Here is a 144179-nt window from a genome sequence, read left to right on the forward strand (position 1 = left end):
ATAGGTCGACACCACAACCTTTAACTTATACCACCACCTTAAAGCGGACAACAGGCACTAGAGAACACTTAAATTCACACCCTTTAATTAATGAAGCAAACTATAATAATTTATAATAATAATAATAATAATAATAATAATAATAATAATAATAATAATAATAATAATAATAATAATAATAATAATAATAATAATAATAATAATAATAATAATAATAATAATAATAATAATAATACACTGTGTTTGTATAGCACCTTTCATACAAGAATTGCAGCTCAAAGTGCTTCACAGCAGTACAAAAAGACAGGCATAAAATGAGCACAACATTGGCAGATCAAGAGCAATGCATAAAGTGCAGACATAAAGCATAAAATAGATAGCAGTAAAATAGACAAAGTCAAGGTAAGACATGGAACATTAAATCACATCGTTTTTCATATTAGGATCTAAGATCTAGGGTTAACTCGCTGAACGTTGAGCGCCAGGTTTTCATTGTTGTTTCTTTTATTCGATATTTCCATTCATAAAGACATGCCGGCAGCCTGTGTTATCACTGGGGATGGGTCTGAGATCTCAAAAGTCCAATACCGCCGCCTAACACCTTGCGGCCGCTATTGCACTCCATTTGAAACGATGTGGCTTGGTGTCTGTCATTTTGGAAATGACACCAGACCACCCTGAAACTACACTCATATTCACGACGGTATAAAACGGAAATGTATGGATGGAAAAATGATCTGTTTTTTGCATCTTGACCGGAAGAAACTCAATGACAATCGACTATATTATTAGATCCATAGCTATAATATATAATATAGCTTTAGGCCTGCAAACACAGCCACGTATCCCCATGTTAAAAGGCGCTGGCCTTTCAACAGTAACAGTAAACAGCGCCATCTGGCGCTGAAAGTGTTAATATGCGTCTTTGTTTACGGTTTGATTATCACTGATACAAAGTAAAATAGTGCAGTGCAATAAAATAGTTAGTAAAATAGAATAAAATAATGCAATAGTGCATTGCAATAAAATAGTTATCATCGTATTTTTTCGGGAGGCCGGTAAGGAGTGCATTACAGTAGTCGAGTCGGCTTGAGATAAAGGCATGGATCTGGTTTTCAGCGTCCTTTTGATTTATAAATGGCCGTACTTTAGCTATGTTTCTAAGGTGGAAGAATTATGTTTTTGTCAACTTGTTGATTGTGATTTAAAGCTTAGGTCTGAGTCTACCATAACAATTGAGAGAGAGAGAGAGACAGAGAGAGAGAGAGAGAGAGAGAGAGAGAGAGAGAGACAGAGAGAGAGAGAGACAGAGAGAGAGAGAGAGAGAGAGAGAGAGAGACAGAGAGAGAGAGACAGAGAGAGAGAGAGAGGGAGATACAGAGAGAGAGAGACAGAGAGAGAGAGAGAAAGAGAGAATTGATTGATTGATTGATTGATTGAAAACTTTATTAACAGATTGCAGAATGGGTACAATACAGTACAGCTCAATACACACAATTGTTAAGGGGATGCAGACCAGAGAAAGACTTTCGTCTTGTTTACATCAGGGTCCCCCATTTTCAATTCATCAGGAAAAAGAAAGCCAGGCTGTGACAATAACAAGACATAGAACAGCTAATAGTATGACAATAATCATACAGCAGCTACGCAGAAGAATATTTCTTGTATTTTCTCAGTAAGAACATGCATAGAGTCGACATGGAGTATCCAGATGACCCTAAGAAGGTACTGTATGTAGAAGGTACTGTATGTATTTAGAAGGTACTGTATGTATGTACTGTATGTAGAAGGTACTGTAGGTATTTAGAAGGTAGTGTATGTACAGGTCCACGGAGGACGCCATAGCCCATGTGCTGCACACAGCAGCATCACACCTGGACAAGAGGCAGGGGAACTATGTGAGAATGCTGTTCATCGACTACAGCTCAGCATTCAATACCATAGTCCCCTCCAACCTCATAGCCAAGCTCAGGGACCTGGACTTGAACTATGACCTCTACCAGTGGGTCTTGGACTTCCTGACGGGCAGACCCCAGGTGGTGAGAGCAGGCAACTGCACCTCCTCATCCATCACTCACAAGACCTGGAAAATAATCAATCATATTATTCGGAATAGAGGCTATAAATCTGAATTTCCAAGCTATTTTCTAAATAGCTCAGATGCTAAAGTGGACAATGTAAAAAGCATCGTTGAAGATTTCAATGACTACTTTGTGGGTGTTGGAACTACTTTGGCCAGCAAAATTGTTGTGCCTGAGGATAAAAAAGATATGTTTAATAATCTTATTAATGGTAATATCAGTTCTATGGAGATAAACATCAAATGGACAATTATAGACCAGTGTCCCTACTTCCTAAATTTTCAAGAAATTATTTGTGAAACAACTGGATCTTTTCATTGGCAAATACAAAATACTGAGTGAACACCAGTATGGGTTTAGGGAAAATAGAACTACTACATATGCAGAGATGGAGATGGTAGAAGAAATAACTAAAGCAGTTGACAATGACAAGTGTTCTATTGGTATTTATATTGACCTACAGAAGGCTTTTGATACAATAGAATGAGACCCAATGCAGCCGTTGTAAAGCGCTCTTATCGCCCCAGGGATATGGTGCGCAGGGCTTTCCACCCTCCCCCTCACGCTGTTGAGGTGGACAAGAGCCTTCACCTGTTGTGTCCTTGTTGTGCGCCTTTAGATTTTTCTTAAGCGCTCACAGGACCTCATGGCTACCAGTCAATTGTTGGTTTGTCACGGTGGCCCTAACGAGGGTAAAGCGCTGTCAAAACAACGGCTGTCACATTTGTTGTGTGAGAGCATCGCCCTTTCTTTGTTATACCTTGGCTGGACAGGTCCCCCCCCCCACAGGGATCAGAGCGCACTCTACTCGTGGAGTGGTGGCTTCTCCTGCCCTGCTCAGAGGGTCTTCTCCTGCCCTGCTCAGAGGGTCTTCTTCTGCCCTGCTCAGAGGGTCTTCTCCTGCCCTGCTCAGAGGGTCTTCTCCTGCCCTGCTCAGAGGGTCTTCTCCTGCCCTGCTCAGAGGGTCTTCTCCTGCCCTGCTCAGAGGGTCTTCTTCTGCCCTGCTCAGAGGGTCTTCTCCTGCCCTGCTCAGAGGGTCTTCTCCTGCCCTGCTCAGAGGGGCTTCTCCTGCCCTGCTCAGAGGGTCTTCTTCTGCCCTGCTCAGAGGGTCTTCTTCTGCCCTGCTCAGAGGGTCTTCTCCTGCCCTGCTCAGAGGGGCTTCTCCTGCCCTGCTCAGAGGGTCTTCTCCTGCCCTGCTCAGAGGGTCTTCTCCTGCCCTGCTCAGAGGGGCTTCTCCTGCTCAGAGGGGCTTCTCCTGCCCTGCTCAGAGGGGCTTCTCCTGCCCTGCTCAGAGGGTCTTCTCCTGCTCAGAGGGGCTTCTCCTGCCCTGCTCAGAGAGGTGGGCATGGCCACTACACCTGGTTATATAATAGAGAGGTGAGGTCACTACACCTGGTTATATACTAGAGAGGTGATGTCACTTCACCTGGTTATATACTAGAGAGGAGGGCGTGGCTAGGTGAATGGTAGGTGCATGAAAAGTTCTTTCAACGAACGCCCACATGCGCGAGCATAGTCCAATAGGCGAAGCAAGGCGCTTTGCCAGTAATGACATAACTAGGATTATAACCTTTGATATACAGGTGATAAACATCAGTGTTTCTACACTCCTTATCGACCGACACCCGCCTGCTCCAGATAAAACCCACAGCTCGTACTGAAGGAGTAAGACTAGCTTTAGACAAACACAGGAACGACTAGTGATCAAACAGTGACTTCAACCAGCTGCTGACTGAATCTAAGTAAGTTTATAACAAAAGTTAAAGTAAACTTCAGGGAGCATTCCACAGGAGGGAGTGTTACTGAGTGATAAAATGGCTTCGTCTCATTGTGAAGAGGATCTGTCTTGTTCCGTGTGCCATGACATCTACACAGATCCTGTCGTCGTGTCGTGCGGCCACAGTTTCTGTAAAGCCTGTCTGCAGGAATACTGGACAGACAGAGAAGACAAGAACTGTCCATGTTGTAGGAAAGTCTCTTCAAGTTCAGATCCTCCTCGTAACTTTACTTTGAAGAACCTGTGTGAGGCCTTCAGGGAGAGTAGCCAGGGAGCTCCAGCAGGTCCGGAGGTGCTCTGCAGTCTGCACGGTGAGAAACTCAAGCTCTTCTGTCTGGATGACCACCAGCCCATCTGTCTGGTGTGTCAGTCCTCCAGAAAACACAAGGGCCACAAATGCTGCCCCATAGAGGAAGCTTCGGAGGATCACAAGGTATGGCAAAATCATTATTATATTAATTTATTCAATCTTTAATTATACTCAATAAATACACAGAGTAAACATTGTTGTCACGTTGTTAATGAATACAGAAACATTAGACAATCAGAACAATTAAATGGGATTCGATTCAGACACTGATGTTGGAGTTGATTTATTTTTGTCCACAACGTAGGAGGTGTGGGAGTCAATGTCAGTGTGGGAGTCAATGTCAGTGTGGGAGTCAATGTCAGTGTGGGAGTCAATGTCAGCGTGGGAGTCAATGTCAGTGTGGGAGTCAATGTCAGTGTGGGAGTCAATGTCAGTGTGGGAGTCAATGTCAGCGTGGGAGTCAATGTCAGCGTGGGAGTCAATGTCAGTGTGGGAGTCAATGTCAGCGTGGGAGTCAATGTCAGTGTGGGAGTCAATGTCAGTGTGGGAGTCAATGTCAGCGTGGGAGTCAATGTCAGTGTGGGAGTCAATGTCAGCGTGGGAGTCAATGTCAGTGTGGGAGTCAATGTCAGTGTGGGAGTCAATGTCAGCGTGGGAGTCAATGTCAGTGTGGGAGTCAATGTCAGTGTGGGAGTCCAGGGTGGCCTGGGTGGCAAACGTACTCCAGTCCGTGTGTTGAAACCGGTGCTGGAGCACAGAGTCCTCAGACTTGCATCTTTCAAGTGACATACACCATGAATGAATGAATGAACGAATGAATGAATGAATGAATGAATGAATGAATTCCATTGCAGGAGAAGCTCCAGGCTCCACTGAAGACCTTACGTGACAAGCTACAGGCCTTTAAAGAAATCAAACAAACATGCGTCCGCACAGCAGAACACGTAAAGGTACAAATATGCTGTATTCATGATAAATGATTTACTGTAAGGTTGTAGCTGCACTCAACCTGCACACAGTAAAAATAAGTGACATATTGTACATGTGTAGTCCATTGTGGGAGAGACATGATTTTTAACCCCCCTACTGTATATTTCAGTTAGTTAGATAGTAAATTATAACACTACCTCGTGCATACTGCACCTTATATGACACTGTGAATACTGTATAGTTAGTTAGATAGTAAATTATATTGACTTATTTCCTTAAACTTATTTGTTTACACTGCTTGTGTTGTTTTTACTACCTAAAGGCTGAAAAGGGCACTACACTTGTGTGTATATATTAACCGAGCGCGCGTAGCGTGCAAGCTCGATTTTTAAGGGCCCTTTTCGGGCGGGGGCCCCCTTTTTATGCCTTTTGGGGGGTTTTGGTGATCAAATATTGAATATTGAACTATAATAATCAGTGCAGGAGCTCACTTATCCTTGAAAGACACTTTTATCACTGACTTAAAAGGCCCATACATCTCCATAAATGTTCAGGGGGGAGGGAATAAGTGCTTACCCTACAGACCCCAAGAAGTGCTGTATATTCTGTATTGTTTAATATAAATGCATTTTTTATTCCAATCCCGATTTGTATTTGAGATTCCCAAATCCCATCGGACTTGACTTCTTCGTGTCCCTCAGTGAGTGTAATACCAGCATTCAACTGTATGCGCCACAGCGGTTTCTATCATCATCATCATCACCACCCACGCTATGCATAAAATATATAGGTCCGCGGAAAGGCACGCTGAGGAGGCCGTGCAAACTGCAATGGAATATGGGGCATCTCTCTCTCTTTACCTAATATTTTGATTCTATCCTGACATTTTTCAGTTGGAAGGGCAGTCTATGCGTAACGGTAAAAAAAAAAAATCTTTTCAAAAAGGGCACTTTTTTGATGAGGCTCAAAAAGGCAGGTGCTCAAGCACCCCTTGGCCTCTATGTGTGCACGTGCCTGTTACACGATAATAAACGGAGCCGCGACGCGGCACTTGGACCACACGGAAAACGGCTGCTTGTTCCATCTCTGAGCTCACCCCGCGACCTTACAGCCACTGACCACGCCCCACAAATGTGTCACCGCCACCATTGAAAACAAAATTATGCCCTTGCCCCCCCCCCCCCCCCCCCCCATCCCCCATGCTGCTATGCTGCCTGAATTTCCGCAAGGGGATCAATAAAGGAATATCTTATCTCATCTTATAATCTCCAGGTCCAGGCCCTGCACACAGAGGAGCAGATTGAGGAGGAGTTTAAGAAGCTTCTCCAGTTTCTCCACGAGGAAAAGGAGGCCAGGGTAGCTGCACTGAAGGAGGAAGAGGAGCAGAAGGGTCAGCCGATGAAGGAGAAGATTGAGGGGCTGGACAGAGAGATGTCAACACTTTCAGACAAAATCAGAGCCATAGAGCAGGAGCAGAACGCTGAACACGTCTCCTTCCTGCAGGTCAGGACTGGTCTCTCTTCTGTTCATATAGGGAATGATGCTGAGGATGTTTAGTACACTGTAAAAACTGGGATTGGGGTTAATTCATATTTATTAGTATAAGTATTATAAGTATTAATAAGACTATGTGCCGTTTGAAATAGAATTGAGCTGAATTCAATGCATTTTAACCATTTATGAATTGCATTTACACAGTTTTAGTTGAATACAATTAGCTGATAGTTTAAAAGTGACCAGATGACGCTCAGTTTTTACAGTGTAGTGTTTAACTTGATCTGTCTTTACCTCCATAGAACTACAAGACCACACTGAAAAGGTAAGTGATTTACCTCTCTTTTTGTCGCTCTCTTTCTCTCTCTCATCTCTATCTCTTTCTATCTCTCTTTTTCTCAATTTCTCTCTTTATTTCTATCTTTCTCTCCTTTCTCTCTCTCTCTCCTTTCTCTCTGACTCTCTTTCCCTGACTGCTCCCATGTTAACCCTTTCACTGCCACACGACAGAAGGTTAACCCGGCGACCGTCGGTTGTGTGATAGTAAAAGATTAACCTTCTGTCGTGTGGCAGTGAAAGGGTTACGGGCGTCGCTGTTCACCACGGCCGTGGGTGGGTGCGTGACTCGCGGGCGGGAAGCAAAGTTCTTTTTCCGCTCCGGTTTATTCAGAGGCGTGAGCCACGCGCATTTTCACAGAAATACACTCAATATCTGTATTATTTTTTGTATAATTTTTTTAGCATTTTTAAAGCTTTATTGGTCACGCAGGACCGACAGAGGAGAGGGCGAACGGGAGGATATGTGGGGAGCATAGATATATATAGAACAGTTCTATAGATATCTATGGTGGGGAGGACATGCGACAAATAACGACGGGAGCTGGGATCGAACCCGGGTCGGCCGCGTAGGTGCGCGAGGCACTATGGTATGCGCCACGAGGGCGCCCCACAATATATGTATTATTACCACACATATAGATGTTGTTCAACCAGCTAATGTGTCCGTATCTTTCCCAATACAAATAAACCATATTACTATACTTTTTCAGGAGTACATCACACTGATTTCATCATTCTAAAATGCATTCTAACATTCTAATTAATGAGATAATAACGGGTTATACATGCAAAATGGACACTGGAACTGGACATCTTATTTTAATTTTTTTTTATCTTCAAACAGGGACTGACTTCAACTTCAACTTCAACTTTAAATTACTTTATTTTCCTTTCGGAACTTCATTTGTGCAGTGGTTGAAAGACAAACATACAGTCACAATACATAGACACTCACCACTATAAAAAATAGTTAAAACTACAGTAAAAAGACCACTATATAAAAAAACACCAACTACATTAAAACTACAGTACTTAAAGCATGATATATTAAAATCCACGTGGAGCAGTTCTATATGTATATAAATAATTAGTGCTGTCAGGCGATAAAAAAAATGTATCTAATTAATTACAGGAGTTGTAATTAAATAATCTAATTAACGCATTTTAATCGCATACCCATTTCATGCCTGATATATTCTATAATCATATTTCAAATTGCATGTGTCCGGATGGCAGAATTCAGTACTGTATCTACAAAACCTTCTGTTTAATCATCTTCCATCTATTAATTTGCTTAGGTTTTTCAGGTCTGGTCAATTTGAGCATGGTGTTATTCACAGTCAAAGATAAACATTTTGTATTGATATTCTCATTTGGTTCATTACAATTTACTCAAGCCTAGTAATTCTACGTTCTTATGGAATGAATGAGATAAAAAAAAAATATTTAATTTTTTTTTAATTAATTTTGAGTTAATTTTCATAACGCGATAATTTGCTGTTTAATTAATTAATCTAATTAACGCGATAAACTGACAGCCCTATAAATAATAGTAGGCATTTACAGCTGTTCCAATGTAAGTCCGTGTGCTTCTGCTCTGAAGTCGGACTCGGTTCTTGCACGAAACCCACGAGCGTCTCTGTCCGTCCGTCCGTCTCTCTCTCTCTCTCTCTCTCTCTCTCTCTCTCTCCTCTCTCTCTCTCTCTCTCTCTCTCTCTCTCTCTCTCTCTCTCTCTCTCTCTCTCTCTCTCTCTCTCTCTTCTCTGCGGCTCTGAAGCTAAGCCCACAGACAGCAGGACTGACTCTTGAATGTTCTTCCAGAGCTCAGTGCAACCTGCCTCGTCCACAGCTGGTCTCAGGAGCGCTGATAGACGAGGCCAAACACCTGGGCAACCTGGCCTTCAGAGTCTGGGAGAAGATGAAGGAGAGGGTCAAGTTCACTCCTGTCACTCTGGACCCAAACACTGCAGGACCCCGGTTCTCTATATCTAATGATCTGACCAGTGTGAGACGCACAGACACAAAGCTGCCGCTCCCTGACAACCCAGAGAGGAACATGGAGTATGGCATTGTTCTGGGTTCTGAGAGCTTCAGCTCAGGAGAACACAGCTGGGAGGTGGAGGTGGGAGACCATCCTGACTGGGCTATAGCTGTAGCTAAAGAGTCATTTGACAGGAAGAGTAAGGGGCTAGTGAATTCACCACAACATGGTATCTGGGCTCTACGTTATAGGAGTGGTAAGTACTATAATGGTCTGGGTGAGATCCTCACAGTGAAGAGGAGCCTCCAGAGGGTCAGAGTACAGCTGGACTATGACGGGGGGAAGCTGTCCTTCTACGACCCTGAAGACATGACTCACATCTACACTTATCAACACACCTTCACTGAGAAACTCTACCCATACTTCAATATGGGACCGGCTGGTGATGCCAAACACCCTGATATAAACATCTGCCCCTCAGAGGTGTCTCTCTCTGTGATGTAGTCATGACAGTGAGGTGTGTGTGTGTGTTTTTTTTTTTTTTTAATCATTTTCCTTGTAGTATATGAGAACTCTTGTGTCGAGAAAATACAATTTTAAACATCAGTTTGCACGTACCACACTTAAACAGATGTGTCCTTCAGTTATTGGTGTAAAGTTGTGGAATTCTCTCCATAGCGAGCTTAAGGGATGTAGTAGTGTTTATTCAAAAAAAATTATAAAAAAGAAATATTTACTCAGTATGAAAATCAAATGTGATCTGAATAGTGAGATATTTTCTTTTCTTTTTTTTCTCTTTTTCTTTTATTCTTTATTCTTTATTATTATTATTATTATTATTTAATTGTTTCCTTGTCTAACTGTGAATTGTGAGTTTCTTGTATAATGGTATAAATTATTATTTGTATAAATTAGGTTGTACGCCGACCATTAAGAAAATACTTCTTTAGTTTAGGAATAAGGGGCAGGTAACTATAAGATTTATTCTTCTTCCTGCTCCTTTTGTCCATGGAATGTTATTTATGATTGTGTAATGAAGAAACTCTGATTGTATGATTCCATGTGGCAAATAAAAACTCTGAATCTGAAAAAACTCTGAATCTCAGTAGGTGTAGTTTCTACAGAGCGGCAGGCGTGTCTCTGATGCAGTGCAGAGGTTCACTGGTGACACCAAACCGGAGCTTGTTCAGTCTTTTGGCGCCACCTTGTGGCCATATTGATGTGTGTTTTTGTTTTGTTTGAGCTTCAGTATAAACGAGACTTCTATCTGATCAGAGACACTCGGTGGTTAAAACATCATTCGGGGAATAATACTAAAGTTCTTCTCTGTCTCCAGAACGTCTCTGAGGACGGGATATTTAAAAAAAAAAAAAAAAAAAAATTATATTGAAACATGTGTAGAAGGGTGGATTATCCCTACTTGGTGAGGGTGCTATTCGACTGGCACCGGATAGTAGGGACCCGGCAGAGCTAAGTCCAGCCGGGTCCCCGACTGCAGTGTTGAGGTACTAGGCTTAAGGTTAGCAAAGGTGACATATATAGGGCCTTAGGATTTACTGACCTAGGACTGGTGTACTGGTCCTTCCCGCCTCTTAAGGGCAATACTCAGTAACCCCTAATCACCCACGCTCCCCTAGCACGCTCCACACCCCCTCACACCCGCTGGAAGTAGTGGTTGGTGTAATTCTCCCCAAAGCAGTACCATACCTTTCTCTGTGGAGAGACCTGAACTTAACACCTACCCCGCTGGGTGAAATACACAGGGGATTAAAAGAAGTTAGACAGTACGACACCATAAAACCACACGCACACAGCAAATCCAATTATCAGTCTCGCTTTACTGAAAAATGGGAATTGAGCAGTCACAGAAACACGTTATTACAATACTACTCAATGTTAATTAAATGGGGCACGTTCCCTTTAAGGAGGTGCTGCGTTAGCACAATGCAGAATACTAATACCAACCCCGGTTCAACCCCGTGGGTACCCTGGAACATATACCACAAACAGCTAGTACAAACCACGGTTCAACCCCGTGGGTACCCTGGAACATATACCACAAACAGCTAGTACAAACCACGGTTCAACCCCGTGGGTACCCTGGAACATATACCACAAACAGCTAGTACAAACCACGGTTCAAACCTGCAGGTAACCTGGAACGTGTACATACAACCTGCATGGGCCCACACCTGTACTAAGCCGGCACATTAAAGTTACTACTAAAATAAAAGAAGAAAGAAAATAATAAAGAAAACCCCGTTGGAGCGCTCGGTCGTAGCTTGGGGACATTGTGGCCGCAAACACAATGGCCCTTTCACTCCCTTGAGAGCCTGAGCAAATAAAAGGCTGTATTCCTGAGACCAGGAGAAAGCACGGGTTGTCCCTTTAATGAACACGCGTGCCTAGCAAAGTTCGCCGCCACGGCGCTTACTAACAATGTCAAGTTCACGTTAAACAGTCTAGCCGTGGCTGGCTTTAGCACGCATGTAGCATGAAGTCGGTGCTTCTCCGGCGATAAAAGGGGTCTCTGTAGACCGTCACCTGGTTCACCCCGGCCGGGATGATGCGGGTAGTCAGTAGGTGGTCTGCTGGTCTGCTGGAAGCGTCCAGTAGAAGCCTTGGGTTGAAGCGTCCTCCTTTCACGGTTAGCTTGGTGCGCGTGACGAGCTAAGCTAACAGGCTAACTCACGATGACAGTGTTACCTAATAGCCGGTGCGGCTACCTGAGCTCACGACCTAGACTTCTAATTCGCAGAGTCTCCGTCGTTTTAGTATCACAAACAGTACTGTATTTGCAATTCTGGTATGTCACATAAATGTATAGATGTAGCAGTACTGTCTATCTGTATGTCGTGTGTGTCATATGATGAATTGAAAATGGGGGACCCTGATGGAAACAAGACGAAAGTCTTTCTCAGGTCTGCATCCTCTTAACAATTGTATGTAGTGAGCTGTACTGTACTGTACCCATTCTGCAATCTGTTAATAAACTTTTCAATCAATCAATTCAATCAATCAATCAGTCCTCTCACGTTGGTCGGTTAACCGTTCTCTCGAAGGAAGAGATCACAGCATATTAGTGAGAAAACTGGAGAAGTATGGGATACGAGGTATAGCTAACTCTTGGCTGAAGAGCTACTTGGAAAACAGACAGCAATGTGTGCAAATTAATGACACTGTGTCAGGATTTAGGAAGATCACCTGTGGAGTACCTCAGGGATCTGTGATAGGTCCAAAACTATTTATACTTTATATTAATGATATGTGCAATGTTGCTGAACTGTTCAAGTTTGTTATTTTTGCAGATGATACAAATTTATATTGCTCAGGAAGTAATTTAAAGGAACCTTTGTTTGATATTGAAAGAGAGCTTGAAACTCTCAAAACTTGGTTTGATGTTAATAAATTGTCTCTCAATATTAAGAAAACTAAATTTATGGTTTTTGGTAATCGAAAATAAATAGAGGGGGATATAGAGTTAAAAATATGTGATAAAAATAGAAAGAGTTTCTGAGATAAAATGTCTAGGGGTAGTTATTGACCAGAAATTAACATGGAAACAACATGTTAACTATATTCAAGGAAAGATATCTAAGTCAGTAGCAATATTGTATAAATGTAAGGATATATTAAACTACAAAGCCTTGCACATCATTTACTGCTCACTTATACTTCCTTACATTTCTTACTGTGTGGAAGTATGGGGGTCGACATTTCAAAATACAGTAAATCCAATAGTCGTACTGCAAAAGCGGGCCATTCGGAACCTTTTCAAGGCTGGTTACTATGAACACACAAATCCATTGTTTATAAAGTCTCATATTATGAAATGTAATGATTTGGTTTACTATAAAACTATGCAAATAATGTAGGCTACAGAGCTAAAGCAAAGTTACTCCCAGACGGGGTGCAAAGGTTTTTTTCAACACATGAAAGAAAATATGATTTAAGGTTAATGGATTTACATCTTAATTGCACTTATTACTCCTAACATGGTCTATTTGATTCAGTCCTGGTCCCCACATGTGGTCATGCTAGCGGCTAGCCAAACATTAGCTTATGACTTTTCTCATTGTTTGCATCTTGCAGCCCATGTCGATTCCTAAATGACATGTTATGAGTAAACATATGTAACAGTAAAAGTATGTGTTTATTCAACATTATTTATAGTGATTGATAGATGGCTGTCTGAGGGGATATGAAAACTCTTGTTCCATTAGCCTAATTGTAAGAATATATTAGCCACAACAAGCTACAGACGTGAGCTCAATGGCCTTTTCATCATGTGCCCAAATCAGACATGGCTAGATCGAGCTATGGTTACTTCTCCCCACCCATTACCGCCTGATGTCTCCGGCAAGCTGCAGAATTGGGGCATTCGCCGGTAAGGGGAAGGTGCGGGAAAGTGGCTGTAGCTCGGCCGAGGAAGGTCTGATCTGAGTCAAGGCTGGTCTCTGTGTTCAGGAGGACACCCAGGCAGGGGTGTAGCTCCAGAATCTGGGCCCCATGAAAGAATGTATTTGTAGGCCCCCAGTGAATGCGAGCGCGCGTAAGTGCGCAAGCGAATTTTTTTTTGGCCATTTTTTTATTGATGCAAACGCATAATTTGGTTTTTACCTATACATTCGGATCAGCAGTTCAGCACCTGCACTGTTGGTGGGTGAGCCTAGTAAAGGATGTCGCATTGCGTTCATCTTCAATGAATGGACCAATGCAATAGTCTACCAAAGCCCCCCCCTCTCTCTCTATATATCTCACACCACACACACTTCAGAAACAAACATAGTATCAATGAGAGCATCAATAATACACCCGAATAAAGCGAAGGGGAGCTAAATATGGCAGGGGATTTTCTTTGGCACCAGACAAATCAGTTTTTACGCACAGATGCCGATTTTGACAATGTTCCACCACTTAAGATGCCTAGATTTTTTAGTATGTTAATGGAAAGGTTTAATGATCTGAAAACAAAATATTTGTTGCAGTTAGTCCTATAGGTTTGGCCCTTTCCCCCCCTCCTCACAGATTGCCTGGCCTATAAGGAATGCACCACTAATTAAGGCCGGCTACAACAGGTTAAATAACCTGTTCACATTCTCAGAGATTATACCAAACGAAAGTGTACCGGCCATATTTAAGGCTAAATAGCTAATTTTGAAGAGGTTCACACACAATAAAAAAAAATATAAACTCCTAGCCTACTGCACACTATAGGATGAGCTGTAGGATTGTTTAAGTGTCATACCATTTGGTTAAGATCGTTAATGGCCCAGTTTCAAATTGTAATGACAACATTCCACTCAGGCACATTGAGATAGTTATATTTCAAAGTGCTAGATAAAATGTACCCCATTTGAGCCATATAGTTCGTAGCCTCAGTATGGCCAGTTTAGTGTCCCTTCCCAGTTTGACAACCCACTAGCCGAGCAATAAGTTTGACATATCTGGGGGGGAAAAAACTAAATTTGCTTTCACGCAGCAAGATTGACAACAGTATCCCACTAAACATTGAGGTTTTGCAAATAAATTCTAGGGGGAATACAAAGCATTAGCAGAGGCTACAGAGGCACTACTAGCATTGTAGCTAGCCGTGTCCCGTGGTTCACATGCTACTAGTAATATAGTTAGACAAAGTGTGCAAACTTTCCACTGAAATTAAGAAACCATTTTATACACACCTTTAAAGTATTCTTTCAAACAAGATTGTCCTAGCTCAAGACAGCTGCTACACTTAGTCCTATACAATATGGCCACAGCATGGAAGCTATACACATGCCATGTCCACCCAAAAATAAATAATCAAGATGACCAAAGGATTAAAAGGGATTTAAAAATGTTTAATGAAGCAACAATAAAATAACACATTTAAAATCATGTCTCACGTAAAAGATGTAACACAACATCATGCACACTGTAGAGTAGAAGAACTCGGCTCTCAGTCAGTCAGAAGAAGTCCCGCTGGTTGTCTAAACGTAGGCCCCCCCGCTGGCGGCGGAGCGCGGCGCCGAGTACTTGGCGGAGTACGCCCGGTCCTTGGAGCGCCGGGGGCACTGGCACAGCAGCAGGGACCCGCCGATCAGCAGCAGACCGGCGGCGCTCCAGCCGAGGAAGAGGCAGGCGCCCAGCTCCCGCCGCTGAGCGTCCACCATCAGGGGGTTGTAGAAGTTCCTGATGACCTCGTTGGCGGACCACGACACGGGGATCAGGCAGAGGACGGCGCCGACGATGAAGAACACCCCCGACGTGATGGCCACCCGGCTCTTCGCCTCTTCATCCTCGATGCAGTTGGTGCACTTGCCCCCGGCGATGGACAACAGGATTCCCATGAAGATGACCAGGATGGAGATGATCACCAGCGCCCGGGCGGCCTGGAGGTCCCTGGGGAGGGCCAGCATGGAGTCGTACACCTTGCACTGCATCTGCCCGGTGCTCTGCTTGACGCAGGTCATCCACAGACCCTCCCAGAAGACCTGCGCGGTCACGATGTTGTTGCCGATGAACGCGGTGACCTTCCACATGGGGAGCGCGCAGATGACAATGTCCAACATGAACCCGATCATGGCCAGGAAGATGCCGAACATCTGGAGACCAGCAGATGCCATAATTTGTGTGTTCGTTTAGTTAGTTCAACTGAGACAAGAGTTAAAATAAAATCGCACTGTATGCTGCGTAAAACAACAGGTACACCAACTGATCTGACAAGGGGATCACCTGTGTCCTTTATACCCACATGTCAGGGGGTGTGGCTGCTATACTCATTGATTCATGTAGAACACCTGTGATAATTAGCAGGTCAGTTCCCTACAACACCACCTAGTAGGTGATTGAGAAACACTAATTGAAGGGGTTTGATACAATGTGACTGCGAAGTTCAATCAGGTTCCCTATTGCTACACTCTTTTCTGGACACTTTTTGTATCACAAACAGTACTGTATTTGCAAATCTGGTATGTCATAAATGTACAGATGTAGCAGTACTGTCTATCTGTATGTCATGTATGTCATATTATGTTATGATGAATTGAAAATGGGGGACCCTGATGTAAACAAGACGAAAGTCTTTCTCTGGTCTGCATCCCCTTAACAATTGTATGTATTGAGCTGTACTGTACTGTACCCATTCTGCAATCTGTTAATACAGTTTTCAATCAATCAATCAAGCAAACGTGCAAAATCCAAATTGTATAGTTTTGACAATCTATTTTTCACTAAGACAATGTTTGTTTAGCTATCTTCTAATACCGGTCGTTATCAAACATGTTCATGTCAAGGTTCCCTAAATAAATACATAATAGACCATGGACTGGACTCCCATTTGATCCGATTTGGCACCACCGACCCCCATCGGAGATTGATTGATTGATATAGTTTATTGATTTAGAATGGAAATCACACATATACATTTGATCACAATATGAACAGGTATACATTTCTCCATTTACCAATAGGATTCAAATAAAACACAATAAAGCCATAGGCTTGTTTCCATTGTGGTCCTTCATCATTGGTGTCAGTGGATTTATGTACTGGTGTGTGGATGTGGGTGTTTGTAGTGTCTGTATGTCAGGATGTGTGGTATAAAAAGAAAAATACATACAATAATATTCCATTTTATAGACAATAAAAGAATAAAAAAGGGAATAACACATATTAAAAACCCATTGGTCACTACTCCCAGCTTCTGCTACTTATGATCCACCTCTTTATAGCTAATTTAAAAGTGGAGAAGGGGTTTATGGGCTTCAACTCCATTGGTAGGCTATTCCATTGTACTGCTGCTGAATATAGGAATGAGAGAAGATACTATGATGTTGGATATGATTTAGTCTAGATAATGTGTACGTGCAGGTTGATGGCAGTGGAGAGAGTGAAATATGCAGTCAGAATAGTCCCTGAACAGTGGCCCTGGCCTTTTTTCATTGAACATTTCCCCCCCCTCTTGATATATATACATGTGAGAGTTAATCAAAAGTTTTACATGATTTGTATTTGACATGACTTGTTTTGTAATCGTAACCAGACTCCAGCTGTTTTGAGTTATAAGATAAGATACAATAAGGTATTCCTTTATTGATGAAATTCAGTCATAGCAGCATGATGGAGGGGAGGTACACCTATGGGCAATGTAATAGTCGAAGACAATAAATATATATGCAATACAAAATGTTTATATGAATATAAAATATAAATACAAGTAACTAGTAGACAAAAAGGTGCAGATGTGGGTCTGGATTCCCTATAGTAATAATAATAATAATAATAATAATACACACTGCACTACAGCCCGTGCAGGTTTGGTGGTTAAAGGAACACTCCAACATCATGATAAATGCTCTATACATGTCTTCTCCAGAGTCAGACAAGAAGATATAATACCAATTTCATCTCTGTGCGTTCAGTAGAAAGCTATTCGGCTGCAAGCTACTGTAGCCTAGCTTAGCAGAAGAGAATGGAAGTGGATATGAACCAGCTAGCCTATACAGTAGCTGTTGGCCAAACCACCTCTCCTGGAGTTTTATGCTAGACTAGTGTCCGTATCCGCGTCCATTCATCTGTGCTAAATTAGGCTATAGCTTGCTGTCTGATTCAGTAGATTTCTACTGAACACAGAGAGGAAATTGGTATCTTAATCTTGTCTGACTCTGAAGACGGTATGCACATTATGATGAATTGAAAATGGGGGACCCTGATGTAAACGAGACGAAAGTCTTTCTCTGGTCTGCATCCCCTTAACAATTGTGTGTATTGAGCTGTACTGTAGTGTACCCATTCTGCAATCTGTTAATACAATTTTCAATCAATCAATCAATCAATCAATCAATCAATCAATCAATCAATCAATCAATCAATCAATCAATCAATCAATCAATCACATTTCCCATGTTGGCATGTTCCTTTAAGAGTCAGATATTTTATAATAGTTCTCAACATGATCATGGCTATAAGAACGTTCTAGTGAGTTTATTTTCCACGTGCAAGTCAAACTCTTCCAAGTACGTATGAATATGATTATTATGAATACATCCAAAATTGAGATGGTCAAAAATGAGTAGGGTAAAACTGCAGTGCCGCGGCCCCATACATAGGAGGGGCCTGTACTGTGTGTTGGGGGCCTGTACTGTGCGTTGGGGGCCTGTACTGTGCGTTGGGGGCCTGTACTGTGTGTTGGGGGCCTGTACTGTGCGTTGGGGGCCTGTACTGTGTGTTGGGGGCCTGTACTGTGCGTTGGGGGCCTGTACTGTGCGTTGGGGGCCTGTACTGTGCGTTGGGGGCCTGTACTGTGTGTTGGGGGCCTGTACTGTGCGCTGGGGGCCTGTACTGTGCGCTGGGGGCCTGTACTGTGCGCTGGGGGCCTGTACTGTGCGGTGCATGCGAGAAACAAAGTAACATTATAATGTAGGACACTAGCATAAAGTAACTTACGGAACATAAAGTAACATACGGTTACAGTTTTGTCTTAAACTGAATATCAATTGGATTAGGAGTAACCAAATAAAGCATTCAAAGAGAAGCCGCCTATTCTCAGTCCTTGCCCCACAATGGTGGAATGAACTACCCACCCCAGTTAGGACAGCCGAATCCCATCCAATCTTTCGCCGTCGACTAAAGACGCACTTCTTCAACCATTATCTGAAAAAAAAAAATAATAATAATAATAATTCTAACCCTAACTAACCTTACTGTCATGCACTTGTCCTAATAAACTAACCTACACTGTAACACGCAACACTTTGATGAATATTGTTACTCAGCTGATAGAGTTGTATCCTTCCTGATGACTTGTCGTACAGAACTTGTAAGTTGCTTTGGATAAAAGCGTCAGCTAAATGACTAAATGTAAATGTAAATGCAACCAATTGTCTATAGACTAGAATTTTTTATCTTGAACTGAATATCAATTGGATTACCAGCCCTGACTGTTACTCTAAGCTTAACCTCTTCTGGATGAGGGCCTAAATTTAACCCTTAGACTATAGATTATAATTACTTTACTTTGTTTCTCGCATGCACAGTACAGGCCCCCAACGCACAGTACAGGCCCCCAACGCACAGTACAGGCCCCCAACGCACAGTACAGGCCCCCAACACACAGTACAGGCCCCCAACGCACAGTACAGGCCCCCAACGCACAGTACAGGCCCCCAACACACAGTACAGGCCCCCAACGCACAGTACAGGCCCCCAACGCACAGTACAGGCCCCCAACACACAGTACAGGCCCCCAACACACAGTACAGGCCCCCAACGCACAGTACAAGTCTCCTCCCCACCGTATGTATATATTCTCTCCCCATCATATGTATATACTCTGTCAGGATCTATGGGTAACAGTACTGTATATTTGCATATCGTATATGTCACAAAGTAACAGTACTATATACCTGTATGTCATGTATGTCCCTATGCCATAAATGTAATGATGTCATGTATGTTGTGTTGTATGTCATAAATGTCACTATGAATTGAAAATGGGGGACCCTGATGTAAACAAGACAAACGTCTTCCTCTGCTCTGCATCCCCTTAACAATTGTGTGTATTGAGCCGTACTGTATTGTACCCATTCTGCAATCTGTTAAAGTTTTCATTAATTAATTAATTAATTAATTAATTCATTCCTATGTATGGGGCTGCGGCTCAGCAGATATACCCTACTCTCGGCCCCGCCCACCTCTCGATAGCTTCCTGCTGACTGAAAGCACTGCAGATATACCCTACTCTCGGCCCCGCCCACCTCTCGATAGCTTCCTGCTGATTGAAGGCACTGCAGATATACCCTACTCTCAGCCCCGCCCACCGCTCGATAGCTTCCTGCTGACTGAAGGCACTGCAGATATACCCTACTCTCGGCCCCACCCACCTCTCGATAGCTTCCTGCTGACTGAAGGCACTGCAGATATACCCTACTCTCGGCCCCGCCCACCGCTCGATAGCTTCCTGCTGACTGAAGGCACTGCAGATATACCCTACTCTCGGCCCCGCCCACCTCTCGATAGCTTCCTGCTGACTGAAGGCACTGCAGATATACCCTACTCTCGGCCCCGCCCACCGCTCGATAGCTTCCTGCTGACTGAAGGCACTGCAGACGACGAGAGGGCCTACCTGGAAGAGGTCAAGGTCCTGGCGGGATGGTGTCAAGAGAACAGCCTCTCCCTGAACGTCAGCAAAATAAAAGAGATGATTGTGGACTTCAGGAGGTCGGGGGTCAGGGACTACAGCCCCCTCAGCATCGACGGGGCACCGGTTGAGAGAGTGAACCGTTTTAAGTACCTCGGAGTCCACATATCCGAGGACTTGACATGGACCACACACATTGACAGTGTTGTGAAGAAGGCACGGCAACGCCTCTACTTCCTCAGGCGCCTAAGGAAGTTCCAAGTCAGTCAGAACAGTTAGGAACTTCTACTCATGTACAATAGAGAGCATCCTGACTGGCAATATCACCTCCTGGTTTGGGAATAGCACTGCACAAGACCGTAGCAGACTACAGAGAGTGGCCCGTTCAGCCGAACGCACAATCGGAGGGGGGCTTCCCACTCTCCAGGGCATTTACAACAAGCGGTGCATGGGTAAGGCTAAGATAATTATCAAAGACTCCAGCCACCCAAACAACTGCCTCTTTGAACTGCTGCGGTCAGGCAAGCGATACCGGAGTCTCATGGCCGGTACAGAGAGACTCAGAAGAAGCTTCTATCCCCAGGCCATCAGGTTGCTCAACGAACAATAACACTATGTAACAACCATCAAATGCACTCACAGCACACACATCCACACGCACACACTCACTTTAAACAAACAACTCACTGCAGCACCCACTCTCCACACATTAGATCACCTAAACACACTTTATATTTATTGGTAAAGAATTTGCACTACAACCCATACCTCATTACACCTTACTGTAAATTATACCTAAATTGTACCTCATCCCATTTCTCCTTTGCACTATATAGTATATTGTATATTAGTATATTGTATAGTATTGTATGGTAACTCAGTTACTTCTACTCTGCATTGAACATTGTACTGTACATATGTACATACTGAACACTTGTGTCTACGTACGTGTCTTCTATTTGATACTGCTATACTTATTATAAATTATATTGACCATATTGACCAAATTGTTTACACTGCCTGTGTTGTTTTTACTACCTGTACACTGTGTTGTTGTTTTACTACCTGTACCCCCCCCCCTCCCCCCCATGCTGCTATGATGCCTGAATTTCCCCAAGGGGATCAATAAAGGAATATCTTATCTTATCTTATTTTATTTTATACTTATCTATTTTTGTCTAGCACAGTCTCTGGAGTGTAACAGAAAGAAGCATTTTGTATAAAAGTATTCTGTACTTCTTCTGTCATGACAACTAATAAAGAAACTTGAATTTGAGCTTCCTGCTGACTGAAGGCACTGCAGATATACCCTACTCTCGGCCCCGCCCACTCCTTGATAGCTTCCTGCTGACTGAAGGCACATGACCTGATGCTGCTTGATGACAGAACACACACAGATCCGTCCTCCTCCTCACACACCACCCCTGGCTTCCTCGTTAATAAAACGGTAAGTTAAACTAACACATCCACGGAATTCTCTATTATTCTGCCATATTATAGGAACGGTGTCTCTTCTTCCGTAGCATCGGCTAAATGAGCTGGTTTAACAACATGAGTGGACCAGCTAGCTGTTATTATTAGCAGAGCAGCACCCTCTCTCTAGACCTGCTGCCAGGTAGTCAGTCGCAGGATTATTTGTTATTAAATTACAACTAGTGTTGTTAGGGGTTAGGGACGGGTTAACATGTCACACACACATCATGTCCTTATCATTTCTTCTAACGTTATCTTCTTGCCCCATTCGGGTTGTTGTTGTGACTGCTGCCTTGGCAAGTCAAGGCCAATTTACCTTTAGAAACTGAACTGTGATTAGCTAGCTTCACCTCCATCCAGAATAACAGGTTCATGACTGAGCTTTATGACGAGGACGTTTGATTGATTGATTGATTGATTGATTGATTGATTGAAAACTTTATTTAACAGATTGCAGAATGGGTACAATACAGTACGGCTCAATACACACAATTGTTAAGGGGATGTAGACCAGAGAAAGACTTTCATCTTGTTTACATCAGGGTCCCCCATTTTCAATTCATCATAACATACATGTCATGACATCATGACATACAGATAGATTAGACAGTACTGCTTACATCTATACATTTATGACATACCAGATTTACAAATACAGTAGTTTGTGATACAAGAAGAGTCTAAAAAAGAGAGTATACATTTGGGTTAGGGGTTCTACTTCCCATGTAGCTCATCGGGTAGAGCAAGGCACTGACTGACGCTGCCAGGGTTAGGGGTTACATTCCCAAAGTGCTTTAGAATAGATTAAGTTGATGTTGTAGGAGCCGTTTATGTTTATTGTTGGCATGTCATTCTTTTGGACGCTCGATTGAGGTCATTGGGTGACAATATTGTCACAAGGAAAGATGAAATTGCATACCTGGGTTCCATCCTAGAGGCAAAGCTTTCCTGTGACAACATGGCATCCAATGTAATAAAAAAAGTCAACCAACGAACAAGATTCTTGTACCGGATCTCCTCTCTGGTAAACAAGAATACCTTGAAGACTCTGGCAGGAGCACTCATTCAAGGGTACTACGACGACTATGCTTGCACCTCATGGTACCAAAGCACCTCAAAGGCGCTAAAAACAACATTACAACAAACATCACAAAACAAACTAGTCAGACTACTGCTTGACCTGACTCCTAGAACCCACCTCACCCCTGCCCACTTTAACAACCTAGGATGGCTTAGAGTAGACGACAGAGTACAGCAACTTGCAATGGGCCTGGTATACAAGATACACTATACGACTAAGGTACCCATGTACATGTCAAAATACTTCCCAAAGGTCAGTGAATACCACGACCACAACACCAGAGGAAGCTCAACAAATCATGTTAAACCCAGATTCGGCTCAAACAAGGGACTAAACACGTTTCGCAATTATGCCAGCAGCCACATCAATGTGGAACACCCTACCCAAAGCTGTAAAGGAATGTGAATCCCTACCCACATTCAAAACCGCTCTTAAAGAGCACCTACGGGAGGCTGCAATTCGAAACTGGCCACCGTAAATGTCCAAACCCCCCACCCCCTCCTAATAGACAGTCTCCTCCCCACCGCATACATATATTCTCTCCCCACCGTATGTATATTTCTCTCCCACCCACCCACCCCCTCATAATGTACAGTCCCCTCCCCATCATATGTATATACTCCGTCAGGATCTATGGGTAACAGTACTGTATATTTGAATACCGTTTATGTCACACATGTATCTACTAAATACCTGTATGCCATAAATGTCATGTATGTTGTGTATGTCATAAATGTCAATATGAATTGAAAATGGGGGACCCTGATGGAAACAAGACAAACGTCTTTCTCAGGTCTGCATCCCCTTAACAATTGTATGTATTGAGCTGTACTGTATTGTACCCATTCTGCAATCTGTTAAATAAAGTTTTCATTCATTCATTCATTCATTCATTCATTCATTCATTCATTCATTCATTCATTTATTCTCTGGTTTTAAAACGGCACTGTTGCAGCTCATACATTTTTTTTGTTGTTGATATTATCAATCAATATCGATTATTAAAATATATCGCGATAATTATCATTTATCGCGAGTTTCATTCTGTGTCACGCTCCTCCATGTTTAATAATAATAATACATTTTTATTTATAAAGTGCTTTTCAAAACCCAAAGACGCTGACGATGAGCAAAACAAATGAACATAGAAACGAAGAACCACAGGGAAAAAGCAACAGGATGAATACGCAGGACATACAACCACGGGTAACAACAAGTAACAGATACAGACTTACAGAGTCCAGTAGGGGAACAGTCGGGGAAGTAAGGAAACCGTGTTATTTTCCAACATGTGCGCAGGGTCGGGAATGAAGTGAAACACTGACGTAAACTAGGGATGCACCGATCCGACTTTTTCAGTCCCGTCGGCCGATACCGATCCCGATCCCGATCCCATACCTATTGTTCAAAGTAAAAAAAGAAATAAAATATCCACGTTTAAAAAAAAATTATTAAAAATATATTTAGTTTTTAAGAATTGTAAAGGATCACAAGTGTGTTTTTTTTTATTTGTCACTGTGTGGAAAAGACTGGGATCATTCTTTTGTGCAAGGCAACATCAGGCCTGACTTAAAACATTACATTCCTAACTTAGTGAAACTAAATGTAAAATTAACAAATTATTTTATTTCTTATTATAATATAAAAAAAATTAAAAATCATACCGATACCCAATCCAGCTATTTTAGTGATATCGGCGGCCGATACCGATACCAATATCGGATCGGTGCATTCCTTAACGTAAACCAGTTCTGCTGCGTTTTTGTGACAATAGTGATAGTGATAGAAACAATAGAGGAAAATATCTGCTCATACAGTATATCTCGTCATATCGAACAGCCCTAATATAGGCTGATATTACTGTCTGTATCTCTGGGTTGTCTCATCCAGGCTGATACTGTCTGTATCTCTGTGTTGTTATTGAGGCTGATACTGTCTGTATCTCTGGGTTGTTGTTATTGAGGCTGATACTGTCTGTATCTCTGTGTTGTTATTGAGGCTGATACTGTCTGTATCTCTGGGTTGTTTGTTGTTATTGAGGCTGATACTGTCTGTATCTCTGGGTTGTTATTGAGGCTGATACTGTCTGTATCTCTGGGTTGTTATTGAGGCTGATACTGTCTGTATCTCTGGGTTGTTGTTATTGAGGCTGATACTGTCTGTATCTCTGGGTTGTTGTTATTGAGGCTGATACTGTCTGTATCTCTGGGTTGTTGTTATTGAGGCTGATACTGTCTGTATCTCTGGGTTGTTATTGAGGCTGATACTGTCTGTATCTCTGGGTTGTTGTTATTGAGGCTGATACTGTCTGTATCTCTGCGTTGTTATTGAGGCTGATACTGTCTGTATCTCTCGGTTGTTGTTATTGAGGCTGATACTGTCTGTATCTCTGGGTTGTTATTGAGGCTGATACTGTCTGTATCTCTGGGTTGTTATTGAGGCTGATACTGTCTGTATCTCTGCGTTGTTATTGAGGCTGATACTGTCTGTATCTCTGGGTTGTTATTGAGGCTGATACTGTCTGTATCTCTGCGTTGTTGTTATTGAGGCTGATACTGTCTGTATCTCTGGGTTGTTGTTATTGAGGCCGATACTGTATCTCTGGGATAATCTACTCTGAGTTGATACTTCATGTATCTCCTGCTCCCTCACTAACCAGGTCATCTCACATCATAACTTGGACTCTTATGAGAAAGCTGAGAACTCTGGGAGCCTATTAGCAAGGCAGTCAGCCTCTGACCCAGTCTCTCTGATGGTTAGGGACCAGGGTTATCTATTAGCAAGGCAGTCAGCCTCTGACCCAGTCTCTCTGATGTAGAGGGTTGACAACAAACTGACATCATTTTATCATTGTCTTTTATCATTGTCTCCTTCTATCTGTTTTGGTTCCATCCTCCTCAGACTCCCAGACTTCCAGCTCCAGGAATTCCCAGAGGCCTCCCAGGAAGGAAGCTCCAGCCTCAGCCACAGGCTCCAGGACGCCAGCCTCCTGACAGCCACCATGGATGAGACGGATGTGGAGCGTGAGTTAGAAACATCTCGTCTCATTTTTCAATCTTTTCCCCCTTCTTCTCATCTATTCCTTTTTTCTAATGGGTCAGCTTGCCCTTCTGTTCCGTTCCGTAGGGATGGCCGTCGGCGTCGAAGCTTCGGGCCCAAGATTAGATTTTAACACTTTCTCTGCCACGCTTATGTACATCCTTATACCATCCCTAGCCAGCTCTATTTGTCTATGGAGAAGTTCCCCTTCTTTGCAGGGCTATAACTTTTTAAATTGTATTGCTAAATTGACATTACTATGGCCCATTCAACGTCAATTATCTATCGTTCAGGATGTAGGAACGTTATACTTTTTCATTCACATATTCATACTAAAATACGGTCTAAAGTATAAATATGTTTTTATCGTTTTCTGCAGAACGTGATTTATAGCCCTAAATGCATTATATTGATGATCAAATACAGTTTGATAGCGATCGGCGCCAGATAAAAAATGTCAAATGGACGTGCTTCTAGAAGTTACTACTTATCATCTGATGTTGACCGGATGGGGGGGGGGGTCGTTTATAATTCCGTGGCCAACGTTAGATGATTCATCTAGTGTGGGTGATATGATCATTAGAGCAGTTTGTATCGAACACGGTAAACATAAACGCTGAAACTTACCCCAGTCTCCTCGGGCCGTTGGGCGATGAGCGTGGAGCAAAAAGATTCCTATTATGGGATGTTGAAATATGCGATCCATCTCCAGGTTGTATAATAGTGTATACGTCCAAATCATGTTTTTTATCGAGTTATTGGTAACGGATCGCTATCCATTGTGTCGAGCTCGAGTCCCGGGACCTATAGCGAGTGGTCGGACCAAATTTGGATGAGCACCAGTTTCCGTTTCCGGTTTCCGGTTTGGGCGATCCGCCGATCGGCCACCAGATGGCGCTCTTGAACCGTTGGAGAGTTGAGAGGGGATCAACAGTAGATCTCAAGTCTCCGCGGGAGAAATATGATTGCGATCACAGATTTTTGAAATATTGATCTCAATGACGTGTTACGGCGTCATTGGCAGATTAAGCATGGCGGGGAATGACGAGTTACGGCGTCCTTGGCGATTAAAGTGTTAATTCGAAGCTTCGACAATAATAATAATAATAATAATAATAAAAAATAATAAAAAATGTATATCTTATGTTGTGGGACTTGTACAGCCCTTTGGTCAACTTTGTTGTTTTTAAATGTGCTCTATAAATAAAGTGGATTGGATTAATAAAATTAATAATGATGCCTGGGCGGCTTCTCTTCGTTAGTGTAGTGGCCCAGGCCTAGATGGTTTAGAAAGCAAATTTCTTAAACTTGCTCCACACATTTTGATGTATCCTCTCTGTGATCTCTATAATCTGTCTTTATTATCACATGAAATACCATCTATCTGGAAGCACTCCTCTCCACAAAGCAGGCAATGTACTAGATCCCAATAATTACAGACCAATAGCAATTATCTGTTCCATAGCAAAAGTCTTTGAAAAGTTAATTTATAAACAACTGTCTAATTATCTCAGCAACAACAATATTGTATCACCTTCGCAATCTGGTTTTCGCTCCAATCATTCCACAACTACTACTTTATTAAAACTCACTAATGATATATTTTCTTCATCTGGTAATGGTAATCTCACTGGTGCAATATTTATTGATTTAACAAAAGCCTTTGATTTGGTCAACCATTATCTCCTATTAGACAAACTGTACACTATTGGCCTCTCACGCAATGCTCTACTCTTAGTGATGCACCGATGTGAAAATTGTGGCCGATACCGATAACCGATATTAATATTGCTGTTCTGGCCGATACCAATATTTACCGATGTCGATATCTCTGTATAGAAAACACTTTTTTATGATAATCAAATAAAGAGCTATTTTCCAAAACGCATTTTTTTTTTTTTTTTACTTTTGTAACTTATTTTCAGAAATGACTGATATTTTGAAACTATTTAAGGCCAAAACATGTAAAAAGATTTTTTTTTTTTTATATCGGCCCTATCTTGATATCGGACCGATGTGTAAAAAAACTGCTATATCGGCGGCCGATATATCGTGCATCACTATCTACTCTGGTTTAATTCATATCTGCACAACCGAAAAACAATGTGTTGCTATACAGGATGGTAGATCTGAATTGGCAGTACAGGAACGTGGGGTGCCACAAGGCTCAACATTAGGCCCGCTCTTGTTCTCAATATTTATTAATGATCTCTCCTCAATTTTCACAGGTTGTAATACTCAACTCTATGCCGACGACACAGTGATATATACATCTCAAATTACCTTACCTCAAATTCAGTCAACACTGCAATTAAATTTCAATAAACTCGAATCATGGCTCTCAGCTAATAAACTTCTAATCAACAAAACTAAAACTAATACTATGCTCTTTGGGACCACCCGTAATCTTGCATCCAAAACCATCAATCAACCATTTAATATCACTTGTCTGGACGGTACACAACTGCATAGAGTTGATCACATTAAATACCTTGGTCTATGGCTTGATTCAGAACTCTCATATAAATGTCACATTGATAATATTGTTAGAAAAGTCAACTTTAGTGCTGGTGTTCTCTACCGCAACAGAAAATGTTTCACACTCCCTGTCAGAAAGAAACTGGTTCATCAACTAATTTTACCCATCATGGATTACGCTGACGTAGTTTACCAAACTGCATCTAAAACCAACCTTCTTCCACTAAACACACTATTCAACCGTCTATGCAGATTTGCTCTTGGCTGCCCATATTTGACACACCACTGCACCATGTATGAAAACCTTAATTTGCCAGCTCCCACAGTAAGACGACAGCAGCACTGGTTACAGTTCATTTTTAAATGTATTCACTTCAATTATCCGCAATATCTCAAACAGTATATGGACCCTTTCACCTCTAGACATCAACTGAGACACTGTGCACAGCTATTTTTTAAAGTTCCAACAAATGTAACTACCTCAGTTGGCAAAAAATCATTCATGTTCGAAGGTCCATCTGACTGGAATAATCTTCCAGTTCATATTCGAGCTATAACATCCTCACAACTGTTTAAAACTGCGCTGTCCTCTCACCTTGAGATTACTTGTTCATGTTTCCACCAATAATTGTATAACAGATCTTTGAAGCAATCACTTGAATATGTGCTCTGTGTTTTGTTGTTTGTTTGTCTTATGTTCCTCTTGTTTGATGTTGTTTGAACCGGTTTATTATTAATTTGATCTTGTTTTGTGTTTGGTTTTTGTTTTTGTTTTGTTTTGTTATGTTTAATACATAATAATTTATGTATTTTGTAAGCTGTGGACCCCCTTGAAAACGAGATGGTTCATCTCAAGGGGTAATTCCAAATAAAGAATTTCAATGTATGTGTTCCAACCCCTAGTATTGTCTACTGCTGCATTTCCATTATAGCTACTTCATTTGATACTTGCATACTAGCACTAATTGTAAACAACTGCTACCTCATCATTTTGGTTTCACACCTGTGTCTAGTCGCTGTTGCTATGTTATTGTCTGCTGTTGATTCAGTCCTGTTTCTATCCAGAGGTGACCCCGACTCTACTGGACATCTACTATATTCTGATTTATACTGTGTTTCTATCCAGATGTGACCCTGGCTCTACTGGATGCAGCGAATGACAAGGACGGTGAGGTCCAGGAGCAGGTCAGGAAGTCCATGCTGACCCTGGGAAAGCAGCAACCTGACAGAGTGCTGGCCATGTGTCAGGACTACCTACTAAAACACCCAAAGGTACTAATATATATATATATATATTAGGGGTGGAACGGTACGCATTCGAACCATGTACCGAACAATACACACATGCCCTGAACCGTGGAGGTCGTACAGAACGGTACGCATTCGGGGCATGTGTGTATTGTTCGGTTATATAACGTTAACGTTAGCTACGAGCTAACTACCGTAACTTTAGCCGCAAGCTAACTAATGTTAGCCGCAAGCTAACCGCAGAAACGCTCGCAGAGAAGTGACTCCACGACACCAGTTCGATTAGTGGGGAAGGAGGGTATATTGACGAGTTAATACTTTGACAAATGAGAAGCATGTTTAACTCAGCAATGCCTCCCCTCTTGCTGTACCAAAATCTCTCCTAGCTCTAACCGTCACTGTAAAAATAATGTGCCTGATGTCAAATGGCCTCATTATTTCAGTTTTTGCATGACTACGTCCTTGAGAATAACTGAAAAGTTGGATTATTTTTAGGCTATATATCTTATGTTGATGTATGGTATTTTTGGAGTGTTAAATCTTTTGTAAATAAAAAAGAACGTATACCAAACCGTAAACCTAAAACCGTGATACGAACCGAACCGTCGATTTTGTGAACCGTTCAACCCCTAATATATATACTAATATACTATGATGGGGACTATTTTATTTCCATTGTTCTACAATCGAAGTCAGAAATCCTGGTGTTATTATTGATAATTTTTTATACCCATATAAAGTCAATAACAAAATCAGCCTATTATCTTCTTAGAAATATAGCAAGAATGAGAGGATACAAACAAATCCAGACCTTCATCTCCAGTAGACTACTGTAATAGTATTTTATCAGGTCTCATTCATCTCCAGTAGGTTAGACTACTGTAATAGTATTTTATCAGCTCTCATTCATCTCCAGTAGGTTAGACTACTGTAATAGTATTTTATCAGCTCTCCAAAATTACAATCTGGGAGCTACAGCTCATTCAGAATGCCACTGCTAGACTTCTAACAAAGACTAAGAAAGCTGCATTGACCAGTATGTCATAGAATTAACTTCCAAAGACTGTTCTTTTATAAATCACTCGGTGGCTTAGGGCCAAAATGCATCAATGACTTGCTTCCACCCTATGAACTCTATAACTCTTAGGTTGGGCCCTATGATTTCTGTTTTTATCTTTTCCTGTTTTCGGATTATAATTTTCCTGTTTTCGGATTTCTCGATTTTTAATTTTCCTGTTTTTTTGGATTTCTCTGTTTTTAATATTCTTTGTATTTGCTGCCGTACAACAGTGCAGTTCATGGGGCGCCCCAGTGGCGAACCACATAGCGCGCTCAGCCGCGACACGGCCGACCCGGGTTCGACTCCCGAACCCGTCGTTATTTGCCGAATGTCTTCCCGCCACTCCCATTCCTCCTCTGTCTCTCCCTACTGGACTGCCCAGTAGAAATAAAGCGATAAAACGCCAAAAAATAAATCTTTAAAACAGTGCAGTTCAATGCATTTTTTTATTCAGTTCAGTTCAATGCAGTTCAACTGCCAGTGCAGTGCAATAACTAAATAATAATTGAATCATTATTAAATAATACAAAATAATAATTTGTTTAAAATAAATCGAGAAGTGAGAAAGAGAGAGATCCTTCCGATCAGGGCTCCGTTCAGTTAATACTGTTAGAGAAGCAGGTATACTACATTGTAATACTGTTAGAGAAGCAGGTATACTACATCCGGAATGGATTTGCTAGCTGTCATTTCTGCTTCTCCGTAGACCGTGCAGCATCATCGTTTTAGAGTCGTAGAGTAGATTGATTTATATGAAAACCGATTTATGTATAATTTAAGCAAATTCTGCGATAATTCCATAAGGCCCTACTCTTAGGTCATCAGGTCTGCTAACCGTTCCTAGGATTAAAACAAAACCTAGTGAAGCAGCATTCAGTTAGTATGCTACACATTAGGGGTGGGAATCGCCAGAGACCTCACGATATGATACTATCGCGATACTTGCGTCACGATACTAAATATATCGCGATACTAAATATATCGCGATACGCTGAGTATTTTTCAATTTTTCAATTATTTCATTTATTACCTTTTTTCAACTGCAAAGTAAAACTGTCAACATGTTTTATGTAGGGATGCACCGATATGAAAATTTGCCACCGATACCGATTGTTCAACTAACACAATCGGCCGATACCGATATTAGTTTTTTTTTAAACTACTGTATATTTGTATGTCTCTAAATGTTTTGATGAATTGAAAATGGAGGACCCTTATGTAAAAAAGTTTAAAGTCTTTTTCTGGTCTTCATCCTCCAGTCCTCTGAGCTGTACTGTATTGTACCCATTCTGCAATCTGTTAATAAAGTTTTCAATCAATCAATCAGACAAATGTATAGAAAAGCTTTTATTATAACCATATAACAAAAATTATATTATTGTTTATGAAAATGTTTTAGCCCTATGCTTGACTATTATTTTAGGCATGGCAACAAATAAAATAATAATAATAAAATGAATAAATAAAATATTAAATAAATAAATAGGCTACACGTCTCTCTTTTTGTGTTACAAATTGTGCTCACCGATATGAACATAGGCCTATTTACTTACTTAAAAAAAGGAAACATTAAGAAATATGTTTGTTATTAATTCCACCATGCCATGTGTGTTTTTATTTTATAATGCTCATGAGTCATGATTATTGCAAGTCTGAGTCATACAATACTCACTGGCTTTCAAAAAAGTTTATGAGTTTTAATAAGAGAGCACTATCTCTCTCAACCAAAGCAATGCAGGTAGATGGCAACAGAAATTTTTTGATTGACGGTAGATTCTGCCAATTACGTCACACCGCTTGCACCCGCCTCTGCTGTTCTTACCACCAATCGGCAAGCGCTTATTTGTTTTTTACTTCCGCGAAGTCCGCCATTGATCTGCATGCGAGAACCACAACAAACTAATAGCTAATAACGCTAGCCCCCCCCGGCCACGAGTAGACTACCAGTGCTCTGCAGGATGACCAAACGAGGCATAATGATTTTACTGCAACGAATGTTATAATAAAAGCTTTTCTATACATTTGTCTGATTGAAAACTTTATTAACAGATTGCAGAATGGGTACAATTCAGTACGGGCTCTCTGAGCAAAGGAAGGAAGTGAGAGATATGAATGAGTAATGCTTGCTATGTTCGGGTAAATATGCTGATGTTATTGAACGTGTAAACGAATGCCTTTGTTAATCATAAGTAACTTTGATGCAGTAGCGTGTGTGTGTGTGGGGGCGGGGTTGTGCAGGTCGCTTGACTGAAACTTTTTTCAAAGTTTGAACGTGTGGACCAGATTGACGCGACACAAATTGACGGATATTTATCGGCCACTGCCATCGGCACATTTGAGCTTTCGGCCGATGGCAGTCAACAAGGCACTTATCGGCCGATACCGATACCAGACCGATATATCGGTGCACCCCTAGTTTTATCTAATAAAACTAGGGTGTGTGTGTGGACTACTGTACTATTACAGGTATTGAAATGAACAATGCAACTTCCTTATACAAAAAAAAAAATCTTTTATTTAATTTAATTTTTATGAATAATTAAATATCGATACTTGGCGTCCCGTTAGTATGCTACACACAGTGAAGCAGCATTCAGTTACCGGTAGTATGCTACACAGTGAGTTGCAGCATTCAGTTAGTATGCTACACAGTGAGTTGCAGCATTCAGTTAGTATGCTACACAGTGAAACAGCATTCAGTTAGTATGCTACACACAGTGAAGCAGCATTCAGTTAGTATGCTACACACAGTGAAGCAGCATTCAGTTAGTATGCTACACACAGTGAAGCAGCATTTAGTTAGTATGCTACACACAGTGAGTTGCAGCATTCAGTTAGTATGCTACACACAGTGAAGCAGCATTCAGTTAGTATGCTACACACAGTGAAGCAGCATTCAGTTAGTATGCTACACAGTGAGTTGCAGCCCACTGATAATTGCACTTTGACTTTTCCTTCTCTTTTAGGATTTTGTATGCTCGTCATGGTCTCCTTGTAATTATTTGTACTGACCATACATCCAGTATCAGTGTCAGCCTATGGCCATACGCCAACATCACTCACTCAACACCTCAAGGTTACGCTTGGACCCTGACACTGATAACAGTACTGTATGTGTTGGTGTGTGTGCGTGCACGCGTGTGTGCATAAGCAGGAACGAATGCTTTCAAAATCACATGCATGTGTGTTTACAGTAGATTGCGTATCTACCGTCCATACCTAAACAACCCGTCCTTCACACATCCATTCCCTGGTACAAGACTAGTTGATTTATTTTGTAATGTAACCAGCTGCCGATATTTTTCTACGTAAAGCTCAGTAATGCCCTTATGGAAGAATCCCTTTTTGTTTGTTCCAAGACAATACAGTATGGGGGCTTTCACACTAGCCATTCGGGGTCGAATCGGAGCACGGTCGCACCAAAATAAGTGTGATGAGAACGCTCTCCCCCCACCCCCCCCGATGGAGCGTGGTGTGCAAGCTAACTGTAATGCTTTCGTGCTTGCTTGAATTTTGGGCAGATAAAAACATACAGCAACAACTGGACAATACCCACAAAAACGATATTTATGGGCAATTTGGCGAGTTCAGACCTCAACCAAACAAGCATGTTGAGCCTCACGGCTCAGTGGATCGATGATAACTTCGAGATGAAGCCACGTTACAAGCCCAAGACTTCCCTGGCTCGCATACAGTTAGGCCTGGCAATTTTTTTTGCCATTGCTATGTCTATACATTGGTTTCTTGTTCGAATGCATTTATTTCTATAGACTGATGTATTTTTCTTCCACGAAAAATGGAGTCTCTAATAATTATTGCCCAAAACGTAAGCTGTAAAAGATAAGCTAAAACGCATACAAAGCCACTTATTCTGAGATGATAATTCATGTATCTGGATAACCAATGCACGGATTTTGTCGAGGCAGGTAGCGTTATTTCGGGAAAATGTATATCTATAGTCTGGTGTATTTTTCGTCCATGAAAAATGGAGGCTGTAATAATTATTATTGCTCGAGAGTCTCTATGAATAATAATAATTACAGCCTCCATTTTTTCGTGGACGAAAAATACACCAGACTATAGATATCAATTTCCCCGAAATAACGCTACCTGCCTCGACAAAATACTTGTGGTGATTTCTACTACCCCACATGATGTGATAAGTTAATATTTAATAACCCCTGTTGGTGAAACATGCCTCACTTCCTCCTACCCTGACCATGCAAAATGTACTAAAATATAATCTTTTCTCTTCTCTCCTCTCCTCCTAGTTGGTGGTGATACACAGAGTTGTGGTTCTTCAGACTATTGAGTTGATTGTTCGCAGCAGAATAGAAGCTGTCAGTTACCCCAGAATCAAGTGCCTCATCACCCTGGCTTCAGATGAGATGACGCGCTCCAAGGTGAGAGAGAGAGAGAGAGATTTAGTTCGGTAGTTACATAGTTAGCCACAGTCTAGGTAATTAATGGGAAACCCTGACAATGTTATATGCATCTCACGTCCGTTCAGAAAGAACGCGTACAAGATTTTACACAGACACGGTGGGATAGATATAGAAACTGCGTCGAACGGTGGCTTAACCTACCAGGCCTGAATCATACCATTGCGGAGACATACAAACATTGTTTAGAGATCCATTTGTGTCATAAATGTCATGATATATATCTGTATGTCGTGTATGTCATAAATGTCATGATGAATTTAAAATGGGGGACCCTGATGTAAACAAGACGAAAGTCTTTCTCTGGTCTGCATCCCCTTAACAATTTGTGTGTATTGAGCTGTACAGTATTGGACGATACAGCCTTCACCTTACGGCCTATAAGGTAAAAGAGAGAGGGTTTTAGTTCGGTAGTTACATAGTTAGTTAGGTAGTTAGTTAGTTATCAAATATTGTCATACACAATTCTGTTGTCTAAATTGATAATAACAAGCAAAAGATCCTCACAATGGAACATGTATAAAAATCATTTGAAAGTTGCAATTAACTTAACATTATACAATGGTATGCAAATTTCTCGATTCTGATTGGCTGAAACGGTCACGTTAGACGTGGTTATTTCTCATGACCCACGCTCGTGGCTCGGCTGCGCCTCGGGGCCTAACGACCACCCCCTAGGCATGTTCTAATTCTCATAACCCACTCCTGCGCGTGATGTAATGCTTTATTACCCTTCAGTTCAATGAGATCAACATCAACTGGATTCCATAACCCTGATTTCACACATAAGTGAGCCGATATCATGACATATATTATATATATAATAGGGGTGTAAGTAACGTATTCGTACCCAACCGTTTCTGTACGGGACCTACGGTTCAGTACACACTGTGTACCATACACACATTTTCCTGTTATTTTGACCACTAACGCACATGCAAAACTTTTTTTTGTCATGCAGAACTAAATTCAAAACGCCAAGTTCACCCCCTTCCCAAAATATAACTTGCGCAAAGGGCCTCATGTTGTTCGTTCAGCCCACGCTGCACCACTGAGGGAATACCTGTCATTTAGCATAGCCTCATAGTGTGGCGAACACAAACGACAAGCCAGAGCTAGACGACCTACCCCACACTACACACACACGCACGCACGTACGCACACACGCACCCTCTCTCTCTGTGCACGAGGAGCATTGGTGCTAGAACCATGGTTACACCACTAATATATATTCTATATATTATATTATATTGTAGGGCTGTCCCCGACTAAGGATTTGGATGGTCGAAATTTGCCGTTAGTCGCCTATTGGTCGACAAAATTTTGTTTTTTTTAAAGAGTATAATATTTTGTAAATTCTTTTTTTAATTTCTTTTTTAAAATTTTATTTTTTATTTTTGTATCATTCCATTTGCGCTGTGGGGGGTGCTTAATGTCTGAAGGAGTCGACTGAAGGCTTCTTGTCCTCTGCAAAAGCATGCAATTGGTCCACTGATGGATACATCTTGATATTTGTCTAGTCTAGTGTGTTCATTAGATGGGTGAAATCCTCTTTCAGTGCCTCTGTGCCTGTTTTCGTAGGCAGTTAGCCTCTGGTATGCGTGCCATTAGCGTTAGCCACGCTTCTAGGCCTCTTTTTTTTTGGAAAGAATGATAAAAAAAAATTATAAATATTTAAATTAAAAAAAAAATTGTATTCGACTAAGAGGTTGGCTAGTCGACTATGGCTCCTTTCGACCGATTAGTCGACTAATAGGGGTCAGCCCTAATATATTGAGAAAGTTGTAATGATTATTATTTCCAGATCGCCCAGCCCTAGTAGTTAGGCACTCGCAGGGTTAGAGGGTTGCACAAATAAAGACTCTCTGTCCTGCTTGTTGTTGCAGGAAGTGGTCACTGATTGGCAGCAGGCTGCCAGTAATATCCTGGTTGCCGTGGGTAACAAGCACATCAATGACATCATGGAGGAGATTCTGAGCAAGTTCCAGCCTGGCATCCTGCCTCACTTCTTTGTGGTTCAGACACTAGCTAACCTGTCTGAATCCAACGGTAGGCGCACGCACGCACGCACGCACGTTTTTAGTCAACGACAAAAAAAGGGGGGCAGGTTTCGCCTGTCCGCCTGTCCTGTCACTTTTTGGAATTCGAAGCTTCGGGGGCCGAGATTCGATTTTAATTCGAAGCTTCGAGATAAAAAATAAAATAATAATAATAATATTTTTTTTTTAATTTTAATAAAAAATGTTGTGTTGTGGGACTTGTACAGCACTTTGTTCAACTTTGTCAGTGCTGTAAAGTTTAAACCTTTTTAAATCTTAGACAAACTAAACACTTTGCTTTCATGAAATATTGTAAGCCGTCATTTGAGGCTTTATAAAAGCAGCACAATGAACACAAATCTGTCAGTGCCGAGTCCGACCTCATCTTAAATAACAAACAGCATTGCTTGTTGTAGTTAACAAAGAGAGGCAGAGTTGATTTAAAAAAAAAAAAAAATCATATATATATATATATTTTTTAGAATCTAATTTTATTTTCATATTCGAATCCCATGCCCATCGAACGAAGCTTCGAAGTATTTAAGACAGCCCTACTTGTCACGTGATGCGTTGGTATCAGGGAACAAAATTAACACTCACCAAGCGCCAATGGCGTGTATATTTCCTCTTTGGCTGGTAAATTACGGAGGCCACTCAGCCACTCTGGCGTGTAAAATAATTGGGAGCCCTATGAGCATATGACATATTATAATTCAGGGCTCTACAGTGCGAGCATTTCACTCGCATTTGCCCCTAAAAATAGATTTGTGCGAAGCGGAAAAATCATTTAGGAGCACAGTGTGTGAGTAATCGTTTTGCGTAGTGGGCGTGTCGACGCGCAATTGTCATTTCATAATAGACCCGGAGCAGCGCGGACCAGCTCTGTGACAACTCATCTCGAGTAACAACTCATCTGCTTCTATGTGCAACGAAAACTCTGAGCAACGGTTCCGATTGTCTAACATGCTTTGCATCCTCGCCAGTCCTGTATATCCATGTTGTGCTAAAAACCTTAACTACTGTAATATTATCTGCTAACTCCAACTAAGCTTACCTGATAACGCTAACTACTGTAAGCCATCACTGGGAATGCTCAGAGGCATAGTGAGGGAAGGGGGGGGGGGGGGGGGCTGAGAATCTGTGTCTCTCTGTCTATTTCTGTGTGTGTGTGTGTATGTGTCTCGCTCTCTCTCTCCTGAACATATTTCATTCAAAAGGAAGATATTGATGGACAGTAGCTATAGTATATAGCTCAGTAGCTGTAACAGAATGATTGTATTAACTATTCATTTACTATTATTCAATAGTGTTTAAATTATAATGAATTAAATAATTGTATAAAGAATTTTCCATGTTCTGTCATCTAATAATATATTCCATTATCTTTCCTATCTGTATCAAGGTCAAAATGTTGGTATCGTGACAGCTAGGGCTGTACCGAATGCTTCGAAGCTTCGATCATAATGTTGACATTCGAATTCTAAATCAACATTCGAATTTAAAATGTTTAATAAAAAAAAAAGATTTTATCTTTTTTTTTTACTTTTTTTTTGTGTCTATTCAATCCGTTTAAACCAATGTGGGTTTTCTTCACAGTTGCAGTTAAAGATTAGGCTACACTAATATTATAATATTATACTATAAGACGTCACCATCACTTTCATACCAACCGTGCCCTTATTGGATTATTTATGTTGACGAAACTGATGAGTTATATTCATTAAAGAAAGTTGATTTAATAAAAGAAAAATACCCATTTAATCAGATGAATCACTTTATTCAAATTGAGGCTTTAGTTTATAAAACAAAACAAAAATCTATTTAAATTTCTTTTTTTTATAGACATTCGAAGCTTCGTTCGAATACTTCAATCGAAGCTTCGAATATTAAAAAATTACATTCGGTACAGCCCCAGTGACGGCACCACAACATACAAAAGCAGCTTGACAACCGATATCCTTTGCGTCTAGTAGGCATGGGCCAATGTGTGATTTTGGTGGTATGTGCTATTTGCACAGATGCTTCTCCCTTAGTATGCACACGCACAGTATAATATGCATGTAATAAATAGTTTGTTAATAAACGGTTACTTGAAAAACTTTCACTGTGCTCCTAAATTTTTTTATTTAGGGAAAAAGGTTAGCGTAGAGCCCTAAGCTATTTATAATTTTTGGCTGGTAAAAAAATCTGCCTGACTGGTAGTTAAAAAAACAAATAAAAAAATCTACCAGCCACCTTGGCTGGTAAGCCAAACAGTTAATTTTGTTCCCTGGTTGGTATACATTAAGGTCACTGACCCAGAAAGAGGAGGAGTGTCCCTGGCATGGACGTGTGGACGTGTGATCTACATTAAAGAAGCACCTCTTCTCAATCAAAGGATTGCCTCTTTGTATTTTTATTCTTCTACAGTGGCACAGTGTAAATGATTGCTACTATCTCCGTTTAGTACTGAGCCTAATCCTATCGGAGCAACAACCAATTACATTTATAATTTATTACTGTCACTTTTGTTTGTTTTACTGAGCGCTGGTCACTACTTTGGTTAAAAATGTATCTGCTTTTTGTGTCTGCTTAAGGTAAAAGCAATGTACCCCATTGAAGATGTTATCTCTCTCTCTCTCTCTCTCTCTCTCTCTCTCTCTCTCTCTAGTCTACGGTATGGTGCCCTTCCTCAATGCCATCTTGGGCACCATGCTGCCAATGCTAAGCATGGCCAAACAGGACAACATGAAATGGGCCTTTTCCTTTGGTTAGTACACGCCTCTACATGTTTATAATCCCACTAAAGAACACATCTACATGTTTATAATCCCACTAAAGAACACCTCTACATGTTTATAATCCCACTAAAGAACACATCTACATGTTTATAATCTCACTAAAGAACACATCTACATGTTTATAATCCCACTAAAGAACACATCTACATGTTTATAATCTCACTAAAGAACACAGCTACATGTTTATAATCTCACTAATAATCAGATTGTGAGGCAGAAATGACCTGATGTATAAAGGTGTATAATATTATATTAAAAGTTCTCTCTCCCTCTGTGTGTGTGTGTGTGTCTCTCTCTCTCCCTCCAGCCCTGCGTTATTTCAGTGATAGTATATTGGAGTATCTGGCCAACCTAGACAAGGCGCCAGACCCCACAGTGAGAAAAGACACCTTCTCCAGTGAGATCTACGCTGCCTACGACATCATGTTCACCAACTGGCTTCAGAGCAGAGAACCCAAGGTAAACATCACCTAAACTATGATATATCACTAAAGGTAAACATCACCCAAACTAAATTATAAAGGTAAACATCACCTAAACTAAGATATAGCACTAAAGGTAAACAACTTGTTCCTGTTTGCGGACGACTCAGCCCTGCTGGTCTCTGACAAGAACAAGTTACAGGTTGAAAAAACCCTCAGCTCGGAACTAGGCAAAATATGCATATGGCTCGCCGACAACAAACTATCATTACACATGAACAAAACATAGTCCATTCTCTTCGGTTCAAATAACAAACTCAGCAAGACCGACGGCTTCTCAGTTACAGTGGGTGACAATATTGTCACAAGGAAAGATGAAATTACCTACCTGGGTTCCATCCTAGAGGCTAATCTCTCCTGTGACAAAATGGCAACCAATGTAATAAAAAAAGTCAACCAACGAACTCGATTCTTGTACCGGATCTCCTCTCTGGTAAACAAGAATACCCTGAAGACTCTGGCAGGAGCACTCATTCAATGGTACTACGACTATGCTTGCACCTCATGGTACCAAAGTACCTCAAAGGCGCTAAAAACAAAATTACAAACATCTCAAAACAAACTGGTCAGACTACTGCTTGACCTTACTCCTAGAACCCACCTCACCCCTGCCCACTTTGACAACCTAGGATGGCTTAGAGTAGACGACAGAGTACAGCAATTTGCAATGGGCCTGGTCTACAAGATACACTACACGACCAAGGTACCCATGTACATGTCAAAATACTTCCCAAAGGTCAGTGAATACCACGATCACAACACCAGAGGGAGCTCCACAAATCATGTTAAACCCAGATTCGGCTCAAACAAGGGACTAAACACATTTCGCAATTATGCCACATCAATGTGGAACGCCCTACCTAAAGCTGTAAAGGAATGTGAATCACTACCCACTTTCAAAACCACTCAAGGGACACCTACGGGAGACTGCAATTTGAAACTGGCCCCTGTAAATGTCCTAACCCAACCCCCTCCAATGTACAGTAAATTACCTAGTATGGTTTTGTCAATATTCCAATGTACAGTTTTGCTTGTTTGTACAGTGTGTCCCTCCCCCCCCCCAATGTACAGTTTTGCTTGTTTGTACAGTGTTCCCCCCCCCAACCCCCTCCAATGTAAATTACCAAGTATGGTTGTCAATATCCCAATGTACCTAACCCCCCCCCACACAACCCCACCCAACCTCCTCCAATGTACAGTTTTTACGTCAAATGTATATACTCCCTTTTCTGGACTCTTTTTGTATCACAAACGGTACTGTATTTGCAAATCTGGTATGTCATAAATGTATAGATGTAACAGTACTGTCTATCTGTATGTCATGTATGTCATATATGTCCTGATGAATTGAAAATGGGGGACCCTGATGTAAACAAGATGAAAGTCTTTCTCTGGTCTGCATCCCCTTAACAATTGTGTATTGAGCTGTACTGTATTGTACCCATTCTGCAATCTGTTAATAAAGTTTTCAATCAATCAATCAATAAATCAATCAATCACCTAGACTAAGATATAAAGGTAAACATCACCTAAACTAAGATATAGCACTAAAGGTAAACATATGTGTCTAATCTGCCCGTCGCTTATCAAAGACTCATTTTCCAGTCAACATTGTCAAGGCAGATTGTTTTTTTATCGCTTCATTTCCGTTTGATAGCATTTTGAAAATCACTCGTTTTCGCGGAAAAAACAACCCTATGATGATAATAGTCTTTTACTGGAATATTCCAGAACGTTGTCATTTGTCGGCCTATTTATGAATAGTTTTCAAATAAACGCTAGATGATCGATAGTACATGTGTGCGCACGCACGCTCGTGCCGCGCGCTGATAATCGCTGCTCTTATTTCCTGATACAGCAATATCGCATATAGTGGAAACGCTTATATCTCCGTGAAAACGAGTCTGATTGTCCTAAGACTGATAACATAGATTCCTTACCTGACATCAGATGGTATCCAAATGGTTTATTCCAATTTCCGATCGCCATTCGAAAGAATCGATAATTGTATTGATCCATCGTGTGTACAGTAGAACACATATTCGCTGTGGCACCAAGGTTCCAGAATGAACTCTGGTAGACCCCGGTTACATCAGTGAGAAGTAAAATGTGTAGTCAGAAATCCGTTCTCCCATTCACTTTCATTGAGTCCACTCCAAAAGGGTGATTTACCATCTGAGCGCCGGCGGTGCCTAGATATCTAACGGTAGGCTCACTTGATGCAATATGATTTCAGAACGCTAATAAAAAAATAAAAGAAATAAAAAAAGAGAAATCTCGTGATGGGCATTCAACGGTCGGGGGGTAAACCCGAGAAATCTCGGGTGTGGCATCCAAAGTGTTAATAGAGTCTGACTAGTCAGGCCGCCTCTCTGCTCTATTACTGAAGGCAAGGAACCTATTAGAGCTAATCACATTTCCCAGGATACACACATGCACACACACACACACACACACACACACACACACACACACACACACACACACACAGAGATGCATGCATGCACATACACATACATGCATGCACACGTACACAAACACACAGCTTGCAATTTGTTCACATAAACTATATATATTTGAGTCCGTATACATTTTATAGTCACTTTTTATCTGATAAAGATCTGTTTGTAAATTAAACAAGCGTCAATTCACAATATATGCGACTGTGTATGCACAGCATTAACATACACACACCCTCACACAAACACTTGACCATGGCCAAATTTCAGCCTCCTAGGACGAAAACCGTGGCACACTACAGACTGTTAACCGTCTGTAGTGTGGTAGTGAAAGGTTAACCGTCTGTAGTGTGGTAGTGAAAGGTTAACCTTCTGTAGTGTGGCAGTGAAAGGTTAACCTTCTGTAGTGTGGTAGTGAAAGGTTAACCTTCTGTAGTGTGGTAGTGAAAGGGTTACCTTCTGTAGTGTGGTAGTGAAAGGGTTAACCGTCTGTAGTGTGGTAGTGAAAGGTTAACCGTCTGTAGTGTGGTAGTGAAAGGTTAACCGTCTGTAGTGTGGTAGTGAAAGGGTAACCTTCTGTAGTGTGGTAGTGAAAGGGTAACCTTCTGTAGTGTGGTAGTGAAAGGGTTAACCGTCTGTAGTGTGGTAGTGAAAGGTTAACCGTCTGTAGTGTGGTAGTGAAAGGTTAACCGTCTGTAGTGTGGTAGTGAAAGGTTAACCTTCTGTAGTGTGGTAGTGAAAGGTTAACCTTCTGTAGTGTGGTAGTGAAAGGTTAACCGTCTGTAGTGTGGCAGTGAAAGGTTAACCTTCTGTAGTGTGGTAGTGAAAGGTTAACCTTCTGTAGTGTGGTAGTGAAAGGTTAACTTTCTGTAGTGTGGTAGTGAAAGGGTTAACCTTCTGTAGTGTGGTTGTGATAGGGGTAAAGAATAAATCAAAGTTTCTAGACATGATAACAGTGATGATGATCAGAATATCAAACATTAAACACTGCTTCATCACATGGACATAACATAACACAAAAATACAGTTTATTTTTATTTTATTGATGTTTGGAAAAACATGGAATAAATGCCAATATTTCTGAAGACTGTGACCTAAAACATGGACAGTAGTTTCATCATACCTATAGTAATAGTAGGATATTACTAGTAGTAATTACAGTACTATTGCCAAAAGAATAAACAAAAAAATAACCACTATTATTCAAGGTAAAAGAATTGCACACTACTGGTGCAATAATGATGTTGAAATTCAAATATTTCTCTCATTCTGTCTCTCTTGCTCTCTCTCACTCTGTCTCTTGTTATTTCTCTCGCTTGCTCACTCTTTTGGTGTGCGTCTTTCTGTCTCTCTCCCACTTTCTGTCTCTCCCACTTTCTGTCTCTGTCTCTGTCTCTGTCTCTGTCTCTGTCTCTGTCTCTGTCTCTGTCTATCTCTCTCGCTCTCTCTGTCCTAGTTAAGGTTAACAGTAGCTGAGGCGTTGGGCTCCATGTGTCACCTGTTGGCCAGTGATAAACTAGAGGAACAGATTCCCAAACTCCTCCCCACCATCCTGTCTCTCTACAAGAAGAACAATGAGCACTACATCATAAGCAAGGTAGGTTTCTATTGGCTGTAGCATCAGTGAACCCGGTTCCTATTGGTTGGGACATCAGTAAAACAGGCTCCTATTGGCTGATACATCGGTATGGCAGGCTCCTATTGGCTAGAGCATCATTAAGCCATCTGTGAGTATGTGTCCGTTTCTAGAGGTTCTGTACTTTTTTCTGTATCAACTCGAACCTTAGTAAGAGTACAGGAGAGTGTTCTCTTCACTCTAGGGCCGAAGTGGTCATGTACAGTAACATACTTATTAACGTACTGTCCGGACTTCGGGGTAATTCCCTCTAGATGTGTGGTGGTGACAGTAAACCACTGGAAACCGTTATCTTCAGGACTGGGCATTTATTTCCATTGTATTCTTCATATCACGTGGTTGATTAACGTTACATATATGTCACAACAAGCTAACCTGCGTCTCTCGTTCCTGCGTACACACTGTCTCATAACAATATTCGCTGCTTGCGTAGCCCACCTCTATCCCACTACGCATCACTCTTAAAGGAGCAGACCCTAATCTTATAACACTACCCCCACTCTGGATGGCAATTAACAAAATATAATAATAACATTCCAGCACCCCTACTATGACTACACACAAAATATCCTAAACAGATTACATAGACTTTTTCTTCTTTTCTTTTGAACACCCCTTGAGTCTCTGGAGTCCCTTAGGGTCACAATGCCCAAGAACATCTCCCCTTGACGGAGTAACAGTCCATAAGAAACAGTCCATTATAATCCTTTACGATAGTTGTTTCCCTTGAGAACAGAGTGTAATGGTGGAGAGGGGAGTGCAGTGTTAGGAGTTCAAACGGTCCACAAACAACCTCTGTGAGTGTGTGTCAGTTTCTAGAGGTTCTAGATCTATAAGCGTGTTCTCTCTGTGTCTGGTCTATAGAGTCTGTGTCAGGTTCTAGACGCTGCGGTCAACACGGGGAGCAGGGTGCTGGAGACGCAGCTGGACAGCCTGCTGTCTGCTCTACATCAACAGGTACACACACACACACATGCACACGCACACGCACACACACACACACACACACACACAAATACCTGTTTGAAGGAATCCAAAGTAAAAGGGATGAGGGTTTGGATAGTTGTAGTTATGTATTGCTTCTTCCACTCATATATCTCTCTGGAATCACATGATCTAGTTCATGATCTACCGCAGGCCCCTTGCCTCTCGTCCAGGTGTTGTATTTAGATGATGTGTGGTCATCATAAGTCAGCACAGCAGCACCGTGCCCGAGTCCTCAGCAGACGCTTCGCCTGACACATAACCACAGTCACTCGGAGCCAGAGAGATGGTGTAAAGTTAACCACCTCGGGCTTCTCCACGTCACGGCAGTGGGTCTGGAGCCAGGAAACCACTGAAAGACCTTTTACAGGATATATTCCTGTGCATGAATAGTTACCAAGCTTTGAGCTTAAATGTGTAAACGGTAGATATACTAGGGGTGGAACGGTACGCAATCGAACCGTGTACCGAACAATAGGGCTTTACCGAATGTAATTTTTTAACATTTGAAGCTTCGATTGAAGTATTCGAACGAAGCTTCGAATGTCTATAAAAAAATAATAACAAAAGAAATATATAATTTTAATTTTTTTTACTGAATCCTCAATTTGAATAAAGTGATTAATCTGATTAAATTAGTCTTTTTCTTTTATTAAATCAACTTTCTTTAATGAATATAACTCATCAGTTTCGTCAACATAAATAATCCAATAAGGGCACGGTTGGTAGAAAGTGATGGTGACGTCTTATAGTATAATATTATAATATTAGTGTAGCCTAATCTTTAACTGCAACTGTGAAGAAAACCCCCATTGGTTTAAACTAGTGCTGTCAAACAATTAAAATATTTAACTCGATTAATCGCATGATTGTCCATAGTTAACTCGCGATTAATCGCAAATTAATCGCATTTTTTTTTTTTTTTTTTTACCTTAAACAGATCTTTTTCAAGTTCCAAGTTTTAATACTCTTATCAACATGCGAGTCAACAAATGCTTGCTTTGTGCAGCCATTTAACACAAAAGGATGACCCTCATGCATTGCAAATTTGCATCAAATTCAAAACAGAGTGATGCACAAAATAACTTAAAAGAAAATAATAATTTAAAACAATGAATAAAGTGTGCATGAAATAATAGGGGAAAGAAAACGTTAGGAACTTGTTACATTCACACACACAAGGGCTGATTAATCACACACCCCCCTCTCTCCCTCACACACACACTCTCCCAGCTCTTTTTCTCTTTTGCCCCTTCCTCATCTCTCTCACCCCCCTCTCTCTCTATATCTCACACACACACACACACACACACACACACACACACACACACACACACACACACACACACACACACACACACACACACACACACACACTTCAGAAACAAACATAGTATCAATGAGAGCATCAATAATACACCTGAGTGAAGTCTAGTTTTTTTTTTTTTTTTTTTTTAAGTTAATCTTGAGTTAAAATAATTTGTGGCATTAATAGAATCGGGAGTTAACGCGATATTAACGCGATATATTTGACAGCCTTAAACAGATTGAATAGACAAAAAATAATTTTTTTTAATTTTTTATTATTTTTTTAATTAATTTTTTTATTCGAATGTTGATTTAGAATTCGAATGTCAACATTATGATCAAAGCTTCGAAGCATTCGGTACAGCCCTACCGAACAATACACACATGCCCCCGAACCGCGGAGGTCGTACCGAACGGTACGCATTCGAACCGTACACCGTTCGGTACGACCTCCACGGTTCGTGGGGCATGTGTGTATTGTTCGGTTATATAACGTTAGCCTCGAGCTAGGCTAACGTTACGTTAGCTACGAGCTAACCAACTTTAGCCGCAAGCTAACTAATGTTAGCCGCAAGCTAACCGTGGAAACGCTCGCAGAGAAGTGACTCCACGACACCAGTTCGATTAGTGGGGAAGGGGGGGTATATTGACGAGGCTTGACAACAGAGGTTCAAAGATAACTGTTTGTGTTCAATAACGAGCCAGGAGACTAGAGCGTGTGTGTCAACTGCGTCTGCAACCCACAACATCCTGGTCCCTGCTGCTGGGACGTACCAACTCCACACACCACTGTGGGGGGGTTTATATTGCCCATTCCCTTGTAACATCTCTTTTTTTTAAAGATAACAACAGTTACAACATTCCTTAGTGTAAATTATTATTAATACAAGAAACCCCATAAACGTCCTTATTTAAAACCCTAATAATCTTTTCTGTGACTTTTACTTTTCGATAAGAAACTCTAGTGCTGGTTGAGCATTATGCATACTTTATGATGGCCTTTGTCTATAATGTGGCCACAAAAATGGAAAGGTTTAATAATTTTTTGTTTGCACTAAGTTAATACTTAAATGTTGCCTATATTTTTCAGTCAGTTCGGTCTTTGTGTGCCAAACATTATTAAAGGTAAACTTTTTTTTTTTACCAAATAAATGAGAAGCATGTTTAACTCAGCAATGCCTCCCCTCTTGCTGTACCAACATCTCTCCTAGCTCTAACCGTCACTGTCGAAATAATGTGCCTGATGTCAAATGGCCTTATTCTTTCAGTTTTTGCATGACTACGTCCTTGAGAATAACTGAAAAGTTGGATTATTTTTAGGCTATAATTTATATCTTATGTTGATGTATGGTATTTTTTTAGTGTTGCATAAAAAAAAACAAAAAAAACAACGTATACCGAACCGAAAACCTAAAACCGTGATACGAACCGAACCGTCGATTTTGTGAACCGTTCCACCCCTAGTAGATACAATCAACATAACAAGCAACGTACAGTATACCACTATATTCTCACTTATTGGCTGATTACAATCAACTGATTTTCCTCATGATTTCAGTGATTCAGATTACTTTATTCACCATATTGCAGTACAAATGGAACGTGATTTGGCGTTTACAGTGCATGCTTCCCCCCCCCCCCCCCACAATTAACACTTCCGGTGCCGTTCATGTAGAACTACGTTTCTGTCGCCAAATCGTTGAGTGTCGGAAATGTAGATCTATGTTTTTCTCACGGTATTTCTTTTAATCGCTATTGCAGGTCACCAGACCATCAAGTGGAATATGCCCATGCAAGCAGGATTGTATTTGGAAGGGGTCCCAGTATACTGTTTAATGTACATGAGCACCAATTTGGTCAGATATCCTCTATGAAAAAGGCCCTAGAAAGGAGTATTCCAGAGCTCTTCCCAGGGTAGCATGAACCTGGACCTCCCGAGTTATGTCTGTTCCCTGAGTGACAGGGGGACCCATAGTACTTTCTTGCTCCGGGGCCCCCTTGTGGTATAATCCGGCCATGACTGCTATTGCTACTATTGTACAACTTTACTAGCCTGAACATAGCTGGCGGCGTTGACCAGCTCACACCTGCAGCTCGATTGACTCTGTGTGTATTATACAGTATGTGATTCAAGATTCAAGAGATTTATTTGTATACATTTGTATACATTACGAGACATGTAGTGAAATTAAGGTGGCCTTGATTGTGCAACAAAAGAGAAGTATGTGTAGTAACTGATGCAGACCTCCTCCGTCCCTGTCAGGTGGGTTCTCCTGTGGACTATAATAACCCTCCAACCATCAAGAACCACAACGAGGTGCTGCGCTGCTTCAGCCTGCTAGGTACAGTAACCCCCATGTCTGTCTGTCTGTGATGCTGCTGCTTCAGCCTGCTAGGTAGGGTTGGGCACCGTGAACCGGTTCTAATAGGAACCGGTTCCTAACTTCCGGTTCTGGAACCGGAAGTAACATATTTGCATTTAGATTCTTAATTTCAATTCTTAAAAAAAAAAAAAAAAACTTTTTTTAACGTTAATTAATACCCTAGTTACATTACAGCAACCAAATTAAACTGTATCAAGTCAACTGACAATGTGAATAGTATGAAAAAAATTTAAGATTTTTCACAAAAAAAAAATCTGTGACCTGTTTTGACCTGCACCTCAAAGAATCGGAATCGAGAATCGTTTAGAACAGGAATCGAAATGGAGAATCGGAATCGGAACCGGAATCGTTCAAATCCAAACAATGCCCAACCCTATAGGTAACCCTATGTCTGTCTGTCTGTCTGTCTGTCTGTCTGTCTGTCTGTCTGTCTGTCTGTCTGTCTGTCTGTCTGTCTGTCTGTCTGTCTGTCTGTGATTTTGGAACGGAGTTACATGTTAGTATGCTGCCATCTCAGATTTGCATGGAATAACTTTCTTTCTTCTTTCTTCCTTTCTTCTCTCCTCTCCTGTCTCCTCTTCTCCTAGCTAACTCGTTTCCCGACAGGTTGGTGGTGTTTGTCCTTCAGAAGTTGGAGAACGGTAATGAGAGGAGCAGGATGGGCTCTCTGTCTGTACTGCGACACCTCATCAACTCCTCCAGTGAGAGACACACACACACACACGCGCACACACACACACACACACACACACACACACACACACACACACACACACACACACACACACACACACACACACACACACACTACTGCATAGAAATACAAATAATAATGTTGTGTAGGGTCATCATTTGCCTGCAGGTGTTGTGATTCTATATCTGTAACCTGCAGAGAAACACATTCAGATCAGATCAATACAGTCACATTGATAAATGGCATCTTGTGAGAGTTGAAAGGTACTGTATCTGTTAATTTAACATCAGATTGGAGTCTATGCTCTTACAGAACTGATGGACATTACATTTCTCAAATGGGAACATTCAGCATTGGCTGTGTGTGTGTGTGTGTTTGTTTCAGCTTCCATGATGGAGACCAAGAAGCTCCTGATTTTAGCTAGCATCAGACAACCCATGGCTGACCACAGCAATAAGGTAACACACACACACACACACACACACACACACACACACACACACACACACACACACACACACACACACACACACACACACACACACACACACACACACACACACACACACACTCTGCAATTTGCATATCGCCCAAACAGGTCCACGGAGGACGCCATAGCCCATGTGCTGCACACAGCAGCATCACATCTGGACAAGAGGCAGGGGAACTATGTGAGAATGCTGTTCATCGACTACAGCTCAGCATTCAATACCATAGTCCCCTCCAAACTCATAGCCAAGCTCAGGGACCTGGGCTTGAACTATGACCTGTGCCAGTGGGTCTTGGACTTCCTGACGGGCAGACCCCAGGTGGTAAGAGCCGGCAACTGCACCTCCTCATCCATCACGCTCAACATAGGGGCCCCCCAGGGCTGTGTTCTGAGCCCCCTCCTCTACTCCCTGTACACACATGACTGCGTAGCACAGCGGAACAACAACACCATCATCAAATTTGCTGATGACACAGTAGTGGTGGGCCTGATCTCTGCCAACGACGAAAGGGCCTACCTGGAAGAGGTAGAGAACCTGTCACAGTGGTGTCAGGAGAACTGCCTCTCCCTGAACGTCAGCAAAACAAAAGAGATGATTGTGGACTTCAGGAGGTCGGGGGTCAAGGACTACAGCCCCCTCAGCATCGACGGGGCACCGGTTGAGAGAGTGAACAGTTTCAAGTACCTCGGAGCCCACATATCCGAGGACTTGACATGGACCACACACATTGACAGTGTTGTGAAGAAGGCACGACAACGCCTCTACTTCCTCAGGCGCCTAAGGAAGTTCCAAGTCAGTCAGAAGATCCTTAGGAACTTCTACTCATGTACAATAGAGAGCATCCTGACCGGCAACATCACCTCCTGGTTTGGGAATAGCACTGCACAAGACCGTAGCAGACTACAAAGAGTGACACGTTCAGCCGAACGCACAATTGGAGGGGGGCTTCCCACCCTCCAGAACATTTACAACAAGCGGTGCAAGGGGAAGGCTAAGAGAATTATTAAGGACTCGAGCCACCCGAACAACTGCCTCTTTGAACTGCTGCGGTCAGGCAAGCGATACCGGAGTCTTAAGGCGAGCACAGAAAGACTCAGAAGAAGCTTCTATCCCCAGGCCATCAGGCTGCTAAACGAACAATAATCGCTAAACGAACAATAATCACTATGCAACAACCATCAAATGCACACAGCACACACACCCACACGCACACACTCACTCAAACAAACAACACACTGCAGCACCCACTCTCCACACTTTAGATCACACAAACACACTTACACTTTATATTTATTGATAAAGGATTTGCACTACAACTCGTACACCTACTGTGAATTGTACCTAAATTGCACCTCGTCCCATTTCTCCATTTCTGCCCTGCACTATATAGTATTGTATATTAGTACACTGCACAGCATTGTATATTGTATGGTAACTACGTCTATTCTGCATCGAACATTGTACATATGTCTAAACTGAACACTGTGACCTCTTTTTTTACTTCTAATTTTACTATGTTTTTATTTCATACTTATCTTGTCTTGCACAGTCTCTGGAGCGCAACAGTAAGAAGCATTTTGTACAAAAGTATTCTGTACTTCTGTTTTGATTGATTGATTGAAAACTTTATTAACAGATTGCAGAATGGGTACAATACAGTACAGCTCAATACACACAATTGTTAAGGGGATGCAGACCAGAGAAAGACTTTCGTCTTGTTTACATCAGGGTCCCCCATTTTCAATTCATCAGGACATATATGACATACATGACATACAGATAGTCAGTACTGCTACATCTATACATTTATGACATACCAGATTTGCAAATACAGTACTGTTTGTGATACAGAAGGAGTCAGGAAAAGGGAGTATATACATTTGACGTAGAAACTGTACATTGGAGGAGGTTGGGTGGGGGGGGGTTGGGTACACTGGGATATTGACAACCATACTGGGTAATCTACATTGGAGGTGGTTGGGGGGGGGGCACACTGTATATACAAGCAAAACTGTACATTGAGGGGGGGGACACTGTACAAACAAACAAAATTGTGCATTGGACTATTGACAACCATACTAGGTAAATGACTGTACATTGGAGGGGGTTGGGTTAGGATATTTACAGGGGCCAGTGTTGAATTGCAGTCTCCCGTAGGTGTCCCTTGAGAGAGGTTTTGAAAGTGGGTAGTGATCCACATTCCTTTACAGCTTTGGGTAGGGCGTTCCACATTGATGTGGCATAATTGCGAAACGTGTTTAGTCCCTTATTTGAGCCGAATCTGGGTTTAACATGATTTGTGGAGCTCCCTCTGATGTTGTGATCGTGGTATTCACTGACCTTTGGGAAGTATTTTGACATGTACATGGGTACCTTGGTCGTGTAGTGTATCTTGTAGACCAGGCCCATTGCAAGTTGCTGTACTCTGTCGTCTACTCTAAGCCATCCTAGGTTGTCAAAGTGGGCAAGGGTGAGGTGGGTTCTAGGAGTAAGGTCAAGCAGTAGTCTGACCAGTTTGTTTTGAGATGTTTGTAATTTTGTTTTTAGCGCCTTTGAGGTGCTTTGGTACCATGAGGTGCAAGCATAGTCGTAGTACCCCTGAATGAGTGCTCCTGCCAGAGTCTTCAGGGTATTCTTGTTTACCAGAGAGGAGATCCGGTACAAGAATCGAGTTTGTTGGTTGACTTTTTTTATTACATTGGATGCCATTTTGTCACAGGAGAGATTAGCCTCTAGGATGGAACCCAGGTAGGTAATTTCATCTTTTCTTGTGACAATATTGTCACCCACTGTAACTGAGAAGCCGTCGGTCTTGCTGAGTTTGTTATTTGAACTGAAGAGAATGGACTCTGTTTTGCCCATGTGTAATGATAGTTTGTTATCAGCGAGCCATATGCAGATTCTGCCTAGTTCCGAGCTGAGGGTTTTTTCAACCTGTAACTTGTTCTTGTCAGAGACCAGCAGGGCTGAGTCGTCCGCAAACAGGAACAAGTTGCAGTCACAAGCTGACGACATGTCATTTGCATAAATTAGGAACAGTAGCGGTCCTAGTATGCTTCCTTGTGGAACACCACAGCTCACTGTGAGGGGGGGGGATAGGGTACCGTTTACCTCCACCATCTGTTCCCTCCCCTCAAGGTAGGATTGCATCCAGCTCACTGATAGACTATCAAAACCAATTGCTTTTAGCTTGTCAATCAGAATGGAGTGATTGACCGTGTCAAAGGCCTTTTGTAGGTCCAGCATGACCATGCCGCAGTATTTGCCTGCGTCCACCTCTTGTTTGATGTGGTCATTCAAATAGAGAAGGCATGTGTCAGTGGAGTGGGATGTTCTGAAGCCAGATTGGAATTCGTAGATTAGATTTTTTTCCGCTAGGTACTTTTCGACCTGTTCGTAGACTATTTTTTCCATGACTTTCGAGATGGAGGTGAGAATAGAAACAGGGCGGTAGTTGCCTGGGTCTAATTTGCTGCCCTTTTTGTGCAGAGGGGTCACCCTCGCAATTTTGAAGTCCTTGGGGACGTGTCCCTGTTTTATGGAGAGGTTTATTATGTGTGTGATGATTGGGGTGATGGCGGCTGCTGAGTCTCTGAGGAATTTGGAAGGGATGTTGTCGTGGCCAGTGGCCTTGTTAGGTTGGAGGGCGCTCAGTTTATTGAGTACCTCATCTGTTGTTACCATTTCCAGCTTGAAGTCGTCCTTGCGGACCCCTAGGTTTTTGTAGTAAGCTACTATGTGTTCTACCCCATAAAGCCCTGAGTGGGAGGGTAGTTTGTTTACCAGTGTTGTGGCTATGTTTGTGAAGAAAATGTTTAAGTAATTGGCTACATCCAGCTTGTCTGTGATGAGCGTGTTGTCCGTTTTTATGTTTATGTTTGAGAATCTGGTTTTAAGTTTTTTACTGCATCCTAGTTGATTATTGAGTAATTTCCAAAGTTCGCGTGGTTTGTTTTTGTTTTCCTCAGTTTTGTCATTGATGAAATTCTTTTTTGCAGTTTTGATCATGGAGTTTACGTCGTTTCTTAGTCTGTTTCTTTCTAGTTTGAGTTCAGTCACGTGGGCTTGGAGTTCACTGCTCGTGCTTTTAGTAAGCTTTGACTGACTTTTACTTTTACTTTTACTGTATGACAACTATTAAAGAAACTTGAACTTGAAACTGTGGGATGGCAACATTGGTTGCAGACACTCATGTCCCAATTTTACAGCAATAGATGGTTTGATAAAATCACTTGTTCATTGCAAATGTGTAATAAATATCTCTGAAGCTTCTATCCCCAGGCCATCAGGATGCTAAATGACAATAACACTATGTAACAATCCATCAAATACACTCACAGCACACACATACACACGTACACACTCACTTTAAACAAACAACTCACTGCAGCACCCACTTTACCCACTTTAACACACTTTATATTTATTGGTAAAGAATTTGCACTACAACTCATACCTCATCACACCTTACTGTAAATTGTTATTATACTTATTTTATACTTATCTATTTTTATCTAGCACAATCTCTGGAGCAAAACAGAAAGAAACAACTAATAAAGAAACTTGAACTTGGAACCTTTTGGAGGGACAAGAATAATGTTGTGGAGTGCTGAATCTGGCCTGCAAGGCCCCGCGTTGTCATTCTGTGTCTCCATGGTTACTCCATGGAGAAGAGAGTGGTTCAAGTGATGTGTGTGTGTGTGTTGTAGGTTAAGAAGCGGGTGGTCCAGGTGATCAGTGCCATGGCTCATCATGGATACCTGGAGCTGGAGGGAGGAGAGTTACTGGTCAGGTTCATCGTTCAGCACTGTGCCCTTCATGACACACAGCAAGTAAGCTACTAATATATATCATATATATATATATATACACACCAGGTACACTACTAATATATAATTATATACACACCAGGACTACTAATACTATTATATATTTTGCCAAAAGAGTTTAATCTGCCTATAAACTTATATTTTGGAACTACACATTGAATGTATTACAAGGAGAGCTGCTGGTCATCAGGTTCCGTGTTCTGTACTGTGCTCTGCGTGATACATTTGATTTTATTTTGATTTTATTAGGGATCCCCATTAGCTGGTGCAACCAGCTAGTCTTCCTGGGGTCCACACACACAAAAACATACAAAAACAATCACTATTGCAAAAACAAAATTATTAAAAGTCAGTACACACAATGCATAATGAAACTACTGTTTGATTGATTGATTGAAAAGTTTATTAACAGATTGCAGAATGGGTACAGTACAGTACATCTCAATACAATTGTTAAGGGGATGCAGACCAGAGAAAGACTTTCGTCTTGTTTACATCAGGGTCCCCCATTTTCAATTCATCATAACATATATGACATACATGACATACAGATAGACAGTACTGCTACATCTATACATTTATGACATATCAGATTTGCAAATACAGTACCTGTAACAATTAAGATAGCTAAAATTACATTAGTGTAAAACAAAAACAAAAAATTACTTTACAGTGTTACAAACAATTTAAAAACAAGTTAAAAACAATTTAAGATTATTTTTAAAAGTGAATCTACTGTAAGAGGTTCCGAGGCAGGCCATTCCAACGAGTTAATGCTCTAAAAATAAAAGATCTCCCCCAAAGTGCTGGTTCTAGGACCTGGCAATTCAAGCTGCCCACTACTGGAACCTCTAGTGTAATGCATAGCAGGTATACTACCAGAGGTGCAGTGCTCATGCCACGCGGTACCACGCGGTACCCCCACTTTTCTGAGCAGAAGCACGCGCACACACATGCACACAAAAATGCATTCACAACTTTCACTCGACTCGTCGTGCCGTGCGCCAAGTACCGGTACTCGCCTATCACCTAGTCTTTGCATAACAATAGCATAACAATAGCGTAACAAAGAACGAGAAGAGCAAAACCAAAATACAAGCCCTGTACCAATTGGTGGGGGTTTGCTTGAGCTGTGGAACCTCTCACTATGTGACAATGTAAGTTACATTGTTAATTTAGTTTGTATTTACTTTTCTAGTTTAAGTTAATTCAATTAGAGAAATTGTAACTACAATATTGTATCTACAATTGCATTTAAAACATTGTTTTTTTCTCAACCATATCCGTTGACAATATAATTTCTTTATATATTGAAGGCTACATCCTGCTACCTTTTTCAGCTTCTCTATTTCAAGGCAATATTTACAAAAACTAAACAAAAACTAGTAATTTCCCATACAAACAGGTTTCCTACTATTTATGCATAATAATCATCTGTTCTGTGCGCACACGCGGGAACATGTATGCGCATGCGCGCGCATGCACGTGGCGCCATTAAAACAAGAGTACAACCACTTCCGAAATTACCACTGCACCCCTGTATACTACTGTATATACTACTGAGAGAGGGCGAGAGAGATAGATGGAGAGAGACGGATGGTGAGTGGGAGAGAAAAGAGAGATAGACAGGCAGGCAGACAGACAGAAGAGTTGCTTTTAGAGGGGTTAGTGTCACCGTCCATTGGGGTGGAGTTTGGAGACTTTAAATGGAATTCTAAAACGAGTGTTTATCTCTCTCTGTGTGTGTGTGTGTGTGTGTGTGTGTGTGTGTGTGTGTGTGTCTAGCGTGGTCAGAGGCCTGCTGATCCAGAGGAAGTGACCAACGAGGCTCTGAGGAGTATGTGTGACAACACCCTTCATCTACTGACCACTACTGTAGGACGACTGGCTGATGTATGTATCTGTCTGTCTGTCTGTCTGTATATCCTACCTGTCTGTCTGACTGTCTGACTGACCATCATGTCTGTGTCTGTTTTTTCTGACTGACTGACTGACTGACTGTGTGTGTGTTTCTATGTGTTGTAGGTTCTATGGCCCATGCTGCTGTACTATCTGACCCCAGGTCAGTACAGCAATGCCACCACTCCTCTGTGTAAGAGCCTTGTGGTGCTGGGCGCCAAGAAGAAACAACAGCAGGAGGCCAGCTTCAACATAGACTTCAAACAGCAAGGTACACACACACACACGCACACGCACACACACACACGCACACGCACACGCACGCACACACACACACGCACACACACACACACACACACACACACACGTACAGACACGTACACACACGTACACACACGTACACACACGTACACACACACACACACGCACACGCACACGCACACGCACACACACACACACCCTGTGGGATGGCAACATTGGTGGCCGACACTCGTGTCCCAATTTTACAGCAATAAATATTTTGATAAAAATCACTTGTTCATTGCAAATGTGTAATAAATATCTCTGGAACCTCTTGGAGGGACAAGAATAATGTTGTGGAGCGCCGAATCTGGCCCGCATGCCCTGTGTTGTCATTCTGTGTCTCCATGGTTACTCCACTTGTTGATGTGTAGCAATATTCCATATATCAATCAATCAATCAATCAATAAAATGTATTTATAGATCACATTTAAACATGACACTTGTCAACCAAAGTGATGGGGTGGGCGAGACGGCAACATCCTGGTGCCCCCCCCCCCCACCCCCCCCTCCCTCCCCAGCCACAGTAGCTCTGCTGCCATATTTGGCGCGGAGCATCTGCGGGGGGCGGGGGGGCGGGGGGGCGGGTGGGAGGGAGGCTCACTACAAAGTCTTATCAGCAGCTCTGAGGTTCGACCTTGGTGGGTCGTCCGGAATTTGTTTTGGCTGGCTGGCATTCATTTCTTCCAGCCACGTCGATTTTAGATTTGATTTTAAGTCGAGTGAATTTGAACTCTATTGATTTTGAGTAGAGTGAGTTGCACTCGCCTGCCACCACCGCAGAGACTCTGGGATCGAATCCAGCTGACAGCGGTACCTCCGGCTTGGTCAGTCGTCCCTGTACTAACACAATTGGCAGTGTTAGCGGGTGGGAAGCCGGCGGGGTATATGTGTCCTGGTCGTTGTAAACTGCGGTTCCTACTGGTCGGTCGGGGCGCCTGTTCAGCAGGGAGGGGGTCGGGGGGGGGAAATAGCGTGAACCTTGATTGATTTTTATTGTGGAGTAAAAGAGACCATCCAAGGGATAAAAACATGAGAAAGTGCAAGCACTTATTTCCATCATGGTCCCTGAACCTCCGCATGCGTTACGTTCCCCCAGTGAGAGTCCTCGCCGTCAGGTGAAAAGAAGCGGCCGGCTGACTCCACATGTATCGCAGGAGGCATGTGGTAGTTCTACACCCTCCCTAGGCCGACTGTGGGGCAATGCGTGCAACGACCAGGAAGGGAATTGGCATAACGACTAAATTGGGATGGGAGCAAAACACAGAAAAAAGTGAGGAAAAAAATAAGTATATAAAAAAAAAATTTAATTTAAAAAAGAATGAATGACGTTTTTCATTCATGGGAAGGAACCCAGCTGCGTTGATTTTGGTCGCCTACAAAGACCGTTTCACGTGTTCAGGAATCCGGAGGGGGATTTCTGTAAATGTATTAGTACAAACTTTTTACCAAGATAGTTAAATTTTGACTGCGATCAAAATGCTTGATTGTGATTGGTCAATAGCGCTCTGTTGCCCCTAACAGCGGTCATTATTGCGCTTTGCCCATGACGGCGGTGAATTATCGAGAAATAATTGACCGCTGTTATGGGCAACCGAGCGCTATTGACCAATCACAATCAAGCATTTTGGCTAATGTTAAAACGCCATGTAATAATGGTCGATAATATCATCTGATCATCATAACTGTCTAGAATAAAATAGAATAGTAATTAAACAGCACATTTTATGATACCCAGAAATCTTTTGTTTTGATTATTTCTAGGGCTGTCAGTGTATCGCGTTAATTAGATTAATTAATTACACAGCAAATTATCGCGTTATGAAAATTTTTGTATTTTTTAATTTTTTTTATCTCATTCATTCCATAATAACATAGAATACACATTTACAGACTTTTTTTTAATATGGTCCATTTGCATGTTCTTGGTATCTGATTCTAGGGACATCTATGGATCTCAGGGAATGTATTCCCAGTGTCAGAAATACTGTGTCTGTTACTAGGCTTGAGTAAATTGTAATGAACCAAATGAGAATATCAATTACATTTAGTTTATCTTTGACTGTGAATAACACTATGCTCAAATTGACCAGACGGACCTGAAAAATCTAAGCAAATGAATAAATGGAAATGATTAAACAGAAGGGTTTTGTAGATACAGTACTGAATTCTGCCATCCGGACACATGCCATTTGAAATATGATTATAGAATATAGAATATCGGGCATAAAATGGTTATGCGATTAAAATGCGATTAATTAGATTAATTAATTACAAATCCTGTAATTAATTCGATAAATTTTTTTAATCGCCCGACGGCACTAATTATTTCTTTATTGTCTCTCTCCTGCTGATCTACCAGTCAACCTGCCCACTCCTCAGACTCTGATGATGAGACTACTGGTGAGTCCAGCCTGCTTCACTACTACATACTAGACTATAGTTATCCACTGTTACATTACATACTAGACTATAGTTATCCACTGTTACATTACATACTAGACTATAGTTATCCACTGTTACATTACATACTAGACTATAGTTATCCACTGTTACATTACATACTAGACTATAGTTATCCACTGTCACATTACATACTAGACCAGGGGTGGGCAATTATTTTTCCCAGGGGGCCGAATGAGCAACTGAAAATATGTTGGGGGGCCGGGCCAAAATTCCAAACTCAATTATGCATAATATACATTTTATTTCTATATAAAAAGCAGTAAATGGCATTGTTTTGACCCCTGGTAAGAGTGTATGTTATTATTTGGCAATTAAAAGGTGAGGTTAGCTTTCAAAAATATCATTTATTCAAATAGAATTTATTTCCAAAATGATAAACAAAATGTGAAACATTAATAACAAAGGGCATTTTGAGTTTCATATACTATTGAAACAAGGATTTTCTTAGCTTTCTAAAGACATCACATCATAATAGCAAAAATAAACAAGACATGTCACTGAACTGTGTAAAGAAAAGTGTCCCAGTTTTGTAGCCTTTTTTACTTTACATGCCTATATTAAACATTTAATGTTTTCAGAACTGTGCAAAAAAAAAGAAAAAAAATATCAAGTGTCCCATTTCACTTGTTATATTTCCACATTTTAGTGTTCTTCAGGTCTTTTTTTTTCATTCAGTGTGAGAAATCCAGTCTCTGTTGAGCTTTAACAAGTCCATCAAAGTCAGGTTGCATGTCTGAGGTGGAGATGCGAAGCACAGCTGCCAGATGTTCATCAGTGAGAGAGGATCTGTACCTGGACTTGGTAAACGTCATGACTGAGAATGTCTGTTCACATATGTAGGTGGATCCAAAGAGAACCAACATCTTCTGAGCATGTCTCCTAAACGTATATTGTGCGTGTGAACGTTGACATGAAAAGAAAAAAGTTAAAAAAAAAGAAAATATAAAAAAGATTTTTTTTTATTTTTTTTTATTATCATGTAATCTTTCGCGGGCTGGTCAGAATCATCCCACGGGCCGTACAATGCCCAGGTCTGTACTAGACTATAGTTATCCACTGTTACATTACATACTAGACTATAGTTATCTGTTACATTACATACTAGACTATAGTTATCTGTTACATTACATACTAGACTATAGTTATCCACTGTTACATTACATACTAGACTATAGTTATCCACTGTTACATTACATACTAGACTATAGTTATCCACTGTTACATTACATACTAGACTATAGTTATCTGTTACATTACATACTAGACTATAGTTATCTGTTACATTACATACTAGACTATAGTTATCCACTGTTACATTACATACTAGACTATAGTTATCCACTGTTACATTACATACTAGACTATAGTTATCCACTGTTACATTACATACTAGACTATAGTTATCCACTGTTACATTACATACTAGACTATAGTTATCCACTGTTACATTACATACTAGACCATAGTTATCCACTGTTACATTACATACTAGACTATAGTTATCCACTGTTACATTACATACTAGACTATAGTTATCCACTGTTACATTACATACTAGACTATAGTTATCCACTGTTACATTACATACTAGACTATAGTTATCCACTGTTACATTACATACTAGACTATAGTTATCCACTGTTACATTACATACTAGACTATAGTTATCCACTGTTACATTACATACTAGACTATAGTTATCCACTGTTACATTACATACTAGACTATAGTTATCCACTGTTACATTACATACTAGACTATAGTTATCCACTGTTACATTACATACTAGACTATAGTTATCCACTGTTACATTACATACTAGACTATAGTTATCCACTGTTACATTACATACTAGACTATAGTTATCCACTGTTACATTACATACTAGACTATAGTTATCCACTGTTACATTACATACTAGACTATAGTTATCCACTGTTACATTACATACTAGACTATAGTTATCCACTGTTACATTACATACTAGACTATAGTTATCCACTGTTACATTACATACTAGACTATAGTTATCCACTGTTACATTACATACTAGACTATAGTTATCTGTTACATTACATACTAGACTATAGTTATCTGTTACATTACATACTAGACTATAGTTAACTGTTACATTACATACTAGACTATAGTTATCCACTGTTACATTACATACTAGACTATAGTTATCTGTTACATTACATACTAGACTATAGTTATCCACTGTTACATTACATACTAGACTATAGTTATCTGTTACATTACATACTAGACTATAGTTATCTGTTACATTACATACTAGACTATAGTTATCCACTGTTACATTACATACTAGACTATAGTTATCTGTTACATTACATACTAGACTATAGTTATCTGTTACATTACATACTAGACTATAGTTAACTGTCACATTACATACTAGACTATAGTTATCCACTGTTACATTACATACTAGACTATAGTTATCCACTGTTACATTACATACTAGACTATAGTTATCTGTTACATTACATACTAGACTATAGTTATCCACTGTTACATTACATACTAGACTATAGTTAACTGTCACATTACATACTAGACTATAGTTATCCACTGTTACATTACATACTAGACTATAGTTATCCACTGTTACATTACATACTAGACTATAGTTATCTGTTACATTACATACTAGACTATAGTTATCCACTGTTACATTACATACTAGACTATAGTTATCTGTCACATTACATACTAGACTATAGTTATCCACTGTTACATTACATACTAGACTATAGTTATCCACTGTTACATTACATACTAGACTATAGTTATCCACTGTTACATTACATACTAGACTATAGTTATCCACTGTCACATTACATACTAGACTATAGTTATCCACTGTTACATTACATACTAGACTATAGTTATCTGTTACATTACATACTAGACTATAGTTATCCACTGTTACATTACATACTAGACTATAGTTATCCACTGTTACATTACATACTAGACTATAGTTATCCACTGTTACATTACATACTAGACTATAGTTATCTGTTACATTACATACTAGACTATAGTTATCTGTTACATTACATACTAGACTATAATTATCCACTGTTACATTACATACTAGACTATAGTTATCTGTTACATTACATACTAGACTATAGTTATCCACTGTCACATTACATACTAGACTATAGTTATCTGTTACATTACATACTAGACCATAGTTATCTGTTACATTACATACTAGACTATAATTATCCACTGTTACATTACATACTAGACTATAGTTATCTGTTACATTACATACTAGACTATAATTATCCACTGTTACATTACATACTAGACTATAGTTATCTGTTACATTACATACTAGACTATAATTATCCACTGTTACATTACATACTAGACTATAGTTATCTGTTACATTACATACTAGACTATAGTTATCCACTGTTACATTACATACTAGACTATAGTTATCCACTGTCACATTACATACTAGACCATAGTTATCCACTGTTACATTACATACTAGACTATAGTTATCCACTGTTACATTACATACTAGACTATAGTTATCCACTGTTACATTACATACTAGACTATAGTTATCCACTGTCACATTACATACTAGACCATAGTTATCCACTGTTACATTACATACTAGACTATAGTTATCCACTGTCACATTACATACTAGACTATAGTTATCCACTGTCACATTACATACTAGACTATAGTTATCCACTGTCACATTACATACTAGACCAGGGGTGGGCAATTATTTTTCCCAGGGGGCCGAATGAGCAACTGAAAATATGTTGGGGGGCCGGGCCAAAATTCCAAACTCAATTATGCATAATATACATTTTATTTCTATATAAAAAGCAGTAAATGGCATTGTTTTGACCCCTGGTAAGAGTGTATGTTATTATTTGGCAATTAAAAGGTGAGGTTAGCTTTCAAAAATATCATTTATTCAAATAGAATTTATTTCCAAAATGATAAACAAAATGTGAAACATTAATAACAAAGGGCATTTTGAGTTTCATATACTATTGAAACAAGGATTTTCTTAGCTTTCTAAAGACATCACATCATAATAGCAAAAATAAACAAGACATGTCACTGAACTGTGTAAAGAAAAGTGTCCCAGTTTTGTAGCCTTTTTTACTTTACATGCCTATATTAAACATTTAATGTTTTCAGAACTGTGCAAAAAAAAGAAAAAAAAATATCAAGTGTCCCATTTCACTTGTTATATTTCCACATTTTAGTGTTCTTCAGTTCTTTTTTTTTCATTCAGTGTGAGAAATCCAGTCTCTGTTGAGCTTTAACAAGTCCATCAAAGTCAGGTTGCATGTCTGAGGTGGAGATGCGAAGCACAGCTGCCAGATGTTCATCAGTGAGAGAGGATCTGTACCTGGACTTGGTAAACGTCATGACTGAGAATGTCTGTTCACATATGTAGGTGGATCCAAAGAGAACCAACATCTTCTGAGCATGTCTCCTAAACGTATATTGTGCGTGTGAACGTTGACATGAAAAGAAAAAAGTTAAAAAAAAAGAAAATATAAAAAAGATATTTTTTTATTTTTTTTTATTATCATGTAATCTTTCGCGGGCTGGTCAGAATCATCCCGCGGGCCGTACAATGCCCAGGTCTGTACTAGACTATAGTTATCCACTGTTACATTACATACTAGACTATAGTTATCTGTTACATTACATACTAGACTATAGTTATCCACTGTTACATTACATACTAGACTATAGTTATCTGTTACATTACATACTAGACTATAGTTATCCACTGTTACATTACATACTAGACTATAGTTATCCACTGTTACATTACATACTAGACTATAGTTATCCACTGTTACATTACATACTAGACTATAGTTATCCACTGTTACATTACATACTAGACTATAGTTATCCACTGTTACATTACATACTAGACTATAGTTATCCACTGTTACATTACATACTAGACTATAGTTAACTGTTACATTACATACTAGACTATAGTTATCCACTGTTACATTACATACTAGACTATAGTTATCTGTTACATTACATACTAGACTATAGTTATCCACTGTTACATTACATACTAGACTATAGTTATCTGTTACATTACATACTAGACTATAGTTATCTGTTACATTACATACTAGACTATAGTTATCCACTGTCACATTACATACTAGACTATAGTTATCCACTGTTACATTACATACTAGACTATAGTTATCTGTTACATTACATACTAGACTATAGTTATCCACTGTTACATTACATATTAGACTATAGTTATCTGTTACATTACATACTAGACTATAGTTATCCACTGTTACATTACATACTAGACTATAATTAGACCACTGTTACATTACATACTAGACTATAGTTATCCACTGTTACATTACATACTAGACTATAGTTATCCACTGTTACATTACATACTAGACTATAATTATCCACTGTTACATTACATACTAGACTATAGTTATCCACTGTTACATTACATACTAGACTATAGTTAACCACTGTTACATTACATACTAGACTATAGTTATCCACTGTTACATTACATACTAGACTATAGTTATCTGTTACATTACATACTAGACTATAGTTATCCACTGTTACATTACATACTAGACTATAATTATCCACTGTTACATTACATACTAGACTATAGTTAACCACTGTTACATTACATACTAGACTATAGTTATCCACTGTTACATTACATACTAGACCAGGGGTCCGCAACCTTAGGCACGAGTGCCACCAATGGCACACTACTAGCAAGTGTGTAAGAGAGGAACCTTTTTGGAAATGTTGAAGTGTCCTCTCATCCCCATGTCGAGTTACAGTACCTCTTTCACAGCCGTTGGCAGTTGCACAGCCTGTTATTTATGGTAGTTTGACTGATATACCAGGGATATTTCAGGGTCGGAGCCAATCAGAAGGGTCAGTCTGTTGTTGTTTGCCGAGTGTTAAATGCCATTTTGAGACCAAACATGAGAACTTTAAAGGATGAGGCAGACGAGGCTGAATGTGTCCAGCTATGGGGCGAGCACGCATCTCATAAAGACTGCAGCATTCTTGTATAACGCTCTTATATAATTATGAGGAAAATGGTTATTAAAACTATTGCTATGCACATTGCCTATATGGATGTAATATAATTAGATTTACATTTTGATGTGGTGCCACTTTGAATGGAACTTTTAATCAAAACGGTCGCTGAACCCTGTACTAGTAGACTATAGTTAACCACTGTTACATTACATACTAGACACTGTTACATTTCATACTAGACTCTGAGAGCTTAGATAAAATGTATTTAAGCTCCCAGCCTCTCGGAGTCAGTAGGATTACAGCATTATCTTTAGTCGTTTTTTTGTCCTGCAACATCCGATTCATGTAAACTGATTATGACAGCACTTAATGATGACACAAGGGTAATAATTATTTGTATTTTCAGGCTGTATAGGCGCCGATACAGCCAGAAAATACAAATAATTATTACCCTCGTGTGTCGCGTCATCATCACATACCACAATATACTGAGCACACATTAGGAACAAACGCATAATTCAAATGTAACGTTGGCGCCCACCACATCAAGTACGTCTACACAACATATAAGAGTTGTAGGTCGGAAATGATGGAATAGATTTACCAACAAAAAAGGTGTTTAGCCTGTTCATACCTTAAAAGCGTGGGGCAGCACGAATAACTTGGCTCTGCTAATGTATCGTGCTTCCATTCAACAGACGGCAACACACGTCGAAGTCAAGTCTCACTTGCGTTGTACTTCCTCTACATACTCTTGTCAATACCTGGCCAGGGTACTCCTGGGTCCTAGTGCCCCCCCATGTTACACTATTATGTTATGCAGATGTATTTTATGTTAATAAAAAAAAAATAGCTGTCTACAACATTTGTAACGGGTGATGAAAAAGTAAACAAATAATGAACTGTATTAGACATTTGTTAATGATGAATAGGCTTCACTTCAGATTAGGGCACACAATAGCATCTGCAAATGATTTATAGATGTTTTATGAATGTCTTAACAAATCATTTGTTAAACATGAAAAGACAAGTCTGGTAATTGCTTCGTGTGTATTCATAAAAGTCCACAAATAAACAAATTATTAGACATTTGTTAATGATGAATAGGCTTCACTTTAGATTAGGGCACACAATAGCATCTGCGAATGATTTATAGATGTTTTATGAATGTCTTAGCAAATCATTTGTTGAACATGAACAAATAAATGGAGGTACAGTATAGTCGTTTTTTCATATCCATTTTTCAAAGCATCTACAAATGTGTTACTACACATTAAACAACATTATTTAATGATGAACAAATCAAGTACAAACAATGTTGATAATGAGTTATAAATAATGTAGAACTAATTTGTAAATGTTATACAAATAGTTATAAATGATTTAATAATCATTTACAAATGTTTATAAATGATTTGTTCATGATTAGTTCATTATCTACAAATACCTTTTAAAGGTCTTATAACTGAGTGTTATTATAAAGTGTTACAGAGTTGCCTATAGTAAATGTACACACACACAAGAGAGAGAGGGAGAATAGCTTATGGCAGACTATGCAAGGATGTATAGCATGTTGGACTCATTGGACCTGTTGCTGCTCAGGGCTTTAGAACGCAGGGCTGAAGAGCTGTCATAGCTTCTAAAATTTAAGGTGGGGGTATCGAGCTCAGCCCCTCCCTTACAGCTGGAGTTGACGTGAAACACCGAAGTCCTGGCTCTAGGCAGAATCGCGAATAGTGGTTTAAGATTTTAAACGTGATTCATTGCGCACTAGTTGGATTACAAGTTGCGCATGTTTTTTTTTTTTTTTTGAATGTCACCCATTTCCACCACAAAAGGCTACAAGTAACAACAATACGATGCGCCAATCATGAATATGCAAATCGACTACATTTCATGGTCGATGACGTTGACGAATCGTTGCAGCCTTACTATGAAGAGCAAGTAATAATGTAATGTGATTGATTGATTGATTGATTGATTGATTGATTGAAAAGTTTCTTAACAGATTGCAGAATGGGTACAGTACAGTACATCTCAATACATACAATTGTTAAGGGGATGCAGACCAGAGAAAGACTTTCGTCTTGTTTCCACCAGGGTCCCCCATTTTCAATTCATCATAACATATATGACATACAGATAGACAGTACTGCTACATCTATACATTTATGACATATCAGATTTGCAAATACAGTACTGTTTGTGATACAAAAGTGTCCAGAAAAGGAGTGTATATACATTTGGCGTAGAAACTGTACATTGGAGGAGGTTGGTGGGGTGGGGTTGGGTGGGTTGGGTGAGGGCTGTACATTGGAGGTGGGGGGGGGGGGGGGGGGGGGGGTTGGGTAGGGGACACACACACATTTTACACTGTACATTGGAATGTTGACAAAGCCTTACTTGGTCATTTACTGTACAACTAGGTTAGGACATTTGTAGGGGCCAGTTTCGAATTGCAGTCTCACGTAGGTGTTTTTTGAGAGTGTTTTTGAAGGTGGGTAGTGATTCACATTCCTTTACAGCTTTAGGCAGGGCGTTCCACATTGATGTGGCATAATTGCGAAACGTGTTTAGTCCCTTGTTTGAGCCGAATCTGGGTTTTACATGATTTGTGGAGCTCCCTCTGGTGTTGTGATCGTGGTATTCACTGACCTTTGGGAAGTATTTTGACATGTACATGGGTACCTTGGTCGCGTAGTGTATCTTGTAGACCAGGCCCATTGCAAGTTGCTGTACTCTGTCGTCTACTCTAAGCCATCCTAGGTTGTCAAAGTGGGCAGGGGTGAGGTGGGTTCTAGGAGTCAGGTCAAGTAGTAGTCTGACTAGCTTGTTTTGAGATGTTTGTAATTTGTTTTTTAGTGCCTTTGAGGTGCTTTGGTACCATGAGGTGCAAGCATAGTCGTAGTACCCTTGAATGAGTGCTCCTGCTAGAGTCTTCAGGGTATTCTTGTTTACCAGAGAGGAGATCCGGTACAAGAATCGCGTTCGTTGGTTGACTTTTTTTATTACATTGGATGCCATTTTGTCACAGGAAAGATTAGCCTCTAGGATGGAACCCAGGTAGGTAATTTCATCTTTCCTTGTGACAATATTGTCACCCACTGTAACCGAGAAGTCGTCAGTCTTGCTGAGTTTGTTATTTGAACCGAAGAGAATGGACTCTGTTTTGCCCATGTGTAATGATAGTTTGTTGTCGGCGAGCCATATGCAGATTTTGCCTAGTTCCGAGCTGAGGGCTTTTTCAACCTGTAACTTGTTCTTGTCAGAGACCAGCAGGGCTGAGTCGTCCGCAAACAGGAACAAGTTGCAGTCACAAGCTGACGACATGTCATTTGCATAAATTAGGAATAGTAGCGGTCCTAGTATGCTTCCTTGTGGAACACCACAGCTCACTGTGAGGGGGGGGGATAGGGTACCGTTTACTTCCACCATCTGTTCCCTCCCCTCCAGGTAGGATTGTATCCAGCTCACTGATAAACTATCAAAACCAATTGCTTTTAGCTTGTCAATCAGAATGGTGTGATTGACAGTGTCGAAGGCCTTTTGTAGGTCCAGCATGACCATGCCGCAGTATTTGCCCGCGTCCACCTCTTGTTTGATGTGGTCGTTCAAGTAGAGAAGGCATGTGTCAGTGGAGTGGGATGTTCTGAAGCCAGATTGGAATTCGTAGATTAGATTTTTTTCCGCGAGGTATTTTTCGATCTGTTCGTATACTATTTTTTCCATGACTTTCGAGATGGATGTAAGGATAGAAACAGGGCGGTAGTTACCCGGGTCTAATTTGCTGCCCTTTTTGTGCAGGGGTGTTACTCTCGCAATTTTGAAGTCCTTGGGGACGTGTCCCTGTTTTATGGAGAGGTTTATTATGTGTGTGATGACTGGGGTGATGGCTGCTGCTGAGTCTCTGAGGAATTTGGAGGGGATGTTGTCATGGCCAGTGGCCTTGTTTGGTTGGAGGGCGCTCAGTTTTTTGAGTACCTCATCTGTAGTTACTATTTCCAGTTTGAAGTCGTCTTTGTGGACGCCTAGGTTCATGTAGTATGCTACTATGTGTTCTACCCCATACTGCCCTGAGTGGGAGGGTAGTTTGTTTACCAGTGTTGTGGCTATGTTTGTGAAGAAAGTGTTTAAGTAATTGGCTACATCCAGCTTGTCTGTGATGAGCGTGTTGTCCGTCTTTATGTTTATGTTTGAGAACCTGGTTTTGAGTTTTTTACTGCAGCCTAGTTGATTGTTGAGTAATTTCCAAAGTTCACGTGGTTTATTTTTGTTTTCCTCGGTTTTGTCATTGATGAAATTTTTTTTTGCAGTTTTGATCATGGAGTTTACGTCATTTCTTAGTCTGTTTCTTTCTAGTTTGAGTTCAGTCACGTGGTCTTGGAGTTCACTGCTCGTGCTTTTGGTAAGCTTTGACTGACTTTTACGAAACTCAGAGCATTTTTTGTCTCTGGCTTTCATAGCGGTCAGTATTTCAGTGTGCATCCATGGCTCAGCGCGATTTTTTACCCTGGTGGTTCTTAGGGGGGCCATTTTGTTTAGTATTGATGAAAATTTGGTTTTGAAGCCAAGCCAAGTTTCTTCAACCAGTGTACCATTGAGTTCATCTGACCAGTCCAGACTCTCCAGTTCAAGGTTAAAGGCCTCGCTAGAGTAGGTTTTGAGGTCTCTAGATGTGACTGTTTTGTGACAGCCAGCCTTTAGTTTTAGCTTTTTGCGGGTACAGAATATCATGTAATGATCACTTAACCCGCATGCTATAACCCCTTTACTGGAGATCTTGGACTTGTCAGAGGTCAGTATGAGGTCAATGGTAGTCTGAGTTGATTCACATATCCTTGTGGGTTGGGTGATTAGTTGGCTGAGGCCGTGCAGATCACAAAACCTATTGAAGGATTTGAAGACGGGTGCATTTTTTTGTTGCATATCCGTGTTCCAATCCCCAATAAGAATTTTTTCCGCATCCTCAGCTCCAGCTAAGCACACATCCAGAGTATCATAAAAACCAGTCTGTTCTGGTGGTCTATAGATTGTGCCTATTAGTACTGATTTTGCCCTTTCAAATAAGATTTCAATCCATACAGTTTCAATCTCGTCATGGTTAAGGTCAGTACGGTTGCTGAATTTGGTATCTTTGTGTATATACACACAGACACCACCTCCATACTGGTTCCTATCCCTCCTGATGATTGAATAGTCCTCGATTTCTATCTCTGGATCCTGAACAGATGAGTCAAGTTTTGTTTCTGTGAAACATAATATATTTGCCTTACCGTTTAGAAACAAATGTCTGATTTCAGCCAATTTCGGTTTCAAGCTGTTTATGTTTAAGTGAAATATGTGAAGTCCATTTGAGTTTGTTATTTCATTAATGTCGTCTAGTTCAAATTGTTTTTCCACTGTGGTGTGTGGTTGATCTTGTGGCGGTAGGTGGGGAGGGGGGGATGGGGTCCTGTGTTCATTGATGTTAGGAGGGGGGGTGGGGATGATCCTTTGTCCTCTGCTGGTGTATTTGGTCGGTGTGAAAGCCCGCGACGTGGGGGGGGGGGGGCTGGTTGCTGTCCTCAGATGTGTCTGGAGGCCCTCCGTTGTGGGGGAGGGGGGGTGGATCGGTTAGTCTAGCTGTCCTGGCGGGGCTAGCCGAGTCAACCCTGGTGCTCACGTCCCGCGCTGATATGAGTCCCCTGATTGCAAGCTCTCTCCCTCTTGCATCTCGGCTCCTCTGCTTGGGCTTCGGTGAGGGGATGTCGCCGCCTGCTGGTCGGTTGGTGCATCCGCTGGCCATTGTGTCCTGGGCCGGCGACGGTGTGGAGATGCATGCTATTGACGGTGTGAGGATGAGCCGTTGATTCTTCGCCTGTTGGCGCGTTAAAACAGGTCCTGGGTTCTGATGAATGTCTCCAGACAGGAGCAAATACAATAAAAACATCGATTTTCTATCAAACTTGCCTGTCGGGGGTAGTCTCTTTCTTTCGGGATTCGCCGTCAACAGTCTGTGAATAGTTGCCGCTCCAATAGCCGGATGTTTACTCTCCGAGCCATTTAACAGGTAAAAGTCACAATGGGACTGTAGATTTGCGCGTTTGTTGCCTTCCACCGCCGTTTCCTGACGATTCTGTGCTGAATTCAGGCACACGTCTGTAATCCAAAGTATGGCGAGCAAGAAATACATAAATATTCCTGTATATCTTCTTTTTGCTGATTTTTGTTGTTGGTTTCCATGGGAACAGCAAGAGCTGGATATTCTGCGACCGTTCATGTCGAGACAAACGGTAGACCTGTCGAGACAAACGGTAGACAAAATGTGATCACACTGGTCATTAAGACTAACGAGTAACATGTTGTAGAATACATTTTACTGGTCCTGTAGTAGGTGAATATAATTATATAATTTCTGATGATACCCGCTTGTGTGTGTTTTCTAGGTGAACACTGCCTTCCCGTTCCGTAGCCGAGGTCATGGCACTCCATCTCTGTCTCTTCTCAATGTCCTCAGTTCCAACATCCATCCCAAAACTGAGACTCTCTGGGAGAAAGACATACCGCCGCTACTAATGCTACTAGAAGGTAGGATTTAAAACTGTGCATTCAGAAGTACAGTATAGGGAAGCTACATGATTATATTAACGCTACTAGAAGGTAGGATTTAAAACTGCATTCAGAAGTACAGTATAGTTAAGCTACATGATTATATTAACGCTACTAGAAGGTAGGATTTAAAACTGCATTCAGAAGTACAGTATAGTTAAGCTACATGATTATATTAACGTTACTAGAAGGTAGGATTTAAAACTGTGCATTCAGAAGTACAGTATAGGTAAGCTACATGATTATATAATGTATATTAACTAGGCCTGTCCCCGACTAAGGATTTGTATAGTCTACTTTGATTGGCCAAAATTTGCCGATAGTCGACTACCCACCCTAATGCAAAGAAATTCATAATTATATATACCGGTATGTATATATATATATTTTTTTTATCATTTCATTTGGGCTGTGGGGGGTGCTTAATGTCTGAAGGAGTCGACTGAAGGCTGGCTAAGAGTAGACGACAAGAGTACAGCAACTTGCAATGGGCCTGGTCTACAAGATACACTACACGACTAAGGTACCCATGTACATACTTCCCAAAGGTCAGTGAATACCACGACCACAACACCAGAGCTCCACAAATCATGTTAAACCCAGATTTGGCTCAAACAAGGGACTAAACATGTTTCGCAATTATGCCACATCAATGTGGAACGCCCTACCCACAGCTGTAAAGGAATGTGAATCACTACCCACTTTCAAAACCACTCTCAAAGAGTATCTACGGGAGACTGCAATCCGAAACTGGCCCCTGTAAATGTCCTACCTCAACCCCCTCCAATGTACAGTAAATGTCCTAACCCAATAATACACGAGACCTTCTTCTTGGGACCAAGTATGGTTGTCGATAATCCAATGTACAGTTACCCCCCCCCCCCACATCCCCTTAACAATTGTGTGTATTGAGCTGTACTGTATTATACCCATTCTGCAATCTGTTAATACAATTTTCAATCAATTCTTGTCCTCTGCGAAAGCATGCAATTGGTCCACTGATGGATACATCTTGATATTTGTCGACTAGTGTGTTCATTAGACGGGTGAAATCCTCTTTCAGTGCCTCTGTGCCCGTTTTCTTCACAGTTAGCCTCGCTGGTATGTGCGCCATTAGCATTAGCCACGCTTCTAGGCCTCTTTGCTTAAAAAAAAAAGAAAATATCGGTATATAAATTATAAAAAAAATATTGCATTCGACTAAGCGGTTGGCAGTCGACTACGGCTCCTTTAGATCGATTAGACGAGGTCAGCCCTAATATTAACACTACTAGAAGGTAGGATTTAAAATGTGCATTCAGAAACGCAGTACAGGTAAGCTACATGTTTATATAATGTATATTAACATGACTAGAAGGTAGGATTTAAAAATACATTTACATCCAGAAGTATATAATGGGAAGGATAAATTATTAGATGCCTTTAATTCTCTGTGATTCTCCTCTCTTCTCTAATGTGATTCTCCTCATGTGATTCTGCTCTCCTCGTGTGATTCTCCTCTCTAATGTGATTCTTCTCTAATGTGTGATTGTCTCCTCTCTTCTCTACCTCTTATGTCCGACTTTTATTTGTAGATTTTAGTTCAGCATTTAATACGATACAGCCGCACCTTTTAATTGAGAAGTTGAATGGGCTTAATGTCTGCCCTTTCATTATAAAATGGTATCATGGCGGTCATTATAAAATGGTATCATGGCGGTCAGGTGGCGTAGCGGAGATTGTGCTCATCACCAATGCAAGAGGCTGCGGTCTCGACTCCCGGAGAGTCAGCATTGCCTTGGCTCGGGCTGATCGCTATACTAACTCGTTTGGCTGAGTTAGGGGGAGGGGAGCCGTGGGTGGGTCCTGGGCCTTGTGGACAGCGACCCCTACAGTTCGGTCGGGGCGCCTGCACAGCGAGGGTAGGATCTGGAGAAAGGTAGTGTGACCTCCCACACGTTACACTCTCCCGGTGAGAATCTGCACTGCCAGGCTGGCTGCCGGCTGGCTGCACATGTGTCGGAGGAAAACATGCGACAGTCTCTGGCCTCCCGGACCAACAGTAGGGGGGGGGGGGGGGGGTGCGCGCGCGCAACAACCAGGAAGGGGGGGTTGGGAATTGGCATAACGACTAACAGTGGGATGGGAGATAAAAAAATAATTGTATCATTCCTTTTTAACTAACCGTACACAGCGGGTCGGTGTTAACGCCACTCATTCAGAATCTAGAACCCTGAGCACTGGAGCTCCCCAGGGTATAGTAAGTTCACCTGTGCTTTTTACCTTATATACAAATGATTTTAGCTCTAATTAAGAATGACCGTGACCTAGCTGACTATTATTCGGAAATCCAGAGGTTTGTAAATTGGTGCGACAATAACTGTCTGGTTTTAAATGTTAAGGAGACTGAGGAGATAGTGTTTGACCCCAGAGGTGTTGGGGACCACAGGCCTGTGGTCATCCACACAGTCCATCTCACAGGTCTCTTCATATAAATATCTTGGGATTTTTGTCGATAACACACTATTACGTTACCATTGACTGAAAGAAGGCTCGTTGTCTGGTCAATGTAACATAATAAGAAGACGGTAGCCAAAGTAACCAACAAAAGATATTTAATTAATAATTACCATGGTTTGTGATCAGAAAGAAATATAAAATAATGACAAACAAAAACACAGAACTGCACAGACAGGATCAGCATCAGACGCAGGGGAAGACGGAACACTTATACATGAGGGAATGATGAGACGAGACACACCTGGGTTGATTACAAATGGTTACACGGAAAACGGACTACAAAACCAGGACAGGGAACTACAGCTAGACATAACATATCACACTAGGAACGCCTGATCAGGGCACAAACATAAGGATTGTCTTCTCTCTTCTCTAATGTGTGATTGTCTCTTCTCTTCTCTAATGTGTGATTGTCTTCTCTGATGTGTTGTTTTCAGAGTCGACAGCAGACAGTCTGGATAAGAAGGATTGGGATGCCAAGCTGCTCAAGGTGTCAACTTCTATACCTTCATCTTAATCCTCTTCCTCATCATAATCATCATCACCATCACACTAACTTATATACCACATCCTCATCACACTATATATCTTATATACCACAGCTTTAATTTGAGGGTGTTTACATCAATAGCAGGTGAACCATGCATGTATTATTTATCTTTTCATAAATAGTCCCATAATTTCAAAGGACCAAAAGTTATTAGATAAATTAACATAAATAAAGTTGTCATTTGGTTGCAAATCCTTTGTCTGCAACCCTTAAGCTGTCATTTGTGAAATTATTTTGACTTTCATCCTAATAAAGCACCAAGTATAAAGAGACCAATACATTTCATAACTTTAAATGGGACGTAATGGGATTTTAGGTGTAGTGGACTCTCCATTAGAATACAAACAAGAGTATGGGATATGTAGTTGACTTATGTTGTCCAGACCATGAGGGTTCAAAGAAAATGTGACCATAAGTTAAAGTACAGATAGGTGACATTTCAGTGACTTTTTCCTGTCCGATTTTACTATGGAAGTCAATGGAATGTTTAGATTTGTGGCGCTTCATCCTTTTTAAAGTTCTGATTGGCTCACATTCCCTTCTTTTTCTTTTAAACTTTATTTTTTAGCGTTTATCGCTTTTTCTGGTCAAGCATGACCGACAGAAACAGGTTGAATGGGATGTAGAGTAGGGGAAGACACTCTGAGAAAATACGGCGGGTCCGGGAATCGAACTTGTGTACCCCAGATCCGTGACGAGCACGGTTGTCCCCGACGCAGAAATAGCGCCGAGATACGCGGTGAGCTACGGGAGCTCGCCTCACATTCCCTTCTGTCTGCGATGTGATTGGTTCCAGCTGTTGTCCAACACCCTGGTGGCCATTGAGGATGACAAGTGGGTGTGTCAGCTGGCAGCCGAGGCGACGAGATACCTCTCCACATACAACGACCATCTAGAGGAGAAGGTAAGTACATGATACTTCTAAACCTGATGTTTAACCCATAACCCCTTAACTCTTTAATTGCCAATCCCGAGATAAGTCGGGTTAACTCGCCCATGCGTTGGCTGCCAGACCCGAGATATCTTGGGTTTTGGTAGTTTATTCTTTTATTCAATATTTGTATTCATTATTCATCCAGGGACCTCGGTGTTACCATAGGAAATTAGTCTGAGATCGCCAAAGTGCAATACCGGCCGCATCCTGCTAGACGGCAGTATCGAGCACCCTTTGAAACTTTATATCTTACCCTGTGTTACGTTCAAATCCCTCTGGGCGCAGTTTTCTGGGTCAGGCGAGTCGAGCGGTTCGCCCGATCGCATTGAAGCACGTCAAATGCCCCCGATGCATGTGTTGTGGTGGGTTATGTCATGGACCAGATGGCGATCAAACAATTGGAATATTATTTTTGGAATACCCCCGATCAGAGGTAAGGACTATCTGACGTCAATTCCAGCTTGATCATGCAATGTTTTCATACCGATCCAGCTGATCAGTGTTTTTAGTGTTCAAAACGAATGCCGTTATTGGCAATCAAAGCATCAGAAACGATCCCACCCCCCTTTCATGCATTCATGATGAAACATAATACCTATACATTTGATTTGGAAATAGCGTGTCCAGGCAAGAAACGCCAATGCTTTTAGTAGAATTCACGTAGCGCCCTATAACTCAGCGTTTCATGAATTATCCCGGATCACTCTGAAATTATACTTATTCACCACTGGATAACGCACGAACGTCTGCATGAAAAAAAATTATCTCTTTTTTGCATCTTGGACGGAAGAAAGTCATTGTCAAATGACTATAGTATTGTCCCCATAGCTATAATATAGAATATAGATATAGCTCTCCAAACATAGTGACCACAGTGGAAATATGTAATGGCACGTTAGCTACAAGGCCAAGACTAATAGCTGGCACTGAATGAGTTAAGCCTGAACGGTCGAGATTCATTTCACGCCATAAATAGATCAATACAGTCTGTATTAATTAATGTTGCATTTTTTTTCTCCAAGCAAATGTAGCCAAAAGTAAAGACCCTAACCCTATCAAAACAGCAGTCAAAGTGTATATTTTCAGAACTACGTTTGTAGTTATGTAGGGGTTCAATTAGACGTGAGGAAATAACATTGAAATTTCATAAAACTGCACTACCCAGCTCACACCAGCCTCTGTGAAAGCTGCTGAAAATATTTTTTGCGAACAATTCTGACATTATTTTCGTGATTATATCTCACAGGTCAAACAAACCTGAACGTTATTGCCATAAAATACAACATAGATCTTTTTTCCGTTATCTTTCTGTGAATGTCTAGAAAAAAAACGCATCTCAATCTGATGAAAAATGGCGGAGCTATGGACATTATACAAAAGTAACTGTACTACTTACAGTACATTTCATTCACAGTCTTTGCTGCCCAGTAACGGCCGCCTGGTGATACTAAATCCAGATTTAATGCTATTGGAAAGGGGAGATTTGGCCCGATCCATAGATGTATGACTTGGCCATAATAAGGTCATTTCTAGGCCTGATATTCTTTTTTTTTTTGATCCACTTTTTCTCCCATTTTTCTATATTTTCTCCCATCCCAATTTCGTATCATCCAATTCAACCCTCCCCTGTCACGAACGCTGTTTCTTGCCTCCCACAAGCCGGCTGCAGTGAGGACTAAGTCATACATAGCACAAGTCCCCTCCGGTACTTGAGGTAACAGCAGTCGCATCTTTTCACCTGCGCAGCTCGATCTCTCAGTGTTCGAGGAGTAACGCGTGGGAGGCTCACGCTGCCCCCGACACTTCCTGATTCTACTGCGCAGGCGCACCAACCGACTTGTAGGAGTCGCTTGTTCACAACGTTCGATCCCCACCCTTCAGTTTTTCCCTCCCCGTAATACGGCCAATGTGTATTACTGCGGACGACCAGCCAAACTGAAAAACAATGTGGAGAGCTGGATTCGAACACGCGAATCCTAGCGTCTCCACACTGGTGGCGAGTGCCTTAGACCACTACACCACCTAGCCGCCCATTCTAGGCCTGATATTCTATATTCATATTTAAAATTGCATTTGGATGGCAAAACTTCTGTAAATCATCTGCCCTTTATTCATTTGCTTAGACTTTTTGTACACTTGGAGATCTCAAGAATTGTTCACGTCTGGTCAATGTTAGTTATTCACCATCAAAGAAAAATAATAATGACTTTATATTCTCCTTTTGGTTCATTACAATTTACTCAAGCATAGTAACAGACACAATATTTCTCACACACTGGGAATACATTCCCTGAGGTCCATACATGTCCCTAGATACCAAGAACATGCAAATGGACCTTGTACAAGCACAGCAATCTTCCATTTACTTTTCTGAATATGTGGCTAGGGCTTAAGAGGTTAAAGGTACTTCACAAAAAAAAACAACACTGATTTATTTTGCACATAATCTCACACGCATCCAAAAACTCTAAACGGATTTGCACACATTTATTCTGTTTGATAGTTATTGAGAGTAAATTAGTCTGAATATGGCCGCCGGCGATGTCACCGGGGACATTGAAACCTTGTGTTGTGTTAATAAAAGAATATCAATACCTTATAGGGACTGCTTCCTTATCATTTCATTGAGCTGTAATTAACACAACACAAGGTGTCAATGTCCCCGATGACATCACTGGCGGCCATATTCAGACTAATTTACTCTCAATAACTATCAAACGGAATAAATGTGTGCAAATCCGTTTAGAGTTTTTGGATGCGTGTGAGATTATGTGCAAAATAAATCAGTATTGTTTTCTGACGAGATGCCCCCTTAACACCTTAACCTATACTACTCTACAAAGGCTAACGGCAGTGACTGCACACGCAGTGACACACAAGACATTACTGCAATGTATGTCTCCTAGTATTGATGGTGCCTAAATACATGCATATAGTATATTATAGTAAGTATAGTTATTATTATATGATATGATCTTATGTTGTACCAACAATACCTTTGGAAGGACAGGAGGTAAACGGTGAAGTAATTTCTCTGTTTCACTACTCTGCAGTTACTGTTGTTTGCCTTTTGTAGGGCAGTATAATATATATATATATAATATTGTGTGTGTGTGTGTGTGTGTGTAGAGGTTCATGTATTGTTGTCTAGGGGTCATTCTACAGCAGTGCTACAATAAGGAGCTGGTAAAGAGACAACTTCATGATATCCTCATCTCAGCCAGACACAACGACTCCTTAGAGAGAGAGGTACTGTCTGTCTGTCTGTCTGTCTGTCTGTCTGTCTGTCTGTCTGTCTGTCTGTCTGTCTGTCTGTCTGTCTGTCTGTCTGTCTGTCTGTCTGTCTGTCTGTCTGTCTGATCTATCTTATGTATCTTATCTGTCTCTCTTATATTTCTTATCTGTCTGTCTGTCATACTGTATACTGTTTGAATTAAACATTAATGACTTATAACTCTATTTGATGTTCAGCTATTTGGGTAATATTATATAAACCAGTAGAGAGATTCATCTGTATTAGCGATGTGCTGGTTATGAACCAGTATAGTCATTAGTTATTATTAGTGATGTACTAGTTTGTCTGTGTGTGTGTGTTTTGGTTTTACCAGGGTGTTGCCATAGGCATAGGATTGTGCGCCAACGCTCATCTGGAGGGCACCCTGGCCAAGCTGGATGAGTTTGGCAAATCGGACGCCTTCAAGAAATCATCTGGCATATTCAGCCTGCTCAAAGTATGAGACCTTTTTACAAGACGTAGTGTCTGTTAGGGGTGTAACGGTACTCACAAAAACCACGTTTCGGTACGTACCTCGGTTTTGAAGTCTCGGTACGGATTTTCGGTACAGTGGGGGGGGGAGTTTGGCTTTCCATGTTCCACTCAGGGGTGGTGTAGTGTGCAGTAACTGTTATGTAGGGCTGTCGATGAATATTCTATATTCAAATTAATAGGGCTGTCCCCGACTAAGGATTTGGATGGTCGACTAGGATTGGCCAAAATGTGCCGTTAGTCGACTATTGGTAAAAAAAAAAAAAAAAAATGATTTTTTTTTATCATTCCATTTGGGCTGTGGGGGGTGCTTAATGTCTGAAGGAGTCGACTGAAGGCTTCTTGTCCTCTGCAAAAGCATGCAATTGGTCCACTGATGGACACATCTTGATATTTGTCTAGTCTAGTGTGTTCATTAGATGGGTGAAATCCTCTTTCAGTGCCTCTGTGCCTGTTTTCGTAGGCAGTTAGCCTCTGGTATGCGTGCCATTAGCGTTAGCCACGCTTCTAGGCCTCTTTTCTTTTGGAATGAATGATACAAAAAAATAATAATATTTAATTTTTATTTTAATTTTTTTTTTTTATATATTCGACTAAGAGGTTGGCCAGTCGACTACGGCCCCTTTCGACCGATTAGTCGACTAATCGATTAATAGGGGTCAGCCCTACAAATTAATAATCGACTTGTTGAAAGAGAGAGAGAGAGAGAGAGATGAACACCTGGCACTTTGCGCAAATACCGTTGCATTGGTTCGGTACACAGCGCGTACTGAACGGTTCGGTACGGATACGTGTACCTTTACACCCCTAGTATCTGTTATATTTATACCTGCTCAAAGTGTGATACCTTTTTATAAGACATAGTATCTGTTATATTTATACCTGCTCAAAGTGTGATACCTTTTTACAAGACATAGTATCTGTTATATTTATACCTGCTCAAAGTGTGATACCTTTTTACAAGACATAGCATCTGTTATATTTATACCTGCTTGTTCATATACATGAACATGCCCCCTCTTTCTTTCTCTCTCTCTCTCACTTTATCTCTCTGTCTCTCTCTCTGTCTCTCTGTCTCTCTGTCTCTCTCTCTCTCTATCTCTCTCTCTCCCTCTCTCTCTGTCTCTATCTCTCTATCTCACTTTATCTCTCCCTCTCACTTTCTCTGTGTGTGTCTCTCTCTCTCTCTCTCTCTCTCTCCCCCCCCCCCCCCCCCCAGGAGCGTAGTGACGTGGAGGTAGAGAAGATGAAGAGTACGTTGATCCTGTGTTACGGCCAGGTGGCGCTGAACGCCCCCCAGGAGCAGATCCTCAACCGCATCGACGGCGACATCCTGCGATGCATCAGCAAGCACTTCAACACCAAGGTAACTCTGACATCCTGCCTGCGGTGCATCAGCGAGCACTTCAACACCAAGGTAACTCGCCTAACGCCAGATCAAACATCACCAGTTGCGTAGCGGAGATTGTGCTCGTCACCAATGCAAGAGGCTGCGGTCTCGACTCCCGGAGAGTCAGCATTGCCTTGGCTCGGGCTGATCGCTATACTAACTCGTTTGGCTGAGTTAGTGGGAGGGGAGCCGTGGGTGGGTCCTGGGCGTTGTGGACAGCGACCCCTACAGTTCGGTCGGGGCGCCTGCTCAGCGAAGGTAGGATCTGGAGAGAGGTAGTGCGGCCTCCCACACGTTACACTCTCCCGGTGAGAATCTGCGCTGCCAGGCTGGCTGCCGGCTGGCTGCACATGCGTCGGAGGAAAGCATGTGACAGTCTCCGGCCTCTCGGACCAACAGTAGGGGGGAGTACGCAACAACCAGGAAGGGTGTTGGGAATTGGCATAACGACTAACCGTGGGATGGGAGAAAAAATCGGAAAAAGAAGGAGAAAAAAAATATTTACAGCCGTTACAGTGAGCAGGTCAAAGGTCAGGTGTTAGGATGACATCACATGACATCGCTTCCTGTCTGCGTTAACTGGCAGACTCTTGTCTGACCTGGGGTTTATCATTAACCCTTTCACTGCCACACGACAGCCGGTTAACCCCGTCACTGTGACAATACAGAAGGTTGGCTAATGATGGAGCATCGCCGTCGGTTGTGTGATAGTCAAGGGCTAACATTCTGTCGTGTGGCAGTGAAAGGGTTAAAGCGGAATGCCACCAATTTTAAGAATTCATATATTATGTTCTTCCTGTGCCCCAGGGCAGTTCAGGCAGTGTTTGTGAACACGCACCGCTCTCTCTCCTAAAGCTAGAAATCAGAGAGAACCCTCCAATCGGTGAAGTCACTGGGATGTAGCGCTCACACAACCATTCTACTCCCGTCGTATTATATTATACTGGTGAAAGGGTTTTTATAATGTACCAGTGATGTGTATTAATGTCTTTGTTAATTGTGTGTTATTATATTGTACAGGTGAACGGGCTGTATAGCGTGCCAGTGATGTGTATTCTTGTATTATTTGGTGACTGACTTCTTCAGACAACCATTTCTGAGTAATTGTAAATGCTGACATCTCGACATTGTCGAGAGATATACATGACAAGAGATTAACATTGGACTCCATTCAGTTGGAGTTGTGACACTGTTTTAATTCTACACAGTAGAAGGGGATGTTTTTGTGACCCTTTATTTTTCCCCGTGTGAGGTCGGACACAAGTACATTGTGTGATTTGCTTTAGATGTGCGAGGGATCCAGGGAATGATCTTTTGTGTAATGGACTCAAAGTACAATGTGTCTGTTGTTGCAATGCATTGAGGTCCAAAGTTTGGTTTTAATTAGGGATGTCCCGATCACGTTTTTTTGCTCCCGATCATGTCATTTTGAGTATCTACCGATCTTTCCCGATCCGATAATTTTTTTTTTTTTTTTTTTCAACAAACATGACCATGTTCACGTCTTAAACTCATACTGAGGCCTTAGTTTTGGTTTTAAATTGCATATCATCATTCATTTATTTATTGTCACACAGAGCAGAAGAATTTTGCCAAAACAAACCAATAGTATCCAGCTGCAGAACTGCAGACCATCCACACTCTCAGACCCAAACGCATTTCATTTGATTTAATTATTCATCAAATGATTTATGTCAAGGATTGCAATGCCTCGCTTGAATGAAGTTAACTTTTCACCTGGATAACGTCAATATTCAGGGTGAATGTAATGTGAGAAATTGGGATTAAAAAAGAAAAAATATATATTTATTTGGGTCTGAGAGTGTGGCTGATCTGCCGTTCTGCAGCTGGATACTATTGGTTTGTTTTGGGAAAATTCTTCTGCTCTGTGTGACAATAAATAAATGAATGATGATAATGCAATTTAAAACCAAAACTAAGGCCTCAGTATGAGTTTAAGACGTGAACATGGTCATGTTTGTTGAACAAAAAAAATAAAGTAAAAAAAAAAAAAATCCACGTGATCGGATTGGGGAATCCCTAGTTTTAATGCTTAAAAAAAGAGGGGATGTTTTAGTGAATCTTTATCAGAGTAAAGTTGGACCCTACATTGTGTGAGTACTCCTATTACTGAGTAATGTTACATTCACCACAAAATATCTGTTGGGCTTTGTCATGTTATCATTATTTGCAGCATGTTTATTTCATGCTAAATTGCAGTACCTTTGTTTTTCTGGACAATATTTGTCATTTTGGTTTTTCATTTTATTTAATAAACATACATTTGCACAACGTTAGCATATCTGTCCACTTCGTGTTGATAAGAGTATTAAACACTTGAAAAATATCCCTTTTATGGTACATTTTGAACAGGTACATTTTTTTTTATTAATCAGTTATCTATGGACAATCGTGCGATTATTAATCATGATTCAATATTTGAATTGATTGACAGCCCTAGTATTGCTGTCTTTGTTACGAGTCTTATTCTATTATACATGTGAAGGGGTTGTATAGTGTACCAGTGATGTGTATTGATTATTGATGTTCATGTTACTTGTATGTTATTATACAGGTTCTCGGGATTAAAGTAGAGACCAAGGTATCTGCACTGGAACTCAAGGACTACCACTCCTCTTTCTCTTTCTCTTTCTCTTTCTCTCTCTCTCTTTCTCTTTTTTCCTTTTTCCCCCGGCGACCGTCTTGACTAAAACCTTAACTAACTCTGTTCTAGTCAGGTTGATGATTGGAGTAACTTTCTACTCACTAAGCTAATCGGTATCTCCTCAACTCCTCACTATCTAAGGTTCACTGTCATGTGATGTGAAGCCTGAAGCATGGCAATCATCTCGTTCAGTTACGCTGAAAGCATATTATGGTCAAGTCCTTCTAGAATTCTACTGAGCTGCTACAGTGACAGTTTGGTAAAGTCCTTGAATTCTACTGAGCTGCTACAGTGACAGTTTGGTAAAGTCCTTGAATTCTACTGAGCTGCTACAGTGACAGTTTGGTAAAGTCCTTGAATTCTACTGAGCTGCTACAGTGACAGTTTGGTAAAGTCCTTGAATTCTACTGAGCTGCTACAGTGACAGTTTGGTAAAGTCCTTGAATTCTACTGAGCTGCTACAGTGACAATCGCATCACATTGCTGGATAAACCTTTAAAGCCATTTCACACCAACACCACACCGAGATGTGCTGCAGAAATATGAATGTTGAAATGCAAGCACCATGTCCTGTTACTGCAGACAGAGCACACTTTATTAACAACATGTAGGTTTACTGCAGAGCACACTTTATTAACAACATGTAGGTTTACTGCAGAGCACACTTTATTAACATGTAGGTTTACTGCAGAGCACACTTTATTAACAACATGTAGGTTTACTGCAGAGCACACTTTATTAACAACATGTAGGTTTACTGCAGAGCACACTTTATTAACATGTAGGTTTACTGCAGACCACACTTTATTAACAACATGTAGGTTTACTGCAGACCACACTTTATTAACAACATGTAGGTTTACTGCAGAGCATACTTTATTAACAACATGTAGGTTTACTGAGGGCGGCTAAGTGGCGCAGTGGGCAAGGCGCTCGCCACTAACGCAGGAGATGCTGGGTTCGATCCCAGCTCTCGGCGTTGCTTCCGGCTTGGCTGGTCGTTCATACTAATACAATTGGCAGTGTTATGGGGTGGGAAAGCCGGTGGGTGGGGATCGGACGTTGTGGACAGCGACTCCTACATGTCGGTTGGTGCGCCTGTACAGCAGAACCGGGAAGTATCGGGGGCAGCGTGAGCCTCCCACCCGTTACTCCTCGCCGCTGAGAGATCGCGCTGTGCAGGTGAAAAGATGCGACACACGTGATGCAAGGCTTCTGTCCACATTGCAGCCGACCAGTGGGAGGCGTGGCCTAACAACGTTCGAGACAGGGGAGGGTAGAATTGGATAATACGAAATTGGGATGGGAGAAAAATAGAAAATGGGGAGAAAAAGTAGATTAAAAAAAAAAACATGTAGGTTTACTGCAGAGCACACTTTATTAACAACATGTAGGTTTGGCTGCTGGTGTGCTAACTCTGTAAACCGGTTTACAGCTAATTAAATAGCTGCAGCAGTGATAGAGGAACCCCTGAAATACTCTCTAAACTCTCCCTTCTCTCTTCCTTGGTGTGAAAAGGCTTTAAATCTGCTGCTGAGGTATTGTTGTGTTGCGTTGTGGAGCCTGTAGGGGGCACTGTTTAAATACTCTACTCTTCTAATCACTGAACTCTGATTCCAGACCTTTCCCATCCCAAGGCATGGAGGATCAATCATTAACTCACTGACGGATTGATTGACTGACTTTGGGTTTGAGGGTGTGTTTGTTGTTTGAACTACTCTTCCTTCCTGCTGAGCTGTTTTCATGCTATTTGAAGACCCTGTCCTCTTGACGGTGGATGTGCGTTTCCGCTGGTCTCTCTTCTTGTGTGTGTGTGTGTGCACGTGTGTGCGTGTGTGTGTGTGTGTGTGCACGTGCACACACGCATGTGTGTCTATGTGGTGTGTGTGTGTGCACGTGCACACACTCATGTGTGTCTGTATGTGCTGTGTCTTTATCGCGTTAATTAGATTAATTAATTACACAGCAAATTATGGCGTTATGAAATTTAACAATTTTTTATTTTTATTTTTTAAATATTTTTTTATCTCATTCATTCCATAAGAACGTAGAATACACATTTACAGACATTTTTTTATGGTCCATTTTGCATGTTCTTGGTATCTGATTCTAGGGACATCTATGGATCTCAGGGAATGTATTCCAAGTGTCAGAAATACTGTGTCTGTTACTAGGCTTGAGTAAAGTGTAATGAACCAAATGAGAATATCAATACATTTTTTTTTTAAATCTTTTACTGTGAATAACACCATGCTAAAATTTACCAGACCTGAAAAATCTAAGCAAATTAATAAATGGAAGATGATTAAACGGAAGGTTTTGTAGATACAGTACTGAATTCTCCCATCCGGACACATGCCATTTGAAATATGATTATAGAATATAAAATATCAGGCCTAAAATGGTTATGCGATTAAAATGCGATTAATTAGATTAATTAATTACAAATCCTGTAATTCATTAGATAAATAGTTTTAATCGCCTGACAGCACTAATATATATATATAATATATGTGTGTGTTTCAGGACCTGACTATGAAGCTGAGTCTGATCCAGGCGGTGGGCTGTATAGCTCAGGCCATCAGTGAGTGTGTGAAGAGACAGGGCTACGTCTTCTCACGCAAGCAGGAGCTGATGACCGTCATGGTGGTTAGTGGACCAACGTTCTGTTCTGTTCTCTTGTACTCTGTTCTGTTCTGCTCTGGGTCATATTCTACTATGTTGCGGTCAGGGCGGCCGGGTGGCGCAGCGGACATTGCGCTCGTCACCAACGCAAGAGAGACACCGGGTTCGAATCCGGCTGTCGGCGTTGCCTCCGGCTTGGGCCGGCCGTCATACTGACTCAATTGGGCAGAGTTAGCGGGTGGGAAGTCGAAGGGTGGTAGACTGGTCGTTGTGAACAGCGACTCCTACAGGTCTGTTGGGGGACGCCTGCACAGCAGAGACAGGAAATGGCGGGGGCAGTGTGAGCCTCCCACACGTTACGCCTCGCCGAATGAGAGTCCGCGCTGGCAGGTGAAAAGATGCGACAGGCTGCCTTCACATGTATCGGAGGGGACATGTGATGCAAGGCTTCTATCCTCCCTACAACCGGACAGTGGGGGGCAACACAGGCGAGCAACGTTCAGGACAGGGGAGGGGAGAATTGGCATGAGAGGTAAATTTGGATGGGGATAAAAATCTGTCATATTCTAGTTTAGAATGTTGGGTCATATTCTAGTTCAGGGGTTCCCAAACTTTTCAGGCCGGGACCCAGAAAATAAGGCGTCAGAGAGCCGCGGCCCAATGCACATCGTCAGGCTTTTTTTTTTGCCAGGCGACCGATTTTTTAAGCCAAATATCACTTCAATCCTATTAAGTTAGTTCAAGTTAGTTATTCATTTATATGTGCTATTTATGAGAGGGCTAACTTGTTGCAAAATAATAATGATAATAATAATAGCCTCATTAAAATACTATTGTTGCTTCGGTTGTTTTCAGCGTTTTATGTGCATAATCTGTTATTTAGTTTGAAATGTTCATTGAAATAAGTAGATTTTTCGTTTTTGTTTATTTATTAAGTTAATATAAAACCATATAGTCACATTTTAGAATACAATAGTATAGAATTTTAGAATACAACTAGAAACACTGTCCTGGCCTGCTTCTAAGTGCAGTGGCCTGACAAAAAAAATAAAAGAATTTATTATTTTTTTTAATCATCTCGCGGCCCTCCCGTGGCTGCTCGCGGCCCACCTTTGGGTCGCGACCCCGACTTTGGGAACCACTGTTCTAGTTCAGAACGCTGCTCATATCATTATAGTTCAGAACGCTGCTCATATCATTATAGTTCAGAACGCTGCTCATATCATTATAGTTCAGAACGCTGCTCATATCATTCTAGTTCAGAACGCTGCTCATATCATTATAGTTCAGAACGCTGCTCATATCATTCTAGTTCAGAACGCTGGCTCATATCATTATAGTTCAGAACGCTGCCTCATATCATTATAGTTCAGAACGCTGGCTCATATCATTCTAGTTCAGAACGCTGCTCATATCATTATAGTTCAGAACGCTGCTCATATCATTATAGTTCAGAACGCTGCTCATATCATTATAGTTCAGAACGCTGCTCATATCATTATAGTTCAGAACGCTGCTCATATCATTATAGTTCAGAACGCTGCTCATATCATTATAGTTCAGAACGCTGCTCATATCATTATAGTTCAGAACGCTGCTCATATCATTATAGTTCAGAACGCTGCTCATATCATTATAGTTCAGAACGCTGCTCATATCATTCTAGTTCAGAACGCTGCTCATATCATTATAGTTCAGAACGCTGCTCATATCATTATAGTTCAGAACGCTGCCTCATATCATTATAGTTCAGAACGCTGCTCATATCATTATAGTTCAGAACGCTGCTCATATCATTATAGTTCAGAACGCTGCTCATATCATTATAGTTCAGAACGCTGCTCATATCATTATAGTTCAGAACGTTGGCTCATATCATTCCTAATATCGGTCTCTGTTGTGTTTCTATTCAGGATTTCATCAAGGCAGAACCAGCTGATGCCATGAGGACTCCAGTGCGCCACCTAGTGATGACCACCTGTGCCAACCTCATGTATCCTTTAAGCAGTCATATCATCCTGCTGAAGCCTACTAACTTATAAATGGACTGCATTTATATAGCGCTTTTAACCGAAGCACTTTACAATTTGTTCCTCACATTCACCCACTCGCACACCGACGGCGGAGGCAACCATGCAAGGTGCGAACCTGATCATTGGGAGTAATTAGGGGTTAAGTGTCTTGCTCAAGGACACTTTGACACGCTGCCCGGGAGGAGCGGGAATCGAACCGGGAACCTTGCGATTACCAGATGACTACTCTTCCTGAGCCACATTGACTGTTTTACTGTAACTAATTACCTCAGTGGGAATTAAACCCTTAACTAGGGCTGGGCGATATGGCCAAAAATGATATCACGATAAGATAATGTTATCATATCACTCGATATCGATGATTATCGATATTGTTATAAGTATAAAAAATAAAATAAAAACTGGCTTCTCTGCTGGCTGTGGCTCCAGGGGAGTTGGAACAGTTCTGGCTCTGCTAGTTTCTTTTCTATCTTTTGGCCCTTTTTTGGTGGACAAACCACCGCACATGTGCACCATGACTCATGACTGGAGTCTAGTTCTGCTAGCACACATAGCCTACTGTGTACAGACGGTTTCAAACTGTATTTTAAATTAGAAAGCAAACAAAATAAATGGACAAGAGAAAAATAAATCTCAATTTGGTCAGTATTGTCATTTGGACAAGCAAAGCCATTACTTTAAGTTGCAGGCAAGAAAGACAAGTCTGTCCACTGTCTCTGGTTTTAAAACTGCCATGTTGCAGGTCACACAAAAAAATCGATTGATATTTTTTTATTTTTTATTATTATCGATCGATATTGATTATTAAAATATATCGCGATAATTATCATGATCGTTTTATCGCCCCCCCCCCCCAGCCCTACCCCTAACCCTGGCGGTGTTAGTGCCATGCTCTAGCTGCTACTGTTCCAGTCTGTGTATTTGACCCTTGACCTTAGCACTGTAGTCCCCTGGACCCCCCGCTGAGTGAGAACGAGAGCTTTGACCTGCTGAAGGTGTGTGTGGGCAGTGTGTTCTCCCTGCCGCCCCCCACACACACTCCTGAGAGGACCAAGGACGAGGACCTACCAGACCCCAAGCAGAGACAGGTGAGGACACACACACACACACGCACACGCACACGCACACGCACACGCACACACACACACACACACACCCGAGAAGACCAAAGAAGAAGATATACACTACATGATTTATGATTATAACATAAAGCTCAGTCTAAACTACATGATTATAACATAAAGCTCAGTCTAAACTACATGATTATAACATAAAGCTCAGTCTAAACTACATGATTATAACATAAAGCTCAGTCTAAACTACATGATTATAACATAAAGCTCAGTCTAAACTACATGATTATAACATAAAGCTCAGTCTCCACTACATGATTATAACATAAAGCTCAGTCTCCACTACATGATTATAACATAAAGCTCAGTCTCCACTACATGATTATAACATAAAGCTCAGTCTAAACTACATGATTATAACATAAAGCTCAGTCTAAACTACATGATCATAACATAAAGCTCAGTCTAAACTACATGATTATAACATAAAGCTCAGTCTAAACTACATGATCATAACATACTGTAAGAACAGCTTTTATTGACTGCTGTGATTTGTGTTCAGGCGTTGTACCGGGACACCCTAGCTGCGCTGCAGGAGCTTCTGAGGAGCTTTCTGGCCAAGGACCCCACTCCTGACGGCCTCCAGAGCGTCTTCAAGGTGTGTGTGTGTGTGTGTGTATTCAAGTATAAACATCATAACCATGTCACAACAGCAGTTATAATGTATATTATCATCAATACGTTAGTTTACCAATAGGTTAAAGTGTTATTAGATAGATTTTAGTTTTCGTTTTTTGTTGTGATCGTGAAAGTCCGCCATTTTGAAAAAGTGACCGTCGGTAATTGTAGTTTTTTTTTTACGTCATTTTGAAGAGGACGTCCAGAGCTTTCAATGAGCGTTGGAATTTAAAAAAATACACTTCCCAGAGGCCTCTAGGTAAAAAAAAGGTAATTGGTTCTGTATGAATTTTTTAAATATCTCTTATTACTCTCTTATTACATACCACAAAACTGAATATTATTGGCATATATTGGAGCGCAGTTAGTTTGTCTCCCCTATTTTGAGCATTTAGCAACAATCTGATTTGGAATCATTTTCAAAATGGCGGCACTCTGGCAAGAATAAGAAACCTACTGTACATACAGTAGATTTCATTATCTGTTCTTATGCACGCCTGTTGATACTAAATTCAAATTGAACTCGGGCATTTGAAAGATAGGATTTGGCACAATCCATAAATGTGCGAATTGGCTATAATAAGGTAATTTATAAGCCTGCTATTCTATAATAATATTTCAAATTCCATTGGTCCGGATGGGAGAATTCAGTACTGTATCTACAAAACCTTCTGTTTAATCATCTTCCCTTTATTAATTTCCTTAGTATAGTATCACCAGGCGTGCATAAGAAAGAACAGATAATGAAATCTACTGTATGTACAGTAGCTTTTTTATTTTTATCAGGGTGCAACCGGTTTGAAACTCATTTCAAATGTAATTGTTGCTACATACTAAAAATAGGCAAGAGAAACTAACTGCGCTTCAATATATGTCAATAAAGTGTTGTGGTTTATTATCCAGAATAATAAGAGATATAAAAAAAATGCATACAGAAGTAATGTGCTTGAAACCCCATAGAGGTGTCGTTCGGAAAAATTCCAACGCTCATCGAAAGCTCTCGTTGTCCTCTACAAAATGTCCGCAACAATTCCCGACGTTCAAATTTTCGAAAAACATGGTTGACATTTGGTCATGTCCGCTTCCATTCATCGTGCTAAGCTAGGCTAACGTGCAGCCAGATAGCTTTCTACTGAACGCACAGAGAGGAAACTGGTATCTATCTTCTTGTCTCTCTCTCTGGAGAAGACGATACGCTAATTTCCCCAAATGTTGGCGTGTTCTTTTATGATTACTATTGTGTGTGTGTGTGTGTGTGTGTGTGTGTGTGTGTGTGTGTGTGTGTCACTGTGTCCGACAGCACATAGAGTCGTGGCTCAGCTCAAGTCTGGAACATGAGCGGGAGAGAGCCGTCACAACGACCTGCCAAGTGCTGAGCTACTATCTAGACATCCTGACTGTCAAGGTGACCACCTGCCAAATACTAAGCTACTACCACACACACACACACACACACACACACACACACACACACACACACACACACACACGCTCATCCATCCATCCATCCATCCCTCCAGTCAGTGTAAACTGTCCTGTTTCCCCTCCCCCTCTATAGAACATGGTTTCCTTCCACAACCTGGGGGCTCTGTTGGGTCGTCTGGCCCCCCGCTGTACTGACCCCCTCCCTGCCGTCCGTACTGCTGCCATCCACTGTATCTACACCCTGCTGTACATACAGCTGCGATACGAAGGTACACACACACACACACACACGCACACGCACACACTGCTGTACATACAGCTACGATACGAAGGTACACACACACACACACACACACACACACACACACACACACCCTGCTGTACATACAGCTACGATACGAAGGTATACACACACACACACACTGCTGCTGTACATACAGCTACGATACGAAGGTACACACACACACACACACACACACAGCCTGCTGTACATACAGCTACGATACGAAGGTACACACACACACACACACCCTGCTGTACATACAGCTACGATACGAAGGTACACACACACACACACACCCTGCTGTACATACAGCTACGATACGAAGGTACACACACACACACACACTGCTGCTGTACATACAGCTACGATACAGAGGTATACACACACACACACACCCTGCTGTACATACAGCTACGATACGAAGGTACACACACACACACACACTGCTGCTGTACATACAGCTACGATACAGAGGTATACACACACACACACACAACTACTATATGAAGGTATACACACGGGCGGCTACGTGGCGTAGTGGGCAAAGCGCTCGCCACGAAATCTGGAGACGCTGGGCTCGTCAGTTCGAGCCCAGCGCTCCACATTTGCTTTCAGTTTAGCTGGTCGTCCGTACTAATACACATTGGCCGTATTAGGGGGTGGGAAACTGATGGGTGGGGATCGGGCGTTGTGGACAGCGACTCCTACAGGTCGGTTGGTGCGCCTGCGCAGTGGAATCAGGAAGTGTCGGGGGCAGCGTGAGCCTCCCACGCGTTACTCCTCGCCACTGAGAGATCGAGCTGCGCAGGTGAAAAGATGCGACTGCTGTTACCTCAAGTACCGGAGGGGACTTGTGCTATGTATGACTTAGTCCACATTGCAGCCAGCTTGTGGGAGGCAAGAAACAGCGTCCGTGACAGGGGAGGGTTGAATTGGATGATACGAAACTGGGATGGGAGAAAATATAGAAAAATGGGAGAAAAAGTGGATAAAAAAAAAAAACACAACTTGCTGTACATACAGCTACAATTCGAAGGTAAACGCTAAACACACCCTGCTGCTGTACATACAGCTCAGGTCAAGTCCCAGGTCAATAATTTCAAGTATCAAATCAAGTCCAAGTCATTAACATAAAGTTACTAAAAGTCACTAATGTCTCAAGTCACGTCCCAGGTCATTCATGTCGAGTCATCGAGTCTTGGTGTGTCTCTCTCAATGCTGTATCACTACTACAGTATTATTTGTGGTGTGTTTGTTTACAGTAGTGCTTTATGTAACTGTATATATTTTTAGGTTTCAATCTGGACCATAAGGATGAGTCTGTGGAGAGCCTGCTGGTCCTGAGGGACGGACTGGAACACCCGGACCACGCGGTCCTTTACAAGACCTGCTCCGACCTCACTAAGGTACTGTAGACTCTGTGCCCTTCAGCAAGGCATTCAAACACGGATCTATCGGATACAGAATCATGCTTATTCACACACTCACTGTTAAAGGGCCACTTCACATATTACCTGTATCCTCTTGTTCTGTTGTGAGGAGGACATGTGACAATCAGACATAACACTTTTTTTATAATTTTTTTGGTAGATTTTTTTTATTTGTTTGTACTACCGGGCAGAGAGAGAGAGAGAGAGAGAGAGGAAGAACGGGAGACCGAGTGGGGGGGGAAGACATTCGGCAAAGGACGCCAGGTCCGGGAATAATCGAACCCGGGTCGGCCGCTTCGCGACGCCACTTGGGGGTGCCCTCGGACATAAAACTTACCAACGCATTCTGTGTCAAGAGCTCAGCCGCATCGGCCCCCTACAGTATTTCCTCTACTATTTCAACTGTAGAAAGTTGAGTTGGAAATGGTGTGTCTGCGGTTCACTCCCCCGTGACGTCATCTGGAGGAGGTTCTCGTCACGTGGCTGAGCTCTGGAGACACGGAACACGTTGGTTCATGTCTGATCATCACATGTCCTCCTCACAACACAACCACATCATTCAGGGTGAGGCTTAGTGAAATGCCCCTAAGTAGACCTAGTGATTTGGTTCATACATTTCTAACATTTGTACGTGTGTGTGTGTGTGTGTGTGTGTGTGTGTGTGTGTGTGTGTGTGTGTGTGTGTGTGTGTGTGTGTGTGTGTGTGTGTGTGTGTGTGTGTGTGTGTGTGTGTGTGTGTGTGTGTGTGTGTGTGTGTGTGTGTGTGTGTGTGTGTGTGTGTGTGTGTGTGTGTGTGTGTGTGTGTGTGTGTGTGTGTGTGTGTGTGTGTGTGTGTGTGTGTGTGTGTGTTAGGTGATGAGTAAGCGTCTTCCCCAGCAGCAGGTCAACACACTGGTCTTCATGTTGTTTGAAGGTCTGGTCGACAGTCAGTCTAACTGCTGCAGAGCCTCCAGTGTCGTCCTGAACACACTGATGAAGACCAGAGGGACCACACTACAGGACCTGGTACACACACACACACACACACACACACACACACACACACACTGATGAAGACGAGAGGAACGACACTACAGGACCTGGTACACACACACACACACACACACACACACACACTGATGAAGACGAGAGGAACGACACTACAGGACCTGGTACACACACACACACACACACACATGGACACACACACACACACACTGATGAAGACGAGAGGAACCACACTACAGGACCTGGTACACACACACACACACACACACACACACACACACACACACACACACACACACACACACACTGATGAAGACGAGAGGAATGACACTACAGGACCTGGTACACACACACACACACACACACACACACACACACACACACTGATGAAGACGAGAGGGACCACACTGCAGGACCTGGTACACACACACACACACACACACACACACACACACACACACACACACACACACATGGACACACAGATACCTGTATAGTTCATCTAGCCATTGTATATACATGTATACAACTACAGTACATACATATATATGCACATATATATACATATACACACAGCCACACCATCACCACGATTGATCTTGGGAACGGCATCACTTTGCCACGGCAACACCGCCACCCCGAGGCCACCAGCTCCGCAGTATCTTATAGAGGGGGGGGGGGGGGGGGTTGGGTAGGGGGACACACACATTGTACACTGTACATTGGAATACTGACAAAGCCATACTTGGTCATTTACTGTACAACTAGGTTAGGACATTTACAGGGGCCAGTTTCGAATTGCTGTCTTACGTAGGTGTTTTTTGAGAGTGTTTTTGAAAGTGGGTAGTGATTCACATTCCTTTACAGCTTTGGGTAGGGCGTTCCACATTGATAATAATAATAATAATAATGACTTGGATTTATATAGCGCTCTTCACTGACCCAGAGCGTTTCACAGAGTCCATTATTCGTTCATACACAGTCATACCGGTGGTGGTAAGCTACAATTGCAGCCAGAGCTGCCCTGAGGCAGACTCACGGAAGCGTGGCGAATAATCATCGCCTACGGCCCCTCCGACCACCACCAACATTCATTCACATGCATACACATTCATACGAGGCAAGTAGGTTAAGTGTCTTGCCCAAGGACACAACGGCAGTGGGATGGACATGGGCTTGAGCGGGATTCGAACCACCAACCCTTCGATCATTGATGTGGCATAATTGCGAAACGTGTTTAGTCCCTTGTTTGAGCCGTATCTGGGTTTAACATGATTTGTGGAGCTCCCTCTGGTGTTGTGATCGTGGTATTCACTGACCTTTGGGAAGTATTTTGACATGTACATGGGTACCTTGGTCGCGTAGTGTATCTTGTAGACCAGGCCCATTGCAAGTTGCTTTACTCTGTCGTCTACTCTAAACCATCCTAGGATGTCAAAGTGGGCAGGGGTGAGGTGGGTTCTAGGAGTCAGGTCAAGCAGTAGTCTGACCAGCTTGTTTTGAGATGTTTGTAATTTGTTTTTTAGTGCCTTTGAGGTGCTTTGGTACCATGAGGTGCAAGCATAGTCGTAGTACCAACAGGCCTACTATTTACCAGCCATCTAGACTGCTCTTGTGAACAACTCATAGATATCAAACCCCTTCTTCATCTCTGTACCTCTGGAAAACCATTTGACTGTTTTATTTTAAACTGTTTTATGTTTGGACATTGCTTTAACTCCACAATCACACCGTTCCATAATTTTACTACCGCAAATTTAAATACAAGGACTTTTCATTGTTGTTTGAATACTGTATCTTTTAAAATAAAAATGTTCCCCTTAAATTTTAACCCCCATCTTGCTTGCTGAACCATTTTTGAATATTTCCTGGGAGTTTTATTATTGTTGGCTTTATACATTATTTGTGCAGTTTGATGCAGTGCAATATCAGTACATTTTAATAATTTTGTCTGTAAGAATAGTGAAAGTGGTCCAGATATCCAACCTTGTGAATGATGTGCACAGCTCTTTTCTGGAGGATAGTTAATGGGTGTAATGAGCATTTGTAATTATTTCAACGCAGTAGGTTAAATATGGAAAAACTAGTGAACAGTAGATAATGTGCTTTGCTTTGTTTATTACTGAAATGTTCATTGCCAATTTGGTTTGAACATGTTTAATATGTGATTTCCAATTGATTCTTTCGTCAATCGTGACGCCAAGAATAATTTTTTCAGAAACTCTTTCAATATCCACCCCAAGTGTTGAATGACACTTGTTGTTGTAATCAAACCAAATTTTAAGTTTAATCATTTCCTTCGTAATGTCCTCCTGCAATTTAAATGGTCCTTTTTGTATTTGATGTATCTGATCTGTGTGTGTGTGTGTGTGTGTGTGTGCGTGCATGTGTTAGGTTCCAGAGATATTAGAGGTTCTCCACTTGCGCCTTCAGAGCATCACAGAGGAACAGGTCAGTTCAGTAACATTATAACAATCAACTCGGACACGCATTACTCCATGGTGCATCTAGGTGACAAAGTCACACTAGTAAATATTGAAATGATTATTCCTATAATGCTTTTCCACTGTGTTTTAGGCATATCAATTTGTCAATACACACACACCCACTAGGCTATGCGAGGCGAGCCCCACTCATTTAATATATAGTGCAAATTAAGTGTTCAAATGAAGGCATCCAATAATAGATTAACCATTGTCTTACCTTAATGCAGCAAAATGCGACGTTTCGTCTTGGCATCAATGATCTTTTCTGCTTTAACTTTGTCTGTGAGATCACTTTCAATGTGAAGCAGACTCTCCTGACGCATTGTTGTTCTTAGCCAGTTTTGGATGTGATGTGCCTCATTGCTGAGAGACCGTTCACAACTTGAATCATGGATAATTTGGATCTCATCATGCTTTGAAAACAATGTACATACAGTAGCTCTAAAAAGTTTCCACGGTTTGATGAACTCTGACTCTCATCATGTCCTCTTAGACTTAGAGAAAGCCCTGTATGGCAAGATAACGCAACATACAGCCTCCGGTGATCCGTAGTTATGCCCAGGGGCAGCCCGGTGCAGCTTCTAAATTACTTTGTTTATATGCCTTGGGAAAATACCGTATATCCATTTAGCTTTTTGAAATTTCACTCAAAATAGCGGGCTGGTGTTCGCTACAAAGCGATCGGCGGGCGGAGATTCGGAACGCAGCTGTTTACTTTACTGCGGGATCAGGATGATCATATGAATGATGTGATTGGCTACATTATTTAACCTGAGCCTACGCGTGATTGGTTACTGCCTGTACCTGGGATGTTAAACGCCGCCACCTAGCCGACTGACACCTTGGTCGTTGACACCTCGGCCAGCGGGCTGCAGCACAAGACACACAATAGCCAGCAGCCTGCGCACATATATTATATATACATTTCAAGATTCCCAGCATAACGATTTGGGTAGGCCTAGCCTAGCCTCGCCTTATATACCCGCCGCCTATGGTTTTAGGTGAGAGTGGCAGTCACACTAGTAGATATTTAAATTATTATTACTAATATAATACTTTTCCACTGTGTTTAAGGTGAGAGTGGCAATCACACTAGTAAATATTTAAATGATTTATAATTTATTACTAATATACTTTTCCATGGTGTGTTTTAGGTGAGAGTGGCAGTGGGCCAGACTGTACTGATCCTGGCTACTCAACACCTACAGACCGTCATTAACACACTGGTGAACCAACCACTACCTTACGACAGGTACACACCTACACACACACACACACACACACACACCTACACACACACACACACACACACACACACACACACGCACACACGCACACACGCACACACGCGCACACACACACACACACACACACACACACACACACACACACACACACACACACACACACACACACACACACGCTAGGATACATGTAATACCCTTTATTGGAAATTCAGTTTGCAGGGTTAGCATGAAGAACATAGTTCATCCAGTTTAGTTATATATCACATTACAATGGAACAACAACCCCTGACCTTAACCCCCAATAAAGAGGAGGAAAAACTCCCACAAAACCTTAAAGGGGCATATGATGTATATTCATACGCCTTCCTTGAATCTGCAACGAAACTAGTCTAAATCTCCGACTGGCTAAAAACACTATCTCTTCTCCCCGTTGCATTGGACATGACGTATGTTGAAAGTTCAGGTTGTATCAGAAAAGGATGGTTTATTTTACATGAACAAAGGTTCTCATACAGAATGAATAAATTGAAAGTCTTTAGAGGTCTAAGGAAAGCTAAGAAAATATCCATCTGGGGCGGCCGGGTAGCGCAGCGGACTAAGCGTCTGTCTACCACCGCAGAGACAGTGGGATCGAATCCGGCTGCCGCGGTGCCTCCGGCTTGGTCGGTCGTCCACACTGACACAATTGGCAGTGTCAGCGGGTGGGAAGCCGGTGGGGTGGGTCCTGGTCGTTGTAAACAGCGACTCCTACAGGTCGGTCAGGGCGCCTGCACAGCGAGGGAGGGAACTGGGGGAGGTAGTGTGATCCTCCCACGCGTTACACTTCCCCAGTGAGAGTCCTTGCTGTCGGGTGAAAAGAGGCTGCTGGCTGTCTCCTATGTATCGGAGGAAGCATGTGATGAGACTTCAGGGCTCCCTAGACCGGTAAGTGGGGGGGGGGGGGGGGATGCGCGCAACGACCAGGAAGGGGAGGGGGGAATTGGCATAACGACTAAATTGGGATGGGAGAAAAATACAGAAAAATAGGAGGAGAAAAAGTAGATACAAAAAAATAAAGAAAATATCCATCTGTCTGTCCCGCTATCCTCGGCCATGTGCTCCATTTCCCTCGCCCTGCTCTGCTCTCGCTCTCCAGCACCTGCTCTGCTCTCGCCCCCCCCCCCCCCCCCCCCCCCAGCACCTGAATAACATTTCCGATCATTCCAAAATCCATACAAAGATTAGACAAAACCCATTCTCCATAAATTATGTCCCCTTCGCTAGGAAGAAGGTCCGCACAGAGAATGAAGCGCACCGCATACTAGACGGAACAGTGATGCAACAACATCCAGTTGATTGGTTGGATGAATGTCTTTGTTTCTCCAGCTGGACCAGTGAGATGTGGATGGCTCTGGGGTCGGACCCCACCATAGCCAATCAGATCATGGAGATGGTGATGGAGAAGCTGGTCATTATGGCACCCTACGTGGACAAAAAGGAGTGGATGATGAGGACGGGGCTGTCCAAGGTGGCCACCAGTCAGCCGCTTGCTGTAAGGGGAACAGATTGTTGTTTATTTCTGTGAATATTAGTCTAGAAAATGGTTCTGTACACAAATGCCCTGGAAATTCAGTAGAAAGCTGCTGTAAGCTAGCCTAGCTTAGCATAAAAAAAATGGAAGCAAATACAGACCAGCTAGCCTAGTTGTTGGCCAAGGTCCGTATCCACTTCCATTAATTTGCTTGCAGCCAGATCTCTTTCTACTGAACGCTCATAGAGGACATTGTGGTGTCTATCTTCTTGTCTGACTCTGGAGAAGACGCTAAGTGTGTTTCCCATGATGTTGGCGTGTTCCTTTTTAAGACTCATGAAATGTATAACATGGATAAAATGTCATGAGAAACTATTACATTACATCGTCAGCTGTTAAAGGTTTAGAAACTTGAAAAGCCACTTTTCAGGGAGGCTTCCACACGACCCTGATGCGAGCCACAACCAACCCACCTCTCTTCCTGTTGTAGCTGCCGTTGAAGCACAAGATATTAATTCAACACTTTATTACCTTTTCACCTTATTACCTTAGGAATGACTTTGTTCTCCATATTTTAGGCCTTACAATGCGCAATTTAAAGAGACTGTGGGGCGCAACTCCTCGTAGTCCAACTTTGGCCGTTTTAGGCATGATCCCTTATCCGCCCTTCACTCCAATGCCTCCAGGTGGTAGACGGCTCGGAGCCAGGTGCAAGCAGCACCCGTGGTTTTTGTTCGGAGTGTCCTTCTCCTAGATGGGTTGCCTTGCATGGCTATGAGCCCCATCTGCCCTATGCACCCTGTATCCCTAGGTAGGGAGGCTAGAGCGGGTACTAACACTTGCCCAAGGTGAACCCTCAGACTGGTGGAGGGAAGGAGTTGTCCTCCTCTAGTTCGGCTTTCGCTAGAACTAGCCACCGCCCAATGAGGCTGGCAGGTCACTGCCAGAGACACCATGAGATGCCAACCAGCAAACTTGTGCTGTGGGAACCTACACACGGGCATCGATCACGAGGACGTCCCACGTTAACCTACGTGGACGTACTCAGGAGAGATGTGGGAACAGAAAGCACCGGCGAGCTAGCCAGATGCATGGAGGATCGGGATGACTGGAAGCACCGATGGAGGGCCCGTCCGAGGACGACCTAGATAGATTATTACCTTATAATGTCCTGAAATAGATTTTCTGTAATCAGTGGGAACACATTTTTTAGGTTAATATTCTACCTCTCTGATGGCCTGTTCTGAAGGAGCCTTTTGCTGAGTGGTATTTCTCTGGAGAAGATGCTTCTTGTATCATACATGTTTTAAAACATGTCATATTTTAATCCTGTGTATACTATGGATGCACCAATCCGATATTGATATCGGCCCCAATGTGACTAAAATAGCTAGATCGGGTATCTGAGACGATCTAAAAACAATTAAATTTTTTTAATTTGTTTTGTTATTTAATAAATAACAATTCAGTACATTTATATCTGTGTTAATTTGTTACATTTAGCTTCTATCCCCAGGCCATCAGGATGCTCAACGACAATAACAATATGTAACAAACCATCAAATACACTCGCAGCACACACATCCACACTCACTTTAAATAAACAACTCACTGCAGCACCCACTTTACCCACTTTAGACACTTTAACACACTTTATATTTATTGGTAAAGAGATTTGCACTACAACTGATACCTCATTGCACCTTACCCTAAGTTGTACCTCATCCCATTTCTGCATTGCACTGTATATTGTATTGTAACTCAGTTACTTTTTCCTCTACTCTGCATTGTATATTGTATATATGTATATTGAACACTTACACTTGTTTACGTACTTTCTATTTTATACTTATTTTATATTTATTTTATACTTATCTATTTTTATCTAGCACACTCTCAGGAGCAATACAGAAAGAAGCATTTCATATAAAAGTATTCTGTATTTTTGTATGACCACTAATAAAGAAACTTGAACTTGAACTAAGTTAGGAAAGTAATGTTTGAAGTCGGGCCTGATGTTGCCTTGCACAAAATAATGATCACAGTCTCTTCCACACAGTGAGGCATACAGTTTATTAATTGAACAATGAGTATCGGATCGGTACTCGGTATCGGGCCGATACCCAAAGCCCAGGTATCGGTATCGGGACTGAAAAAGTCGGATCGGTGCATCCATAATCCTGTGTACCTGTGATTTGATCAAATAAAATGTGTCACTTTGTGTCTCTCTCCCTCTCTAGATGACTTGTGGTCTAAAGGAGCTGTTGTTGAACGGTCAGTCTCAGGAGGCAGCCGTCAGTCTGTTCCCTCAGCTCTTCTCCTGTTTGACTGTCAGACTGGGAGCCAGTATAGGAGTCACGCTACCTAAAGACTCTAGCAATAAACATGCTGCATCCTTCCATGTAGCAGGGTAGGTACCGTCTGTCTGGGGTCTCACTGTCTAACCGGTTCTAGCCGTAAACACACTGGGTCATTCATGTATCTGGGTAGGTACTGTGTTAGCAGGCCAGAGAGTGATACTGCAGAAGAAGATCAAAATAATAATCCATGAACTGCAACACAATCAATGTGTTTTTTCCCTTTTTTAAAAGCTATTATATGTATGTATAATATATTTTTATAATGTGTGTGTGTGTGTGTGTGTGTGTGTGTGTGTGTGTGTGTGTGTGTGTGTGTGTGTGTGTTCAGGGTAGCGGTGGATGCGTTGCATATCCTGCTGGCTCGGGTCCAGCTAGATGAGGTGGTGAAACGACTAGACCAGGATAAAGCCTGGGAGGCTATGAGAGAACCCAACACACACACCACTGGAATTACACTGCTGGCACGGTACACACACAGACACACACACACACACACACACACACACACACACACACAAATTGTATAAGGAAGTTGCATTGTTCATTTCAATACCTGTAATAGTACAGTAGTCCACACACACACATGTGCATTCAGTTAAGTTGGAATATGACTGTAATACAAACAGTTCAGTTTGTCAGGTACATGCAACACAGATTACAGTGTTTACATCTGTCTGCTTGAGAAAATACCATGTTCTGCAATAAAAATGATTGAAGTGAGATGAACAGACTGAACTTTATTTTATTAGATAAAACATGTTGACAGTTTTACTTTGCAGTTAAAAAAGAAATCGCAATATTCGCGATATATCAAGTATCGCGATAGTATCGTATCGCGAGGTCTCTGGCGATTCCCACCCCTAGTAGCCAGTGGCCTCTTCTTCACGTGTTACCAGTCTGTAGTAGCCAGTAAGGCTGTCCCCGAAGCCTGTTTTTGGGATTCGAACTTCGTCAGGGTTTTTTGAACGAACATTCGACCCTTCATTTTTAAGTTTTTTTTTTTAAATTCATATCCTCAAACTAAACCCTCAATTTGAATAAAGTGATTAATCTGATTAAATTTGTATTTTTTTTATTATTAAATCAACTTCCCAGCCAAAGACTCAGCCCAGGGAGAAGCCCCAGCCCAACTAAATCAATTAAATCAACTTTCTTTAATGAATATAACTCATCAGTTTCTTTTAATACTAGTAATATTAGTGTAGCCTAATCTTTATCTGCAACTGTGAAGAAAAACCCCCATTGGTTTAAACGGAATAAAAAAAATTAAAAAATTAAAATAAAAACATTTTATTTAAAAAAAAGAATCGAATGTTGATTTAGAATTCGAATGCCAACGTAACGAACGAAGGTTCGAACGTTTGTGCTCAGCCGTAGTACTAGCCAGTGGCCTCTTCGTCACGGTGGTATGCTGTGCTGCGGGGGTCACTCAAGAGACACCAACAACAAGCTGGTGAGGAAGGTAGTGGGAGTCGAACTAGAGGTGGTGGCAGAGAGGAGGAGGGAAAAGATGGACACTATACTGGAAAAACGAGGAGCTAGTCGAGATGAGCATGTCCAGCCACAGACTCATCCCTCCACTGATACACAAGTACGATTAACACTTAACAATTATTTGGACCTTCTTTTGAACTGATTTCTGTTGTGTGTGTGTGTGACGTTGGGTATGTTTGTTTTGTCCTCCTCCCAGGGCGATGGCTAAGCATGCGGGGCCCCGGCTGCCGGCCATAGTAGAGTGTCTGTGTCCCAGTCTGAACAACATCTACGAGTGTCAGAGGATCACCGTCACTGCTTTCTTCTCTGAGGTGACACACACACACACACACACACACACACACACACACACACACACACACACACACACACACACACACACACACGTCTATACTGTAGTTGAGACAGTGAAACCTATGATCAGAATAGTCCTTCTTGAACCCTCTCATGGACCACGTTGAGAACCACTGCTCTAGACCTCAAGATGGAGAAGGTGTCAGACTGCCCACTGTAGAGTGAGAACGGTGATCAACACTGGCACAGCCATGGAGAAAATGCCACTAATTCCCGCCAGGAACGGGTCAGATGACCCGACAGCTTATATGAGAAATATGAGAAAATTAAACAGTGTAAACTATATAATTACCTCTGAATATAAAAATATGAGGTTTACCACAATGAAATGTAGGTTTGAGTGACATAAAAAAAATAAAAGAATACATTTTTTTTATTAAAAAAAAGAATATTATAATTTAGTATTTTATAAAAAAAAAATTGGATGTAAGAGCCACACATTGACGGGCAAAGAGCCACATGCGGCTTGCGAGCCACGGGTTGGCCACCCCTGCGCTAGACGCTCGCAAAGTGCTGTGACTTTCGTCTGTTCCAACGGCCCATTATGTGGAATAACGTTCTAATTATCATTTTCCTGAAGTCATTTTGAAATTTCAGAAACCGTGCCAGATAAAACGGGTACTTTTAGGAAAAGTCATTGAGTGACAGAGCTGGAGCTTGACCGAGTGACGAGGATACATTTATTGTCGGCTGTGCTAGTGTTAATAGGAGTAGTGTAATGATGATGGTCTAACGCTATGTAGTAGGGATGGGCAAAACTCACACAATTACTATTCGATAGTCACTGGAAACTATTCAATTACTAATCAGGCCCACACTACATTAACATATGATGTTGTTGTTGTAAAATGCTGGTATCGGTATCGGCCGATGCTGCTCTAATGCTGCGCTCCGATACCATATGACGTGATTTATCAACAACACTGCGGTCTGTTGAGTGAGCATTATAAAACAAACGTGTGCTTAATCGACTGTGAATTAAAGTGTCAATGCCATTTGTCATTTTAACAGCAGATACTTTCTTAAAATGCCATCGTCCCGACAGAGCGCTGTTGACGGGGAGCTCTGATGGGTTCGCTTGGTGGCTGGTGTTATTAGCATTGAACAGCTAACTGAAAGCTAGCTTTAACGTTACCTTGGCTAAAGTTGGGGCTATTCATAATCCAGCAATAACGGCTGCAGACCTGCAAGCAAAGTACAGCAAGTTGGCAAAGGAGTATTCCAAGTTAAATCACAATGTCACCAGTAACGTTACAGTCTTTCCATATACCGGTAGCTCATGCTAGCTAACCTAGCTCACGTTAACGTAGTCATTGATCGACCACCTCGCGTACACAATTAATGACATGTTGCGGACAGCCATATCGGTGACAATGTTTAGCTTTTAGTGCCAAATGATAAGAGTCTGAGGCGGAGTCTCAAAAGAGAATGTTGAATATTTATTTTGCATCGAAAATCACAACATGCACGTTCTATCTGCTACTAGCTTACAGACTGAGTAGGGTATATCTGCAGAGCCACTGGGTAGCGAGTGCAACACCGTCTAATGTCCGTGTGGATCATTGGATTAGGGTATATCTGCAGTGCTGCAGCCCCATACTCATTGATTAATGATACTAATACAAATCTATACAATCACCTGTTGTTGAATAAATACCATTACTCTCTCTCTCTCTCTCTCTCTCTCTCTCTCTCTCTCTCTCTCTCTCTCTCTCTCTCAACCACGCGTGTAAAAGGAGTTGTTGACTTCGTTCTTACAAACCCCATGAGAAACATCACGACACACTTCTATCCCCTATTCCGAGAACCCCCTTTCAAAACATCCCATGACCTCCTCTGTTGCCAAACAATACAATACTCTGTTTTTACTTACTATGCTAATCTTATGTCTGCTATTATCTCCCTCTCTAGTTATTGAACCACCATGTGGTCACTGATTTGATGCTGATGGATGTATTGATGAACAACATGATGGAGAGGATCTCGGACTCCAATTGTACCGTCCGCATGCTGGCTGTTAGAGGCCTGGGGAACATCGCTGTGGGATCACCTGAGAAGGTACCACACGCACGCAGACACACACACACACACACACAGGGGCGTAGCTGGGGGGGGGGGTAGCTTAGGATGATTCCAAGGGCCCAGCACTGGGGGGGGGGGGGGCCCAATTTTTTTTTTTTTTTTTCTTTTTACTAGACATCACTCAGGTGTATTATTGATGCTCTCATTGATACTATGTTTCTTTCTGAAGTGTGTGTGTGTGTGTGAGATATATAGAGAGAGAGGGGGGGCTTTGGTAGACTATTGCATTGGTCCATTCATTGAAGATGAACGCAATGCGACATCCTTTACTAGGCTCACCCACCAACAGTGCAGGTGCTGAACTGCTGATCCGAATGTATAGGTAAAAACCATATTATGCGTTTTCATCAATAAAAAAATGGCCAAAAAAATTTCCGCTCGCGCGCTTACGCGCGCTCGCATTCACTGGGGGCCTACAAATACATTATTTCATGGGGCCCAGAATCTGGAGCTACACCCCTGCACACACACGCACACGCACACACACGCACACGCACACACACACTTTATCCTCTCCTCCCCCTCTTCTCTCGTCCTATTAATCTCTCCTCCTTTCTCTTCTCCTCTCCTGCCATTCCTCCCTCCTCTCCTCCCTCCAGGTGAATAAATATGCGAAGGAGCTGTTGGCAGCTATGAGTTCAGGCATGGAGGAGAAAGATGACCCAGGTAAAACTACAACTACCATTTGAACTACAACTACAATTTATATGTAAACTAAAACTACCATTTCTATTTAACCCCCGTAAGCCCCGATCGACCTGGTACCGGGTTGAGATTTATTTCACGTCGTGAATAGATCAATACAGTCCGTATTAAGGGCTTTCGATGGACGTCAGGCATTTCATTAAACTACACTACCCAGCTGACACCAGCCGCTGTCGAAGCTGAAAGAAGGAAAGAAAATATTGGCGTGATTTTCGTGATTATATCTCACGGGTCGAACAAACCGGAACGTTATTGTCATAAAATACAACGTATGTTGTTTCTTTACCTTTCTGTGAACGTCTAGAGAGAAAAAAACTATGCAATCCGGTAAAAGATGGCGGAGCTATGGACATTATACAAAAGTAACTGTACCTACAGTAGATTTCATTCACAGTCTTTGCTGCCCTGTAACGGGCGCCTGGTGATACTAAATCCAGATTTAACTCTGCCATTGGAAAGAGGAGATTTGGCCTGATCCATAGATGTATGACTTGGCCATAATAAGGTAATTTATAGGCCTGATATTCTATATTTATTAGGGCTGTCAGTTTATCGCGTTAATTAGATTAATTAATTACACAGCAAATTATCGCGTTATGAAAATTAACTCAACATTTATAAATATTTTTTTTTTATTAACTTTTTTAAATTTAAATATTTTTTAATCTCATTCATTCCATAAGAACGTAGAATACACATTTACAGATTTTTTTTTAAATATGGTCCATTTTCATGTTCTTGGTATCTGATTCTAGGGACATCTATGGATCTCAGGGAATGTATTACCAGTGTCAGAAATACTGTGTCTGTTACTAGGCTTGAGTAAATTGTAATGAACCAAATGAGAATATCAATAAAAAAATTCTATTTTTTTTTTATCTTTGACTGTGAATAACACCATGCTAAAATTGACCAGACCTGAAAAATCTAAGCAAATGAATAAAGGGAAGATGATTAAACAGAAGGTTTTGTAGATACAGTACTGAATTCTGCCATCCGAACACATGCAATTTGAAATATGATTATAGAATATAGAATATTAGGCCTAAAATGGTTATGCGATTAAAATGTGATTAATTAGATTAATTAATTACAAATCCTGTAATTAATTAGATAACTTGTTTTAATCGTAAATCGTAAATCATCTGCCCTTTATTCATTTACTTAGATAATTTTTCACGTCTAGTCAATGTTAGCATGTTAGCATGTTTCACAGTCAAAGTGAAAAATTAATTATAATAATTTATATTCTCATTTGGTTCATTACAATTTACTCAAGCCTAGTAACAGACACAATATTCCTGACACTGGGAATACATTCCCTGAGGTCCATAGATGTCCCTAGATACCAAGAACATGCTAATTAGATCTTGTAGAAGTAGCAATCTTCCATTTACTTGGGTATGTACTTTTAGGCACATTTTCTGAAAATATGGCTTAAGAGGTTAAATGACCATTTCTATTTAAACTACAATTACCATATTTATTTAAACTATTACCCCCATCTCTGTTTAAACTACAACTACCATTTCCATTTAAACTACAATGCACACATCCATTTAAACTACAAATACCACTCACAAATATATATTTGCGATTGTAATTATCTTCATGTATTATCATTAAAAACGGGTATTGTAGTCATTAAAAAATGTACTTCAAAAGGCAACAAGTTCTATCGATATAAATCAGACCAGCGCTTCTGGGTACTTATGGTTTTCTTGCGAGCACGCCTACTTTTGGCGGAATACACAGACGCCATTCCCATAGATCGCTCTTGTATTTGGCCTGTGGTGATGACATGGTGCCGCTCTGATGTACAGTATATCAATGTACAGTAGTAAACAGAACAGCGTAATCTTTGACACTACACTAGCATCAGTGGTGCGTTGGTGATTTCATACGTGGTTGCACTGTGTTTTAATGACGCCACGTGCACGCGCACTCCCGGGGCGCGTGCGCATAAATGTTCCCTCGCGTGCACACAGAATAAAGACGATACCTACAGTAATTGCCTCTAGGAATGGAATGTAACACATTTCACCCCCGTCCCTTGACCAACGCACGCACCCCTGACTAGCATCCAGGACACTTTACACAAATGACAAAATCCCGGTGCTCACCCTTGACCAACCCCCTTTACCTTCACATATCTGTCAAATGTGACTTTCCCCACATACAATAATGCAGAGTGACCCCTTTTAAATCTAGTGCTTATGAGAGCTGTGTGCTCGTAACTTTTCAGGAAATAACTCCCAATACATAGGCATTTATTAATGGACTAACAAATTCTTAGTTGACTAAGACCTCCTATCCGCCTATTCTCAGTCCTTGCCCCACAATGGTGGAATGAACTACCCACCCCAGTTAGAACAGCCCGAAACACGTCGACTAAAGACGCACTTCTTCAACCATTATCTTAAAAAAAAAAATGTAAAAATAAAAAAGATATCTAACCGTACTGTCATGTCCTAATAAACTAACCTACACTGTAACACCCAACACTTTGATGAACATTGTTACTCAGCTGATAGAGTTGTGCCCTTCCTGATGTGATGACTTGTCGTACAGAACATGTAAGTCGCTTTGGATAAAAGCGTTTCAGCTAAATGACTAAATGTAAATGTAAATGTAAGACCAAACCAACCAATTAATTGGTAATAAGGGGATAGCCCTGATTGTGATTATTATTATTGACATGTTTGTGTCTCCAGGTAAACTGATCACTCTGGAGGCCATGTCCGGTCTCTCCAAGGTGCTCCTCTACCTGGACAAGAAGAACGTCCACCTGCTGGTCGTCTACATCTTCATGAAGATCAAGCCCTTCCTGGAGAGTGTACGCACATGCACACACACGCACACATGCACACGCACGCACGCACACACACACACGCGCGCAGGCACACATAGACACAAGCGCACACATGCACACACAGACACAAGCACACACAGGCACAAGCACAGACTAGACAGATTAGAGTTGACCACTTAATTTAAATAGTCCAGTGTGGTCCATCACTTTGTGGTTTGGGTGAAACAGGATTCAGCCTGAGTAAGGTGCTGTTCGGTCCCCAAGACGTTATTATTATTATTATCGGTATCTAAGTGCTAGAGATGGTCTATGTCTGAGACCTCCATACCCAGTAGGCCCACTTCTCCCTCTCTGTCACTTTCTCACTCTCACTCTCTGCTGCCTCTTTCTATGTCTCTCTCTCTCTCTCTCTCTCTCTGTCTCTCTCTCTCTCTGTCTGTCTCTCTCTCTCTCTGTCTGTCTCTCTCTCTCTGTTGGAACTTATCCAGGAGAACGACGAGATCCGCTCTGCGTCCATCCTCCTCCTGGGGGACTTGTCTAAGTTTGGTTCAGGAGAGCCGGTGTTCAAAGACCAGATCCACAACGTCCTGGTCAGCCTGCTGCTGCACCTAGCGGACCCCAACCCAGAGGTGGTCAAGGTAACACACACACACACACGCACACACGCACACACACACACACACACCATGACCCTCTCTCAGCTCCACCATGACCCTCTCTCAGCTCCACCGTGACCCTCTCTCAGCTCCACCGTGACCCTCTCTCAGCTCCACCGTGACCCTCTCTCAGCTCCACCATGACCCTCTCTCTCAGCACCACCATGACCCCCTCTCAGCTCCACCATGACCCTCTCTCAGCTCCACCATGACCCTCTCTCTCAGCTCCACCATGACCCTCTCTCAGCTCCACCATGACCCCCTCTCAGCTCCACCATGACCCTCTCTCAGCTCCACCATGACCCTCTCTCTCAGCTCCACCATGACCCTCTCTCAGCTCCACCATGACCCCCTCTCAGCTCCACCATGACCCTCTCTCAGCTCCACCATGACCCTCTCTCAGCTCCACCATGACCCTCTCTCAGCTCCACCATGACCCTCTCTCAGCTCCACCATGACCCTCTCTCAGCTCCACCATGACCCTCTCTCAGCTCCACCATGACCCTCTCTCAGCTCCACCATGACCCTCTCTCAGCTCCACCATGACCCCCTCTCTCAGCTCCACCATGACCCTCTCTCTCAGCTCCACCATGACCCCCTCTCAGCTCCACCATGACCCTCTCTCAGCTCCACCATGACCCTCTCTCTCAGCTCCACCATGACACCCTCTCTCAGCTCCACCATGACCCTCTCTCTCAGCTCCACCATGACCCCCTCTCAGCTCCACCATGACCCTCTCTCAGCTCCACCATGACCCTCTCTCTCAGCTCCACCATGACCCTCTCTCTCAGCTCCACCATGACCCTCTCTCTCAGCATGGCACCACCAGTGCCAGTCATACATATTGATAATTGTTAATATCAGAAGTGATCTGGTTAGTTGGGTTATCCTGCTCGGTGAAATGCTCACGTAACAACGGACATATACAGCATATTATCCTGCGATACAAATGTTGATTGTTGTCTCCTTATCTGTGTGTGTGTGTGTGTGTGTGTGTGTAGTCGTGTAAATACGCCATGCGTGTGTGCGCTCCAGTGGTGGGCTCGGACCAGATCACAACCATGTTCCAGAACCATCTCCATGACGACAAGAGCCTACACTATGGAGAGTTCATCAATGACCTGACCAAATACCTGGTACTGACACATATACACACACACACACACACACACACACACACACACACGTGCATGCACGTACAGAACATAAATGAATCCAAATTAGGGATGTTCGATATTGGCTTTTTTAACCTATACCGATATTGTCCAACTCTTAATTTCCGATACCGATATCAACCGATACCGATGTATGCAGGGATTCCCCCCCCCCCCAAAAAACTGAATAATTTCAGGTAATTAACATTGCATATATCTTGTCGTGGAATTAACACAACATTATGCATACTTTTGACAATAAATAAAATCAGAATTTGTTCTTACTTGCTTGCCTGGGTAAATAAAGGTGAAATAAATGTAAAACAAATAAATGAATTGAAAACCGATACCGATCATTTCCGATATCACATTTTAATGCCAATATCGGCCGATAATATCTGTAGGCCGATAATATCGGACGTCCCTAATCCAAATGGATTTGTGCGGCTGGGAAACACAGTGGTTGTATTTGAGTAGTCTGTCATCTAGAGAGAAATGTTATATCTGTACATATCCCTTACCTACTAGTTATGCTTCTGGCCAGTAGGCCTACGACCATACCGTCTTTATATATCTGTATCACTACATATTGGTATTACAACTCTGTACATACAGATGCAGCACTGAAAAATCAAACCTCTCCTGCTGTGATGTCGTGACTCCTATTGTTCTGGACCGGGGCCAGATCTCACACCTCCACTGCCTCCCACGGGCTGGGGAGATTTTCATCTTACATTTGTATTCGTCCCCAAACGCCCTCAGCTCCATCCGATTGTCATTGCACGAGCACAATAACAGGCCTTCATAAAGCTGCTGAGACGGCCTCTAGGTCTTCAGAAGAGTCCACACAGAGCGTCACAGGTAGCCTGCTCATTATGATGTTGCACTGTGTGGATTCCTGGAGGAACCTAGATGACGTCGCAGCACGTCAAGTCTTAAGATCAATATTATCAATATCGGCACTGTAGCCGATATACCGTAATTCCTCTAATAGTAACCGGGTCTCAAATACAAGCCGGGTCTCTATTAATGGCCGGGTGCGCTCTTGAGCTAAGCAATTATAAGCCGGCCTCCTAATACAAGCCGGGTTACTAATATACTGAGCTGCATACTGAGCTAGTTACTTGATTTCACTTTGAAAACGTTGAAATGACCAGTGACCACCTGTAATTGCACTGTTTACTATTTCATACAGTACTTGGTTTCAATAAATGAACCCAGTACATTTTACTGGGTTCAAACTGACACAAAATGTTGATTTATTCATTATGATCCGTTTGAAAATTTGAAATATAGGCCTCCCTCTTATACAGGCCTCCTCCTAATACAAGCCTGGTACCCGCTACAGTTGAAACAAATACAAGCCGGGGTTACTATTAGAGGAATTACGGTACTCAACTTGTAACTGTACCCGCTGCCATTAAAGAAATATTCAATTCCCAAACTATAGTCCTGATAACATGACATGTGGTATAATACATAATTCTATCTATGTGTTCATATCATTGTAGTAAGTATGCTATTTACTGTGTGTGTGTGTGTGTGTGTGTAGATTCAGGATTTCCCTGGCATGTTGAACTTCTACCACATCTCCGTCATCCAGTTCTTCAAGAGCAACTGGGCTGAGGTCAGAGCTGGAGCTGCCATGTTTATAGGTATATACACTGAACCCCTACAGCCTAGCCCCCTACACACTATATACACTGAACCCCTACAGCATAGCCCCCTACACACTATATACACTGAACCCCTACAGTCTAGCCCCCTACACACTATATACACTGAACCCCTACAGTCTAGCCCCCTACACACTATATACACTGAACCCCTACAGCCTAGCCCCCTACACACTATATACACTGAACCCCTACAGCATAGCCCCCTACACACTATATACACTGAACCCCTACAGCATAGCCCCCTACACACTATATACACTGAACCCCTACAGCATAGCCCCCTACACACTATATACACTGAACCCCTACAGCATAGCCCCCTACACACTATACACACTGAACCCCTACAGCATAGCCCCCTACACACTATATACACTGAACCCCTACAGTCTAGCCCCCTACACACTATATACACTGAACCCCTACAGCATAGCCCCCTACACACTATATACACTGAACCCCTACAGCATAGCCCCCTACACACTATATACACTGAACCCCTACAGCATAGCCCCCTACACACTATATACACTGAACCCCTACAGTCTAGCCCCCTACACACTATATACACTGAACCCCTACAGCATAGCCCCCTACACACTATATACAGTGAACCCCTACAGCCTAGCCCCCTACACACTATATACACTGAACCCCTACAGTCTAGCCCCCTACACACTATATACACTGAACCCCTACAGTCTAGCCCCCTACACACTATATACACTGAACCCCTACAGCCTAGCCCCCTACACACTATATACACTGAACCCCTACAGCATAGCCCCCTACACACTATATACACTGAACCCCTACAGCCTAGCCCCCTACACACTATATACACTGAACCCCTACAGCATAGCCCCCTACACACTATATACACTGAACCCCTACAGCCTAGCCCCCTACACACTATATACACTGAACCCCTACAGTCTAGCCCCCTACACACTATATACACTGAACCCCTACAGCCTAGCCCCCTACACACTATATACACTGAACCCCTACAGCATAGCCCCCTACACACTATATACACTGAACCCCTACAGCCTAGCCCCCTACACACTATATACACTGAACCCCTACAGCCTAGCCCCCTACACACTATATACAGTGAACCCCTACAGTCTAGCCCCCTACACACTATATACACTGAACCCCCACACACCATACCATAATCCCTACAGCTATGACATAAAGACTTAATCTATGTTACAGGCATAGTTCAGAATCTTTTTTTGTATCCACTTTTTCTCCTCCTGTTTTTCTGTATTTTTCCTCCCATCCCAATTTAGTCGTTATGCCAATTTTTACATAAAATGTCAAATGAAATGGTTGCCAGTAGTGTAAAGTAAAACCATTAGTTGACTTTTTTTTTTTTTAATATATATCTTTCTTCCCCTCCTTTTTCCCGATTTTTCTCCCATCCCACCCTTCCTGGTTGTTGCGTACTTTCCCCTACTGTTGGTCCGGGAGACCGGAGACTGTCACATGCTTTCCTCCGACGCATGTGCAGCCTGGGGCAGGCCAACCTGGCCACGCAGGTTCTCACCGGGGAGAGTGTAGCGTGTGGGAGGCCACACTATCTCTCCTCAGATCCAACCCTCGCTGAGCAGGCGCCCCGACCGAACTGTAGGGGTCGCTGTCCACAACGCCCAGGACCCACCCTTCAGCTTCCCACCCCCTGATACAGCCAATTGTATCAGCGTGAGAGGACAGCCAAGCTGATAGCAACGCCGGGAGCTGGATTCGAACAGGCGAATCCTAGTGTCTCCCGGTGTTGGTGATGAACGTAATCTCCGTGCGCCACCTGCCCCCCACCATTAGTTGACTTATCGAGTCCCGTGGTTCCTGGCCGTGTGCCGAGCTAATCGAGCGGGTTCAGACGGGCAGCGCAGGGGGATCTGGTAACCACGAAGTCGCACCACAACATGCAAACAAGTTTTAACCATCCACAACAGTTATCATGCATTTCTAACACTTGGTTTTTCTCTCCGATGTGAACGGGCTCCGTTACATAATAATACACTGCCATCTCCGGATGGTTAAAACTTTGTAAATAATTTATAAATCTGTGTTTCTGTCAGGATTTCTGCTGGGGAATCTCCCGGAGGAACTGTTCTCTCACCTCAACATGGCCACTGTTACTAAAGGTAGGACTCACTACTAGTGTTCATTACACTGTTACTAAAGGTAGGAGGCATTACTAGTGTTCATTACACTGTTACTAAAGGTAGGAGTCACTACTAGTGTTCATTACACTGTTACTAAAGGTAGGACTCACTACTAGTGTTCATTACACTGTTACTAAAGGTAGGACTCACTACTAGTGTTCATTACACTGTTACTAAAGGTAGGACTCACTACTAGTGTTCATTACACTGTTACTAAAGGTAGGACTCACTACTAGTGTTCATTACACTGTTACTAAAGGTAGGAGTCACTACTAGTGTTCATTACACTGTTACTAAAGGTAGGAGTCACTACTAGTGTTCATTACACTGTTACTAAAGGTAGGAGTCACTACTAGTGTTCATTACACTGTTACTAAAGGTAGGAGTCACTACTAGTGTTCATTACACTGTTACTAAAGGTAGGACTCACTACTAGTGTTCATTACACTGTTACTAAAGGTAGGAGTCACTACTAGTGTTCATTACACTGTTACTAAAGGTAGGAGTCACTACTAGTGTTCATTACACTGTTACTAAAGGTAGGACTCACTACTAGTGTTCATTACACTGTTACTAAAGGTAGGACTCACTACTAGTGTTCATTACACTGTTACTAAAGGTAGGAGTCACTACTAGTGTTCATTACACTGTTACTAAAGGTAGGAGTCACTACTAGTGTTCATTACACTGTTACTAAAGGTAGGAGGCACTACTAGTGTTCATTACACTGTTACTAAAGGTAGGAGTCACTACTAGTGTTCATTACACTGTTACTAAAGGTAGGAGTCACTACTAGTGTTCATTACACTGTTACTAAAGGTAGGAGTCACTACTAGTGTTCATTACACTGTTACTAAAGGTAGGAGTCACTACTAGTGTTCATTACACTGTTACTAAAGGTAGGAGTCACTACTAGTGTTCATTACACTGTTACTAAAGGTAGGAGTCACTACTAGTGTTCATTACACTGTTACTAAAGGTAGGAGTCACTACTAGTGTTCATTACACTGTTACTAAAGGTAGGACTCACTACTAGTGTTCATTACACTGTTACTAAAGGTAGGACTCACTACTAGTGTTCATTACACTGTTACTAAAGGTAGGAGTCACTACTAGTGTTCATTACACTGTTACTAAAGGTAGGACTCACTACTAGTGTTCATTCTTCCCACAGGCCATCAGAACACTGAACTCTCCACGCACAAGCACACATGAGCACACACACACACACACTGTACACGCTCACACACTAGCAGCCACTTTAACATGAGCACACACACACTCATGCTGCACACGCTCACACTATGGACACTTTACAGAAGGAAAGGTCACTTTAAGAATAGTATAGCTTGAGATCGTATAATATAGCATTGTATAGCAGTGTACATAAAGACCCAGTGCCTCATCCGTAGCTAACAGTGTATTGCACTGCCACAGGACCTAGCATGTCCTACCATGCTCTGTAAATAACTCATGTACAGATACCGATATGCCTACTTTGTTTACTTGTTTATTGCACTATGTCGCTCTATTGGTTGGACTCTTATTATTATTATTATTATTACTTGTATTATGCCCATCGTTGCGGGCAAGACTCTTGTATCTTGTATCTTACACTGTTACTAAGTGTGTGTGTGTGTGTGTGTGTGTGTGTGTGTGTGTGTGTGTGTGTGTGTGTGTGTGTGTGTGTGTGTGTGTGTGTGTGTGTGTGTGTGTGTGTGTGTGTGTGTGTGTGTGTGTGTGTGTGTGTGTGTGTGTGTGTGTGTGTGTGTGTGTGTGTGTGTGTGTGTGTGTGTGTGTGTGTGTGTGTGTAGGTCTGGCGATGCTGCTGCAGGACCCCGATGCTGTGGTGCGAGTGAAGGCTGCTGAGGCCATGGGCCACTTCCACTGATGCGCACACACGCCACACACACACACGCCACACACATGCACACGCACACTCCAGTGTGTCCTCTGTATCCATCCAGTGGTGGTCCACCATAGAGGCTGACATTCGAGTGGATTTTGACTCCCGCTCCTTCCCACTCTCCCACAGCAATAATCCCATCCCAATCCCAAGTGGGAGTTTAAAAAAAAAATCCCACTCCCTCCCACAGAGGACTGATCCCAATCCCGAGCCAAACTTTTATAGAATCCCACTCCCGTTTACCAATCCTGCTCCGTTTTCTGCTTCCTCGGTATAAAATATGCAGTACACGGGGTCACATCATGTCGGCCTTATTAGTTAAATATAAAACCACCAAACATTTACATTAGCGACGCACCGATGTGGGAAAAACTGTGGCCGATACGATATCACCACTCCCGTCCAAAATCCTGTTGATTTTGTGTTGTCATAGTTCCCCCACTTCCCTTTTTACTCCCGGTCCTGGAGTCCAATCACGGGATTTCAAAGTGAAATTGACTCCCATCCCGCGGCGGGAATCCCGAAAAAGATGTCATCCTCTCTAGTCCACCACCACAGCTACAGAATTACCTTGAGAAGAAAATAAACACACACACACACACACACACACACACACACACACATGACTACATGGACCAGGACCGTTGTGCCCCTGGGCAGACTGGTGGGCAGACTGGTGGGCAGACTGGTGGGCACACTGGTCTGCTGAGGCGGCTGTACAGAGACGACGATCATCATGCTCGGTTTCCACTTTGCCAAGAGACTATAAAACACAGGTTGTTTCATAGTGACTTGTGATTGTACCCCACGTGTATCGGGGGGGGGGGGGGGGGGGGGGAGCTTCAGTAGCACGAGGCTACAATTCTTTTCAACTGAACCTGTGGATATCGTCGGAGAAAAGTCCCACGTCGTCGTTTGCCGACCCCAAGGATCAAATGACCCACTGCTTGGACTCCTCCTTTCAACCACAAACGCCAACTAGGTTAGAGTCCAGTGTTTATGAATCCGTGCTTTTGCCATAATATATAGTCTCCCAATCAGAATTGTCTGCCCTCTGCTGGAACCACATCTGGAAAAACAAAACGGGGTGACATCACGGAACCAAATATCACAGACGGTTGCAAAAGTAACACTGAGGCACACAAACACACACACACACACTCACTCCAGCCATTTCCAGCTGCGTGCAGCTTCTCCTCATCGCTGCTGTTCTAAAAAGATGACTTTAGTACCTGAACTGTCCTAGCTAGCTTAGCGATGAGTCTTAATGTAACGTTGTAACCAAAGACTGCGTTCCTCTGTACAGTATGCACTTCCCCCCCGACCTGATGACTGAACTCCTCGGCTCTGGCTGCTAGCCGTACAATATGTTGTCATTCCTGCACGTAGCAGTTCTGTTAGCTGATACTTGTCTACGTTTTACTTAGAGAAGATGATGTGTCGTTTCAGAGGTTGGCTACAGTAGTTTCATCGGTGTGGTTAGTAGTGGGCGTGTCCTCGGACCGACTGGTTTCTCTCAGTTTAATGAAGCTTTTAGTTAGTTAGGCAAGCTGGCTGTCACTTAGCCGCCGCCACACACACACACACGCACACATGCACACATGCACACACGCACACACACACACACACACACACACACACACACACACACACACACACACACACACACTCCTAATGTTCAATCATACACTTACACAGAAACATACAGCACACACACCTAACACCTTGACAAACTTTTTCTGCAATAACCAGCCACTAACTAGTCTGGTAACCAGTAGGCAACTAGTTCAGTCAGTAACTAGTTAAGCATTTTAAATCTGACCGTTAAACTGGTTTGTTCAGGCCACAGTCTTCAGTATAGGAGTTTGGACATCTAGGTTTTTAAATCGCCGCCATGTTGGTGCCAAACCCTGGCTCCATTTCTGAGCCAATCGGATGCCATTTGTCACCTGACTTTAGGAACTTCACGAACATCAAAAGGACGAGAAAAACATCAGGATTCTCAGTTCCTCCATCCTTACTTTTAGTTCTAGAACAAAGCCACCCAGAATAATAAAATATTAATATAATAAATAATCTCTTCAACTTTGACTGGTTCAGCCAAGCACAGGGCCTGAGCTAGCCAGTTCCAGCCAATCGGATCAAATCGGAGCTTCCCGGTGTTGCTAGGTAAAACAGACGGGTATAAGCTGTGGTGATAACGCAACCAGTGCCAAATGTTCATTATAAAGTAGCATATTGTGGTATCTCAGAGACCCTGTATAATCTCTCTCTCTTAAAGCACTTAACAAATCCATGTATTTTTTCTCTCGTAATTGTATGACATTGTTGTGTAGGTACAGAGAGGGTGAAAATACACGTGTGTATATTTGCAATGCCTTTAATTATTAAGTAAGTCTGTCTGTGCGTTGCACTACATGGAGGTACAGCCTATGGAACTTGGCAACGGGCTCATTTAACTCACACCATTTTGCTTCCTCAAATGAATTAAATGCAAATTGCTACAGAATGGTCTCATGGGCGCGTCCAGGGTTCTAGTGTTGGTCACAAGGTCAATACTCTTAGCCTTGGGGAGACGCCAACCCCCGTTCCCCAGTTAATGTTAAATTTGGGGACACAAATTGGCCTCCAAAAAATTGCTGCGCCACAGGATGTGAGAGGTGTAGGATAGGTAGGACTAGGGGCATGACCTATCATATCCTGTGAAAAATGTGGGTATATTGCATGCGTACGTCTGTCTGCATTTCCATTTTTGATTTAGTCTCCAAATACTCCGCCGGCACAATTGGGGACCATGTGGCGACGTACCTCCCATCGAGGGTGACCTTCATGACATTAGCCTTGGGTGTTGTTGGGCAGGAAGGACTGCATGTATTCCAGTCTGTCGGTTTCTATCTATTTATTTTGCACCGCTTAACTCTTTCTGTTGCCGTGCAGTCGGTGCCGTATGAACTAACCGGGCCATGGTATAACTGGCGGTAGAACGGGGATTCTGTTACTTTAACCCTTTCACTGCCACACGACAGCCGGTTAACCCTTTCACTGTGACACTACAGAAGGTTAGCCCTTTACTATCACACAACCGACGGCGATGCGCCATCATTAGCATCATGCGGAGCTAATGATGGAGCATCGCCGTCGGTTGTGTGATAGTAAAGGGCTAACCGGCTGTCGTGTGGCAGTGAAAGGGTTAATGGCAGCCAGATGGAGGCTTTGACATCAACTGAAAGAAAATGATACTGTTTTGAGAATTGGACAAAAACGCTTGATTTTTCATATGTTGTTACTGTTGTGCCCTGTTTTTTTTTTTAAAAGGCTGTTAAGGTGTCCGGTAACACAACTTATATACCAGTAATTAAGATATATCTGACTATATGCTGGGTCAGGACCATGGGTACTGAAGGAGGTTGGCAGATTTGTATAGTTTATTATTCTCACAAAGAGCATCCGTGAATAACACGATACTGATCTGGAATCAGTTTAGTCTTCAACAATAACTGAACCCATACATAGAGAGATACCTTGACATGTTACATTTCAGTCTGTTGTTTTTCTGCACTCGTCACGTTGTGGAAACGGTCTCTATTTTTTAGCAACAACACCTGGGAGGTACCTTCGTTATTGGGATCACAGGCACCGCAGTGACGTGAGGCGCATGAGCGTCGCAAAGTAACCATGATCTCAGTAAAGATTGTTCTACTCGGTATTATAGCTTTATATAATGGTTATCGCCGTAAAACATTGTTCTACTGGGTATTATAGCTTTATATAATGGTTATCGCAGTAAAACATTGTTCTACTGGGTATTATATCTTTATATAATGGTTATTGCAGTAAAACATTGTTCTACTGGGTATTATAGCTTTATATAATCGTTATCGCAGTAAAGATCGTTCTACTGGGTATTATAGCTTTATATAATGGTTGTCGCAGTAAAACATTGTTCTACTGGGTATTATAGCTTTATATAATCGTTATCGCAGTAAAGATCGTTCTACTGGGTATTCTAGCTTTATATAATGGTTGTCACAGTAAAGATCGTTCTACTGGATAGAATAGCTTTATAATAATGGTTGTCGCAGTAAACCACGTTATATCCTGGGTGGCATAGCTTGTATGCAACAGTTGCCAACATGTGTGCTGTGTGATACGTTTTCTTATCACAATAAGAATCTGAGTGAAATCCAGGAGAAAGATGTTCGCTTGCACCCTAGTTACCACGTGTAATTTGTGTAGCAATGAATAAAAATGTTCATAAAACACAGCTTGGTTAGGAAGCGTGGTTGGAATTGGTCTGTTTGATCAATTATATTGTTAGGTTGAAACAAGCCATTGTTTTAAGCTGACTAATAATAACCGGTTTCCTCGCAGAGTGATAAGTGTCTGGTGGTGAAAGACGATAGTCACATGTCAGAATATACCTCTGATGGAGACTCGAAACAGAGTGACCTAACGTCTGGTCCCAGGTCAGTCAGAGTATACCTCTGATGAGACCGAATGACCTAACGTCTGGTCCCAGGTCAGTCAGAGTGTACCTCTGATGAGACGGAGTGACCTAACGTCTGGTCCCAGGTCAGTCGGAGTGTACCTCTGATGAGACCGAATGACCTAACGTCTGGTCCCAGGTCAGTCGGAGTGTACCTCTGATGAGACCGAATGACCTAACGTCTGGTCCCAGGTCAGTCAGAGTGTACCTCTGATGAGACCGAATGACCTAACGTCTGGTCCCAGGTCAGTCAGAGTATTACCTCTGATGAGACGGAGTGACCTAACGTCTGGTCCCAGGTCAGTCAGAGTGTACCTCTGATGAGACCGAATGACCTAACGTCTGGTCCCAGGTCAGTTTGTCTCATTGTGATGCTTTGTAAACACAGACGGGTCAGGCGCTCTCTAACTCTGTTTAATGATCCGTTTGGTGTCGGGCTCGGTCTTCCGGGGGTATTTTAAAATATGTTTTCAGCTTTAGATTATTGATATGATTTGTCATGTCATTTACCAAATGTTTTATTTTATTTTTTTGTATCATTGAACATTGTATGTTTATATATAGGCGACGTATGTACAGTATGTAAGTATCTAGGCTATGGTGTGTGTTTAAATGGGTGAATGGATGTATGGATGTAAAAATGCTGCTCGTTGTGTTATATCTGACCGGAATAGAATGATGATCATTGTTGTATTTTAAAATGAAAGAATAAATAGATCCATTGAAACAAGATAATTGGTGTATTTATTTATCTACATTTTGGTGCCGTGTTTTGTTATTTAAATGTTTTCCACAGTTATTCCACAAGTATTACAATTTCTGTCCCAAATTGTAGATGATTTAAATGGTAAATGGACTGCATGTATATACCTAGCACTTTATTCTGGGTCTGCCCACCTATTCACTCACACACTGACAGTGGAGGCTGCCAGGTTCCAACCAGCTCGTCGACGGCAGTTTGGGGTGAAATGTATTGCTCAAGGGACACATGGAGTCGGGACAAGCCGGAATCTAACCAGGAACCTTCAGACGACCGCTCCACCTCGACTTAGCCTCTGCCGCCACAAAGAAAGGAGAGTTTAAAGGCCCAATCGGTAATCCAAATGTAAACAAATGGCTAGCCCCACCACCAAAATTAGGAATTTGAAATGGCAATATGTTTTCATTCTCTAGGTCTAGGAGGTGATCGGTTGAGCTTTTAATACAAGGACTAACGCGAGACAAAAGGTAAATATGAGTTGTTGTTTTTTTGTATTCTGTGGCTGTACAAGGTTTGTTTATATTGGTGATGTTGGTAAATGAGATCTAGAAGTACTGTTGCATCTTTTATCAGGACTATGTCGTTATTACGGCTCATTACAGGCATCCCAGAGCTACTGTAGCCCTAGTTTTGATTCATTGGGGGGGAAATATTTTGGAACAAATATCACTACTGCCCATTTGCATTTGACGAATGTTCAGAAACCTTATTTTCAATGTAAATAGACATTCAGCAGTGGAGGACAATATGTGCTCCGGGCACACTTTCTAGTTCATACAGTAGCTTAGTTTGACAACTGTTTTCATTAGACTCCTAAATGAGCTCATTAATCAAAGCCTCCTTTTTCTCCATATTTTATGACCTTTCTGCTTTAATAGACGGTAGACATTGGGGAGACGCAGGAAGTGGGAGGGAAAACAATTGAAATGTAAGAATTAAAGGTCACTCTATAACTGGTGGTCTCTGGCTACTGAGAGCCACTTCACACTCTGCACTTGTGCTCCGACCAGCCGCCACAAACCCTCCGCTCACGTGACCATGTGACCAGCCTCCACAAACCCTCTGCTCACGTGACCATGTGACCAGCCTCCACAAACCCTCCGCTCACGTGACCATGTGACCAGCCTCCACAAACCCTCTGCTCACGTGACCATGTGACCAGCCTCCACAAACCCTCCGCTCACGTGACCATGTGACCAGCCTCCACAAACCCTCTGCTCACGTGACCATGTGACCAGCCTCCACAAACCCTCTGCTCACGTGACCATGTGACCAGCCTCCACAAACCCTCTGCTCACGTGACCATGTGACCAGCCTCCACAAACCCTCTGCTCACGTGACCATGTGACCAGCCTCCACAAACCCTCCGCTCACGTGACCATGTGACCAGCCTCCACAAACCCTCCGCTCACGTGACCATGTGACCAGCCTCCACAAACCCTCCGCTCACGTGACCATGTGACCAGCCTCCACAAACCCTCCGCTCACGTGACCATGTGACCAGCCTCCACAAACCCTCCGCTCACGTGACCATGTGACCAGCCTCCACAAACCCTCCGCTCACGTGACCATGTGACCAGCCTCCACAAACCCTCCGCTCACGTGACCATGTGACCAGCCTCCACAAACCCTCCGCTCACGTGACCATGTGACCAGCCTCCACAAACCCTCCGCTCACCGTGACCATGTGACCAGCCTCCACAAACCCTCCGCTCACGTGACCATGTGACCAGCCTCCACAAACCCTCCGCTCACGTGACCATGTGACCAGCCTCCACAAACCCTCCGCTCACGTGACCATGTGACCAGCCTCCACAAACCCTCTGCTCACGTGACCATGTGACCAGCCTCCACAAACCCTCTGCTCACGTGACCATGTGACCAGCCTCCACAAACCCTCTGCTCACGTGACCATGTGACCAGCCTCCACAAACCCTCTGCTCACGTGACCATGTGACCAGCCTCCACAAACCCTCCGCTCACGTGACCATGTGACCAGCCTCCACAAACCCTCCGCTCACGTGACCATGTGACCAGCCTCCACAAACCCTCCGCTCACGTGACCATGTGACCAGCCTCCACAAACCCTCCGCTCACGTGACCATGTGACCAGCCTCCACAAACCCTCCGCTCACGTGACCATGTGACCAGCCTCCACAAACCCTCCGCTCACGTGACCATGTGACCAGCCTCCACAAACCCTCCGCTCACGTGACCATGTGACCAGCCTCCACAAACCCTCCGCTCACGTGACCATGTGACCAGCCTCCACAAACCCTCCGCTCACCGTGACCATGTGACCAGCCTCCACAAACCCTCCGCTCACGTGACCATGTGACCAGCCTCCACAAACCCTCCGCTCACGTGACCATGTGACCAGCCTCCACAAACCCTCCGCTCACCGCGACCATGTGACCAGCCTCCACAAACCCTCCGCTCACGTGACCATGTGACCAGCCTCCACAAACCCTCCGCTCACGTGACCATGTGACCAGCCTCCACAAACCCTCCGCTCACGTGACCATGTGACCAGCCTCCACAAACCCTCCGCTCACCGCGACCATGTGACCAGCCTCCACAAACCCTCCGCTCACGTGACCATGTGACCAGCCTCCACAAACCCTCCGCTCACGTGACCATGTGACCAGCCTCCACAAACCCTCCGCTCACTGCGACCATTTGACCATGAAGGTTTAATGAAGTTTAAAGCAGATATTATGGGAAATGAGTTTTGTATGGATTTGGCAATCTGAAATGTTGGGGGAAATGACGGGCTTGTTACTCCCAGACATTTGGCCGGGATTTGAAGTCGAACCAGACGAGCAGTTCAGAATGATTGACCTACACTCTAGTCTAGAGTGTACTGTACTGTACTGTATGTATGTATGTTTGTGTGTGTGTGTTGGCACAAATTAATGGAAGTGGATACAAACCAGCTAGCCTAGTTTTTAATCACCAGGGCCCAGGAGTTCAAAACTTTTAATCCCTATCTGATCTGATTAGATTTTTAAATCCCCTTTTTTGTGATCCAGGATCAGACAACTCGGCCAGATTTTGTTCCGCTATTTCAAAGTAATTCAGGATAGGGTCACCCTGATCCAGATTCAGACTTTTCAAGATTACTAGATCCTGAATATCAGTGCTTTAATCCTACCGATCTCCATCTAGTGGATATGAAAAAGAATACAAGGAAGACAAGAGACCACATTGCAGAGACATCTATAATGTCTAATTATATTGTTAAATACATAAAGGACATAAAATCATAATGGAATTGTAAATAAAAAAAATACTCTCACTAGGGTAACAACAGAAAAACATTCATTCAAAGGCAGCTGATCATCCAGGTGTGCTTTGAGGAGACATTTGAAGATTAGAATATATTTTTCTATAATCTAAATTACACTTGTGATTGACTATTTGTTGTGGTACTTTTATGAGCATAAACATTTATGTCATCAGCATTTGGTTGAAAACAAAATAGGCCACCAGAAATGTGACAAACATTTTAAATAAAGTTTATTTGCCATGAAGGCTAGAATTGTGTATTATTTCAGTTAACAAACTTTGCCATCTTATTTATATTGAAACATATTTTTTAATAAATTGTATAGTACATTTTGCTCTGGTAATCCACTGGAAATCCACCCCTCTGGTGGGATCAAGATAATACATTTTTTTTGGGGATCAAACTGATCCCAATCCTGTGTTGTCGGTTTGAACTGCCCATTTTGAAGATTTGATCCAGATTAAAGCTTGGATTTGATTTCCTGATCTGATCGGATATCAAAGTGATCCTAATCCTGTTTTTTGGTTTTCAACTACCCAAAATCTAAATCTGATCCGATCAGATAGGGATTAAAGGTTTTGAACTACTGGGCCCTTCAAAATGGGTAGTTCAAACAGACAACACAGGATTATCTTGATCCCACCAGAGGGGTGGATTTCCAGTGGATTACCAGAGCAAAATGTACGATACAATTTATAAAAAAAAATATGTTTAAATATAAATAAGATGAGAAAGTTTGTTAACCGTTTGTTTTTTGTAGCCTGACATTTTATTTTTATGGTCATGTTTGTGGTGGCCTATTTTGTTTCAACCAAATGTTGATGACATAAATGTTTATGCCCATAAAAATATCACAACAAAGATTGTCAAATCCATCTGTCATCACCTTCAGCAAACTGAAATTCAACTCCTCAAAGCATGCCTGGATGATCCAGCTGCCTTTGAATGAATGTTTTTTTAGTTGTTACCTAGTGGGAGTATTTTCTTTTATTACAATTCCATTATGATTGTATGTCCTTTATGTATTTAAAAATATAATTAGACATTATAGATGTCTCTGCAATGTGGTCTTTTCTCTTCCTTGTATTATTTTTCATATCCACTAGATGGAGATTGGTAGGATTATAGCACTGATATTCAGAAATACTTGGACAAAATATGGCCGAGTTGTCTGATCCTTGATCACAAAAAATGGGATTTCAAAATGTAATCGGATCTGATTGAGATTAAAAGTTTTGAACTACTGATTTTAGGATGGCTCATCCCTATCTGCTTCCAAGAATGTGTGCTAAGATAGGCTAGCTTGTACCCGGATAACTTTCTACCAAATGCGCAGAGGAAAATTAGCATCTTATATCTTCTTGTCTGACTGGAGAAGACTGTAAGCACATTTCCCATAGTGTTGGCATGTTCCTTTTAAAGTACAAATAAATGGACTTCATTTATATAGCACTTTTATCCAAAGTGCTTTACAATTTGTTCCTCACATTTTTATTTTACCCATTCACTCACACACCGACAGCGGAGGCAACCATGCAAGGTGCCAACCTGCTCATCGGGAGCAGTTAGGGGTTAAGTGTCTTGCTCAAGGACACTTCGACACGCTGCCCGGGAGTAGTGGGAATCTAACCTGTGTGTGTGTGTGTGTGTGTGTGTGTGTAAGCATTCCAATCTCCACTAACCACTTGTGTTCATTTAGAATGATCAAGCTTGCTTTATTATAGTCATTACTGTCTCACCTTCACTTGTGTGTGTGTGTGTGTGCGTGTGCAATGCATGTGTGTTTTACTGTGTGAGAGAGAGGGAGAAAGACCTTCACCTGTGTGTGTGTGTGTGTGTGTGTGTGTGTGTGTGTGTGTGTGTGTGTGTGTGTGTGTGTGTGTGTGTGTGTGTGTGTGTGTGTGTGTGTGTGTGTGTGTGTGTGTGTGTGTGTGTGTGTGTGTGTGTGTGTGTGTGTGTGTGTGTGTGTGTGTGTGTGTGTGTGTGTGTGTGTGTGTGTGTGTGTGTGTGTGTGTGTGTGTGTGTGTGTGTGTGTGTGTGTGTGTGTGTGTGTGTGTGTGTGTGTGTGTGTGTGTGTGTGTGTGTGTGTGTGTGTGTGTGTGTGTGTGTGTGTGTGTGTGTGTGTGTGTGTGTGTGTGTGTGTGTGTGTGTGTGTGTGTGTGTGTGAATCAGGTGATTGGCTGTATTCCAAGCTGTTAGCTTGTCATTACTCTCTGGTGGCTGTTTACATTGGAGCTCTGCTTATTGGACAGTGCACTTGACCCTGTTAGAATGACTCTTCACTAATACTGTGCTTTGCAGGCTGATAATGTGAGCGGGTCACAAGACTTTATTTAGATGGTAATGATGGCTTGCAGAGTAATGTAATCTCACTGAAGGAGACGGGTATAGCTTGTGTGTGGGGAGGCCTGGCGGTGGTCATTTAATGTTGGGGAATCATTTTCTTTTTTAATGATTAACATTGGACGCCTCGTTACTCGCTACAAAACAAAATCAATATATGTAATTGTCTCATCATGATATTGGATTATCCAGACTGTATAAATCAAAGGCTCTAGGTGAGTAGAGTCTATATATCTGGAGAATGTCCCCAGTATAACAATCCCATACTTCTGGATTTTACTATTATCTGGATCCAGGAGGGCTCGCTTACAATGGTGAATGTAATGTTACTGACTGACTGACTGACTGACTGACTGACTGACTGACTGACTGACTGACTGACTGACTGACTGACTGACTGACTGACTGACTGACTGACTGACTGACTGACTGACTGACCGTGTTGTGGCCGGGTCAGGCTTAACTAACGTGGAACGAACTTCCCACCAGTTAGGACAGCAAAACCCCACCAATATTTCCTGTCAACTAAAGACGCACTTCTTCAATCAATATCTGAAATAAAATGTATATATATTAGGGGTGTAAAGGTACACGTACCGAACCGTTTCAGTGTGTACCGTACCGAACGGCTGTGTATCGTACGAATACAACGGTATGTTAACCACTAACGACCGCCCACCACCGGGGGCTGTTTTTTTCACAATCTAATATAATAATAATTATTATAATTATGTTTTACAAGTCGATTATTAATTTCAATATAGAATATTCGTTGACAGCACTACAAGTACAATTAGTTACTGCACATTACATCACCCCTGAGTGGAACATGGAAAGCCAAACTTTCCCCCACAGTACCGAAAACCCGTACCGAACCTTGACTTCAAAACCGAGGTACGTACCGTACCGTGGTTTTTGTGTACCGTTACACCCCTAATATATATATATATATTATACTAACATACACTGTAGCATTCAAGTCTGAACACTTTGATGAACATTGTTACTCAGCCGATAGAGTTGTACCCTTCCTGCGGAAGTCGTTTTGGATAAAAGCGTCGGCTAAATGACTAAATGTAAATGTAAACTATACGCTTGTTGCCCAATAACTCCAAACGAATGGTCTAAGTCTGTATTGTAGATTAAAGGATCTGATCGGTAGCCTACTCCCTCTCCGATGATACTGCAGCTTCAGTAAACTGATTCACAATGTGCAGTAATTAAACACCATGTCATGTTTATTGAGCTGTTCATCTTCTATCTTTTTTTATCTACTATTTGGTGAAACATTGATCTTGAACATTGTTTCCCATCTAGAATTAAGTATTAATTTGTCCCAACTAGAGTTAAATATTAATTTGTCCCAACTAGAGTTAAATATTAATTTGTTCCATCAAGTCAGTAAGTTGTCCATTTGTCCAACTAGAGTTAAGTGCTCATTTGTATTGATTGATTGATTGAATTGATTGAAAACTTTCTTAACAGATTGCAGAATGGGTACAATACAGTACGGCTCAATACACACAATAGTTAAGGGGATGCAGACCAGAGAAAGACTTTTGTCTTGTTTACATCAGGGTCCCCCATTTTCAATTCATCATAACATATATGACATGTCATACATGATGACATACAGATAGACAGTACTGCTACATCTATACATTTATGACATACCAGATTTACAAATACAGTACTGTTTGTGATACAAGAAGAGTCTAAAAAAGAGAGTATATACATTTGACGTAGAAACTGTACATTGCAGGTGGGTGGGGAGGGGGTGGGGGGGTTGGGTAGGCGGGGTGGGGGAAACTGTACAAGCAAAACTGTACATTGGAATATCGACGAAACATTACTTGGTCCCAAGAAGAGGGTCTTGTGTATGTACCAGGTAGAGTTAAGTGTTCATTTGTCCCATCTAGAGTTAAGTGACCATTTATACCAGGTAGAGTTAAGTGAGAATTTGTACCGGGTAGAGTTAAGCGTTGGTTTATACCAGGTAGAGTTAAGCGTTGGTTTATACCAGGTAGAGTTAAGCGTTGGTTTATACCAGGTAGAGTTAAGCGTTGGTTTATACCAGGTAGAGTTAAGCGTTGGTTTATACCAGGTAGAGTTAAGTGTTGGTTTATACCAGGTAGAGTTAAGTGTTGGTTTATACCAGGTAGAGTTAAGCGTTGGTTTATACCAGGTAGAGTTAAGCGTTGGTTTATACCAGGTAGAGTTAAGTGTTGGTTTATACCAGGTAGAGTTAAGCGTTGGTTTATACCAGGTAGAGTTAAGCGTTGGTTTATACCAGGTAGAGTTAAGCGTTGGTTTATACCAGGTAGAGTTAAGCGTTGGTTTATACCAGGTAGAGTTAAGCGTTGGTTTATACCAGGTAGAGTTAAGTGTTGGTTTATACCAGGTATAGTTAAGCGTTGGTTTATACCAGGTAGAGTTAAGTGTTGGTTTATACCAGGTAGAGTTAAGTGTTGGTTTATACCAGGTAGAGTTAAGTGTTGGTTTATACCAGGTAGAGTTAAGTGTTGGTTTATACCAGGTAGAGTTAAGTGTTGGTTTATACCAGGTAGAGTTAAGCGTTGGTTTATACCAGGTAGAGTTAGGTGTTATTTTCTCTCAGGCAGAGCTGAGTGCAGATGCTGATGGTAGTGTTTATGAGACCTATAGCACTGTGTTTTTCTACTGTAGCTGCAGTCGACATCACTACCTCACTATAATGATTAATGAACACAACGCCAGGTTTCTGCTACTACAGCAGACTGGGAATAGGAGGACTCTGTGTGTGTGTGTGTGTGTGTGTGTGTGTGTGTGTGTGTGTGTGTTCATGCTTGTGTGCGTACAGTACTTGTGTGTGTGTGTGAGCGTGTTTGCAGCAGTGCAGCCATTGTAATAGATTTTAATACAGAGTAACAGACTATTCACTCCACCAGTCTTCCGCTGAATGGGGAACATTTGGACAAGGACAGTGCAGTAAATTGGCAGGTATCTGTTTAAACACAGTTTAGTCGTGGTGTGGAAAACATAAGGAGAACACCTGTCCTGGTTAAAGGGGAATACCACCCATTTGAACAATTCACAAGTATTTCTGTACCCCGAGACCGTTGACTCAAGTGTTTGTGAACATGCGCCACTCTCTCCTAAAGCTAGGAATGGGGGACAACCCCCTCCGTCTGTTCTCTGGTGTCTAGAATCTGGAGCTGCTCCACAGATAATGCATGGGGCTCTGACCATACAGTGTTTGTGTGAGCTCTTACACCTGAATTAAGATTATATTGTATTCTAGCATTGCTAGAAGGTCTAGAATGTAACACAAACATAGAGAGCTCACACAAACATTTTATGGCCTCCCCGTTCTTTGTTCATGCAGCCCGGATTGTACACCCCAGTGACATCATCACTAACATCACATGATTTCTAGCTTTAGGAAATGTGTTCACAAACATTTACAGAACTGTCCTTTGTCCATGTGTCCGTGTTGAATTTAACTCTGTAACTTTGTGACATAACCCTGACTGTGTCTTGCTGAATCCACACTTTACTGTATCTCTATAGTGTAATCTCCTATGGTTTACAGCTCCCCTGGCAGTTACACAGATTCACCACCAACTGGCGCCACAGTTCTCCAAATTCCAAGTTCAAGTTTCAAGTTTGTTTATTAAATATCACAATAAAATACACGTACTGTGCGGTGAAATGCTTGGTCCTGTATGAGCCCCTGAGAGTGTGCTTCATACAGTAAAAAAAGTAAGTAAGAAAGTATGTAAAAAAGTAAGTAAAGAAATAAAGTAAGTAAAGAGGAATATACAGTATACTGTAATATACAATCTAAAGTACAACCTAGGTACAGTCTAGTACAGTGAGTAAAAATGAGTAAACAGTGAGGTACAATGCAGAACATTTTGTACAAAACTTTGAGGTAAGGTGCAAATGCAAATGAGGTGTGAATGTAGTGCAAATCTCTTTAATAATAATGTAGTGAGTGTTTGTTTAAAAGTGAGTGTGTGCATGTGGATGTGTGTGCAATGAGTGTAGATGATGGGTTGTTACATGGAGTCATTGAGCATCCTGATGGCCTGGGCCCAGGATTTCAAAACTTTTAATCTCTATCTGATCGGATCAGATTTGGATTTTGGGTAGTTGAAAACCAAAAAACAGGATTAGGGTCACTTTGATATCCAATCAGATCAGGAAATCAAATCCAAGCTTTAATCTGGATAAAATCTTCAAAACCGGTAGTTCAAACCGACAACACAGGATTGGGATCAGTTTGATCCCAAAAAACTGGATTATCTTGATCCCACCAGAGGGGTGGATTTCCAGTGGATTACCAGAGCAAAATGTACTATACAATTTATTTAAAAATGTTTCAATATAAATAAGATGGCAAAGTTTGTTAACTGAAATAATACAAATTATTTTGCCTTCATGGCAAATACATTTTATTTACATTTTTTGGTCACATAAAGAAAAAATATCCTCAACAAAAAAAAATCTGTCATCACCTTCAGCAAACTGAAACCTCACTTAGAATTCAGCTCCTCAAAGCATGATGATAATAATAATAATAATAATAATAATAATAATAATAATAATAATAATAATAATAATAATAATAATAATAATAATAATAATAATAATAATAATAATAATAATAATAATAACTTTATTTGTATAGCACTTTTCATACAGAAGTTGCAGTTCAAAGTGCTTCACAACAGTAAAAAATACAGGCATAAGCGAGCATGAAAAAGATAGAGAGGTAGCAAGGTAAGGTAAATCACATAGTTTCACATTAGGATCTAGCATCCCAATAGGTTCTCTGTTTACAGTTTCATTCAGTAATACAAATAACCAAAATAGTTTAAAATGATTCGGTTTAAAAATAGTCTAAAAATTATAAAATGGAACGAACATACAACAGGGTATTTTTTTAACATAGAGCAGTGATAAAATAGTTCAATTTTGAATTACAACAGAGAAGTGCTCTTAAAATTACAGTGCATCATTATAGTAATATTCCACAATTATTACATTTGATAGTAATAATGGCACACAGTCATAAATTCATCAACATGCACATTTGTTGATATATGCAGGACTTTGAGACGGACGTATGCCATGTTTGGCGCGGAGTGTATGGGGGGGCTGGGGGTTGCGAGGGCGAGACGGCAACATCTTGGTGCCCCCCCCCCCCCCAGCCACAGTAGCTCCGCTGCCATATATGTAATTAGTGTGTCAGTAGACTACTCTTAGTACATTTTCATTTAATAATTTTTTAAAGCATCTTCATGGTTTAATAATGCAAACATATGTTGCAGGCAGGCACGTGCACACATAGAGCCCAACGGGTGCACAAGCACCTGCCCTTTTGTGCCTCATAAAAAAGTGTCCTTTTTATGCCAATTATTTTGACCATATTTTCTTTTTTACCTCCATATAGAGAGAGTGATCTGCAATCTGCTTGGGTTGGGGGTGCAATTCCTAACAGGCTCAACCATATGGATAAAAGTTCCCATATTATGTGCATTACACAAACTAAAAACAGATATTACATTACATTACACAAACTAAAAACAGATATTACATTACATTACACAAACTAAAAACAGATATTACATTACATTACACAAACTAAAACCAGATATTGTCTGAATTATTAGAAGAAAGAAATGCACCACCTTTGGCTGATAGTAAATGATTAATTTCTTAGGATTTCTTTTGGTCTAATACATGTTTAAGGTTCTTAGATGGATCCCCTGCTGCCTCCTCCTCCTCCTCCTCCTCCTCCTCCTCCTCCTCCTCATCTTCCTCCTCCTCCTTCTCCTCCTCCTCCTAATCCTCCTCCTACTCTTCCACATCTTCCTCCTCCTCCTCCTCATCCTCTTCCTCCTCCTGCTCCTGTTCCTACTCTTCCTCATCTTCCTCCTCCTCCTCCTCCTGCTCCTACTCTTCCTCATCCTCCTCCTCCTCCTCCTCCTCCTCCTCCTCCTCCTCCACGGGGAGCAGCGTACTGGCTCATGTTAAATGGCAGGCCATGAATTGTGCAGCAGCTTAGGTAATTGGTATTCATGTCCTCGGCTACAGTCCACCTGTTGCTGCTCTGGTCGTAGCGCTCCACGTTGGCCATGGAGGTTAAGTTGAAGAAGCCATTGGAGCCTCCGACTGCGAAGAGCAGGTCGTCCAGCACCGCGATGCCAAAGTAACTGCGGCGGGTGAGCATGGCAGGCAGGGCGCTCCAGGAGTCAGTCAAGGGGCTGTAGGCCTCCGCGCTACGCAGGGCGTTGTCACTGTCCCACCCTCCCACCTGAGGACAGGACACATGAGAGGAATGTTTTTTTTTTTTAAACTTCATTTTTTAGCATTTATCGCTTTTCTGGTCAAGCATGACCAACAGATGCAGGGTGAAACGGGAGGGAGAACAGGGGAAGACATTCGGCAAATGACGGCGGGTCCGGGAATCGAACTCGGAGTCAACCAGATCCGTGACGCAGCACGGTATTCCCCGACGCTTTCGCGTCGAGGTACATGGTGAGCTACTGGAGCCCCCCATGAGAGGAATGTTTTAGTGTGTGGCTCAGGCAGGCAGGCAGGCAGACACTGTATTAATCCACTTAGGGAAATGAGGGCATCACAGCAGCATTGCAAGTCAAATGATACATATCTACAAATATCTAGTATAAAGCATTTGTCTCCGTGTGCACCTACCGCATAGACTTGTTCTCCGTATGCAGCGACTCCCAGTCCGACACGCCTGCTGCTCATGGGGGCGATCAGAGTCCACTGGTCGGTGTCTGGGCTGTAGCACTCAGCTGTGAGCAGATACTCCGTCCCGTTGAAGCCACCACAGATGTAAACCTGTAATAAGAAAGAATATTCTAATTTAGTTTATATATTCCATTTGATTTCATTCTACTTTAATTGTCTGTTAATGTTGATGCACCAAAGGACCCAGACACATCTTTTGTATGTGCAAGCTTACTTGGCAATAAAGACATTTATGATTTCTGATCTAACGTTCCTTGTGTTCATCTAGCACCCTGTGTCCCTCAGTTCCACCCACCTTGCCCTGGAGGGATGCTGCCCCGGCGTTGCTCCTGCGCTCCAGCATGGGTGAGATCACTGTCCACTGGTTGGTTTCAGGCACGTAGCGCTCGGCGGTGTTCAGTACCACGTCTTCGTAGTGCCCTCCTGAGCCTCCTCCTATGGCGTAGATACAGCCGCCCAACGCGACCACGCTGAGGTAACTGCGGCGTGAGTGCATGGGAGCCGCCTGCAGCCAGCTGCGAGTGATGGGGTTGAACCTGCTCAACCTGTTCAAATACTCTGAGTTCCAGCCGCCGACGCAGTAGACCAGACCGTGGAGATAAGCGGTGCCGTGGCCTCTCCGGGGACTCTTCCCCTCAACGCTCACGTCCATCCATCCACCGGCTCGGATATTGTAAGCCTCCATGCCACCCCCGCCTCCGATGGCCAATAGGATCTCCTGGGGCCGGCGTGGGCGGGTCAGGGGGTTTGGGAGCCTGTCGGAGCCAGGGGGGTTCAGGACGCTGAGGATGAGGGGTCTGCAGTCGTGGCTGTCCCTCACCACAGGGTTGTTCTGGATGTTGCTCCTGAAGTAGTCAGGCCTCATCAAGCCCATGCGAACCTGGGAAGAGACAAGCAGACAGCGGGTACAACTTAGACATCGGTTGTAGACGGTTTCTGTTGCTAGGGAACAGTTTGGACCCAAATGTTTGAGAACCACTGTACTAGGGAACCTAGTGTTGTTTTAATGTAATGCACAGTAATACAATTAGTATTTTTTATAAATGTTTTTATTTTATTTTCTTTTCATACATAACACAGAGCATAACAGTACAATAATAATAATAACAATGACAACAGCGACGACAACAATAATAACAGTAACATGAATCATAATGAACTTGACAAGAGACAGACAAACAAGAAAAAGTAAAATAATAAAAATTTAATTAAAAATAAATGTGGCTCAGGCACTAGCAACCATGTTTGTGTATCCGAAATACAATTAGTTACCTTGGGCAGCAGCAAAGGGATGTGTGTTTTACGCTCCTCACGCGAGTGGTCGATCCAACGGAGGACGGCCTCGAACACCGTCTCCTCGCTCTTCACGTTCAGGTCATCCCTCTCGATGATGTCCACCAGTTGCTGCGGGGACAGCTCCACAAACTCCTGTGAGACGTGCAACATCTCCTCAAAGTGGCACACGATGCAGAGATGGGCCTTGCGCATCAGGTCAGGGCAGCAGTAGATGTCCGCGAACCTCCAGATGCCGACACAGTTTTCCAGAGACAGCTGGCCTTCTAGGAAGTCGGAGCACGCTCCTACTATGCCAGTGACGCGAAGCTGGTCTGCAGCCACCAGAAGCTCTTCCACGTTCTCTGCTGTCACCAGCACAAAGCGTGTGTAGGCGTACTCTATGATGAGCTGCATCATACCCGGGGACACCCCAGGGGTAGTGTAGACTGCTTTCTCTGAGTCGCTCCAGCGAGTGAAGAGGGCTCTGTGGGACGCAGAGTATAGAGATATCTGATGAGTAAACAGTAAGCAACATTCTGTCCTGTGTAGTAATTAGGGCTGACCCCTATTAGTCGAATAGTCGACTAATCGGTCGAAAGGAGCCGTAGTCGACTCTTAGAAGCGTGGCTAATGCTAATGGCACGCATACCAGAGGCCAACTGCCTAAGAAAACAGGCACAGAGGCACTGAAAGAGGATTTCACCCATCTAATGAACACACTAGACTAGACAAATATCAAGATGTATCCATCAGTGGACCAAATGCATGCTTTTGCAGAGGACAAGAAGCCTTCAGTCGACTCCTTAAGACATTAAGCACCCCCCACAGCCCAAATGGAATGATAAAAAAATATATATATATATTATACTTTTTTTCTTTTCTTTTTTTTAGTCGACTAATAGTCGACTAACGGCAAATTTTTGTCAATCATAGTCGACTATCCAAATCCTTAGTCGGGGACAGCCCTAGTAGTAATATATTTTCACTGTAGAAGTATAGGGTCTTAGCACAGTAGAAGTATAGTATCTTTTTACAGTAGAGGTACAGTATAGTATCTGTTTACAGTAGAAGTACAGTATAGTATCTGTTTACAGTAGAAGTACAGTATATCATCTGTTTACAGTAGAAGTGCAGCATAGTATCTTTTTACAGTAGAAGTACAGTATAGTATCTGTTTACAGTATAAGTACAGTGTAGTATCTGTTTACAGTAGAAGTACAGCATATTATCGGTTTACAGTAGAAGTACAGTCTATGTTTACAGTAGAAGTACAGTATAGTATATTTTTTACATTAGAAGTACAGTATAGTATCTGTTTACAGTAGAAGTACAGTATAGTATCTGTTTACAGTAGAAGTACAGTATATTATGTTTACAGTATAAGTACAGTATAGTATCTTTTTACAGTAGAAGTACAGTATGGTATATTTGTACAGTAGACATACAGTATGGTATATGTTTACAGTAGACGTACAGCATATTATCGGTTTACAGTAGAAGTACAGTATCTGTTTACAGTAGAAGTACAGTATATTGTACTTTTACATTAGAAGTACAGTATAGTATCTGTTTACAGTATAAGTACAGTATAGTATCTGTTTACAGTAGAAGTACAGTATAGTATCTGTTTACAGTAGAAGTACAGTATAGTATCTTTTTACAGTAGACATACAGTATAGTATCTGTTTACAGTAGAAGTACAGTATAGTATCTGTTTACAGTAAAAGTACAATATGGTATCTGTTTACTAACCAAGCTAACCTGAACCAAGCTAACCTGAACCAAGCTAAACTTACCTGAAATAGTCACTGCAGTCACACAGGAGGGCCTTGTGGGCATTAAACTCAGTGCTGTTGACTTTAATAACCACATCACAGAGCCTTCCCTCCAGACGCAGCTCATTAAGGATTGTACAGGACATTGTTTCCTTTTCCATGTGGGGATTTAAAATTGTATCTACAGAATATATTCAAGCTAACAGACAAGTACCCGGAAACAGCAAGTGATATCTTCAGTTGGTCTTCTGAGATATGAGATCTTCTGAGAGAATTGTTGAATATATACTGTACACAAATGTTCTAGAATGTTTGATTATGACATCATACTGTGACATCACAAAAGTTCTAGAATGTGCTATTATGACATCATACTGTGACATCACACCGGAACATGTTTGAGTTGAATAATATAAATAGTATGTTGTAGTGATTGTAATGGTACATAATTCACCTACGGAACTAATGTTAGGAACATTCTAGAACATTAGTGCCGCCCGAACACTCTGGAACGTTTGTGATGATGTCATGGCAGTACATTCTAGAACCTTAGTTCTGCCCGATCATTCTGGAACATTCGTGATGATGTCATAGTAGAACATTCTGGAACGTTGGTGATGCTGTCATAGTGTGGTAGCACATTCTAGAACCTTAGTCCTGCCCAATCATTCTGGACCGTTCGTGATGATGATGTCATAGTAGAACATTCTGGAACAAATGTTCTAGACTGTTTGATTATGACATCATACTGTGATCACAAATGTTCTAGAATGTTCTATTATGACATCATACTGTGACATCACACCGGAACATGTTTGAATTGAATAATATAAATAGTATGTTGACATTAAAAAAGAACAAATAAAATGATAAAAAAAACTACATAAAACAATGATACAAATTATAATAAAATATTTAAGTAAAATGTATAGAAATAAAGAAAAATAAGACAATGAAATAAAGATAATAATTAATTTAAAAGCTATTTTAAAAAGGTAAGTTTTGAGCAGTGCCAACCGAGTCTGCTGTCCTAACAGACTTGGGGTCTGTAGGGTAAGCACTTATTCCCTCCGCCCTGAACATTTATGGAGATGTATGGGCCTTTTAAGTCAGTGATAAAAGTGTCTTTCAAGGATAAGTGAGCTCCTGCACTGATTATTATAGTTCAATATTCAATATTTGATCACCAAAACCCCCCAAAAAGCATAAAAAGGCCCCTCCCCGCCCAAAAAGGGCCCCCAAATATAGTACAGGCCCAGTGCCCTTTTCAGCCTTTGAGCACCTGCCCCTCTAAAGTCCTGTGCACGTCCCTGGTTGCAGGGACTATTATAATCATCATATTGGCGTGCCTGTATGCATCAAAGGGTTCAATCAAGCATTTTTAAGTGCTTTAGAGTAAATGTCAAAATATTGCGATATATAGGATCTCTGTTAAACAGTACTGTTTATTTGTATATCTTCTTGTATGTCATAAATGTAACAGTACTCACTGTATATCTGTATGTCATGTATGTCATAATTGTCATGATATATATCTGTATATCTGTATGTCGTGTATGTCATAAATGTCATTATGAATTGAAAATGGGGGACCCTGATGTAAACAAGACGAAAGTCTTTCTCTGGTCTGCATCCCCTTAACAATTGTGTGTATTGAGCCGTACTGTATTGTACCCATTCTGCAATCTGTTAATAATATTTTCAATCAATCAATCAATCAATCAATCAATCAATCAATCAATCAATCACAAGGACCAATCAGCATGGGTATGGGCGGGTTCATTTACCATTGATTTGATTGGCTGTTTTTAAATAAAGTGCACCCGCAGGATTAATAACGTTAACGTTAGTTCGGCCAGAGAAACAAATATACTAATTAAAATGGTTGGATCTGCGAGATTTGTACTTTGTACTTTGTAGGTCTGCATTTTAAATGTAAGGGGTAAAAAGTATGTTTTTTTTCCTCTGAAATGTAATTGAGTAAAAGTAAAAGTATACAAACCTAATAATGCTCGAGTAAAGTACAAATCCCCAGAAACTGTACTAAAGTATTGGTAGTATGTCAGGCTGTCCAGGTCCTCCAGTATGTAGTATGTAGTTATTGTAGTATGTCACACATACTGCGCTTCACCTATTGAACAGTAAGCTCCTGTACTGCAGTGTGACGTGCATAGTTTATGTATGGAGTACGTAGGCTGCAATGAATTCAGAAGCAGCCTGAGAGAAACATGGTATTTATGTTTTATTAGGTCACATAGCAGCATGCATGCATTCCATCCTCACGCCTGATGGCAATGTGCCAATTAAGGTAAAGGACGCTGCGCAAAGACCATTCACCCTCCAAAGAGACTAAATGACCATTCACCCTCCAAAGAGACTAAAAGACCATTCACCCTCCAAAGAGACTAAAAGACCATTCACCCTCCAAAGAGACTAAAAGACCATTCACCCTCCAAAGAGACTAAAAGACCATTCACCCTCCAAAGAGACTAAGAAGACCATTCACTCTCCAAAGAGACTAAAAGACCATTCACCCTCCAAAGAGACTAAGAAGACCATTCACCCTCCAAAGAGACTAAAAGACCATTCACCCTCCAAAGAGACTAAGAAGACCATTCACCCTCCAAAGAGACTAAAAGACCATTCACCCTCCAAAGAGACTAAGAAGACCATTCACCCTCCAAAGAGACTAAAAGACCATTCACCCTCCAAAGACACGAAGACCATTCACCCTCCAAAGAGACGAAGAAGACCATTCACCCTCCAAAGAGACGAAGAAGACCATTCACCCTCCAAAGAGACGAAGAAGACCATTCACCCTCCAAAGAGACGAAGAAGAAGACCATTCACCCTCCAAAGAGACGAAGAAGAAGACCATTCACCCTCCAAAGAGACGAAGAAGAAGACCATTCACCCTCCAAAGAGACGAAGAAGACCATTCACCCTCCAAAGAGACGAAGAAGAAGACCATTCACCCTCCAAAGACACGAAGAAGACCATTCACCCTCCAAAGAGACAAAGAAGACCATTCACCCTCCAAAGAGACGAAGAAGACCATTCACCCTCCAAAGAGACTAAAAGACCATTCACCCTCCAAAGAGACTAAGAAGACCATTCACCCTCCAAAGAGACTAAAAGACCATTCACCCTCCAAAGAGACTAAGAAGACCATTCACCCTCCAAAGAGACTAAAAGACCATTCACCCTCCAAAGAGACTAAGAAGACCATTCACCCTCCAAAGAGACTAAAAGACCATTCACCCTCCAAAGAGACGAAGAAGACCATTCACCCTCCAAAGAGACGAAGAAGACCATTCACCCTCCAAAGAGATGAAGAAGAAGACCATTCACCCTCCAAAGAGACGAAGAAGAAGACCATTCACCCTCCAAAGAGACGAAGAAGAAGACCATTCACCCTCCAAAGAGACGAAGAAGAAGACCATTCACCCTCCAAAGAGACGAAGAAGAAGACCATTCACCCTCCAAAGAGACGAAGAAGACCATTCACCCTCCAAAGAGACGAAGAAGAAGACCATTCACCCTTCAAAGACACGAAGAAGACCATTCACCCTCCAAAGAGACAAAGAAGACCATTCACCCTCCAAAGACACGAAGAAGACCATTCACCCTCCAAAGAGACTAAAAGACCATTCACCCTCCAAAGAGACTAAGAAGACCATTCACCCTCCAAAGAGACTAAAAGACCATTCACCCTCCAAAGAGACTAAGAAGACCATTCACCCTCCAAAGAGACTAAGAAGACCATTCACCCTCCAAAGAGACTAAGAAGACCATTCACCCTCCAAAGAGACTAAAAGACCATTCACCCTCCAAAGACACGAAGACCATTCACCCTCCAAAGAGACGAAGAAGAAGACCATTCACCCTCCAAAGAGACGAAGAAGACCATTCACCCTCCAAAGAGACGAAGAAGACCATTCACCCTCCAAAGAGACGAAGAAGAAGACCATTCACCCTCCAAAGAGACGAAGAAGAAGACCATTCACCCTCCAAAGAGACGAAGAAGAAGACCATTCACCCTCCAAAGAGACGAAGAAGAAGACCATTCAACCTCCAAAGAGACGAAGAAGAAGACCATTCACCCTCCAAAGAGACGAAGAAGACCATTCACCCTCCAAAGAGACGAAGAAGAAGACCATTCACCCTCCAAAGACACGAAGAAGACCATTCACCCTCCAAAGAGACAAAGAAGACCATTCACCCTCCAAAGAGACGAAGAAGACCATTCACCCTCCAAAGAGACGAAGAAGACCATTCACCCTCCAAAGAGACGAAGAAGAAGACCATTCACCCTCCAAAGAGACTAAGAAGAAGACCATTCACCCTCTAAAGAGATGAAGAAGAAGACCATTCACCCTCCAAAGAGAGGAAGAAGAAGACCATTCACCCTCCAAAGACACGAAGAAGACCATTCACCCTCCAAAGAGACGAAGAAGAAGACCATTCACCCTCCAAAGAGACGAAGAAGAAGACCATTCACCCTCCAAAGAGACGAAGAAGAAGACCATTCACCCTCCAAAGAGAGGAAGAAGAAGACCATTCACCCTCCAAAGAGACGAAGAAGACCATTCACCCTCCAAAGAGACAAAGAAGAAGACCATTCACCCTCCAAAGAGACGAAGAAGAAGACCATTCACCCTCCAAAGAGACGAAGAAGACCATTCACCCTCCAAAGAGACGAAGAAGACCATTCACCCTCCAAAGAGACGAAGAAGAAGACCATTCACCCTCCAAAGAGACGAAGAAGAAGACCATTCACCCTCCAAAGAGACGAAGAAGAAGACCATTCACCCTCCAAAGAGACGAAGAAGAAGACCATTCAACCTCCAAAGAGACGAAGGAGAAGACCATTCACCCTCCAAAGAGACGAAGAAGACCATTCACCCTCCAAAGAGACGAAGAAGAAGACCATTCACCCTCCAAAGACACGAAGAAGACCATTCACCCTCCAAAGAGACAAAGAAGACCATTCACCCTCCAAAGAGACGAAGAAGACCATTCACCCTCCAAAGAGACGAAGAAGACCATTCACCCTCCAAAGAGACGAAGAAGAAGACCATTCACCCTCCAAAGAGACTAAGAAGAAGACCATTCACCCTCCAAAGAGATGAAGAAGAAGACCATTCACCCTCCAAAGAGAGGAAGAAGAAGACCATTCACCCTCCAAAGACACGAAGAAGACCATTCACCCTCCAAAGAGACGAAGAAGAAGACCATTCACCCTCCAAAGAGATGAAGAAGAAGACCATTCACCCTCCAAAGAGACGAAGAAGAAGACCATTCACCCTCCAAAGAGAGGAAGAAGAAGACCATTCACCCTCCAAAGAGACGAAGAAGACCATTCACCCTCCAAAGAGACAAAGAAGAAGACCATTCACCCTCCAAAGAGACGAAGAAGAAGACCATTCACCCTCCAAAGAGACGAAGAAGAAGACCATTCACCCTCCAAAGAGACGAAGAAGAAGACCATTCACCCTCCAAAGAGACGAAGAAGACCATTCACCCTCCAAAGAGACGAAGAAGAAGACCATTCACCCTCCAAAGAGACGAAGAAGAAGACCATTCACCCTCCAAAGAGACAAAGAAGAAGACCATTCACCCTCCAAAGAGACGAAGGAGAAAACCATTCACCCTCCAAAGAGACGAAGGAGAAGACCATTCACCCTCCAAAGAGACGAAGAAGAAGACCATTCACCCTCCAAAGAGACGAAGAAGAAGACCATTCACCCTCCAAAGAGACGAAGAAGAAGACCATTCACCCTCTAAAGACACGAAGAAGACCATTCACCCTCCAAAGAGACGAAGAAGACCATTCACCCTCCAAAGACACGAAGAAGAAGACCATTCACCCTCCAAAGAGATGAAGAAGAAGACCATTCACCCTCCAAAGAGACGAAGAAGACCATTCACCCTCCAAAGAGACGAAGAAGAAGACCATTCACCCTCCAAAGAGACGAAGAAGACCATTCACCCTCCAAAGAGACGAAGAAGAAGACCATTCACCCTCCAAAGAGACGAAGAAGAAGACCATTCACCCTCCAAAGAGACGAAGAAGAAGACCATTCACCCTCCAAAGACACGAAGAAGACCATTCACCCTCCAAAGACACGAAGAAGACCATTCACCCTCCAAAGAGACGAAGAAGACCATTCACCCTCCAAAGAGACGAAGAAGACCATTCACCCTCCAAAGAGACGAAGAAGACCATTCACCCTCC

At 42.0% G+C, this 144179-nt stretch overlaps 3 protein-coding genes across 3 annotated transcripts; 2 read left to right on the top strand and 1 right to left on the bottom strand.

Annotated features, from left to right (window-relative positions):
- Positions 1-3895: 3895 nt before the first annotated feature.
- Positions 3896-9416, top strand: LOC311245900 (E3 ubiquitin-protein ligase TRIM35-like; the record flags this gene model as incomplete). Its single annotated transcript, XM_084335925.1, has 5 exons — positions 3896-4291; positions 5023-5118; positions 6371-6601; positions 6895-6917; positions 8753-9416. The coding sequence occupies 5 exons, from the start codon at positions 3896-3898 to the stop codon at positions 9414-9416; spliced, it is 1410 nt and encodes a 469-aa protein (XP_084192051.1).
- A 5465-nt stretch (positions 9417-14881) lies between these two features.
- Positions 14882-15517, bottom strand: LOC311245945 (claudin-like protein ZF-A89; the record flags this gene model as incomplete). Its single annotated transcript, XM_084335973.1, has 1 exon — positions 14882-15517. One exon carries the CDS (start codon positions 15515-15517, stop codon positions 14882-14884), a length of 636 nt encoding a protein of 211 aa, XP_084192099.1.
- A 9974-nt stretch (positions 15518-25491) lies between these two features.
- On the top strand, positions 25492-118053 carry mroh1 (maestro heat-like repeat family member 1). The gene is made up of 44 exons (XM_084336920.1): positions 25492-25608; positions 29229-29374; positions 34682-34813; positions 36739-36901; positions 39542-39640; positions 39979-40130; positions 44069-44209; positions 45113-45205; positions 48804-48882; positions 49512-49625; positions 50003-50076; positions 54819-54941; positions 56724-56831; positions 56964-57108; positions 59501-59541; positions 72129-72270; positions 75228-75280; positions 76137-76244; positions 79404-79523; positions 79883-80005; positions 81260-81406; positions 84006-84032; positions 86622-86744; positions 88634-88713; positions 89700-89841; positions 90389-90484; positions 91805-91909; positions 92063-92198; positions 93506-93618; positions 94495-94647; positions 97024-97080; positions 98270-98367; positions 99728-99893; positions 102113-102282; positions 102561-102698; positions 103923-104037; positions 105992-106138; positions 106762-106828; positions 109582-109703; positions 110168-110317; positions 111337-111471; positions 113042-113144; positions 115259-115324; positions 117160-118053. Exons 1-44 carry the CDS (start codon positions 25587-25589, stop codon positions 117234-117236), a joined length of 4911 nt encoding a protein of 1636 aa, XP_084193046.1. The 5' UTR covers positions 25492-25586; the 3' UTR covers positions 117237-118053.
- Positions 118054-144179: the final 26126 nt, after the last annotated feature.

Source organism: Notolepis coatsorum (genome assembly GCF_963971535.1).
Source record: "Notolepis coatsorum genome assembly, chromosome: 19".
NCBI classification, from domain to species: domain Eukaryota; kingdom Metazoa; phylum Chordata; class Actinopteri; order Aulopiformes; family Paralepididae; genus Notolepis; species Notolepis coatsorum.

Coding starts and splice junctions, on each gene's coding strand:
- mroh1 (XM_084336920.1), top strand. CDS start 25,587: ATGGATGAGACGGATGTGGAGC. Junction 34,814..36,738: donor ATGAGATGACGCGCTCCAAG/GTGAGAGAGAGA, acceptor TTGTTGTTGCAG/GAAGTGGTCACTGATTGGCA. Junction 91,910..92,062: donor TAGACATCCTGACTGTCAAG/GTGACCACCTGC, acceptor CCCCCTCTATAG/AACATGGTTTCCTTCCACAA.